We start from the raw sequence: 144,179 nt of genomic DNA, 5'->3' as shown, positions 1-144,179 counted from the left end.
TTTGAGTTAAGTTGTTGTTTCAGTTGCTAGCATAAAATCCCTTTAGCATTTCCTTCACTTTATTTATAATGACTTAAAGGAGAATTAGAGCATAGAGTTTGTAATCATCCTCTCAAGTTTACACTCCCAAGTTGACAAATTAAATGAATTTATTGTACTATTTTAAGTAAAACACATGATGTTGTCTGACCATGGAATCACTATGAAAGGATTTCCAATCCTTTGTTAATAAGCTATTAAGTTGACTGACCATTTTTTGTGCCTTTTTCGGGGAGGTGTCAATCTAATTCAACTTTGAAATCATTATGTTAGTTTAAATTCTACATTATTTTGCATGCATAGAAGAAGAGATCTCCTTGGGAGATTTCTTCCCCGTAATATTCAGGAAAACATTTTTAATCCCTAGCCTAAAGAACCTCACAATGAGAATGAAGAAGAAGAACCTTTTGAAAATCCATTTGCTACTACTCAAGAATGAAAACCCTCATCCTTTGATGAATCCTGCATTTGAATGATCTCTTTGTTGAACTTGAATACCAAGACTATTCACTTGCCCTTGTTATCTATTAGCCACCATCACCAAGTCCTCCTCCAAGAATGGCACAGCCTCAACCTACATTTCCCTTTCCTATCCCTCCTCAGAAAGGTAATCAAAACTTGAAGAACATACCTTTTTCTGCACTTCCCAAGTTCTATGGCCTAATTACTGAAGACCCTAAAACCTTCCTCTTTGAGTTTGATATCCTTTGCAAAATTTATGACTATACAATTGATTCTCGCAAGCTAAATTTGTTCCCATCCACCTTAAAGGAAGTTTCTCTGAGATGGATCATGGGGTTGGGTACCAACATCGTAGTAGATTGGCTTGCAATGAGCAACTTGTTCTCATAAAGTACAAAGAATACTGTAGGGGTTGAGATTTAAAAGGGGATGACATTTTCAAAATGCCCCAAAAGGATGATGAAACCTTGGAAGACTATGTTTCATGATTCATGTTCAACCTACAGTGTAATACACAACATCAATTGAATGAAGAATCAAAGAAACATCTTTTCCTGAGAGGTGTAAATGATGGGAGTATTGAAGCTCTAGATTTAATGCTAGGAGGAGATACCACTAGATTTTTTTAGTGTTAGTGTTCAAACACTTATATGCTTTTCTTCTAGTGGAGTATCCAAGAAATATGCCTTCATCACTCTTTGCATCAAACTTTTCATTTCTAGTATCTTTAAGAATATAGCATTTACAACCAAATACTTTGAAATGTTTTACATTAGGTGAGTGACCATACCAAAATTCAAAAGGTGTTACATTTGTACCTTTCTTGACTTGGAATCTATTTAGGGTGTAAACAATAGTACTTACAGCTTCTCTCTAGTACTTTAGAGCAACATTTTTCTCCATCATCAGGGTTCTAGCACAATCTATTACTGATATATTTCTTCTTTCAAAAATTCTATTCTATGGTGGAGTTCTTGGTGCTAATTTTTTCCTTTTGATACCTTTGTCATTGCACAATACCTCAAACTCTTTTGATGTAAACTCACCTCCTCTATCTGATCTTAGGCACTTCAGGCTCTTACCTATTTCCTTCTCAACTCTGGCCAAATACCATTTTAACATTTTAAATGCATCATATTTTTGCTTCAAAAGAATAGCAATCATCATCCTAGAATAATCATCTACAAATAGCATTATGTATCTGTCTCCTAGGTAGCTTTGCACTTCTATTGGACCACATAAGTCTATATGGACTAACTCTAGTACTTCTTTGGAAATGTAGGTTTTTCTTTTGAAACTAGATTTAGTCATCTTCCCTAATTTACATTGTTTGCACATTGTGTTTATAGGTTTCTTTAGTTTAGATAAACCTCCGACTTTCTTCTTCTTGCTGATGCTAATCAGATTGTCAAAGTTAACATGACACAATCTTTTATGCCATAACCACACATCATCAAGTCTAACAACAAAACAAGTTGCATCTTCCATATCTAGGTAGAACAAGTTACTCCTACTTTTTTCACCTTTTCCTATCAGATTTCCATCATTGTCATAGATCTTGGCAGATTTGTGTCTAAATTCTACTTTGCAACCTACATTGCCTAACTGTGATACACTCAACAAGTTGCAGTCTAATCCTTCAACATAATATGCATTATCACATGAAATTTTCTCTATAATTTTAATTAAGCCTTTTCCTTTGATTTGACATGGAGCATCATTTCCAAATCTAACACTATTTCCATCATATTGAGTAAAGGTAATAAACTTACTTTTGTCTCCTGTCATGTGATGTGAGCAACCACTTTCTATGATCCACTTATCATTCTTGTTCACATAGGTTACCAATGCTATTGCTTCATCTTCATCTGATTCATTCTTCATGGCCACATAGACTACTTCATCATCATTCTCATCAGAATCTTCTTCAAAAATGTAGCATCTCTTGCCTTTGTCCTTGTAATCTATGCTATCATCTTCTCTCTTGTTCATGTACTTGTTTCCTTCTTTGTAGTTCTTCTTTTGTGTACACCTTGCAGCAATATGACCTACTTCATTACAATTGAAACATATGATAGGGAGCTTACCTTTGAATTTACCTTTGCCTCAATGGAATCTTCTAGCCAGTAGTGCTTCCAAGTATTCCACATCTTCTTCATCTGTGCTGCTATCACTGGATGCATGTTTTCCTTTTCTTCTCTTCTTTTTTGATGTCACCTCCTCAGTGTCTTTCAATGTCATCTTGGCCTTGAAAGAAGATTCAAGGTTCTCAGGTCTGTAGTTGTCAAAATTGGATAGTTCAAATGTAGTGAGTCTTCCCACAATTCCTTCAAAGGTTAGTGTGTTTCCTTGTAGACACCTTAGCTCTTGGATGATTGAAACTCTCATAGCATAGATGGGGAGTAGGGTCATTAAGTATTTTATATTGATAGTCTCTTCTTCCAATTGACCACCTAGACTTCTTATTGCACTTACCACTTCTTTCATTCTAGCAACATATTGAGCAACATTTTCACCTTCCTCCATTTTCATGTCATCAAAATTTCCTCTAAGGCTTTCTCTCTTTGCTCTCTGAACATTCTACTCTCCTCCATAGATATCTATTAGAGCTTTCCACATTGTGTCACATCCTTTGATGTCCTCAGATTCAGCATAACTGAGTGCAGAGGTAATCTCCAACACTGCTTGATTGTGCTCCTTCCTTTTGCTCAAATCATCTACACTAAGAGGTCCAGCTTGGTCTACATGTTCTATTCCAACTGAGGTTTGTGCATAGTTACCTATTAATCCAAGGTGAAATTTCATTAGACTCTACCATGCAACAAAGTTGTCTTTGTTGAGCTTGGGAACTTCTCTCTTAGACATCTTGATCTTCCTACTTCTAGTACCTTGAAACTAAATCAGAAGATGGCTCTGATAACAATTGTTAGAAATGATTTAGAATAATTGAGAGGGGGGTGAATCAGTTATTCAAGGTCCAACATGTCCAATTCAAACTTTTCAACATGTAAATTGTGCCCATTTAACTATTTGTTCATCCAAGCTTTAACTTTCCTATTCAGCAAGTTATTGTAAATCAACATGCAAGCATAATACATAAAAAGATCAACACATAACACAGTGATTTATGTGGAAACCCAATTTGGAAAAAACCACCGGTAACATGCTACTTAATTCTCACTCTTCTGAAGTGATGCCCTGTGAAAGGCCTGCCCTGTTAAAGGATACAACACACTATTAAATGTGACCTGGTTAAAGGATTTAACCACCTTTTTAGAAGTGGGCCTAGTTAGAGGACTTAGAAAATTCAGTTGGAATGCCACCCTATTAAAGGATTTACAAATGGTTGTTAGACCAACCTAAGTCCATAGGATTTTCCTTCTACCCTAACTGATACAATTGCTAGCGAGTAACAATAAGGGGTTTAAACCTAATTACAAAATACACCTTAACTTGCAGATCTCATATCACTTCTTAGCTTATAATTTTTCTTGGCTTTCAATCTTTGCAACTCTAACTACTTGCCCTCCTTTCAAGCTTAGTCTCCTTGAGTCTCCATGCTCACTGTACCAGTGCAATCATCTCTCTTTGACCACTTGTTGAAGCAGTGTTTCTGTACTCTGTTCTTCCTTCTCCTAGATGTCTTCTCCTTGACACCCTTCTAACCACTTCACAATTTAGCACTCCAACAAGTTTATCTTCTTGGTCTATGAATCCTTAAATAGAAGTCTATAATTTATTTTCCCGCTCGATTCTTCCTTCTTTTAATTTCAATTTGTATGGATTAGGTAGGATTCATTGAATCTAACCCACATTTTGTTTCTTCTAGAAACATCATGAAGAATCTTCTTGAATTTGCTCAAAAATAGTTTACATAAAATTTTGTGCCACCAGCTCATCATCCTTATCCTCCAACTGGTTCACAAAATTTAAGGTAGCAACTTTGTTAGCTCAGATTTGGAGAATCTTTATCATTTCCAATAATGTAGTAGCCTGGCACATACTGTGTTACTCGACACCAACTACATTTTACTGATGCTCGGCACCTAAAGTTCACTTGGCACCTAGTAAGATTTTTTGATGCTCGGCACCTAATACTTTGCTCGACACTTGAACTTCACTCAGCACATGAAAATCACTCAACACACACTAGATTTTCTACTTGCTCAGCTCCAACTAAGAATTTTCTTGTCTCAAAGTAACTTGTTTGGCATCGATTGATGAACTTAGTTTAAGCTTTGTAGTCAACCTTGTTCTAACTTATACTACTAATGTTTCTAAGTGTGACCAACCTCTGTATCTTTGAATATGTTATCAATACATCATTTAACCATTGTCTTAATTGATCCTTGCACTTCATTACAATATCATAACTCAACCTTTCCCTTAGGTACTCTTGTTACATCTTGTTGATTAAATCCTCTTCATCAATCAACTAAGTGATAGAGCTTGGATCTTATAAGAAACAATGACATTCCTAAAAGTAGAAAGTTTGACATCAATGACAAAACAATGATTGAAAACATTCTTTTAACAAAAATCTCCCTCTTTGACAGTAAGCCGTCTTCATCAATGAAATAATAATTGGCAACAACAATCTCCCTCTTTGATAGTAAGCCTTCTTCATCAATGAAATAATAATTTTCAATCATGTTTCCAAAAAAATACTATTTTTAGTGGAAATAATAATTGGAAACAACCCCAGAAAGGTTGCTAGCAACCTTAGCAGGGTTGGCAGCAACCTCAGCAGGATTGGCAGCAACCTTAGTAGGGTTAGCAGAAAAACCAAAGTTGGAATATCCAACATAGTCAGCAAGCCTTAATGCCACTACCTCAGTAATATGATCTAATGTTGCCTCTTGAAACTAGTAATGCTCCTCCCAAGAAGACTCAATTACCAGTTTAGCCTAATCCTTATCCCAACAATACCAAATAGTCACACAACAACAAAGCTATGTTATTTATTCACTTAAGGTCAAGTACTACTCTTCCCTCACCCCAAAAGCCTATAATAATTGAAGTTGAGGATTCCCCAACTAAACAAGAAAATATTTTGAATTAGCAGACCTCTCCTATAGCCAAAGAATCTCAATTCCCTCATAGGTTGATGGAACAAGGCTAGCTAACATAAAATACACAGTAATTGATTTTCTCAATCAGCTCAAGAAAATAATAGTACAAATACCATTACTTGATTCTATCAAGGAAGTGTTTGCTTATACTAAAGATATCAAGGAAGCATGCATCAAACAACTAGGAAGAAAGAAGAAGGATCCAAAAAAAATCATATCTTAAGACAATTGTCTAATTTAATGTTGGAAAAATTAACTATACTTAAATATTTTGACCCTGAGAGTCCTGTGGTTATTGTCACCATTCATGAGATGTAAGTTCAAAATGCTTTAGTTAACTTAGGAACATCTATAAACATCATGAAAAAGGAGCTATTTTCTCATTTGCATATCATTGGTTGATAGTTCTATTATCAAACCAGATGGGATGATAGAAGATGTCATAGTCACCTTGAATTCTTGGGAGTATCTAGTAGACTTTTTTGTCCTTTCCCCAAAGGCTAACATGGGAAGATATTCTTTAATTTTAAGGATGACCATGGTTGGCCACTGTAGATTTCTATATATCTTTTTGGTCTAGTAAGATGATAATATCAAATGGTATCCATACTAAGAACCTGACCTTATCCTCTCCTTCTCAGTCACTATTGTTAGATGACCAAGTAATCTAGCCAAACTTGGGTGATGAAGGTTTAGAGGTAAATTTCATCCATCACCTAATGATGATAGGTCGAGAGTTATTTTTAGCCTCTCGAGAATAAGATGAGATCATTTCATCCATTATCATAAATAAATATAGAGTAGAAGTTCAAGTATGTCCTCAAGCAGAATGTGTCCTAGAAACCATATTACCACCTTTGAACACACCCTAGCATTCAAAAGCTTCCCATTTCCTTCACTCATTATTACCTCATGAGATGGATTCTTGTCCTATTGCCTAATTATTTATGATAGATAAGATTATTAAGATGAAAGTTGGTACAGAAAAATACTTGAATGTAAACAATGCCTTATCACCTTCCTATTAGAAAATTACGTTGCAGTTACTATAGGAGAATCAAAAAGAATTTTCTTGGGACTACATGGACATGAAAGGACCAGACCCTATACTTTGTAGTCACAAGATTTACATTAGTCCTAATTTTAAACTTGTCCGACAGCTTTAGAGGAGAGTTAACCCTATGTTAAAGGATATATTTAAGAATGAACTACAAAAATTATTGAGTGTTGGTTTTATCTACCCCATCTTTGATAGCCAATGGGTTTCACCCCTGGTTATTGTACCAAATAAGGGAGGAAAATGGAGAGTTTTTTTAGATTATAGGGAGCTTAATCCATCCACTAAGAAATACCACTTTCCCTTACCATTTATAGACCAAGTTCTTGACAACCTAGCTGGCAAGAAATATTTCTCTATTCTGGATGGTTTTAGTGGTTACAATTAGATACAAATAGCTCCAAAGGATAAAGAAAAAATAACTTTCACATGCCCATGGGGAACTTTTGCCTAGTTAATTCTACCATTTGGCCTATATAATGCCCCAACCACATTCCAATGAGCTGGCATAAGTATCTTTTCTCATATATCTATTGACTGTATGGAGATCTACATGGATGATTTTACTATTTATGGGATTAATTTTGAGGAGGAAAAAGTCAACTTAGAGATGCTCAAGAAATGCCAAGACTATAACCTTTCCCTGAATAGTGAAAAGTGTTTTATGATGATGGAAAGAGTATACTAGGTCATTTCATTTCATCCAAAGGTATCCAAGTAGATCGTACCAAGATTGAAGTGATTAGTACCTTTCCTATGCTAGAGAAGTAGAAGGATGTTCGAAGTTTCCTAAGACATGTTATATATTATAGAAGATTTACCAAGAATCTTAGTCAACTTGAAGCACCCCTTTATAACTTATTAAAAAAGGATTCTAAATTTTCCTAGGACTCTATGTGTGCTACATCTTACCTACATCTTAATGAAGTTCTTACCATAACATAGATTTCAAGAGGGCCAAATTGGGGTTTTCCTATCCACATCCATACAGATGCCTCAAACTATATTATAGGTATAGTGTTAGGCCAAAAGGTAGACTCAGTTGAACATGTTATTTATTTCATCAATAAAAATCTGCAAGGTGCAAAGTTTAACTACACAATTACTAAAAAAGAGTAGTTATTTATGCATTGAATAAATTTAGGCACTACATTATTGGAAATATTTGTTCATATTGATATCTTTGCTATAAAGTATTTGATGAATAAGCCTGCAATATCAGGAAGATTGGCTCATTGGTTATTACTTATGCAGGAATTTGATATCACCATAATAGATAAACCCACCAAGGCCAATGTGGTAGCTGATTTTCTCTCTCGATTGCATGTCCCTAATAATCCTACAGCCATTGACAATAGTTTTCCAAATGAACACCTTTTCCTATTTTTGGCACAAAATTCATGGTTTATAGATATTGCAAATTACCTAACCATAGGAAGGATGTCAGCTCACTTCTTTGCAATAGAAAGGAAGTTACTCTCTAAAAAGAGCTTTAACTATTCTTGGATTGTTGGATTTATGTTTTATTGGTCCTAATCGAGTAATGCATTGGTGCATAAGATAAGATGAAACATATGATATCTTTAGGGCATGCCATGATGAACCCTATGGAGGTCATTTTGTAGCCAAAACGATAGCCTTTAAAATATTGACAACTGGGTACTATTGGCCAAATTTACATAAGGATGCAGCTAGATAAACAAATGAGGGATTGACTTTGTAGGCCCTATTGAGGAATGTGATAAGTGTCAACAAATGGGAAGACCCACTAAATTAGATGAAATACCCCTATAGTCTCAAATAGTTGTTGCACCCTTTGATAAATGGGGGATTGACTTTGTAGGTCCTATTGAGCCCTCTTCACAATGTAAAGCCTATATCTTAGTTTGCACTGATTATGCAACTAAGTGGGCGGAGACCAAGCCCATGAAACACTCAAAGGATAACAATGTTACAAAGTTCTTGTATGAAACCATCTTTACACAGTTTAGAGTCCCAAGGGAGTTGAAATCTAATCAAGGTGGTTAGTTTACATCTAATCTAATAGCTTCTCTTATGGAAGAATATACTATTTGGCATGGTAAATCATCAACTTACCACCCACAAGATAATGGCCAAGTAGAATTTACCAACAAGGAGTTGGAAGCCATTCTCACTAAAATAATAGCACTTCATAGGAAGGATTGGACCACACACCTTCCTAAAGCTCTATGGGCTTATAGAATGACTTGGAAATCTACAAAAAGTTTTACTCTTTTTGAGCTTGTGTATGTTAAGTCAGCCATAATGCCTGTAGAGTTTGAATATAAAACATTGAGGACTACTTTGGAGCTCAGTATGGAACTCACTATTGCACAACAAGACTAAATCCTAAGTTTAAATGGTCTTGATGAATGGTGCAAATCTACATTGAAAAACACCAAACTCATCTAACATCAATGAAAACAATGACATGATAAGTTTATCAAAGATAAAATGTTTGTTGTAGGAGATTGGGCCCTTCTTTATGATTCCAAGTACTAACACAATCTAGGAAAGTTTCACACTCGTTGGTTAAGATCGTATGAAATTATTGTTGTATTTCCAAATGGAGCAGTCTAATTGTCTACTATTGATCATGTTCAATTCAAGTTACTTTTCAATGGTCATTGCCTCAAGCTCTAAAACAAATTAGTAAGTTGCAAGGAGTTCCTACAGTAGTTTCAGCATAGTGAAGATATACGCATTCCTGCAGTCAAGCAGTCTAGATCTTCTACCTTGACTACTGCCAAATCTTGATTCCATTCAAGATTTTCATAATAAAAACTTTATTCTTGAAATTATTTTCTCCACCTTACACTTCATCTCACCTTCTCTCTTTTCTATCCTTCTAACCCATCCCACCACTCCATCACTTCTAATGATCTTTTCTAGAACACTTTCCTACAACACCTACTAGGTATGTGCCACATACTCTTGCATATATCTTACTCACTCTTTATTAGAAATTTATGTTTTTTAATTTATTCCTCTTGTATATACTATCCTGGTGGGACCCATGGCTATACTTAGTTGTGGGGGATATTCATTTTTCAAAAAAAAATTAAATTACATGTAAAGTTTAAAATTTATTATCTTATGAGATGATTGTCATCACATATTGATGACCTATCCTTTTTTGATTGTATCATTAGGGGAGTTAAGGACATTAAAGTTGAGCTTAACTTCTAATGATAATTGGCAACATGTTTGGGTTGACAAACCTGTACATGAGTGAAAATTATGAGACTAGTTGTAAGGAAGGATATCATGAGATTGCATGCGTTAAAAATCTTTATGAAGCATGAAGTGATAGTACATCATTTTCTTAGTTTGGTACCATATTATTGCAAACTCTATTAACTCACCATTGTTTAACTCTAAAAATGCGATGATTTTGCCAAATTCTATTATGAGTAACAATAAGTCAAGGTCTCCAAAGGTATGAACCAACTGATCGTAGGGTTTCTTAAGTAACATGATGAGTTGCAAGATGTTTCAGAGAAGAGGATGGTTAGATTATTGCCTCAGTCTTAATGGATTTAATGAGGAGGTTACTCTTTAATTTATGAGCACCTTGAAGGATGGATTTGTTGTGATGTAGAACCTACTCAAACTCAGAGGTTTATTTGGCATGGTTTTCTTCACATACTATTTCTACGAGGATTTGAGGGTAGTGCACCCAAGATGGGATCAAGGGGCAGTGCCCCTGCAGGGTCCTAGGGTAGCACCCTCGGTGTGCTCCCTATCACAGTACTAGATGGGGTTGGGGGGAATGCCCCCGTGAGGGTTTTGGGGGGCAATGCCCCTGAAGCCAAGAATGCCCTTATATTGTAAAAGGTGTTAACTACTATTTTTCTATTATTCTAGCCCTAATTTTGTAAGCAACAAAAAGCTTGTATAAAAAGAGCTTAGGGTTGGGGATTTCATAATGTAATGGTGATATTATAGCTTCTTGTAGTAGTATTGAGCTATAATGGATTGCAGAATGTAATCACTAGATAATAATAATATCAAAATTGCTATTGGTAGACATAGCCCAAGGATTGGGTGAACCATGTTAAATCTTGGTGTCTTGTGTTCTCTTTTATGTGAGCTACTATTTTTTGGTATTGGTTATATTTGCATGTAACTATTATTTATGTCTAAGGTTAATCCTAACAGGGTTTGTTAGAAATAGGAATTACTGAGGGGGGGTTGAATCAGTAATCTACAAAATTTATTCACTTGTAAACGGTTAAAATTGTCCCGAAAGACTATATTAATTTATTTAATATTGCCCTTGACATTATAATTATTTATTAATTAATTAATTATATTTTTCATATTCTTCTACCTATTTAATTAAATAGGTTCATTTTCCTAAGGTATTTAAATTTAATTTAAATACCTCTAGCCTTAATGTGTTAAATTTATTTAATACATGATCTGCCATTAATTATCCTTTTAAATAGATTATATTTACTTAAATCCCTCCATCTCATTAATTCTTCTAAACCTATGATTAAATTAAATCTTAAACCTGGTCTACACCTATCACTTTCATCCTCCTAAGCCTATCCACCCTTTAATCCCACTTAATTACCTTAATCATCTTGCTAATCCCTCCTTAAGACTAGGTGTGTGCTCACGCATGTGTGAGACAACTCCCTCTTGCAAGCTTTTCCCCCCACTCCTCTCTGAATGTTGACCACTTGCATGGTTTGCTTATGTGTCTTCTTGTGGCACTATGTGGATGCCACATAGATGCCACCTCACCCAGGGTCTCTCTCAAACCTATAAATAGGGCCCTTGTCTCAAGTATTTTCATCTCTCATAATTGCATTGTTATCATGCTACTTTGAGTTTTGGGTTTTCATAGTAGAGCTTTCATAGTGATTTCTAGGTTGCATACTAACTCTTGGTAGATGGTTTTTAGATTGTATTTGCATTATTAGTCTAGTTTGCTTATCATTTGCATCTCCATTGCACTTGCATATTAGTGTAACTTGCATATTAATTAGTTTCTTTTGTTGCATTTCACATCTCCATCCTTGAATGCCTTCAAACATGGCTTCTTCCATAGCCATTGTTTGAGATGTTCTTCATTTTATATAGCATAGGTTCATGGTTTCATCACTCACATTTGCACATTCACCATTTAAGAGATTCAATCACATAGTTGTGTTTGGGAGAGCACACCAAACATACCTCCAATCTTAACACACCAACAAGGTCTCTTTTATGGGTGCCTTTGTTGAGCTGTTTGAGGTTGCTTGAGGATTTAGTTTGTTGGTTGCTATAAGTTGCAAAACTCAAACAAGCATTGGTTAGTTCTTTTATCTTGATAAGTGCTTGATGCATATGTGATTTAAACTAATGTTTGTTTGTTGATTCATACTCTCAATAGGTCACTTTCTTTAGCATATATCACCAACTAGATATTATTTATTACTTTTAACCATACATAAGAAAATAAAAAAGTAATGTTAAATAGTAACAATAACCATGTACATAGATACTCAAAATACCATATTTTGTTAACTAGGGAAACCTTGGACAAGGGAAAACCCTAGTGGGGATGATACCCACTAGATAATATATTGATATATATGTTCCTTGTTAGAGGATGGACCCTATTAGGAGTCAATGAGAAAATTCAATATAGAGAGTCCATGTTAGGAGACTTTGAATCACTGAATCATAAAATATTGGACTTCCTATTTGGTAGATGTAGCCCAGGGTTTGGGTGAACCACATTAAATCTTGGTGTCTTGTGTTCTTTTCTATGTGTTCTATTATTTTTTGATATTAGTTATATTTGCATGTAACTGTTATTTTTGTCTATGTTTTAATCCTAACAAGTTGTATCAAAGCGAGGTTTTTTTTTTTAGTTATCTTCTGTAGAAAAGTCTCACGGTTGAGTGGGAGCAATGGTAGATGAGGGTAAGCTGAGGATTGTGTAATTACTTTTAATGATAAATGTTGGAAGGTTTCAAAATTTTCCCTTGTAGTAGTAAAAGGTGTGAAAGTAGGCACCTTATATCTTTGTAGAAGTCATATTGTTCCTTTTACTTTAATTGTTTCAAATAAAAATGAATGTTCAGGAACAGTTGTTGCAGTTGAGTAGGGAGAAAAAATAGCTACTGTAAATGTTGATACAATGTTGTGGCACAATAGACTTGGGCATATGAGTGAGAAAGGTATGAAAGTACTCCATTCAAAGAATGTTTTACCAGGTCTGAAATGTGTTAATATAGATTTTTGTGAAAGTTGTGTGTATGGAAAACAAAAGAGAGTGAGTTTTGTAAAGATTGGGAAGGAAAAACAAAATGAGAAATTAGAGCTTGTGCATACCAATGTATGGGGACCAGCTTAGGCATCTTCCCTTGGAGTCTCTCATTATTATATTACATTTATTGATGATGCAACTAGAAAGGTATGGATTTATTTTCTTAGATAGAAATCTGATGTATTTCAAACTTTTAAGAAATGAAAATGCTTGGTTGAAAATGATACTAGTAAGAAATTAAAATGTCTTAGATCTGATAATGGTGGTGAGTATTGCAGTCATGAATTTGAAGATTATTGCTCCATTAATGGTATTCATAGACAAAAAACTATTCCAATGACTTCATACAAAAATGGAGTAACTGAACGCATGAACATGACTATAATGGAGAGTACAAGGAGCATGAGATTACATGTTGGGTTTCCCTTACACATGTGGGTGGAGGCTATCAATATTTTTGTATATTTGATTAATAGAGGTCCCTCTACTCCTTTGGGTTGTGGTATTCCAAAGGAAGCATCGACTAGTAAGAAGGTGAGTTAATCTTTTCTTAGAACCTTTGATTGTGAAGCATTTGCTCATATAGATTCTAACAATAGAACCAAGCTAGAAGATAAGTCAAAGAAATGTGTATTTGTTGAATATGGCATGAATGCATTTAGTTATAGGCTTTGGGATTTTGAAAATTATAAAATTGTAAGAAGCAAGGATGTCATATTCAATGAGAAAGTGTTGTACAAAGATCTGTTGTAGCAACATGAGAAGAAAGAAGATGATTATATAGTGTTGGATGATACTCCAAAAAATGATGTTCCAGTCATTCCTCATGATGTGCAACAACCACAACAACAAATACCCTAGACACCAGTGAATGTTAGATGGTCATCAAGGAAAATTAGACCTCCAGAAAGGTTTTCTCCCTCTTTGTATTCTATTGTACTAATAGATGCTGGTGAACTTGAATGATATGATGAAGCTGTGCAAGTGGATACTAAGATTCAATGGGAGTCTTCCATGAAAGATGAAATGTACTCTTTACTGAAAAAATAAGACATGGGATTTATGCAAGTTGTCTACAGGTAAAAAGGCTTTACAGAATAAGTGGGTTTATAGGTTGAAAGAAGAGGAAGGAGTTAAGAAAAGATTTAAAGCCAGGTTAGTTGTAAAAGGATTTGAATAGAAAAAGGGCATTGATTTTGATGAGATATTTTCTCCTGTTGTTAAAATGACTTCCATCTATACTATTTTAAGTATTGTGGCTACTAAAGACTTGCATTTGGAGCAACTTGATGTTAAAATAGCCTTCCTTCATGGTGATTTGGATGAAGAGATATATATGGCTTAGCCACAAGGATTTGCAGTCAAGGGTAAGGAGAACTTAGTGTGCAAATTGAAGAAAAGTTTATATGGCTTGAAGCAAGCACCTAGGCAATGGAATTTAAAATTTGACAGTTTTATGAATGAGCATGGATATAATAGGTGTCATTTAGATCATTGTGTTTATTTTAAGAGGTTGGATGATGATAGCTACATTATTTTATGTTTATACGTTGATGATATGCTTGTAGCTGGGTCTAACATGGATTAGATTAAGGGGTTAAAATGCTAATTAGCACATGCATTTGCTATGAAGGATTTGGGGGCTACAAAATAAATCCTTGGTATGAAGATTTGCAAAGATAGGAAGAACAGAAAATTGACACTATCTCAAGTTGATTATGTTGAGAAGGTGTTGCACCATTTCTGTATGGACAATACTAAAGCTATCAGCACACCTTTACCTGGTCATTTGAAGTTGACTAAGGAGATGTGTCCCAAGTGTAAGGAAAGTTGGCAACAAAGAATATAACTATTCCACATAACTCATAATAGATCTGAAATAAACACAGAATTAAAATCCACATGCAAGAGAATAGACAACATACCCATAAAATTGTGACACAAGATATACCCTAGAAAACCCTCATTAAGAAAAAAAAACCCAGCCTCCAAAAGCATCCATCACCATGTATTATTCAGAAAAAACACTATTTCAATACAACCATGGAAGCCTTCATAGCCATAGCCACAATCAAGAAAACTATATGAACAAGCATGAATCCCCACATCCCATGCCATGCTTCCAACCTTCACAAATGCTCCCTTGGCTAACTGATCAAGACTTGTCCCACTTGACTCTTGCCTTTCTCACTCTTACTCTTACTCTTACTCTACAACAACTACCCTTGTGGTTGCTTATATAGTAGCAAGTCCCACATAACCACTAAGTGGTATTATATAAACCATGTGCTACCTAACCCACTGACCCCACATCTAATATTGGGCATTTAATTCTTTTTCCTAATATTAAATAATTACATAAAATATTATCACAATGTTACAATAAAACTCATCAAAAATATTCCATGAGAATTTTTACATGTTGCACGTCCATCTAGGTGGAACATTACATGATAAAATAAAATAATAAAATATAACAATATTACGCAATGTGTGCAACACCCATTATCTCAACAATCTCCCACTTGTTGTATACATTGCATAGGGTCAATTCGTAGCCACATAAATGAACAAGAGAACAATCCCTCTCAGCACATCCACCATCATGGATCAAAATACACCAAGGGCTCCATCCTGGTACCCGCAACAAAATCAAAGTATCCAGCATCTCAAACATGAATGATCTCACCTCTTATTATGCCACTGCCACTGGACATACATAGAAGCCATCCAAAGAGAAAGCCACCCAACCTGTTGCATTAGAAGATCATAAAATCCTGTACCAACTAAAAATTCAAGCACAAAAACCTGATCCAAAGGTAATCACATGTATCCGTAGTTGTCAAAATATCCATAGCTGAAATAGCACCCACAGCAAAGTGTCAAACCCATCCAACTATACATACCTCCAAAGGTATACCAAGTAAATCTCATATCATCAACATATCCAATCTACAACCTACAATCACAAGCCTCAAGAGCAATACCTACCACATATATACCAAGAAGCTCCCACTACAAAAGATAATGTCAAATCTATAACCAATCCACTCACAACATCTCAAAGAAGTGAATCTATGTAGTATCAAGAACATCCACAAACACAAACTAATATTCTGCAAGAGCAACTCTCATAACAAGTCTCTAATAGTCTCCCAAATTCTCCACAACCAACAGAGGAAAGAGATAAAGGAATAACCATGTCATCTCTCACATGACATACATGAGCACAAACTAGTGATCACAATCTCTAACCAATCTCAAACCCAATGTAAGCAAAACTGAATATCCAAGAAGATAACTAAGATCGGAGAAACCATGCAAAACATAACCTATATCATGTCCTTCTACACACACCTCTAGATGTAAACCGTACAAGTATGATCTCCTCCATAAAACCCCAACAAGAAGCCTCAACAACACCCAAACTGTACCATATAACTAATCATGGATGTAAGCCTCTCACAAGAAGATCAAACTGATAAACCCATTCCTAACTCAAGGAATATGCCCAATATAAAACCATCTCCCAAACTCAACCAGCATAAAAACATATGCAAATGGAGATAACCAATGCTAAACCACCTCTCAAATGAACCCTCCAGAACTAACTGGTGCAGGAGCACATTAAATACAAGAACATGAGAAAGTTAAGATTCATTATTTGTGATATTAAATACATTTGAGTCATTTATATTGTATTTGGGTCAATTTGTAAAGGCTATGAAGCCATTTTTGTCAAAAATGTAAAAGTTGCGTAAAAAGTTGTAAAATGCAACATTGAGAAAGTTGCTAATAATAGAAAAATGATGTAAAAAGGTATATGGTTGGTCTTGGGGGTAGTTAGGAAGGTTTATAACTGTCAAATGGATATAAAAACTATTTTATGGTCAAACCAAATAAATTTGGAGAAGAGGAAATACTTTGATACATTTTTGGTGCATTTTATTGTTGTGGTTTTTATTAGTTTTTTTAGTTTTAGAGTAGTTTCTAGGACTTGTACGGACATATACAGACTGGAAACCATGTAATATAGTAATGGATATATATTATGATGAATCTTTCTTCTCATTCTTTTGGTTTGGTTCAATTTTACGAAGAAATGAATAAGTCATGGGTATTTTGGTGAAAGTGGATGTTTGCAGATTTGAGATTCACTGAATATAGTCATGTTGTAGCATGTGGTACAGACATATTTTGGAGACTCAGGATCTCTAATGATATTAATTGGAAAGATATGTGAACTACCTTTAATTTCCAACTGGTTTGAATCATTTTTATTTAGATTTGGGAAAGTTATGAAGATTTGAGTGAAAGCTGGTTTTTAAATTCCTTCAATGGTGTTGCAGAAAAAGATTTGATATTATACAATGATTTATGAATGAGAAAAGAAAATAATTTATATATTTGGAAACTATACTTAGAAATGGATACTAAAGAATTGGTTTGGTATTATTTAAATTTATTTTGAGAAAGTTATTTGATTCCCTAGGAAGGGTTAATGGTTTGGCTCCTGATTTATGACAGAAAATATGGGTCTTGGTTCAAAGTACATAATTTATAATCTTCTTATTGTATTTGTCTCAAATTTTGGTATGTTTTAGAATTACTAATTTTGAAAAATAACTCCAAAGGGTTTTTCAAGAAGATATTTAGAACTGAAGTTATGAACAATGCAATCAAACGTAGCAATCTGATTGTGTGAGTGAAGATGTTGTCTTTATTGGTGTATAATGTTAGGGTTCTTTGTTGTAATCTTTGAGATGTTCTTGGTTCCTTGAGGGTGTACCAGCCTATTTTGAATCCCTTGAGTTGAACTAAGATTCCTTGAAGATAAATACAAAGGGCTCTGCATCACTAACTCATGTACCATAGCTCAAGATCCATATCCATGGAAGACAAGCATAAATATAATGCACGTGAGAAAAACAATGGATTATACCTCTCAAGTAGCAAACCGCCAAGTAGACCAAGAGTGGAGAATGAGAATTCTCATCAAGATACCCAATTCTCCAACCAAGACTCATCTAAGAACAATCTCCTCTCAAGTCCATATCAAGTGACTGCCCCTCGGACTTCCTACTGAAACCATCAACCATCCCAACAAATACTTCTCTAATCCAAGAGAAATCAGCATCACCACCATCTCTAAGTATCCATGAGCACTTGTAACCAATCAATCCATTCCAACTCCAAATGCAACATAGCAATATCATGAAGTATCCAGCTTATGATAAGTGTACCCAATACCAATAAACTAAACCAAGATCAATGTCAAAGTTCCAACCATGGCCTCAAGAACATAAACATGACAACATGATCTAACCATCTCAACCAAAGAGATAACATGCTCCACATGAACATACCATAACACGTCACAAATATAAATGCATATCAAGAGTATACCATGAGATAATAATGAAACCATCCTCATACCAAGGATAACATTCCAAATAGAAGCATAAACCACACTTTTCCCAAGAACCCTGTGAGTCCTCAAGATGTAACCATCTCCACACACCATGAAGAAAATCATCTTCACATACCAAGAAGAACCATTTCCACACACCATGAAGATAACCAAGAACTCCATGAGTCCTCAAGATCCAACCATCTTCACACACCATGAAGATAACCAAGTGTACCATGCAAATGTTAAAGATGCTTCTGTAACAACAGGATCTAAGACAAACCTCCAACATCTGAAAACACTCAATAAATATATCAATGCCAAAAACTCCCACTCAATCGTGGTACCAAGTCACCTATGGTATCATAAAATCCATCTTCTACATGAAGATCCAAACCAAACTAGGAACTAATCCTACACTGTCACCCCATCACTATCACAAGCTCCCACTAAACTGTGTATCCAAGCTATCCATGATATCATGATGAAAAACCCATCCTCTAACCATGAGAATCAACCAAGGCATCAAACCATCAAATAACTCAAAGTGCACATCTTGAGCTCCTCAAAAGAAACTAAATAACCACGATCCTCAACCAAGAAGATATACCACCATAATTGAATCAAAAAATTCAAGCTAATGAACATCAAGGATGTACCTGTATAACCAATCATGTCATACCAAAATCCATGGCACCATGATCACATCCATGAACCAAGCATCTGGCTCTCAATATGTCTAACCTGTCAGCATAAAATAGTCAACCACAATCCTTCACTATGACTGTACCTAGTAACAACATCTCATCCCTTCTACATGAAGAAAAAATTAGCAAATCATGTGACTTAGGGCATAGACAACCCAAATCCAAGCCACCAATCTGAATATGCATCAATAATGAAAGATCAATGGGCAAAGACAACCCATAACCAAGCCATAAATGCAACCTGTAAGTATAGACACTGCACAACTTGTAAATCCAACAAGTCATCATACATATCCAAACCAAATACTGATAACCATATCATCATGAGACCAATCTAAAATATGAGCTGAGTATACAATGACATCAAATCTTAATTCTCTGATGCCATAAACTCATAATGTTACCCTAGTCAAAATATATCTATAAATTGTTTAGATCAATATATCACCAAATAAATTATGCTAAACTTGCACCAAATCTAAACCAATGTGTAGAGCTCTCCAAGAACTTTTCGTTGACTACTCAAAGTCCAAAATTTGACTCCGTATGCCCAAGTTATGCCCTAATCTGTGCTCAAAATAAATAACATCTGATTTTAGGGCACTTAAAACCTAACAAATATCAAAATCATAGAAGCAAACCTATACCATGTTGTAGTGCTTTGAATTAGCTTTCCAACGCCTATAAGAACTCTAAAATCTGATATTCTGAGAGAAAGTTATGGCCATTTTACTAAGATAGTCTTTTTACTAGTTTCATTGTGATTTTTCATTATTTTTTTTTAAATTCTTTGACAAAAATTCTGACGAGATTAAATTTGACGGCCATCATGGGCTAAAACCAAAAGACTCTTTCATTTCCTCTGAACATGGCCAAACTAGGGCATATTATATATCAAAATTTATGGAAATGTCGACCCGGATCCAATGGTGAGGTCTATTTTTACTTAGGAGGTCATTTCTGCAAGCTACCCCCCAAAACCCTCATTTTAAATGAAACATCCGAAAAAACTTTTTGTCCAAAAAATTTCACATGCCCAAATCTATTAACATCCCATCATAACAGCAAACTCAAAACTCTCAGATCTGCAATAAATCATTCATATATCTTGCCATTTTCTTTTAACCTCTCATGCATTCTCATGGATTCAATCTAGGGTTACAACCATAGCTCTGATACCACTTGTAAGAAAACTTTGCAACAAAGAATATAACCATTTCCACATAACCCATAATAGATCTGAAATAAACATGAAATTAAAATCCACATGCAAGAGAATAGACAACATACCCACAAAATTGTGACACAAGATATACCTTGGAAAACTCTCATTGAGGAAAAAAACACAGCCTCCAAAAGCATCCATCACCATGTATTATTCAGAAAAAACACCATTGCAATACAAACATGGAAGCCTTCATGGCCATAGCCATAATCGAGCAAACTATATGAACAAGCATGAATCCACACATCCCATGTCATGCTTCCAACCTTCACAAATGCTCCCTTGACTAACCTTTCAAGCCTTGTCCTACTCGACTCTTGCCTTTCTCACTCTTACTCTTACTCTTACTCTACAACAACTACCCTTGTGGCTACTTATATAGTAGCAAGTCCCACATAACCACTAAGTGGTATTACATAAACCATGTGCTACCTAACCCACTGACCCCACATTTAATATTGGGCATTTAATTCTTTTCCCCAATATTATATAATTACATAAAATATTATCACAATGTTACAATACAACTCATCAAGAATATTCTATGAGAATTTTTACATGTTGCACATCCATCTAGGTGGAACATTACATGATAAAATAAAATAATAAAATATAACAATATTATGCAATGTGTGCAACACCCATTATCTCAACACCAAGACACAAAAAGAGGAGGATAAGATGTCCAAGGTACCCTATACTTCAACTGTAAGAAGCTTGATGTATGCTATGGTATGTACTAGGCTAGATATTGCACATGCAGTGGGAGTCATTAGCAGGTATATGAGTCATCTAGGAATTGAGGATTGAAATGTTGTCAAATGGATTCTCAAATATTTGAGAGGAACATCCAATAAGTGTTTACACTTTGGGGGCTCTACTATTGATTTACAAGGGTATGTTGACTCAGATTTGGTAGGGGATATATATACTAGGTGAAGTACTACAGGTTATGTCTTTACTATTTGTGGGGCAGTCGTGAGCTGGGTTTCTAAGTTATAGAAGGTTAATGAATTATCCACTATAGAGGCATAGTATGTTGCTATTAGAGAGGTAGCCAAGGAGATGATATGGTTTCATTTCTTCTTGGAAGAATTGGGACATCCTCAGAAGGATAATTATTTTTTTGTAGATAGTCAAAGTGCCATTCATCTTGTGAAGAATTCAGCTCTGCATTCTAAGACCAAACACATACAATTGTGGTACCATTTCATTTGGTTAGTTTTGGAGGATGGATAGTTAAAGCTGGACAAGATACATACAGATGAAAATCTAGTGAATATGTTTACCAAGGTAGTGACAAGGGAGAAGTTGAATTCCTCTTTAGCTTCAGTTGGTCTACTAGACTAAATAGAAATCAATGAATAGCATAGTCCAGGGTGGTTTGATCTAGTGAGATCCCCATGTGGTAGCAGTATTGCTACAAGATCAGTCTCCAAATGGGAGATTGTTGATTAGTGTGGAGCTTGATTAGTCTCCAAGTGGGAGATTGTTAGATTGTGGTGACTGATCAAGAAATTATTGTACATCATAAATTCTTTGGGGCTCGTGGCATCACCCAAAAAAAAAAATTGGGCCCTATTTTATCAAAATTTTGGATCGACATGTAATTATTAATTGTAACCCTAAATCGGTTTAATACTTGTATAAAAAGGGCTTAGGGTTAGGGACTATTTCATAAGGTGATGTGAAATTGGTTCTTGTGGCAGTATTGAGTTGTAAGGGATTAAAAATTTTAATCATGTTGTAATCACTGGATTGTAAAAATATTAGACTTGCTATTTGGTGGATGTAGCCTAGGGTTTGGGTGAACCACGTTAAATCTTGGTGTCTTGTGTTCTTTTCTATGTGTTCTATTATTTTTTGGTATTGGTTATATTTGTATTTAATTGTTATTTATGTCTATGGTTTAATCCTACCACCTATTAGGATATCCCAACCCTATTAAGAGTAGTAGTATAGTAGATGCAAGAAGAGCTCACTGCCTAAACATGCACTTCCAATTACAAGAAGAGCTCACTACCCAAACAAGTAATTAGTCCTTAGGTATATAGGTGTTGTAACTTCTTTCTTGACTGATATTTGACCTCATCTTGATCTCAAATCACAAAATTAGGTTCTCAAAACTTTGCATATATCACTTCACAAGAAGTTTGCATATCATTTATCATAATACAATTGCACACTACTACACTTGTGAATTTGCAAGATGTCCTTTGCATAAATACTATGCCTTTTCAAAATTGCTGCTAGGTCAGCTAAGACCATAATATACTTTTCCAACTTAGAGCAAGCATCTAGGATATCAGCCCTATTGGTCAAGTAATTATTTTGTAGACAAAAGAATTCCTTTACCTTTAATTTTTTTGTTTTGTTTCTCTGGTAAAATGTAAATATCCCTTTATTCATATTGTCTATATTGATGTCTAAGGTTATAAACATCATCATCAACATATGTACTATGTCCATCTAAATTCTCTAATTATAATATGACATTAGAAACATTTTACATATAAAACAATACATTGTTGTAAACCAATTTCATACTTTGACAATTTTCTAGGTAACAAAAGCTAAGTATCTTTATTTTCAAAGTTTTCTACAAACATTTACATCATGTGTTGCCATAAATAACAATAATTACATATCTTCATTATCCAATTGTCAATAATCTCCCCCTTTGGCATTGATGGCAATAAAACAGAGAAAATTAGCTAAGTATCAAAAACTTGTCCAAAACATTGTAGTAACAATACATTAATCATCTTTTACAACTTATCCATCCTATACATGCTCCCCATTTTGATATGATTTCACACCTTACCTTATTTACAATTTTCTTATGCATCTTCTCCCCCTTTGACATGAATGACAAAGGTCAAAATGTCAAAAACTGTCAAAATTGTTCATCTGCTATCAAAAACTATGTATGCAATTGTTAAAACTTGCCTTGAGATTGTTCAAACCTTTTACCCATGTGTCGTTGGTTGTTTTAGAAAAAGTGAGAATGGCACATAGGGCATATGATGTAATCTCAACTGCATTGGGATTGGAGTATAAGAAATTTGAATAAGTGTCCTTGGCTTTGACACATTCCTCCAACTGTCTCTCAATAGTTGATATCTTCAGAGCAATGGACTCTAAATTTTGATAATCTCTTCAAACTTTGTTCTTTCTCAAGTTCTAGTTTCCTAATATCACTATGAACATTAGCCACTTGTCCTTCAAAGTCGTCAACTTTGTTGGAAGGTTATTGAATATGTCTTGTTAGAGCTTCTATCTCACTTAGCTTTCCTTCAATATTGCTGTAAAAATCATTGGTCAACTTATGAGATAAATTCCACTTAATGTACAATACATTTCCATCTTGTTGACATCTCTAAAGTTCCTTGATACAAGTATCAAGACTTAGCAAATCATTCTTGATATTCTAGAAAATGGTGCTAAACAGTTTAGCATCATGAGAAAGTTGGGCCTTAGACTCTGCAACATTCAACAAATTTGTAAATTCTTCATAAAAATATTTTAGCACAGCTTCTGCCCTCTATTCAAGATCTGCCTCTGTATGCTTGACTTCTATAGTACTATTGTTAAAAATAGGAATTACTATGGGGAGGTGAATTAGTAATCTACAAACTTTAGTCACCAATTGGATATTATTTATTACTTTTAACCATACATAAGAAAGTAAACAAGTAATGTTGAACAATAATAGTAACCATGCACAAAGATAACTCATAAGACCATATTTTGTTAACTAGGGAAACCATGGCCAAGGGAAAACTTTGGTAGGGATGATACCCACTAGATAATATACTTGTGTGTGTGTATGTGTGTGTGTGTGTGTTCCTTATTAGAGGATGGATCCTATTAGGAGTCAATGAAAAAACTTAGTATACAGAGTCCCTGTTAGGAGACTTTAAATCCTTATTAGGAGATTCCAACCTTGTTAAGAGTTGTAGTACAGTAGATGCAAGAAGATCTCACTACCCAAACATGCACTTCCAATTACAAGAAGAGCTCACTGCCCAAATGAGTAATTAGTCCTTAGGTATATAGGTGTTGTAACTTCTTTCTTGATTCATCTTTGACCTCAGCTCAATCTCGGATCACAAAATTAGGTTCTCAAAACTTCACATATATATCTTCACAATAAGTTTTCACATCATTTATCATAATATAATTGTACACTACTATACTTGTGAATTCGCAAGATTTCCTTTCCATAAATACCATGCATTTTCACAATTTGTTGCTAGGTCAGCTAAGACCATAATATACTTTTTCAACTTAGAGTAAACATCTAGGATGTTGGCCCTAATTGGTCAAGTATTTATTTTGTAAACAAAACAATTCCTTTACCTTTAATCCTATTGTTCTGTTTCTCTGGTAAAATGTGAATATCTCTTTTTTGTACCATCCATACTAATTTCTAAGGTTATGCACATCATCATCAGCATATATACTATCTCCATCTAACTTCGCTAACCATAATATGACATCAAAAATATTTTACATATAAAACAATACACAATTGTAAGCCAATTTCATACTTGGACAATTTTATGGGTACCAAGAGCTAAGCAACTTTATTTCTGAGGTTTTTTACAAGCATGTACATCATATGTGTTAGGATTAACCTCAAACAGAAATAATAGTTACATGTAGATATAACCAATACTAGAAAATAGTAGATCACATAAAAGAGAGCACAAGACACCAAGATTTAATGTGGTTTACCCAATTCCTAGGCTACGTCCACCAACAAGTCCAATATTATCATTATCTAGTGATTACAACTTGATTACAATCCATAATCCCTTATAGCTCAATATTGCTACAAGAAGCTACAATATCACCATTAATTAATGAAATCCCTAACCCTAAGCCTTTCTATAGAATCTTTTGTTTCTTATAAAATTAGGACTAGAATCATAGAAAAATAGTAGCCAATGCCTTTTACAATATAAGGGCATTTTTGGCTTTATGGGCACTGCCCCCATTAACCCCTACGAGGGTGTTGCCTCTTGACCCCACCCTATACTGTGACAGGGAGCACACCTAGGGCACTACCCCAAGACCCCACCGGGGCACTACCCCTTGACCCCATCTTGGGGGTACTACCCCCAAACCCCCATAGAAATAATATGGGGAAAAAAATGTGTCAAATAAACCTCCAAGTTTGATTAGGCTCCACATTACAACAATCTCCCACTTGGAGACTGATCATAGCACTGATAAACCTGTAGCTCCCACTAGAATATCAAACCACCCTAAATTGTTGTTCTTTTATTTTTTTAGTCGAGAAGACCAATCAAATTTGAAGAGGAATTCAATTTCTCCCTTGTTCCAACCTTTGTAAACATATCTACTGGATTATCATTTGTATGTATCTTCTCCAACTTTAACTGTCCATCATCCAAAACTAACCGAATAAAATGGTACCACAACTATATGTGTTTTTTTCTTCAAATGCAAAGCTTAATTCTTCGCAAGATGAATTACACGTTGGATATTTGTAAACAAAAAATTATCCTTCTAAGGGTATCCCAATTCTTCAAGAAGAATTGAAGCCATATCATCTCATTAGTTTCCTTTGTAGCAGCAACATACTCTGCCTCTATAGTGGATAAAGCATTAACCTTCTGTAACCTAGAAACCTAGCTCATGGCTGTCCCACCAAAAGTAAATACATAACCTATAGTACTCCACTTTGTATCAATATCCACTACCAAATTTGAGTCAACATAGCCCTGTAAATCAGTAGTAGAGCCCCCAAAGTGTAAACACTTATTGTATGTTCCTCTCAAGCCCTGGATGACTCATATACCTGCTAACAATTCGCACTACATGTACAATATCTAGCCTATACATACCATAGCATACATCAAGATTTTGACAGTTGAAGCATAAGGTACTTAGACATCTTGTCCTCCTCTTCTTATGTCTTGGGACACATCTCCTTAGTCAACTTCAAATGACTAGGTAAAGGTGTGTTGACAGCTTTAGCATTCTCCATAAAGAAACCTTACAACACCTTCTCAATATAATGAGCCTAAGATAATGTCAATTTCTTGTTCTTCCTATCTCTACAAATCTTTATATCAATGATTTATTTTTTTGCCCCCAAATCATTCATAGAAAGTGAATATGCTAACTATTCCTTTAACCCCTTAATGTGATCCATGTTAGACCCAGCTACAAGAATATCATCAACATATAAATACAAAATAATATAGTTGTCATCATCCAACCTCCTAAAATAAACACAATGCTCTGAATGAAACCTACTATATCCATACTCATGCATAAAACTATCAAATTTAGAATACCATTGTCGAGGTGCTTGCTTCAAGCCATATAAACTTTTATTCAATCTGTACACTAAGTTCTCCTTACCTTTGACCTCAAATCCCTATGGCTAAGCCATATATGTTTCTTCATCCAAATCACCATGAAGGAAGGTTTTTTTAACACCAAGTTGCTCCAAATACAAATCTTTAGTAGCCACAATACTTAAAATAGTGTGAATAAAAATCATTTTAACAATAGGAGAAAATATCTCATCAAAATCAATGTCCTTTTTATGTGCAAATCCTTTTACAACTAACCTAACTTTAAATATTTTCTCACCTCTATCCTCTTCTTTTAACCTATAAACCCACTTATTCTATAAAGCCTTTTTACCTACAGGAAACTTGTATAAATCCCATGTCTTATTTTTTAGCAAAGAGTCCATATCTTCTTTCATTACAAACTCCCATTGAATCTTTTTATCCACATGCATAGCTTCATCATACCATTCATGATCTGATTTAGGACTTATAAGATTATGGCTTAATCCTAACAATCAGATTTAATTTCTCTATCCAGGCAGTAATTGTGTGGTTATGTTCCTTAAATCGTTGAAATTACAGAGAAGAGGATTAAAGAACTGATACAGAGGAATTTTAACCAATTATGTGCAATTAAATAATGCTTTAACTAAAGAAAATTAATGTAATTGAAAAATGTAATAAAAGAACATCACATAACTAAAAAAAAGAGAGATGAGAAAAGAGGCACAACATGATTTGATCTCAGGTTCACCCTATCAAGACTACATCTCTGGGTCCAGCTCCAATTGGCAGATCGATCTGATTAACTCCAAATCAAGTACAAAGTGCTACAGGATCAATCCCTTGTAGAACATCAGCATAACATTGCTCCGATGTTCGGGACTTGAAAATACGTCCTTCAAATTTTCTCTTATCTCCAAGATTTATTTCACAAAAATCCTCAATTACATCAGTTGAATGCTCTCAATAAAAATTTTTCACAATTCCTCTATCGAATTTTCTATCAATTCTCTTAATTCTATGTTTTGAAAATGACCCTAGCCCCCCTTTTTATTCCCAAAAGTTGCCTAAAATAGGCCAAAACCAATTATTATAATAATAGGGCTTAAAACAAAACATCCCCTTTGAATAACCCCTTTTTCCTTTTATCATTTTGGCATCTATAACATTTTGGGTGACCTAAAATAACAAATATTTAACAAATCCCCTATTTAAAGGGTGGGCGGTCGGCTTGATAAAAGATAAATAGAAACATGCACATATGTATAATAAAGTGTGTTAGTGGTGCAATGAGATGCATACATTGTAGAAGGCATCCAGTTGGGAGTTCAACTCCTGCCGGCGGCCTTTTCCCCAGAGTAGGCAACGTTGAATGCTTAAATATGGGAAATGACATATAAGTTTTAAACATGATTGCTGGCCTAATGACCACAACCCCTTTTTGGTCCCTAGTGGTCAGGGGTTCAACCCCCACCAGGTTCAAAACCCCATGCCTTGTCAACTCAAAATTGTTTGCCACATCACTGACGTATAATGCCTACCATGTGGACATGTCCACTAGATGCCACGTCAGCTTCCGAGGTGCCACATGGGCTTCCTTGCCATACATGTGGCACCCAATTTTTTTTCCAAAGTGCCACATGTCAAATTTTGATTTGTCAGTTTTACATTATGCTGGCATCATCGTATGGACATGCTGACATCATCAACCCTTCTTGGTCAGCCAAATTTGACCTAGCATATCTTTCGTGTACAAGCTACATTTTTTACGAAAAGAACATTTTTGAAAAGCTCTCAACAAGACTTTCATTTCGATGCTGAATTTGACCAATTTTGGAGAGTTCAAAATTTCACCTTTCTGATGGCCTTTGACCAAGATTTGACCAACCTTTGACTAGCCATATCTCGAGCATACGAACTTCTTTTTTGCCCGTTTGAGTTGTGTTGGATTCAAAATTTTGAGGATTCAATCTGGTACTGATTATTGGAGTTTTGGAGATACTTCAAAATTGAGCAAAAATATCCTCCAAATCAAGCCTACCCACTAAAAAGAAGCTTTTGGACCTCTAAAAGTTTATTTTTACATAAAATGCAAATGAGGGCATGTTCACCTCACTTGTCCAGTATCATCTGTACAAACCACTAGAATTTTGAATATTTGAACCATCAAACACATTATGAAGAATGACATGACACTGTTAATACGACCAACCATACATCCACCAGTTTCTATTATTACATCCATCAGCCACATAGTACCAACTAGTAGAAATAGAAGCAACAAAACTAAAACAACTGATGAGATGGAAAAAGTATCAACATTTTAGACCTCTCATATAGAAACATTATTAGAAAATGAACCTTTCAGATCCTCTTTTACCATCACAGACTGAAGACTTGATTCTACTTGCACCTGATCCTTGTTAACTACTGTAGACATGAGAGTCAGTTTATTGCTTGCATTTACAATCATTTTCAAATATCTTGTGTTTACAATCGATCTTGCATTCTTCATGTGATGAGCTCTTATCATATATTCAATTCCATTCTTAAACAAATGATACATGTTATGTTCCCTATAAAAGATAGCTTTCCTATCACATAAATATGGGCTACCCAACACAATCCCACAGATATCAAGTGGAACCACATCAAACTCAACCTCATTTATGAACTTAGATGTTATTGAAAATCTTAACTTACATTTCTTAGTAACTCGCAATCTATTATCATTGCACACCCAGCCTAATGGATAAGGTCTCCTATGTGGCTTAGTCTCCAATCCCAATTGTTTAACAATTTCTTCTAAAATCAAATTAACTTAGGACCCACTATCTACCAATGTGTCAATTTTAGTATTCTTTGAAATCACCCTTATATGAAAAATTTCACACCTTTTACTATCTTCAAGAACAACGTGACTGTTAGAAGTAGAAGTACATGAAACATTAGTGGTAGAATCAACATAAGCTTTACCTTTCAAACCCATAGCTGCTATTGTTGCTTCATCACTAGAATCTGATCCAAGATCTTGAACAACAACTGTAGACTTTTTCTTACTCTTACGATCCTTAAACCACTTTGGTTTCAATTCTGGATGCAATTTCTAACACTTCTCTTCTGCATGTCCTTTCTTCTGACAATGCAAATAAGTAGGCTTGTCACCTTCCTCTTTCTTCATTGTGGTTGCTTTCTTGCCCTTCTTGTGTCCTTCGAGAAGAACAAATTCCTTCTTTAAACTAAAACTTGTGTTTCCTCCACCTGCTTCAATATGAGTTGCTTGAGCACACACTTCATCAAAGTTAGAAGGACTAAACATCAATATTGTATGCTTCAAATATGAACGCATTCCACCTATATACTTTAATAAAGTATGTTTTGTGTAAAGAGGAATTCCAAGAGTTAATGCCTTCTTCCTAAACACCTGTGTATACTCTTGCACAGTTTTCCCTTTACCTTGCATTAGATTCTACCAATCCATAATGGCTTGTTGCATATAACCCAATGGATAAAACTATTTCTTCAAAGCAGAAGTAAATTCATACCAAGATTAAATGATTTTACCATGTGCAGCAAGATCATCCTAGATCTTACTCTCCCACAAAACTAATGTGGTACCTCCCATTCTAAGAGTAGCTAGCTAGATTTTGGAAGAATCATCCAAAATATTTTGAACCCTATAGTACACTTCAATCTACTTAATCCAATTATCCATTTTCTCTGCATCCAATTCACCACTATATACAAGCAAATCAAACTTAACATCCAATTTTAACAAAGGCACATTAACTTGCTCAGGTTTCTTTGAAGAATAAGTAAACAAAGAAGATGAAGATGATGAAAAAGATGATGAAGACAGAGATGGAGGTTTAGGAGGGTCACTACCACCTCCTATTCATTTATCTTTCGCATCTTCTAATGAGGATTTTGCTTCCTCCTTCTTAGCTTTATTTTCTTTCCTTGACTGTCATTCATGTCTCTCTTGGAGAAGAATGTCAACCAAAACTTTTAACTCCATAAAAGATCTTTGGAATGCTTCTACATCAAACTTAGGAACATGTTGTTCAGATGCCATCTCGGATCGAGAAAAAGTTCTCCTTTTTCCAATCTGTGGATTGAACTCTTCAAGTTCACCTTCTCCTTGTTTCAACTTCAACTTGGTTAACATTCACCACCTAAAATTTCACTACAAAAATAGGCTCTGATACCAAACTTGATCTAATTTATGTCTTAAAATATTATGGCTTAATCCTAACAATAAAATTTAATTTCCTAATCCAGGTAGTAATTGTGTGGCTATGTTCCTTAAACCATTGAAATTACAGAGAAGAGGATTAAAGAACTAATACATAGGAATTTTAACCAATTATGTGCAATTAAATAATGCTTTAATTGAAGCAAATTAACATAATTGAAAAATATAATAAAATAACATCACATAACTGAAAGAAAGATAGATGAAAAAAGAGGCACAACACAATTTGATCTTAGAGCTTACATCTTCGAGTCCAGCTCCAACTAGTGAACGAATCTAATTAACTCCAAATCAAGTACAAAGTGCTACATGACCAATCCCTTGTAGAATATCAGCATAACATTGCTCTAATGTTTGGGACTTGAAAATACGTCCTTCAAATTTTCTCTCAGCTCCAGGATTTAATTGCACAAAAATCCTCAATTACATCAGCTGAATGCTCTCAATAATTTTTTTTCACAATTCCTCTATCGAATTTTCTATCAATTCTCTTAATTATATGTTTTGAAAATGACCCTAGCCCCCCTTTTTATTCCCAAAAGTTTCCTAAAATAGGCCAAAACCAATTATTATAATAATAGGGCTTAAAACAAAATATCCCCTTTGAATAACCCCTTTTGCCTTTTATCATTTTGGCATCTATAACATTTTGGGTGAGCTAAAATAACAAATATTTAACGAATCCCCTATTTAAAGGGTGGGTGATCAGTTTGATAAAGGATAAATAGAAATGTGCATATATGTATAATAAAGTGTGTCAGTGGTGCAATGGCATGCATACATTTTAGAAGGCAGCTGGTTGGGATTTCAACTCCCGTCGGTGACCTTTTCCCCAAAGTAGGCAACGTTGAATGCTTAAATATGGGAAACAACATATAAGTTTTAAACATGATTGATGGCCTAATGGCCACTGCTCCTTTTTGGTCCCCGATGGTTGGGGGTTCAACCCCCACTAGGTTCAAAACTGTGTGCCTTGTCAGCCCTAAACTATTTACCACATCACTGACATATAATGCTTGCCACGTGGACATTTCCACTACATGCCACGTCAGCTTCTGAGGTGCCACATGGGCTTCCCTGCCATACACGTGGCACCCAAATTTTTCTCCAAAGTGACACATGTCAACTTTTGATTGGCTAGTTTTACATTATGCTAACATCATTGTATGAACATGTTGACATCATCAACCCTTCTTTGTCAGCCAACTTTGACCAAGCATATCTTTCACGTACGAGCTCCATTTTTGATGAAACAAACACTTCTAGAAAGATCTCGACGAGACCTTCATTTTGATGTTGGCTTTGACCAACTTTTGAGAGTTCAAAATTTTTCCTTTCTAATGGCCTTTGACCAAGGTTCGACCAACCTTTTACTGACCATATCTTGAGCATACAGACTCCTTTTTTGCCTGTTCGAGTTGTGTTGGATTCAAAATTTTGAGGACTTCAATTTGGTACTGATTATTGGAGTTTTGGAGATACTTCAAAATTCAGTGAAAATATCGTCTGGATCAATTTAGGTTCACCAACATCATAAATAAAATAGAATACAAGGAAGGAGAAAATATTTCTAGAGGTCTACTCATTCTTGTTGACCATCTAACATTCACTGGGGTGTGTGGTATTTTTTGTTGCAATTGTTGCACATCATGAAGAATTGTTGGAACATCATCTTTTGGAGTATCATCTAGCACTACATATTCATTTTTTTCTTCTCATTTTGTTGCAATATATCTTTGTACAATACTTTCTCATTGAATATGACATCCTTGCTTCTTATAATTTTACGATTTTCAAAATCCCAAAGGCTATAACCAAATTCATTGATGCCATATCCAACAAATACACATTTCTTTGACTTAACTTCCATCTTGGTTCTATTTTTTGAATCTATATGAGCAAATGCTTCACAACCAAAGGTTTTGAGAAAAGAATAACTCACCTTCCTACCAGTCCATGCTTCCTCTTGAATACCACAACCCAAAGAATTAGAGGGACCTCTATTAATCAAATATACAATAGTATTAACAACCTTCACCCACATGTTTAAGGGTAACCTTGCATGCAACCTCATGCTTCTTGCACACTCCATTATAGTCTTGTTCATGCATTTAGCCACTCCATTTTCCTATGGAGTCCTTAGAATAGTTTTATGTCTATGAATATCACTAGTGAAGCAATAATCTTCAAATTCATGACTGTAATACTCACCACCATTATCAAATCTAAGACATTTTAATTTTGTTCCAATCTCATTTTCAACAAGCATTTCCATTTCTTAAAAGTTTGAAATACATAAAATTTCTATCTAAGGAAATAAATCCATACTTTTCTAGTTGCATCATCAATAAATGCAACATAATAATGAGAGCCATCATGGGAAGATACCTGAGCTGGTTCCCATACATCTATATGCAGAAGCTCTAATTTCTCACTTTTATTTTCCTTCCCAGTCTTCACAAAACTCACTCTTTTTTGTTTTACATACACACAACTTTCACAAAAATTCATATTAACACATTTTAGACTTGGTAAAAATTTCTTTGAATGAAGTACTTTCATACATTTCTCACTCATGTGCCCAAGTCTATTGTGCCATAGTGATGTATCAGAATCTATAGAAGTTATTTGTTCTCCCTACTCAACTATAGAAAATGTTCCTGAATATTCATTTTTCTTTTAAATAATCAAAGTAGAAGGAACAATATAACTTGTACAAATATATAAGGTGCCTACTTTCACACCTTTCGCTACTATAAGGGAACCTTTTGAAACCTTCCAATTTTTATCATTAAAAGTAACTACACAACCTTCATCACCGAGTTGCCCTATTGAAATTAAATTCCTACCTAGCCTTGGAACATGTCTTACCTCATGTAGTAGCCAATGATTCCCATTCTACAACTTAATCTTAACTTTTCGCTTTCCAACAATCTAATAGGGTTCATTATCCCCTAAATAAACAAGCCCAAAATCTCTTTGGATACAATCAATGAAATAACCTCTATGAGGTGTAGCATGAAATGAAGTACTAGAATCTAAAACCCATGAATCTTCAACACTTTCTAATGATAGAAGCAAAGCATCCTCTTCAGATTTTTTACTTACCACATTGGCCTCCTTGTTCCCTTCTAGTTTATCTCCTTCATTGTTCTTTTGAGTCCAACAATCTTTCTTCTTATGCCCTGATTTCCCATAGTACCAATAATCTCTCGGTCCTTTGGATTGAGACCTCTTCCCTTTTGACTTTCCTTTTGATTTCTCATGATTTTCAAAATTATTTCCTCTCTCAATCATTTTGCCCCTAGTTCGTGCATTCAAAGCACTTCTTGATTTAGATCAACCTGAGGTTTTCCTATGAGTTTCCTCACTCAAAATAACATCGATCACATCATCATATTTTAGGGTATTATATCTAGAAACAAAATTACTCGTAGCCATTACCAAGCCATTCTAGATTTTAGGCAAAGAACAACAAAATCAAGAGAGCCCTAATTTCTTCATCAAAATTGATACCCATAGAAGATAACTAAGTAGTAATAGTATTAAACTCATTTAAATGATCTGTAATAAATTCACCTTCTATCATTTTCATATTAAATAAATACTTCATGAAAAATACCTTGGTTGAAGCAGAGGGCCTTTCATATAGTTTCGCTAGGGTTTGCATCAACTCTTCTAATGTCTTTGCTTTTGTAATATTAAATGCCACCAATGGTGCCAGGCATAATCAAATGCTTCTAAGTGCTTTCTATCTAAAAGATCCTAGTAAAAATTTGCCATAGATCCCTAATTCTTGGTATTTCCTTCCAATGACTTCCATAAATCCTTCTGATAAAGATAGTCTTCCATTTGCATTTTCCATAACTAAAAAATTTGCCCATTTAACTTGTCAACCCTCAGCTTACCCTCATCTACCATCACTCCCACTCAACCGTGAGATTGCCAATCAATCGTGAGACCTTCCTACAGAGGATCACTAAAAAAAATGATGATGTTTTGGATATAAAAAATGACAACCACCTAGCTCTGATACCACTTGTTAAGATTAACCTCAAATAGAAATAACAGTTACATGAAAATATAACCAATACCAAAAAATAGTAGATCTCATAAAAGAGAACACAAGACACCAAGATTTAACATGGTTCACCCAATCCCTAGGCTACATCCACCAACAACAAGTCCAATATTATTATTATTCATTGATTACAACCTAATTACAATCTATAATCCCTTACAACTCAATATCACCGCAAGAAGCTACAATATCACCATTCATTAATGAAATCCCTAACCATAAACTTTTTTATACAAGTTTTTGTTGCTTACAAAATTAGGCTAGAATAATAATAAAATAGCACCTGGGGCACTACCCTAGGACCCTACAGGGGTGCTGCCCCTTAACCCAATAGAAATAATATGGGGAAACATTGCACCGAATAAACCTCAGAGTCTGATTAGGATCCACATCAGAACAATGTATTACCATAAATGACAACAATTACATATCTTCATTAGCCAATTTTCAATATGATTTGCAATCGTTAAGGGCCTCAAAATTGAATTTATAGAAGATGTGGTAGCCAAAGTCACTGGGTTATCCTAGGAAGGAGAAAATTGGGCAAAATATTTTCACCTATGTACAACTAGAGAACAGTTCAGTTTGCATCTTGACCCTCCATTGGACATTGACAAGAAGCAGGGTACTTCTAGATTATCATTTCTTTTGGATTTTTTCTAGAAATTTGCATTTATCATTCAATACTTCACTTGCGAAGGTCGTTACAAATACCTACATGCCCTACATTTCAACATTTTGGCTCATTTGTGGCATGATTATCAACAGTTAAATCATCCCAATTTCCTATTTAATATTGTTAAGAAGCAAGCTTCTTTATTACAATCAAGAAAATATCAGTCTATCTCCCATCATTACTTGATAAAATTAGTTTTGGAAAGAGAATTGAATAAACAATCAATTGGGACATCGAAAGATTTTTTTTAGTTAAATGGGTAGAGCCTAGATTGTTTGGGCCTAGAGGCCAAGGGGTTGGACAATGGGAAAGGACATCTACTAGTTTTTGTAAGGTTATTCCTAGGACTGAAAATGTTCCTGAAGCCTCTCCCTCTAGTTCTAGACCAACTAAGAAGAAAATTTATAAAGTTGATTCCTACATTTCTAGAAAAAGTAGAGAAGCTTCTTGTACCCCCAAGATCCCATCATCTATTAAGACTAGGTCTACTATTAGGGAAGGCAAAGGTAAAGCCATGTAGCCTAAAGAAGAAAAATTAGAATAATACCCTGATGATGAAAATAATGTTAATGAAACCCTACACTTGCAAGAAGAGGAAGCTCAAAAAAATCTCCTAAAGCACCTACTATAGAAATGTCTACAAGCAAGAGGAAATGAAATAATCCTCCATGCCTGTCTACACCTCCTATGAGGTGAAGTGTGAGGCTTTCTAAAGGAAATAAAATTATTGAAGCCTCTATTCCAATGGTCAACCTAGAGTCTTCTAAGGTGGACAAGGAGTCCTATTCAGAGGGGAAATTGCAACAAGATATAGCCACTAACAATGAGTGCAATAACCCAAGTCTACAATCTAAAGTTGACCTTAGTGTTAATTATGTGCTTGTTAATAGTGATAAGGAGTCTGATGAGTATGAAGCATCTGAGGAATTTGAAGAAAGCCCTATTATGAAGGATACTGGTGAGAATCTAGAAGACCTTCCTTCTAAGGACTATCCAAAATTCAAGCAAGAAATTGTTGAGGAAGTAATGGAAAATCTCAACTAGGATGGACTAGATACACTAGCCATAGTGGTAGCTAAATACAATAAGGAAGAGAATGTGGTGACAACAGTTGTCATAAGTGAAGGAGAATGGTCCACACTACAAGTGTCAACAAAATTCATCATTTGACATCTAAATGGTTAGACATTTTTAACTAGGAACCATTGCCACCACCCAATCTGTCTACACCTTTTTCTGTAGGAATCAATTTGTTTCAATAGTTGTTATGGGAAAGAGCTCAATGGAAGCTGAAAAAAGAAAAATTGAAACATGTTATTAATGAATAGAGCTATGAGTTGAAATAGAGCTCAAACCAAAATGAAGTTTTAAAAAGGAAGATTGAAAAATTTATAGGATTAATTCCTAAACTAATGGAATGCGGATCACCATCACCAATGTAAGCATTGTTCATTAAAGAGTAGCTTGTAAATTTTAAATTTACTAGAATTATGGAAGGACTTAATCCCTTTATTGCAACTTTGCAAGAGTTTTATGACAGATTCCAATCTGTTCCAATGCCTTTAAAGAATTTATTGTGTGAATTATATCTCCATAATTTGGTAGTGCCTAATGACACAAAGTGGAACTCACTCTTGTATATAGGGGATGTGCAGTTGAGAGCAATGATGTCTTGGATGCAAAATGAGATAAGTAGGGAACATCAAGTTGTTCCTTACAAGAATAATGAAATGATAGTTCCTCTGCTCATGAGACTAGAATTTTAACACTCTAGACAAAAAAATTTGGATTAGATTTCTATTCTAAGAAACCCTACTAGAGCTAGTAAGGTATGCCCAATCAGAGAACAAGCCTTTGCAGATTGGGAACAACACTCCTCTCAAGAGGTTGAGACAACTATTGTTGCTTCAAGACAAAGGTGGACATGGATGCCATGATCTAAAGATAAGATAACCCTGCTCTCCTCAAAATTTAACTCTTGCTGCCATCAAAATTCCATGGTATATTGAATTGGGGAAGAATCGGTGCAAATATTGGCTTCCACTAAAATATTAGCCTCATATTCTCCTGGAGCCACTACTAGAAATAAACAACAATGTAGAGGATCATGATATGACAATAGAAGTTAGCGATGGAGAAGACTCAAGAAAAATTATGGGTACTTTGACTACGTTAACAATGAGCCAAGGGATAGGACAACTAGTGATTGGAAAGTTTGGGCCAAAATCAGAAACTTCATGGTTGTTTGGGACCAAAAATAGCTCATTTGGGGGGGAATGATGGGCCTCTAAAAGGCCATTGTTTTAAAATCTTTTTATCTTGGTTTGAAGCAGTTATCTTACAGAAACAATCATGACTTTATGGTTTTAAGTAGATGAACTTATGTTTTTATGTATATGCTATATATATGTTAAGACATGAAGTAGAAGTATGGGTAGTTGAAATATGCTATATTTGCTTGAATCTATGGACAAAAATGGTATAATAAAGTGATGTTGCATGTTGATAGATGTTTCCTCATTCATTTTATGTCTTGGGTAGTTTTCCTCGTGTAGCCATAGGATTTGCAAGAGTGGTAATTTGAACTTTCCACCTTTTATAATATTGATGATCTAATAAATATATGTATGTGGAAGTTGTGTGCCCGTTGAATATATTTATGTAATTGCTACGAATATTCAAAGATCAAACACCTCAATGCTAAATTCAAAGCCAACTGGATTGTTAAACCGTCACAAGTGTTAGAGTAAATAATTAATAATTAATTATTTATTCTATTACTTAAGCTTACTTAGGTTAATGCATTTATTTAATGCATGTAGTGGTTAGTTGTTGACAACTCGGGAGTTTGCTCCTTTTTTAGCATATTCCACTTTTTGTGGATATGTGTTGAGTTGTCAATCTTATCTTTTACCACCTTCTAGCTTGTTCTACAAGCTTCCATGAGCTCTTTATAAGCGGGCTCTTCTCATTGTATTTTTACAAGATCATATCATAATAACATCATAACATAACATATCTCATTTGTGCATATTACATTTCTTATTGTGTTTGCACATATTGTCTCTCATGTCCATTTAGGGTTTTCCCTTGCTCCATGCTCCTCCCCTTCTATGGCTTCTCTTTGACAAGTTCGCATGCAGGTGATCTTGGGCGTCTTCAGAGTTGGCTTTCCTCAACTCCAACATGGTATCAGAGCCTTCCTGCTGCAGCTTCGTTGAAGAAATTTTAAAGCCGTGATTTGAAGTCACAAACCCTAGTTTGTTTGTGCATTTTTTCTTCAAATCGGGGGATCAGCATTTTTTTGGAGCACTTTGAGCCCAAACAAACATCACCATTGGATCCAGAACACCGTTTGTAGTCAGGATTCATATAAAACTTGTCAAATTTGGAGACAGAGCTTCGGGAGGCAAATCTTTTTTACCAGCAGACCCTTCCGTACGGTCGTACGAACGATCTCGGCAATTTTTTTTTTAAAAAAAAAATTAATTTTGCAGCACCGTCACCGCGCAGCTTGCCGGCCGCTGCCCTCGACAGAGCCGCTGTGGCCCAGCGCCACCTGTGGGCCACTTAGGCGCCGCCTGTGCCGCTCGGCTCCCCTACCCTCAGCCGGCGCTGCTTCTATTTTCGCCGCCCCTGTGGCCACCTCCGCCGGGTCCTCCGCCAGCACCGCTCCAATAGCTCCGCCTCCAGTCAGTGCCATCTCTACAGCGTTTATTGCACAGTTAGCGACACGTGGCATCTTCTACCGCATCCTGTGACTGACACGTAGCAGGTGTGCCACATGGCACATTGCCACGTGGCCCCTGCCACGTCATCTACCGTACTGCCAGGCATCCTTTTTGTGGCGACAACTGATGAGCCATCAAATTTAATGCCCTAAATTGCTGACATCACCATGAGGTCAGCGCTGCATCAGCCCTTACATGCACCTCTCCTGATTTGCTTTTAGACCTACTTGTGGTTTTTTGGCCATAACTTTTGCATATGGAGATATTTTTCTGATCCGAAAGAAGTGCCGAAAAGTTGGTTCCGAGAGGAAGATTTTGGTGTAGGTATTTTTGGGTTTTGATGCTTTTTTATTGCTCATTTTTTTAGTTGAAGTTTGAAGTCCTATTTTTGACTCCGGCATGCATATCTTTTGCATCCCATGCCTATTTTTTGAAAACTTTATATTTTTGGAAAGCTGATTTTGTGTACTTTTCAGAAATGTAGTCTTTTTTCTTCACTTTTGGCCTCTACTCTTTCTATCATAGTTTTGGTATTTTTGCTCTATAGTTGATATTTTGAGTGTTTTAGGCCCGAGGATCGTTTTCCTGGCATGGTTTGATTTGTTTTCGGCTGTACTTTCTTTTGTTGTAGCTCTTTTTCAATTTTGATCATTGTAGCTATCATTTTGAAGCACTTTTTTTTGCACTAAGATAAAGTGTCACTTTTGCATTCTGGGAGTCATGAACGTTGCTTTGAGTCAGTTGTACATGCATTATTTCATAAAGCACCATGGGGGGGATTATTTTTTTGTTGTTTTAGGCATTCTCCCTTTGTCAAGTGAGTGTCCCTTCCACGACATTAGCCCCATGCAGAGTCAGTTAGACCATGTCTTTATCGGTGTCTATACCTCTTTTCCTCTCTCCTCGTTCTTGGTTCGTCTGCAGGAGACTTTGGCCCACCTTCTCAGTTTCCTGTCATCACACCCCATTTGCATTAGGGGGGGTTATGTTGTTGTTCTAATGCATCCATGGTTCGATGGTTTGATAGTGTGAACTATGTATTCAGTGGTTGATCCTATATACAAGGCGATTGTAGTGGCTGGCTACCTATGCATTTCGGTGAGATGGATCATCTACCATATAGACATGCTCGATTCGTGCCTTCTTCTTCCATGGAGGTTCTTCAAATTAGCAGTTTGGCAGATTTTGCAGCTTCTTCATGCTTCAATGATGTTGCTTTTATATGATCACTTCTTGTTCCTATTTTAGGGGACAATTTCCCTAGTTGGAGACTTCTTTAGCTCTTCACTAGGTTCTTACCTCTTTTTGGGGGAGGTTTTTTCCCACGTGGTTTTCTCTCTTTCTCTATTTACAGAAGTTTCATCTTCTTGCATTGTACATGGGTACCTAACATGGCCTCGTTTCCAGGACCCATTATGCATTTCATCTTAGTTTTGGGAGCTTAAGGCATTCCCCTAAGTTGCACTTAAGGGGAGGTGTTAGAGTAAATAATTAATAATTAATTATTTATTCTATTACTAAAGCTTACTTAGGTTAATGCATTTATTTAATATTTAGTATTTAATGCATGTAGTGGTTAGTTGTTGACAACTCGGGAGTTTGCTCCTTTTTTAGCATATTCCACTTTTTGTGGATATGTGTTGAGTTGTCAATCTTATCTTCTACCACCTTCCAGCTTGTTCTACAAGCTTCCATGAGCTCTTTATAAGCGAGATCTTCTCATTGTATTTTTAAAAGATCATATCATAATAACATCATAACATAACATATCTCATTTGTGCATATTACATTTCTTATTGTGTTTGCACATATTGTCTCTCATGTTCGTTTAGGGTTTTCCCTTGCTCCATGCTCCTCCCCTTCTATGGCTTCTCTTTGACAGGTTCGCATGCAGGCGATCTTGGGCGTCTTCGAAGTTGGCTTTCCTCAACTCCAACAACAAGTGGATAAAATTCATTAGATGCTTTATGTTGGTACAATGCATGAATGTAGCTTCCACAATCTATTATATTCCTAGAGGATTTATTCATAGTTAATGGTGATTATGTTTCAAATTTTATGAGTCTATAATTGATCCTCATTAATGGAGTGATCGTAGAGTTAGGAAGTAGTTGTAGTTTCCTTTAAATAATGATTGTTGTAGCTTTGAGTGCAATTTTTGAAGAATAGGATAAGTTGATTTTCATAGCAGCAGAGTGTGATTTAGTTTTTAATCAAGTGTAATTCTTTCGCCATGAATAAATATAATGAGTAGTTCAAGTTTATTTCTCTTATCTTGATTGTCTTTTCTTTTCATTCATCCAAGGGGACCCACTTAGTGAGTGAACTACTCCATCAAAATAGATTTCATTTCCTTGTTTGTTTTCCTTGCAAGATAGGATTATGTTGCTCCTACAGCCATTGATAACAGAATCAATGAATTGTTCCTATAGCATAGGTGAATAGATAGGTTTACTATTGCAACATTACTTTAAAGCTTTAAGTTAAGTTGTTGTTTCAGTTGCTAGCATAGAATCACTTCAGCATTTCCTCTGCTTTAGTTGTAATGACTTGAAGGAGAATTAGAGCATAGACTTTGCAGTCATCCTCTCTAGCTTATGCTCTCAAGTTGACAAATTAAATGAAGTTAGTGTACTATTTTAAGTAAAATACATGATGTTGTCTGACCATGGAATCACTATGAAAGAATGTCCAATCCTTTGTTATTAAGGTATTAATTTGACCGACTTGTGGGTATGGTTGTGCGCTAGCTGAACTACCACTAAGATTAGGATCCATGTCTTTCTTATTCCTTTTATTATTAGCGAGATGTATGGTAGGTGGCATGAAATGATGATGTTCCTAAGGATGAAGTGCAAGATGGTAGAACAATGAATGCAATGATAGATGGCTAAATGATTTTATGAAAATGCTCTAGGGATGTAACAACTATGATGTAAGGGTTTTCTAGGATGCACAAAGATGTATGATAGGTGTGAAAGAAGGACCTTATGTCTAATGTTATGATACCTAGGAAGCTTTAAGGATGAGTGATGTGATGTCAAAGTAAGAGAGAAGATGTTTTTCCCTATGTTTATGCTCAAGATATGATGGTGATGCCAACTCTAAGGTAGACATGTGACCTTTTGGAAGACAAATAGTGATCAATTGTGGAGCCCAACCTTTTTCTCAACATGATGAGGGATACATGAGAAAAAGATAGTTTACCCTAAAAAATGCTTAGTTAAAGGGATAATTGAGATAATGTGATGGATATAGCATGTAGGGTAGACAATTCTCAACAAAGTGACATCAAATGCTTAAGTATGATGGAGATTATGTAGGATTCTGATCTATGATGTTTGATTTGGATGGATTTGGATTCCTAAAGCATGATCTAAAGATGATGGATCTGTAAAATGCCTAAGTAGGATAAAGACCTATATGGAGACCTAAATCTATGATATGGTAAGTGTGAAGTATGTGTGGAAGAAGAAGATCCTAATCAAAATGGGTATAGCTAGTATAGTTGATAAGGCTTTGATTGACTCCACATCATAGGGTTAAGTTTTGAATTTTTTTATCCCACTTAGTTTATAGAGCAACTTCAACACCTTCTTTCTCAATCTAATCTAACTTGGTGAGTCTTCAATTAGGTGTATACTTTTTGTGTTCTACTTCTATCTCTCTATAAACTATTGTTTGTGGAAGCTTGACCTTTTTGAACTTGGTTATGGTTTGGTCTGACATAAGGTTTGCTTAATAGGTTTATCACAACTGTGGGTTAAGGTAATGATAATGGTAAGTATACCTTTTACTTTAGATTGGACAACATAGATCTTTTGGATTAAAAAATAGGTCTAAGAAATGGTGTTTATCAAAGGAAAAAATGCCTTTAGTTTAAATATAAGGAAAAAAAATAGAACAAACTAGGCTTAGGATTGTTGCGAATAGACTTGCTAAGAATCTTCTTGAGATAGTGAAAGTAAATTTGGTCTGATAATGGATGATTTTGAGTATATATGTAGTGATTTTTATCAGTAGATAATGTAATGCCATTTGTTTTTTAATAGGTGAAGTAAAACCAACTAGACTAAAGTTTTTTTGAATAGACTTGCTAACAACTCTTTTTGAATTACCAAGGATAAGACTCTTTTTTATAACTGGATATGGTGTTTTGTGACCAAACAATCTTGTTGTGCTTTCACAATGCATGCCCCGTCTCACCTAGAAATGGGGACCCCCTAGTAAAATAATTTTGTCTCCTAGACCAATAGCCTAGTGCCTAGGTCATTTTAGAAATTCTTCCCAAGTCTGGACCAAGTTTGTGTCTCTAACTGAGAATCCCCGGAGTGTCAAAACTAGAAAATTTTGGGTGAATAAGTGTTTTTTTGCATAAGAGTGCACATGTGCACCTTTGAAGGTGAGCAAACCTACACACACACACATAAACCAAGCTAAATTACACCAAAAGGTGCACACATGTACACCTATCCAAGGTGTTCATGTGTGCACCTTTATTCATGGAAAAGCATAGAAACTTAAGCCTAACCTAACAAGTAAGGAAAGGTGTACATGTGCGCACCTCACCATGCTGCACACATGCACACCTTTCTTAACACTCAATTCCCAAGTTAATGGTGCACAGATGTGCACCTTTGTAAGGTGTGCATCTATGCACCATTTTTCACATTAATAATTCTAAGGAAAAATATAAGGGTGCGCACATGCACACCCCACTAAGGTGCGCATGTGCACACCCTTTGCACATTAACAAGATTACAACTTCTCCCCACCTTTTTTTTCACATGTAGGGGTCATAAAGTGCACATGACCATTTAGGGATCATAAAGTGCACCTAGCACACCATGAATGTGTGCAAGGTGCACTAATTTGCATTTCAAGGCTTAAAAGGGGGATTTTAAGTGGTTTTTTTTAAGGTTTTGATGTTCTAGGTTAGGTTTTTTTATAGTTAAGGTTTGTTTTGGGTTATATTTTTAGCCTTCTAAACTAATGTTTACTTATTTTTGTAGGTAAAAAGGCATCCTTAACTTGTCAGGGTCATAACTTTTAACCTAGAGCTTAGAATTCAAAACCATTTACACCATTGACAAGAAGAACTAAAAATCTAATTTTAGTCCCTAAAACAATGAGCCTTCGACTACCCAAGTTTAGGGACTGATGAAATTTTCAACTTAATTTTGAGTAGAGGACCTCCAAAGAAGCCAGTTAAAAAGATGTAGAAAATCTTGTTAAAAAGATATGGAAAAGTTTCAAACTTTTGATCATTCTGGATAATCTGGATCACCTGGTCTTTGACCTAGAAGGATTAGGTAGTTTGAGAGAAGAAAAGATCAAAGATACAGAGGTTAGACACATGAACTAGAACAAGTTCCTCATCTTATGCAACTATTAATGACAAGATTCAACATGAGTGCCTTGGAATTTCAGATAGAAAAAGTAGGAGTTCAATTTTATGAAAATTTTTGGATATAAAGAGGGTATAAATCATCAAAAAAGGGAAAAATAAGTACACTAGAGTGCTCCTAGACCTTATCTAAGAAAAACCCACAAACTATTTTCAAAATTGAGAACTTTGATTTTTTGGTGAACTGAGCACCTTGCACGAATTTCACTAAGGTGTGCTTCTTCAAAAGTACACAAGGTGCACTTCTCTAAATGTGTGCTTCTCCAAAGATCTTCCAAAATATTTTGAAGAAGTCAGAGGTGCACCAACAATTAACTTCCAATTCTGAATCTAGAGCTTTTCATGAGACATAAATGCATTCTAACATCAGTTCAACTCTTAGAGACACCCAAAGAAGGCCAAGCTTCCATTTTTAAAGCTTCCAGTTACGCTTAGATCCTCTTAAAAACTCCTCCTTCTTATTTACATCTTATTTCATTTTTTTTTAGTCATGTAAAGGCTCACGCACCCATTAAATAATATAAACAAGGGTGGAGTCCTACTTAGCACCAGTTAGAGAGTCAGTTTGTACATAAATAGATTTGTTCATTAGTTTAGAAGCATATATTTGCATGAAGAGATCTCTCACTCTCACCACAAATTGAGGAGAATATTTCTTATATATTGAGGAATTAAATATTTATTCCAAGCCATTATTTTGATGCAATAATATATGTTATTCATGCTCTCATTCGGAGTGTAGTTATTCTTGCCTAAGTGTGTTATATTTTGTAAATGTATGTTCGTGGAATGTAATGGAGCCAATTGTTTTATTGTGTTGATTTGATTATGCAATCAGTTAATTCTGGTGTTTGCCACATGCTTACAAATTTTGCTAACATACTTGGTTGGAGAAGAGATCACCCTATTTGTCCTACATAGCTTTTTATCTCGCATGAGCGCACTTTTCATGGCCTTGTGATCTGATGAAAAATGAAACATCTTATGGTTATTGAATTCCCATCAATTATTGCATCAGTGGAATTAAGGAAGTGTTGCTCCTATTTTCATTGGTTACCTACCTATGTTTTTGAAGGCTTAACTCACAAACGTGTTGTTTCTATGGCTTATGTCCATTAAGAGTTTATTTTTCAAGTAATTTTCTTAAACTTCTTATTACCCTATCTTCATTATTTTCTTTTGCAAACACTTGGTTAAATTAGGAATTCATATAGTTGCATTGTTAGATTATATTCATTTAAAAATGGTAAATACCAAAAAATATCTCTCTTTTGTGGTTAATTTTGAAACAACAAGTAGATTGGTCATCTTATCCAAAATTGGTTCAAACCAACAAAGGCCTCTTTGTGAACAAACACATTTATCTTCAACTAAGAAGATTCCAGTAGGTCACAAGATCTTCTGAAACCTTGGAGTTGATCCCCAATCAACTTTTCAAGAGAGGAGATTGAAAGGATTCTTGTTGTTAAGCATCGTGTAAAATGATAGCTCAACAAGAAAGGTACGCATGTGCACACCTTTTGGTGTAATTTAACTTGGTTTATGTGTGGGTGCAGGTTTGTGCACCTTCAAAGGTGCACATATGCACTCTTATGCAAAAAAACACTTATTCACCCAAAAATTTCTAGTTTTGGCACTCCGGAGCTTCTCAATTAGAGACACAAGCTTGGTCCAGACTTGGGAAGAATTTCTAAAATGACCTAGGCCCCAAACTAGGGGTCTAGAGATTTTTTAAAAATTACTAGGGGGTCCCCATTTCTAGGTGAAATGAGGTGTGCATTGTGAAACCACAACAAATCTCTCAAAGGAGAAAGCAACTTTAAGAGAGATAGACATGTGATCTCTTTAGCAAAAGGTTTTTTGATAGTAACCATAAAAATGTGTATGTTCTAAAAATAAATTCCCAGGTTTTTTACACAAATAAGATAATTCAAACACACTTTTTATCCCTAAGGTCACTTTGGTGTCAATGTATTAATCATTAGGCTTGTTAGGAGGTGCCCATCTTGATGTTTTTTAGATCTAGTATGATATTTCCCTCTAATCAAAGAGGTGAGTTGATACAAGAGCTGATCAAAAAACTTACACATCAATGATCCTTCAAGGTATGATAAATAGAAGCCACTTCTATGGGGATGATTCTTGGAGATGAAACCCAAGTAGCCTTATGCCTCTACTAGGAAAAACACATATGTCAAGTAACTTCAGAGAAGCCTTATATTCTCTTGCACCATTAGTAATACACTAAGGATAAAAGGGTAGCTACTAAATTAGTTTGTAATTAGGTCTATGGAATCAACCACTCTGTTGTTACGTATGTGATTCACTAAAGAATCTATTCTGGACATGCTAAAATTGTGGGAAAATTTTCCCACCTCAAGCTACCCCCAGAAACACACTGCCTGAGCTTACCTAAGGGAGAAAGAAGGTTAACCCTTCCTCTCATTTATATATTGGCTATATTATTTACCAATTTAAGCTTCTATCTAAAGGGGATGTGCTTCCCAGATGATGATGAACTCGCTAGAAGAACTCCTAGGTTGTTGTGAATGATCTTGTCAACAAATTTCACTACATGTGTCACATATTTAAATGATCCTAATTTGTAAAAGTAGAGAAGAAAAAGATGTGCTAAAAGGTACAATCTCAAGATACATAAGACACTTTGTTCATTCTATTTTGGAAGCTTTTAGTGTATCCATCTTATTGACTATTTGAAGACACTTGTAATTAACATAAATGGTTCATTTCCAACTTACAACAATGGTCAACATAATAAATCACATCAAAAAAAGAAATTGATTGAGTAAAACTTTGAAAGTGATGGGAATAAGGATGAATTTTCTTTTTAAGGAATTTGAGATTGTGTGAAGTTCATTTTAAGCCCCAAAATTTGAAGTATTTAGCCACAATGTTTATTAACACTTAAACTAAAAGTTCATTGCATTCATTTTTTTTTAGTACTTGGCATTCACGATTTTGTTTTTTAATTAACTAATCATTCATTCCAATGAAAAGTATGTTAAATTACTCAACCATTCATTCCATTAAAATGTGTAAATTTTGTCTTTAAGCATTCAAGATTTGATGTTTTTGCAACTAAACTAAGTAAACCTGCAAAAAGAATTAACAGTTAGAATCCTAGCAAGGTACCTACGATTTATCCCCCTATAAAAAAGGTCAAAAAACTAAACTAGTTAATAAAACCAGGGAACCTGTAGGATTCAACTTGTGATCCTGCAGTGTGGGAATGCAGTCAAACAATGCAGGATCGTAGTACTGAAACTGGTGAAAAATGTAGAAAAAGTGGGTCGTAGTAAATTTACTTATAGAGCAATCCTACAACAGAGTAATCTTGTGAGTATGAAAATGTGTTTCTAATGACATATGAAACTATGAGTTTAAAGGGGAAGCTTAAAATAGGGTTTCTAGGTTAACTATTTTTTGGTTGAGTGATCTCACAAGTTTTACTAACGAACCTGCTAACAATAACAAGTGTTCCCATGGGAAAATTTGATAGTGGGAATGATGGGGAATGTTTTCACTACCACATGGTAGATGGGAGTCATCATGAATGCAATCCTACTTTTGCAAGTTTGTAATCCTGTAGGCCTTTTTTCCACAAACTCATAGTCATTGGTTTGCAAAAATTAAATGTTTTTAAGTTAAGCTAGTGGAAAGTTGGTGATATGGTTGGGAGCACGTTTCCTAGATTAAGATTTATGCACTTGCAAAAAATGTTAAAAAACCTAACAGACACAAGAAAAAGTACAACATGTTAATTTGGCTAGTTATCAAAATAGGTGCAAATATTATCAAAAGTGACCCAAATGTGAGCTCCCACCAGGTGTGCCAAAATGTAGTGATCAAATCTAGTATGCTAAGAATATTAAGAATTAAACTAACATTCACAACTAAATAACAAGTAAAATTTTATGATAAGACGAAAGGAGACACTATAGAGAAAAATAGACCAAAAATGGTAAGCTCCTCAAGTGTAACCTATGATGACATTGATGTGTCCAACAATGATATGCTCAAGCTTCAACTGGTAGGTGATCAAGCACGGAGATGGATGTAGGATTCATCAATGGAGGTGTGGAAGGATTTTAACATGGTAAAGGTATAAATGGCTAAGTTGTATAGTGGTTAATGGAACATTATAAGTTTGCATGGAAGTTGATGATTCGTAAGAGGGGAATGGCTCAATTTATAGGCCAAGGGGTGGTGAGATGGAGGGTTAGGATGTGAGGATGGAGAAAGGGTTATGATGGGCTAGGATGCAAGGAGGGGGGAGCACATGGATTGTGCTTCTTCAAAGCTCTAGCCTTGTGACAAGTGTCACAAGGGGATTGGGTGGTCAAAATGGAGGGATAAAGAGAATTATGAGGGAGGAGGAGTGTGGAAGAAGGATGTAAGAGGCATTTAAGGGTGTTAATGGCATGTAAGAGCCATTAATACTCTTGGATAGGAATGTAAGAGGATAAGGGAGACTTTTGACTTTGGCTTGGGTTAGAAAGTCTTAACTCTTTCTTAAAATTGTGCACATGTTTAGGTGGGGGATTAGGCTTAGCTTGGGAGGAGGGTTAGGAGGTAAGTGGCTTAGCTTTGATGGGATGGGTTAGTTAGTTGGCCAAGTGAGGCTAGTATGGGTGAATGAGTTGCCTTAGGGTAATAATAAGGTTTTAGGATTGGTTTAGGGTTTTGGAATTGATTTATTAAATATTTTATTTAATAAATGGGGAAGTGGATTTAATTTAAATAGATTTTTGTCTTTATTTAATTTAATAGAGGAATGGGGATTTCATTGATAAATTAATTTTGGGTTATCATTTGATTTTATCAATTGGACTATAGTTAATTAAATGAATTAATTTACTAAGGGATGATGATTAATTAATTAAATATAAAATATTTAATCACTAATGTCCTAGAAGATGACTAAATTAGAGTACCTAATGATATAATTAGATTTAGGTGTCTATAGTATGTATTTAATTTCTGTTGTGAGTTGACTTGTGGCTTAAATATGTATTTAATGTAAGGGTTAATTTAATTTCTAACATACTAGGTTGACCTATGGCTAATTTCTAACATACTAGGTTGACCTATGGCTTAGTTAGGTGTAAGTAGGGGGTCTTGTGGAGTATTGATTCCTTATTTAGTGTGGGATCCAGCACGGAGAAGATGGGGTAGTTGAGTGAGCAAAGTTTTCCAAAGTGTGTGGACAAAGCATCAAATGTGAGGCAGTTTACACTTGGATCTTGGGTAAAATTTGGGAAGGGCTAGTAGTTGAGGCTTGGGAAACAAGGAGATTGCTTGGTGGGCTTGTGACCACAAGTTTAGATCTTCCTTGGAGGTTTCTACTAGAGTGTAAATCTAGACTAGATAGGGTTTGGGGTTGGATCTTGAGGGATCTTGCAGAACTATTATTGTAATTGCTACTGTACTTGGCCATAACCCAAAAGGCATTACAGTCAAGCACATTGCATGTAAATGGTTATTTTATGAATCAAATGTTGTGAACTATTATCATATCTTACATTTTTTGTATTGTTTATGTTGTGTGGTTATTTTATGGGGTCTAGGACATCTCCATTGGGGATCTCCTAGTTTGTACTACATCAGATGGTAGCAGAGCATAGTTGTTCCTAAGCATGTAGACAGATCGCCAAAGTTGAGGCAGTTTGCACTAGGACCTTGGGTTGGAGAAGTTGATCTAAGAAGTTCTTCATCTAGTTAATATTGTGGTGGATTGTTCTTTCTGGAGTCCTATATATATATATATATATATATATATATAGAACTTATAGATGGATTGATGGATGCAAAGATGTAATGTTGGTCTTGTTGGAGCATGATCACAGAGGGTTTATGATGTGTATTGCAAATGCATGTTCCTAGACTTGTGATTTGTTCTTGGTTATTCGTGCAAGGTGGCAGGTTGTGATCTAACTTGCAAACAATTTGGGTTGTCGCAAGGTGTGTGGGAAAGATTTTTTGTAGAGGATTTGTGAAGATCTTGGAAGATGTCTCTAAGAAGATTGGACACTTGGATGATTTCATATCTTTGTGACATAGTAGAGTAGAAGATTTTAGAGATGTTTGTTTGGTTAGAAGCTAGTTTGTCTGATCAAGTTAAGGAAGGGATGGTTGAGTTCTGTGATATTTATAGAGCTAGAGTATATTGATCTGAAAGAGAGTTGTCTAGATGGTTAAAAGACTTGTCCAAGAGAGAAGATGGCATAGCAAGGTTGAGGTGGAAGAGGTTGGTTTTGTTGATTAGTTTGGGGAATCTGATGTAGAACTTGTAGAGTAACTTGAGGTTGTTGTTGGGGATATTCCTAACCTTGTTGATGTTGGGATGCATATTGGTTTTCATGATCAGCTTGTTGAGTCTGACATGGAAATTGTAGAGTGCTTGGTCGTGGATGATCTAATTGTTGTGGGTGATCTTATTATGAGAAATGAGATTGTTGGTATTGAGAGTTTGGCATATGTTACTAAGGAGTTACATATTGTTATTGATGTGGATTTGGTCTTGGATCTACATGTTATCATTATGGATGTGGAGTTGGATGTAGTTGTTGTTGATATGGATGAATGTGATAAGCTGCATGTTGATTGGTTAGTGGTGATTAAAATGTTTATGATGTTTGAATGGATGAAGCAGATCTGGATGATCTACAGATTGGTTTTTTTGTCCTTGTTGGAGTGGAAGTGTTTGATGAAGATGAAGATGGTTGCAAAACTTTCATTGGGCATCAAAGTGTGGGACACACTTTTCTATTTACCTAGGGAGTCCGATGTAGGAGCATCATGGGTTTTTTGATGACCACTTTGGAGTTCTTAGAGGAATGCTTAGTAGTTTCTTTGGAGAGTACTTAGAGTCTCACTCAATCAAAGAAGAGGTGATCGATGATCCTAGAGGTGCTCATTCATTGAAGGCACTCAACATGCACTAGGAGCTCGATGATGCTTGGTTGCAGTGTTGACTAAGTAGCTTGGTCATTGAAGGGACTCGGTCACCAAAAAAATGGAACTCAACAAACACTAGGGAGCTAAACTTGTACTGCATGGTTTGGTTGTTGTGTTGACCAAGTAGCTCAGTCAATGAAGGGGCTTAGTTATGCTTGGTGGAGTTGCTAATACTCTAAAGTGGTTTTTTTATACTTGATCATGTCTTGGTTATGGCTTTGTCTGAGTTATATGTGTTTGGCTTATAGTGTGAGCCGACCTTGGCATTTAATTTGGTTGTATGCATTTAATTTTTGTTGTAAGTCAACTTGTGGTTTAAGTGTGTATTTAATGTAAGGGTTTATTTAATTTGTAACATATTATGCCGACCTATGGCTTAGTTGGGTATAAGTAGGGGGTCTTTTGGAGTATTGAATCATTATTCAGTGTGGGATCTAGCATAGAGAAGATGGAGTAGCTGAGTGAGCAAAGTTTTTCAAAGTGTGTGGATAGAGTGTCGAATGTGAGGCAATTTACACTTGGATCTTGGGTAAATTTTTAGAAGGGATAGTAGCTAAGGCTTGGGAAACAAGGAGATTGCTTGGTGGGATTGTAAGCCCAAGTTTAGATCTTCCTTGGAGGTTTCTACTAGAGTGTGGATTTGGACTAGCTAGGGTTTGGGGTTAAATCTTGAGGTATCTTGAAAAACTATTATTGTAATTGCTATTGTATTTGGTCGTAACCCGAAAGTACTTATAGCTAGGCACATTGCATGTAAACAATTATTTTATGAATCGAGTGTTGTGAATTGGTATCAAATCTTGCATGTGTGGTATTATTTGTATTGTGTGGTTATTTGTTCAGTTCTAGGACATCTCCACTTGGGATTTGCCTACCTTGTACTGTCTCAAATCAACATGAACACCAATACTCATTACCTTTTACACTAATACACACTCACTAAACATGGGTAGTTATTGGTACAAACATGTTTTAAATTGGCACATCATTGCAAAAAAAGGTATCATTTGCATTAATAAAAAACATATTATTGCACATAAATGCATATTTACATGATTGGTTTCAAATATAAAGTGATTGTATTTATGTTCACTTTGGATTACATTCAGTTGCATACATGCATGGTTATAGGTGCATTACAAAGTATTTTACATACAAAAATGCACAACTATTGGTGCATAACCAATTCTTTTACATTCCCTTCTGCACATGGACTGGAAACAATTGTGGCAGCTTATTGCATTTAACCCAACTTCAATTGGTACCCATATGCATAACTAATGGTGTAAGGCCCACTAATTAAATTAAATTAAACAGATGCAAGCACAACAAAATTAATTAAATAAATATAATGATGGAGAAAAGAGAAGGCACAAATAATATAAATTTGAATCCAAGAAGCTATTGCATGAAGCAAACATTAAAATGCAATTCATTGTATGAAATGACTAATCACTTACCACCACAATTCAAAATTAAAATCGACAAACCATTCATTCCATGACAAAATTCCTATAAGAATGGTACAATGCCATTTTAATATGTTTGAAAATTCCTTGCTTGAATGCTCCCAGTTTATTCTTTGCAATCGGAAAATTCTCTAAGCTTGTTTAGGTTGGTAATATATTGTTCATTTTATGTTTATTTCCATTTTTAGTGGTTCAAATGCACTCTAATCACCAGTTGAAATTTCTTATTTAAGTATTTTGAATGCATGTGGTTTACCTAGTTTCATTTCCTATTATAGTGGTTTGAATGCATGTTCTTTTATAGGTCTTAGTGCTTTATAAAGTCACTTTTTCCCCCCAATTTAGTGGTTTTTATGCACATTTTTTTCCAGATGTGTTTTCTATTTTACTAGTTCAATTGCACATTTTTTCTTCCTATTTTATTCGTTCAAATACACATTAGATTCCTCATTTTAGTGGTTGTTATGCCCAGTTTTAATCAAATTAGGTTGCTTCTAAATCATGTTTTATATCTACATTCTATGGTTTGCCTCTAAGTGTAAATAAAATATTCTATATAGTTTTATGGCTCTTACTTCTTGTAAACAATGAATTTTCCCTTATTTTATTACCTTGACTACTTTTTAAAAACATATTTGACTATATTTATCATTGTTTTGTCATCTTGATTCCCTATAAGTGTATGCAAATTGGAAGTTTGTAATTAAGTATTTGTTGATATTGATGTCATCATACTCCTAAATTTGTGCAAGTTTTTCACTTTTGTTTTCAATGCATTTTGTTCATGTTTCACTATCCCTATTAACACCTTTCTTTTGGTTACTAATGCATGATTAACTACATTGGAAAACTATTGTTCTCAATGACTACTTAGGCTTTACTAAATTTCTAAGTTTATAATCTTAACTATTAGTGTTTTGTTAGGGTTTACTACTAGTTCTCTTTCCTTTGTCTCATGTTCTCAATGAATACCTAGCAATTCTCTCTTCATTTGTATGATGTTGTCAATAGATACATTACACGTCTATCATACTATTTTCCTCATTGTATTTTTGTTGTCATGTTCTCAGTGAATACCCAAAAATCCCCTATACATTTGTATAATGTTGTCAATAAATACATTATATGTCTATCATACCAATTTCCTCAACTGAATTTGTAATGGTCTACACATATACATTACCAAAGCAATTCAACTAACTACTATCATAAGTATCCAATGTATTCATCAAACATAATGTTGGATAAAGAAATAGAATATATCCAATTAGCAATTGCTTTTGTGTCAATGAATATTCACTTTATAATGTAAACCCGCCCACTAGGTAGAAAAGATGGAGATGGGGTCATTTTAATTAAAACACATTGTCCCTAGCAGAAATCAAAACCTGATGTTATTACACCCCACCATGACCCTAACTTAACCACGACCAACCTATTTACCTTTCATAGTGACATGCACTACCATTCACCAAATGCCACATTATGACCAGCAGTTAACCCATTTACTAAGGTAATTTAACCCTAAACTAGTTCATAACATTTCACTTGAGTAAAACATCATTCAGGAAATACTAGACTCTTTTAGGTAACACTAAAATTTCGCTTGCTTAGCCAACTGCTCGGTGAACACTATACTCACTTGGTGAATATTGTCTTCCTTCTTTAACCTTGTTACTTAGTTTATCATGTATAATATATTACATTACAATAGTACATGATTGTAAAATAATCAAACCAACATTACATTATCATTTTCCAACTCATTGATGAGGGCACAATCCAAGACAAAAATGAACATAAGTAAGGGGAAAATTTATTATTAGAAAAGATATGCTATTGCATTCAGTACAACAAAAATAGACTTCCACAACGTTCCCTATGGGCTTACAATGTTATCAAATTCTGGAGAAAACCCTTCTCACAATACCTTATCCCAAACTCCACCAAAAAATTGCCTTTATAGTGCTAGAAATGTCCTTAAGTAAACCAAATTAGGTTTAGGGTTAGGAATACATTTTAGAATATGCCATTTGGAATCCACCACCAAAATAGAAGGTTCTAGAAAACACGTCAAAAGTCAGTATAAAATTAGAAGAATCCAAAAATGGTAGTTTAACTTTTTGGAGGCATAACTTTTGATCTAGGACTCTAATTGACAAATAGTTTACATTTCTAGAAATCTCTCCAAGCGCTCTATAGCCTCATGGACATCTTTGCTTGTTCAAAATTTTTTGAGTCCATTCAAGGCCATTTAGTGCCTTAAATCTGACTTTGAAGCGCTCTTAAGAGGTCTCTAGGAAACTTAAAATTGTAATAACTTTCAAACCGTAAAGCATTTTGACCTAATTCTTTCTTTGGAGTGCCTTAAATTAAAAGTATAATCATCCCTCCAACTAAAACCCTCTGACTCATCATAATTATGACTCAATTACAAAATACCCTTTTTTTACATTGGCACATATCCCAAGGTGTTCAAAAACTCTAACCCAGAAAAACAATAATGGATCTATGAGAGTTGGAATCTCTATTTGACCCAAATGGGTATCCATAAATGAACACACTTTAAACAAAAAACTAAAACTAAGCATATTTTTGGGTGATATAGGATTTCCCTTACACCACTGGATGCTCCTGCATCAAACACCTAGGGTAGATTGAAAAGTGACCCTGTCACTTTATAGCTAGTAGAGGAAAACCCAAATGGGAAACCTCCATATCCAAGTTGAGTCTGCTATTGGTTGTCCTTTCCACTTTACCAAGTATTCTTCATACTACCTATTTCTGGTACTTCGACCCACACGACTATCCAGAACTTCTTCAATCTCTTCCTTCATAGACATGGCTCCAGCATCAACTCCTCATCTACACCATCATCATGATATTCTATTAAGTCAGCAATATTATAAATAGAATAAATGTGAATCCCATCTGGTAACTCCACCTCATATGCATTTCTTGAATCATGTTTCTTCAAAACTTTGCAGGGGCCAAATTTATTCATCTTTAGCTTGTTGTAGGTACCCACTAGAAATTGTTCCTTCCTCAAGTATACCATAACTAGATTCCTTCCTGAAGTATACCATAACTAGATCCCCAACCTCGAACTCCTTACATATCCTCTTTTGATCTACTCTAGCCTTATACTATAGGTTCATCTTGGTAATATGTGGTCACACCTCCTCATGTAGGTTCTTGACATGTTTAGCAAAGCCTTCTACCTTAGCACTTGTCCTCTCTCCTTGCTCCATTTTCCTCAGCTCTAGTGTAGTCCTTGGACTACTCCCATATACAATTTGGAATGGTGATCTACCAGTACTCTTGTTTGTAGAATTATTGTAAGCAAATTCTGCTTGTGGTAGAATCAAATCCCATCCCTTGGGCCTATCTCCTACTAAACACCTCAACAAATTGCCTAGAATCCTATTCACTACCTCTATTTGTCCATTTTGTCTTTAATTTTGTCTTCAACTTCTTCCACAAAGTCCTCCAAAAATACCCAACAAATTTAGTATCTCTGTCAAAAATAATACTTTTCGGGAGACCATGTAGCCTCACCACCTCTATGAAAAACAAATCTATGATATGCACTACACCATGAGTCTTGTGACATGGAATGAAATGTGCCATCTTGAAGAACCTATCAACCACCACAAATACTTAGTCATTACCCCTTTGTGTCCTTGGCAATCCAAGACCAAAATCCATACTTATGTCCTCCCAAGGCTTCGATGGAATAGGCAATGGTTGATAGAGTCCAATATTTTGACTAAATCCTTTGGTTGTTTGACATACTTGACAACTTTGTACAAACTTCTTTATATCCTGTGACAATTGAGGCTAAAAATAATGTTCTCTAATAATGGCAATGGTCTTATCTCGACCAAAGTATCTTGCCATCCCTCCACTGTGCTTCTCCTTGATCAAGTTCTCCCTCATAGAACTCCTTGGAATACACAATTGACTTCCCTTAAACAACATACCATCTTGAATCATGTAAACTAGCCACCTATTACTATCTAGAGTAACAAGTTCTTTACAAGCCTTCCAAGCCTCTACAAAGTTAGGATCCTCAGGGTATAGATTCTTGAGTTCATCAAACCCAACCGCTTCAACATGCATTACTGTCAGCAAAAACTATCTCCTACTTAATGCATTTACAACCTTATTAGACCTTCCACTTCTATGTTTCAATACAAATGCATAGCTTTGCAAGAACTCTACCTATTTCAAATGTCTCTGATTCAATTTACCTTGGCTATTCAGGTACTGCAATGCCTGGTGATCAGTATACAAAAAAAATTCTTTTGGCAAAAAATAATGCCTCCATTTCTTTATGGCCTAAACTATTTCATAGAACTCCTGATCATAAACAAAATACTTCTTCTTTGCATCATTCAATTTTTCACTAAAATAAGCAATAGGCTTACCTTCTTGGCTCAACATAGCCCTGATAGCACTGCCATTAGCATCACAATCCACCTAGAACACTTTGTTGAAATCAGAAAGTGCCAATGCAAGTTGCTCTGTCACCTTCTTCTTCACCAATTCAAAACTCCTTGCAACTCCTATAGTCCACTTGAACTCTTTTCTATCCCCCCTCATTGTTTTAGTTAGGGGTGCACATATACTACTAAAATTCTTAATAAACTTCTTGTAAAAACTAGCTAGACCATGGAATGACCTCACCTCAATGGTAGACCTTCGAGTTCCAAGATGACCTTCACCTTCTCTAGGTCCATTTTGAGACCATCAACTGATACAACAAACCCCAAATAGACTAACTCCTATTTGACAAAACTACACTTCTTCAAATTAATCAACAATTTTGCCTCCCTCAACCTTTCAATGACACTACAAATGTGCAATAAATGTTCATCCAAATACTTACTAAAAATAAAAATATCATCTAGATAGACAATAACAAATTTTCCCAAAATTTCCTTTAGTACCTCATTTATAAGTCGCATGAAGGTGCTTGGCGCATTGGTCAGTCCAAAGGGCATGACTAACCACTCATATAGACCTTCCTTGGTCTTGAATGTAGTCTTCCACTGATCTCCCTCTCATATTTGTATCTAGTGATAACCACTCTTGCGATCTATCTTTGTGAAGTATTGAGCTCCACTCGAACAGTCCATAAGATCATCCATTCTTAGCAAAGGAAACTAATGCTTAATGGTTATTCTATTTATGTTTCAAGAGTCTATACACATTCTCCACTCTCCATCCTTCTTTGGTGCCAGCACTGCAGGTACTGCACATGGACTTAGGCTCTCTCGAATCAAACCTTTCCTTAACAGCTCCTAAAGTTTTTTGTTTAGCTCCTTAGTCTCATTAGGGGTCATCCTAATTTCAGCCTTGTTAGGAAAACTAGCTCTAGGGACTAAATCTATTTGATGATTGATTTGCCTTACTAGCAACAACCCTTCTAGAACATTATCAGAGATGACATCTCCATACTTACTTAATAGACCTAAAACTTCAAGTGGAACTTCACTACTACCTTCCTTATCTTTTTTAGGAATTAAAGCATAACACATATAATGATGTTTCATGCCATCCAAAAAATTTCTTCCATCAACAAGACATACCCTGGCACTACTGCATAACTTTTCACCCTCCTTTATCAAGGGCTTCAATTTGTGGTGAACTCCATCCTTTGTCAAAAAGTATGTATTTGCATGACCATCATGTATAGCATGCCTATCAAACTACCATAACCTTCCCAACAATAAATGGCAGACATCCATTGGAATGATGTCACAAAAAGCCTCGTCATGGTAACTCCCAATCTTGAACTTTACCAAACATTGCTCACTAACTAGGACCTTATGATCATCCTACACCCAAGAAATCCGATAGGGTTGGGGGTGTTTCTTCCTCTTTAGCTTTAGCTCTGAGACCATTTCCTTAGACACCAATTTTTCATTGCTTCCACTATTAATAATCAAATCACAACATTTACCTTTGTACTTGCACCTGGTATGAAACAAACTCCTCCTTTATCCAAGTTTAGTCTCACCGATCAATAAGACCCTTTCATTAACTAGAACCTTACCTCTTTTTGCATCATTTGAATGTGATGACTATGCATCATCATCTACATGAGCAACCCTTGCTTGACCATCAGCTCTCCTATCTATCCTTCCTTGGCATTGAGGGAATTTAAAGGCATGATGACCTTCTTCATTACAATGAAAACAAGTATCACAAAAGCCTCCTCTTCCTAAACCTTGTCCTCATCCTCTACCTCTTCCTCTCTGATCTCCAAATTTTTTATCACAGGAGTGGTTGAAACCCTCTTTCCTTTGATTTTGGTTAGTACCCACATCTTCATTTTTCTTCTGGTTCTCATTTTGGCTTCCAAATGACCTACCACCACTCCTTCCTCTTTGATTGTGACCTCTTTTCCTTCCATCAAACTTTTTCTTTAACTTCTCCTCAACTCGTAGGGAAAATTGGTATGCCTCTTCAATGCTAGTCATTATAATCAGACTTAACTCATTTTCAATGCTAGGTCTTAACCCACTAAGGTAATGGGCAACCTTCTCCTTGTTTTCTTTTGCATGCCCCTCCCTAATAAGGACTTGGTAAAATTCCTCACTGTATTCTTGGAAAAATTTTCCCACTTTCTTTAACCTTTGCATCTTTTTGAATAAATCAAGCTCGTAATCAACAAGAATGAACTACTTCTTTAGTTTGTCCACCATGCGATCCCATCTTGTGATTTTCTCCTTTCTTCTTCTACTTCTTTCCAACTAAATCTCTTGCCACTAGATTTTGGCATGGCCTTTCATTTTGGCCTTTATGAACTTAACCATATCAAGGTCCTCGATATCCTCATACTCAAAATATTCCTCCAACTTATTTATCCAGTTGATCAACTGATTTGGGTTTAGATTTCCTAAAAACATGCTGATGTCAATTTTAGGTCTTTTTCCAAGCTTGGAAATGGCTCTAAAAAGCCTCTCCTCTACCTAGTTTAGGACTTCTCTATTTCCTTGCCCTTCCTGCCCAATATTTCCTTCTTCTTCATTTTCTTCCTCACTTTCATCACCTACGACAACATTCATCCCTCGATGGATCTCCTCCTGCAATGCCTGGACTTGTCTTTGGAGGGCTCTAACCTTAGGAGTAACAACTCTAGCCGTTCCACCATGATCCCTTCATGGAGGCATCTTCTTGTATAAAAAACCCACAACCACACAAACCTAGTGCAAACTACCTCACAGTCAGCACTCTCTCTACACACTTAGGAAAACCTTCTCTGATACCACTTAATGAGGGCACAATCCAAGAAAAAAATGAACTCAATAGTAAAGGGGAAATATTATTATTATAAATTATATGATATTGCATTTAATACAACAAAAATAGACTTCCACAGCATTCCCTATGGGTTTACAATGTTATCAGATTCTAAAGAAAACCCTTCTCGCAGGACCTTCTTCCAAACTTGTAATGAACCCATTTTGGGGGTAATTGTTTATTTTCAAATTTTCCCTTTTGTATATTTTTTTTTGCCACATTTTGTATGATGATGGATCTTCAGGTTTATTCTTCCATCTATGCAACCTATTTGATGCCAAAGGAAAATGTTGATTGAGCAGATCAAATATGGATACTGACAATATATTACCATCGGACATGAGGGTTGACCCTCCTTAAATATATTTGAATAGTTGCATCCATTAATTACCAAATAGTCATAGACTTCCTTGATCGTATCTTGGTTATTGTTTAATTGCACCCTTCTAATCACACCTTTATATAATTGCTTGTAATCAGACTTTCTTGCTTAATACAATCATTATGTGTATAACTAACTAATGGAATGGTTAGTTCCCTTAATTGATATTTGTTTAGTCAAAGTCCCTCTGGTGTATATTATTCTTGGCATTGATAATGGATATTGATATTCATTCTGAAGAATAGATATTAGATATGATTATCCTTCTTAATCTCCAGATATAGTTAGAATATATATAGGTGTTGAGGGAAAGGTCATGACCTTGCTCTGAGTCACTTGGTATTGATTATAATAAATGCTAATATGTTTTTCTTTGAAATAATATTTAGCATTAGTATTTTAATATTTTATTATATATAATAGGTCATTACTATCAATATTATATTTCAAAATTCTCATTTTTCATTTGATATATATTGCATTGTAAATTTCAAACAAAGTTATTATTTTAATATATCAGTGATATTCGATATATGATTAGTTAATAAATTCATTATCTTTAGTTATCAATAGTATTTATATTCAAATGTGATAATAGTTAGATATATTACCATCTTATTGATTTATAATTTAATTATAACATATTATATATTATATTAATAATAATATTAGTAGTATCATTATTCTTAATACTATTACATAGTATATTTTCTTTATATATTATTTATAATAATATTTAATTCTCAATTATATTATAATATTATCCTTGAATATGTCCATTTCATAATCTAATATCATTAATTGTTTATTTATATATTTTTATACTATCATAATAATAATTATATATGAATATTATATAATAATGCTTGATGCACTACTATTAATATTTATTTAATAATGATTTGACCCTTAATATTACCTTATTACCTTAGTAATATATTATTATTTATTCTTTAATAATATATTATACCATTAATAATATATCAATATTTCTTTTAACATTAAGAAATAATATATTTACTTATTCATAATAATTTACTTATACTACCCTAATTAGGGGACATGACAAAACTCTACCAAAAACTCTACCTTTACAGTGCTAGAAATGTCCTTTAAGTAAACCAAATTAGGTTTAGGGTTAAGAATGCATTTTAGAAACCGCCAAAACAGAAGGTTCTAGAAAACACATCAAAAGTCGGTGTAAAATTAGAAGAATCCAGAAATGGTAGTCCAACTTCTGAGCGGCATAACTTTTGATCCGAGACTCTGATTGATGAACCGTTTATATTTTTGGAAAGCTCTCCAAGCACTCTATAGCCTCATGGAAAAAATTTCTTGTCCCTCTTCTTTTGGGCCAGTACAAGGCCATTTAGTGCCTCAAATCTGACTTTGAAGTGCTCTTAGGAGGTCTCCAAGAAACTTAAAACTACAATAACTTTCAAATTGTAAAGCCTTTTGACCTGATTCTTTTTCTGGAGTGCTTTAAATTACAAGTATAATAATCTCTCCAACTAGAACCATATAAATCATCATAATTATGGCTCAATTACAAAATAACCTATTTTCTACATTGGCATATATCCCAAGGTGCTCAAAAACTCTAACCCAAAAAACTAATAGTGGAACTATGAGAGTTGGAATCTCTATTTGAACCAAATGGGTATCTAGAAATGAATACGCTTTAAACAAAAACTAACACTAAGCATATTTTTGGGTGATACAAGATTGCCCTTACACCATTGATGCTCCTGCATCACTCATTCAAGTGCCCATTGAATACCATACTTATCAACTATGTCTTCAACATACTTTCTTCAAATCCTCTTCATCAATCAACTTGATATAGCACCCTATCATGTTAGCGTAATGCCTAATTAACTAAGACTTGACATTGATAACAACATAACAATTGATATGATTACATACATTCATAGCATTCTTACTTGCATCATCAATTGGGGCTAATATTTATCGCACCCTATGTAACCTTAAAGATACTTTACCTATAAAAAGGGCATTCAAACAATTCATTTTTACCTTGCACTCATGAGCATTTCAGAGTGATATTGAGTGAATCTAAGTGATCAATGTAAGAATTTGAATTTTGAGCTATAGTTAGCAAATTTATTGGAGACTTGAGCTATTAAAGTGATTTGGTGGAAGATTTGTGTATACTCAAGTATGTTCACCATTGTTTGTTGAAACCCTAGTTTTTTAAATTGCCTCTGTACTAGTGAAGACATCAAAGGTTGGGAAAGTGATGTTGATAAGGAATGAGCAATGTAATGAGCTAAACTATATGTTATACCCATAGATTGTGATAAAGAATGATGAAACTGAAGCATTATCGTCCATGCCTCAGAGGGTTTTACTCGTTCATGGTATTTGAGTATTTATTTATTGCAAAATTGGTGAAGTTGGTCATTACGAGTTGGAACAAGCTTATGGAGATTTGTGTGTGAATGAGAAACTAAAGGATGATCATAAACACCTAGAAACTAAATCTTTAACTCATGTCCCATACTTTCCAAAGGTTTTCAAGACTAAGTGGATCCTCATTGTCCTTAGCCAAGTGCACGAACAATTTATGTGGTTAGAAGGACCAATAAAGATCACCAAGGATATAATGCACATGCTTACTGGGTATCCCATCACTGAGAAGCAAAAAACCATGTGAGTTGCACCAAGAGATGAGATAGAGAAGAACACTGATGTAACTTGGGATGATAGAGGTCTTTGAGTATCCATGATAAGTGACCTCAAGACAAATTTAACCACCTTTGTAATTTCCTACAAGATATTTTAGTTGAGTAGACCAAATGATGTGTTGTGTGAAGCAATAGACTTGGCATACAATATTTTAAAGAAAGGCATCAAGATAGACTTAACCAAGCTCCTACTGAAGAAATTTGAAGATAATATAAGGACCATCCAAGTTTCCAAGACAAATACATTAAAATATGGTTTGTTGTTGGTATGTATCATTTTCTACTTGTAAAATTATTTCCCTACTATTGGAGATGTGTGTGTGCTAAAATATTAACACACTTCTATGAATCATTATATGCAAGATTTCTCAAGAATGGGGTCCCAAATTGCAACTCATATCTCTCTATTTGTGGAGTGCAAGGGTTTATAATGGAGGCCCTTAGTTTAGACCTAATTTGTGCCCATGCAAGTACACCATAAAACAAGAGATTCAAAGAGGAAAAGCAAGAGTGCTAATCTCCATGATCATCAAATATGCATGCAAATGAAAATGGAAGCTATTATATATCATAACAATGCATGAAAGCAAACTAATCTATAAAAGGAAATGAAAATGCAACATTATTCTATGAAAAGCAATATAAATATAATCTAACATGCAAGTGCAAGAGTAATATAAATGGATTGCCATGGATGCATGAGAGAAGAAGAAAAGAAAAAAGAATTTGTAATGTCCAAGCTCAAGTGCTCAAGCTCTCCTCCAAAATTACTCTCCAAACCTGCACCACAACAATAAAATCTTGATCTATGAAAATAACAAGGAGAGGGCTCCTTATAAAGGAAAGTGTGGACAGGAATGCATCATCAAGAGCAATGTGGGATAAATCCCTAAAAAGGCAAGTGAGAGGAAAAAGCCCCCCACTTAGAAATATGTGCAAAAAAGGAATCTTTATTTATTTTTATTTATTTAATTTTATTTATTTCCTTTTTTCATCAACAAGAGAACTTTAAGTGGGGATTTATTTATTTAATTAAAAGAAAGACTATTTAATTAAAAGAGATATTTTAATTAAATAAGATAAAATTAATTAATTAAAAGAGAGATTTTTTTTAATTAAATAAGATTATTTTATTTATTTAAAAGGGATGTTTTCTTTTAATTAAATAGTATTATTGATGAAATGATCAAACCTTAGGAAATGTTGAAATAATTGAATTAATTATGATTTGATCATGAAAATTGATTTGAATTGAAAATATTGTAAGGCATTGATTCAGGAAATTGATAAATTGATTCCATCATTTGATAAATTGAAGAATGGGGGACCATAGTCTAGGTGACCATTTTAGGGTGTATGCATTTGCCCCTCTTTGACTAATGTATGATCTTTATGGGAACACATGTAGTCAAAGAATGTAGTTGAAGTGTGAGATCAATTTGGGATCACAAAACAACCTAGACATGTGATCAATGAACGAGAATACATCAGGAAAAAGATAAGATGATTAAAAAAGACAAAGTCAACATCCATATAAATAGGTAATTGACATGTCCAAGATAAGAATCTGAAGCAAGGTTGCCTGAAGTGGAGCAATTGATAGGATTGATAAATTTTGAATCAAGGATTGAATTTTGATAGGTTTTGGCCCCTTGTGAAAGAAATCGACATAAGATATAGGAGAAATAGAAAATTGATAAATTTTATCAAATCAAACTAAAGATAAGGTTCTTTATGTAAGATCAAAGATATAAGGATCACGAAACCAAGGTAGATCATCAAGCATGAAAGATTATGGCCCAAGGTTGAATTAGAAGAAAAGAAGTGGGGTGAAAGCGAATAGAAGATAGAAGTTTGGAAGAGGTGGAAAGAAATGGAGAGAAGAAAGAGAATTTTCCTTAAGAAAGAGAATGCCTAAAAATTGATCAACTGTTTAAGATAGAAAATCACAATTGACATCATGAAAGAAGATAAGGAAATGAAGATCAAAACATGACCATAGTTGATTAAAAGTCTAGAAGAAAGATGAAGGGAAAAAACCTTCTCAAACTCATAATGGAACCTAAAAATGCAAATTAACATGAAGCCTAACAATGCAAGCTACATGAAAATGCAAAGGTGTACTTGCAATAGAAAAACTTTAACATAGGATTTTGTGTTCATCATTCATTAGAGAACTCTAAGGAATTTATTTTTATCATTGGGCCATTATTAATAAACATCAAAAAATCACACATTTCTCACTAGTCACAAGTGCAGCTATGAAGATATGAATGTGATTTATATTGGATTGGAATGCAGAAAGATTCTAACATAAGCATCAAAGACATAAAGGTCAAGATGACTTTGATGTTAGTGTACCCAATTTAATGTAACAAAACTATGCTTGCATCAAGGCACGTATGTTGGGATGACCATAAGAATAGTTGTGCAAAAAAAGTCAAGGATGATGCCTCAAATCTCCTAAGTGTTTCAAAGGGACAACAAGAGACACCCTAGACTTTCAAGACCACACCCACAAGAAGAAAGAAAATAAAAAACATGCCCAATGTCCCAAGACCTCTAGCTATGCATACCAAAAAGAATTATTAGACAAGGACACTCAACAAAAATCAATAACAATCAACACACAAAGAAAAGACCATGACATAGCTCAAGCATTAAGTGTTGTGTTTAAAATTTTAATTGTGTTAATTGATACTGAGTTTTGAGGATAAGGATCTAATACTTGTAAGTAGGTAAGATTGCATGACAAAAGTAGGTAAGACCAAACTGATAAGTGTTGAAAAACATTCAATGTTAGGGGTTGTATTGAAAAATATAGTTAAGGTGGTATTAAAAAAACACCATTTATGAGGTGTCCTAAAGACTAACGCATCCAACAAGACAAAGCTAATAGAGTTATACCCCTTAGACAAAGACAAAGACCAATTCTACACCAAGGCAACAAGGACAAGGAATGATGGAGAAAGGCTAAGTGTCGAGGACACGTGCAAGAAATAAGGGTGCAAAGGCCTCAAGTAGCACCTGTTTCTAGGTTTTCACCACTTGGATTTTATTGCAATTTTTATTTTATTTTTTGCAATATATAATTATTTTGGAGATACATCAAAGCGCCTATTACTCTGTTTTCACTAACATGATCATTTTTTCAAGACATTTTCTTATTTTTAGAATTTTTGACAATATATCATTTTTTGAATTTTTTCAGTATCAATAATTATGTACAAAGGATGCCCCTACATAGAATGAGCATCATGGATAGAACTTCTTCAGGTGCAAGATATTGATAGGATCAAAAAGCTTCTCTTTCACTATTGTAGACAATAAATAAGCATTTGACCCAAAAGTTGTTGTAATGATGTAAGGTCCAAGCCAATTAGGTTCAAATTTGTCTTTTTGATCTCTATGATGTTGATTCTTAGAATTTTCACGTAGGACAAGATCTCCCACTTGGAATTCTCTAGGGTGAACCCTTGCATTGAAGGTTTTGGATATGCACTTTTGATAAACCCTTATATTGTCAAATGATGCTTGACATTTCTCATCTAGAAGTTCTAAGTCTAGAAGTCTCATGGCATGGTAGTCTTCATCTGTAACTAGATCTTTGAGGAAAACTCTAAGTGAAGGAATCTCAACCTCTAAAGGTAACATTTCTTTAGTGCCATATGTAAGGGAAAAATGAGTAGCCCCAATAGGAGTAAAAATACTCATTCTATAGGCCCACAAAGCCAGATTTATCTGTAAGTGCCAATCTCTACCACTCTTACAAATTGTTCTATGTAGGATTTTAAGAATGGTTTTGTTTGATGCCTCTTCTTGACTATTTCCTTGTGGGAAGTAAATGGAGGACAAATGCTGTTTAATCTTAAATTTCTTGCAGAGTTATTTAAGGTCTTTATTTTTGGAACTGGCCTCTATTGTCAGTGATAATATCAAAAGGCACTCCATATTGACAGATGATATGGTTCAGAATGAATAAAGAGACTGTCTTTCCCAAGGAAATAGAAAGTGGGACAAATTCAACCCATTTAGTGAAGTAATCAAAAGAAGTGATAATAAACTTGTGTCCACATGATGAGTTGGGATGAATCTGCCCAACTAGATCAAAGGCTCAATGCTAAAATAGCCAATGAGATATAGAAGGAATGAGCTCCCTTCCTGGAGCATGTATCAGGTTACTATATTTTTGACACTATTCACATGACTTTGCAAAAGCTATTGCATCAATTTGCATTGTAGGCCAATAATACCTCGCCCTAAGCAACCTTTGAGCTATGACAAGACCATTGGAATGTCCCCCACAGATGCCCTCATGGATTTAAACTAATGCTTGGTCAAATTCTTCCTTTTCTAAGCATCTAAGAAGTGTTCCATCTAGACCCCTCCTATGAAAATCACCAGAGATAAAGGAATGGCGAGAGGCATTTCAGGTAAGGTTTCTGTGTTTAGATCAGTTAAAGGTTTCAAGTATAATGCCATCATGAACGTATGAGTAAATGGTACCATAATGGGATGACTCGTGGCCAAGAAGGGTACAAATGACATGACTTTCTTGGGATTCATACATAGGGTGATATAGCTCTTCCACCAAGAATTCAAATCTAGATTCATGTTTCTCTAACTAAAGGAATGTAGCCATAGAATCAACTAATTTATTTTCTACTCTAGGGATTGGTTGAAACATGACAAATGTGAAGTATCATTTCAAGGAATCAACCATTTTCTTGTAAGGTACCATTTTCTCATTTTTTGTTTTATATTCATCATAGACTTGGTTGATTATCAGCTATGAATCCCCATAGATGTATAACTCTGTGATTCTCCATTATATGGTCATCTTAAGTCCATTTTTTAAAGCTTCATACTCAACAATCTTGTTTATACATGGGAATAATAACTTGTAAGACATAGAAATTGTGTACCCATGAGAAGAAACAAACAACACACTAGCTCCTGAACCATTTTGCATAAAGGATCCATCAAAGAACATCTTCCATGTTCTTTCAGTCATATACATGAGGTTTTCATCTAGGAAGTCAACTTGAATAAGTGCACTATCTTGTATTGGGAAATCAGCCAATTGATCTACTATGATGTGTCCTTTGATTACTTTACACTCAATGTACTCTATGTAAAACTCTGAAAGGGTTGTCATCTATTTAGCAAGTCTACCAGTGTGGGAAACCTTGCCTACTAAATACTTGAGTGGATTTAATTTTTCTATAAGGTGTATAGTGTGTGCAAGCATGTAATGTCACAACTTTTGGGAAGAAAACACAATTATAAGGCAAGATTTCTCAATGATGGTGTAGTTAACCTCATATTAAACAAGAGTGTGGATAATGTAGTATATTGCTCTTTCTTTCCCATGTTCATCAAGTTGAGTTAATAATGCCCCCAAGGAATATTTTGTCACTAAAATGTATAGAATAAGTGGTTTCCCTAGGATATGGAGCATTAAAATAGGAGGATTTTCCAAGTATTTCTTGATTTGATCTATGCTCTTTTGACAATCCTCTTTCCAAACACATTTGACTCCTTTGTGTAAGTTCTTGTTGAAAGGTTGAGCTCTATATGCCAACTGTGAAATGAATCTCCTTATGGATTGAAGATGTCCTTGAAGACTCCTCATTTGACTAATGTTTCTAGGAGGTGGCATGTCTATGATTTCTTGGACTTTTTTAGGGTCTACCTCTATTCCTCTTGTTGAAATGATGAATCCCAATAGTTTTCCAGAGGTGACTCCAAATGCACACTTTTTAGGACTTAACCTTAATTGAAATTGTTCCATGCAATCTAGAATGACTTCTAAATCATTGAACTTTGTATCTCTTTTCTTAGACTTGGCCAAGGTGTCATCTACAGAATCTTCCATTTTTTTATGCATCATGTCATGAAAAATGGTTGTCATAGCTCATTGATAGGTGGCTCCTACATTTTTTAATCCAAAAGGCATAACGTTCCAATAATAGGTACCACATGCACAATTGAATGTAGTCTTTTCTTGATCTTCAGGATCTATCTTAATCTAATAGTATCTGGAAAAACCATCCATCAAGGAATAAATCTCATAACATGCAATCATATCAACTATCTTGTCTATGTTTGGAAGTGGAAACTCATCTTTTGGTAAATCCTTGTCAAGATCTCAAAAATCTATGCATACATGAAAGGATTTGTCATTTTTAGATATAGGTACTATGTTTGAGATCCATTCTGCATAAGCTATAGCTCATATAAATCCAGCACTCAATAGTTTTTCTAATTCTACTTTGACTAGGAGAGTTATGTGAGGATGCATCTTTCTCAATTTTTGTCTAACTGGTTTGACACCTGGAGCTATGGACAAGTAATGCATGATAAGATTAGTGTCCAACATTGGCATATCTAAATAACTCCATGCAAAGTTGAACCTTTTTTTCTATAAGAACTTAGTGTAAGCTTATTTTCCTTGTGGTGACAAGGACTAAGCCAAGTGTACAATCTATGGAGCCTCATATATACCCAAATTGACTGCTTGTGTTGGTTCAATAAGCACTAAAGATCTATCTTTAAAGTAGCTAGGGAGATGATCAAGTACCTCATCCTTAGGCAACTCAGAGAGGTTTTCACCCCTAGATATGTCATTTCTTTTACTTTTTTTGGTTCTGACACTGCCACATAGTGGTTTCCGCCATCAAAACTCATATTCTTTTGATTTTCTTTTCTTTTTATTTTGTGACTAAGGTACTTGATGTCTGGCTCTATCATGTTGGTAGTTGTTCCACTGGTGGAAGAGACTATAGGTTCAATGGCATTCAAGTAACAAGATATATCATAATCATTTTAAAATGTTAAGAGCTCGAGTTCTTGATAGCGTTGGGACCAATCAATGAGGTTAGGATAAAAAAGAGGTAAGTCAATGAATGGTTCAAGGTTATAAATGTGAATGATATCATCTCTAGTGACTGAAGAGTCAGATTCCATCAAGTATCCCTTTAAGTTACCCAAATCAGGATTTATCCTAACAAGTGAAGAATTGTCCACTAAGGCAACATGTGGGTTCAAATCTTCTAATCCTACATGTGACTTGTTGGCTACCTCAACTTGAGAACTATAAGTGTTTATGACATCAGCATCCATGTCAACTATGGAAGGCTCTAAGAAGGAGTCCTGCTCATACTCATATGAACTTATTTCTAAACTTTGACTAGGATGTTTACACCATGAAGGTTTGGGACATCTTGATGTGGAAGTTCTAATGTCATCAAATCTAACATCTTCTCTTTCCATCAAATGAACAAGATTCTTTCATTAACATTCTTTGATAGGATCTTCTACATCTGATTCATCTTGTTCTAAGGTTGTAACTATCTCATGAGTGACTAGCCTATCTGAATCTCCCCAAAGGAGATTAGTGGAAGGAAAAAAATATTCTTACATATCTTTTTAATTTTTCAAATTAGATATGTATTCTAGTTCATCTTGACTATCTAGCTCATCAATAATAGGAGTAGTGTTCTTGTTGTGATTCTCAAATCCTAGGCCAACCGTCTCCATAGACTTGCATCCAAAAAGAGCATGATCAAGGGGTTTGACTCTAGCATCCAATCTATGACTAAGAGACCATGTCTAGGATAGCCCATCTATTTGAAAAAAGTATACCCTCTTCCATAAGCCTTAGGAGATGGAGAAATTTTCTCATTGTGCATGTATTTCTCTTCTTTACAAATCCAGTGTCTAATAGTTGTCTCTTCTTTCTCATATTGAATAGGAACTAAAGACTCTAAAAACATGCCAAATAAAGTCATAGCTCAAGAGGAAGGTATCATTTCTTGTGAAGGTCTTCCATAAGACCTAGGTGAAATTGGTAGTGTTGTAAGGGAGTTGATTTGATACCCCCCATCCCAAGGTCTACTAACTTAAACTTGTATTTACATTTAGCTAAGGTTGCATCAAAGTCTTATGCTGCTCTATTTAGGGGAACATGAGCACTTGTTGAAATTTAGTTAACAGATAAAGTGTTATCCCCAGGTCTTGCATAATCCACAGTCTATGGAGTAAGATATTGTACAAAAAGGGACCAGCGTCAACCACATGGAATAAAATATTTTTTTCAATAGGGCCAATCCTAACTGGAAGGATGACCAACCCTTTAGAACTTCTTTTTGCCTCATCATAGTCTTTGATAGTAATCTTTTTCTGGTATCTATGACTTTTTCATAATAAACCAACTCCTTAAAAAGACTCAAGGAACAAATATTAAGCCCATCACCCCCATCTATCAACACATGCCTAATATGGGTTTTGTGGATCATGACCTCAATATGAAGAGCAAGATTGTGTGGGTGGCTCAAAGCTTTATCATTATCCTTTGAAAAGGTAAGGCAATAAGGCTAGCAATATGGTTAACCATGTTTTGGAATTGATTGACATCTAAGTTGTTGGGGACATTCATTATGTGCAAAGCATCCTCCAGGACTTGCTTGTGTCTCGGGGACAACTTGAAGAGCTCAAAGATTGAAATCTGAGTTGGGGTTATTTGCAACTGATCAACAAGATTATAGCTCAACTTAGGATTGATTGTTGGCTTTGAGTTTACATTCCTGGATGCCACTTGCTTTGGTTTACTTTTTTTACTTAAACTGGGTCCTCTAACGATAATGGTATCTTGACTTCGTGTGATAGCATTGAGAGTTTGAGATGACGTTCTAGAGTTAGGACCCCTTAGCACCACAACGGGTTCTTCATCAAAGATAGGAGAAGAGTCTATTTCTAAATCATAACCATAGGGATCTGTACCCCTCATCATGTTGATGTTTTCTTCTATGACTTCAAGCATGTTGATAGTAGTCTTTACATATATGTAGCTGTAATTGACCTCAGCCTTGCCATTCTTAGGTTTAGAGGTTCCCCCCTTCTCTTTCTCATACTTGGGAAAAGGTTCTTTGAATTCCTTATGATCGGCATTGGTGTTCAATCCATATACCTTAAGTTTTCCATTCTCAATGAGATCTTGGATTATATGCTTCAGTTTCCAATAGTTTTCAATATCATGTCCAATGCCATTCTGAAACTTACAAAAGGCTTTCTCATCCCACCAATGTGGCTTAACATCAGGTATAAAATCCTTTGCAAGATCTTGAGGATGCACAAGGTTGTTAGTAATGAGTGTTTTTGAGACATCTTCATATGAATCACCAAGTTTTGAAAATTGACATCTCTCTTTCTTAGGCCTATCTTGGTATCTTGCCATGTTCTCTTATTGATTAGATGCATTAAATTTCATGGCTTGAATAGCACTAGACAAGTGGAGAACAAATTGATTGTTGGGTTTGGAGGAGTCCACAACTCCACCATTGACCACTTGTTTGTTCCTATTCCAATGTGAGTTCTTTCCTTTATCCTTGTTAGGGTTGTTGTTATTTTGACCACTGTTATCATTGTTGTTTCCATGTTTGGTCAAAATTCCTTGTTCTTTCAAAACATCCTCAATCCTACATGCAGTTTAAATCATAGTTTTAAAGGAATCAAAAACTACCTTCCTAACTTCATACCACATTTTTGGATCCAAGTTGCTAACAAGGATTTCAATCTTCTCATTTTTAGGGATGGTCCTAGAGTAGTGAGAGCATTGTCGTCTCCACCTTTGCAAGAAAGTGACAAAAGAATCCCCTTTGATTTTTCCTTAAGTTGCATAACTCCAACATGGTGATAGATCTTGAAAGGTTGTATGCAAAGCATTGGACAAATCTATGGATGATCTCTTTGAAAGTCTTAATGGGGGGAGTTATGTTGGTGAACCATTCCATTGCTTGACCTTTAAAACTCCTTGGGAACAATCTCATGAGGTCTTTCATGTTATTAATTTTGTCAAAGGGATTAGGATAAATTGAATCAAGTGAGAATGAACTCTTGGGTGCCAACATCTTTCCCATCATACTCTTAATTTGTTTGATCTCTTCTTCTTGAGATGGACCTTTCTTCTTAATCTTCCTGTCCACATCAAAGTTGTAGGGGACTCTAGTGCCCTTATTGATTAAACTCTCTAGAGATATGTCTTTATTTTTCTCTAAGTGTCTCTCCACATACTACTAGAAGAGTGGTTCTTGTTGTATCTTCATGAATTCTTGGGAGTTGAGATCAAACTCAAGCTACTACCCCCATATTGTGAATCATGATGAGCATGTTGTGAAGGTTGTCTTGAATTCCTAAGAGGTGTCTATCTCCTATAATGGTCATGGCTTGAATCCCTTCTTCCTCTAGGGCTAGTAGATTGTGAAGGTGTTCTTGAACATCTTCCATTTCGTAGAGTCTTAGGAGGGGTGGATAGAGGAGAGTTGTTTCCACCACCAATATGCATGTTGTTAAATTGGTCATTAAGTTGTTGAACCAAGAGTCTATCTTTCTCCTCTTGGTAGGCTTTCCTTTCTATCTCCAACAAGGTTTTTCTCTCCAACTCTAGGAGTCTAAATTACTCTTCCTTTTTATCTTTCTCATCTAGGAAGGCTTTCTTTTCATGCTCAGTTTTCTTAAGCCTTTCACTCGTATATCTTGAAGTTATTTTGAGTAGTGAACTTGGTCTTGAATGTCTAAAAAAGTAATTGGTGTATGTTGCATTCACATGAGTTCCATAAGGATCATCATCTTTGTCTTCACATTGTGATTATTCTTCTTGATAGGTTTGTCTCTTATCTCTTTCCACCCTTTGGTGTGCATCCAAATATCTAGTTGAGATAAGGTGTGAGACTGATCAATTTTCACAGGAGGGGCTGCCAAATGAAATAGTATCTCTATGTTTTTCAAATATGTCATCAAGGTGTTTACCTATTTCTTTCCTCTCTTGTTGAGTTATTGTGTAACTCATATCCATATCCAAGCAACAAGATGCTAAGGGTATACTCAACTCACTAAGGTTACTCTTGGGATCAAACCAAACTTTTGAGTTGTTCCTAGGCGATTGATCAAATATGGGTTATTTTCCTTTATGCTTTTGGTGAGTTCAAACTAAGGGTAATTGGTTAAAGACTAATTGAGGTCACTTTTCTTGATCTAGCTGATATCTTGTTATAACCAGCATGAAAGAAAAGGTACTAGGTGATAGGATGACTCTAAGAAACTTTGGTACCAAACCAGGATAGTAAAAGCACTCACTTGTCCAAAAGAGACGTGATAAGATAGAATTTAGCAAGAGGTGTAAACCAACTTTTCCATAGAGGTGCCCACTCAATGGGTGAATACCCTAACAAATATGGATCGGGAGGATGATTTATTCAAGTTATATTGATTGAATTTGAATTTTTATGGAAGTGAATGGACAAGAGATTACTAAGACTCTCCAAGTGTGTTATGAAAAAATCCAAAGGTTTATCTTCTCAATAAGGATGGTTTCTAGCTCACCAACTCCAAGAAAGATCACTCATGAAATTACCTATTACTAGTTTAAGAGGTTAAAATTCTAGAATCCAAAGTGCAAATATGCTTCTAATAATAGGGTAAGTGACCTGATCTAACCCAGATCGATTGAAAGACCAAAACTGACAGGATAGAAAATCAAGCAAGTTAAAAAGTTGGTTTTCGACTTGGGAACTCAATTTTTTCTTGTCTCAACTAACCAAGTAGATGCATTAATATATTTTTACCATTAGTTAGGCATGCAAGATAAAAATCAAGGAGTTCAAGCAAACAATTGTCTTCAAACAATGAACAAGGGACAAAACAACCTTGCACATGAACAAGAATAATGACACAGTATTCTACTCTCTAAGGACTTTACTTGTGTATGTTCTCAAAATATTTTTTATTCATGTACATAGACCTAGAAAAGAAAAGTTGGTTACACTATGGTTGTAGTAACAGTCAACTCTGCAACTCTTTCAATTTCAAGTGGGTAAAATTGAATCTCAATGCACCGAGGTTTTGATACAGTCTAAGAATTTAATCAATCTAGATTTGCTGAGGAGATCTAACAACCCAACAAGAGACCACACCTTTAGAAATTTCTTTCATAAGTACATTTATATAGTAGTAGTTGCTCCACGGTAGGAATGGCTAATACTGCTTGAGGTTCCATCCATGTGGTTTACCTAATAAAGGGAGTGTCCACTATGGTTAACCCTCTCTAACAAGGAAGACTCACGACATGGACCACATAGGGACTTGGTTTAGATTCAAGGGTTCCAAGATTATGATGCTCCTAAAGGGAACAAAGCATAATCCTCTAGCCTCTTAACCTTACCAAAACACAACAAACAAATTAATTGACCTACTAAATTTTTGATACCAACTCAATAAAGTTTGTCTACTGACAACAATTTTTTTCTCTCAAGAGAGAACATACTGTTAGTTGTCAAAGACTCGACAATGTTTGAACCTAGAGTTAATCAGCACCTTCCCTACCTACAAGTGGTTCCATCATCAAGAAGAGCTTGAAGCCCACTCTCTCAAGATCCACAAATAGTGTTTATAGGGCCTACTAACTATTTGTAACATATATGCAAGAAAATAAATCTATATTCATTCTTTTAGAGCAGAAATTGAAATGTGACCCATGAAGACAAGAAATCACTCAAGTAAGACACATGAGAGGTTCATTTTAATGAAAGGAAACCAAATGTTATAGAGATTTAAACATAATACCTAGTAATCCATGCAACGTGCTTAGTAAATTTTACCTCATTTTTATTTTTGTTGAGCTTTTCTATGCAAGCAAGCCACGAACTCTCCAATAGGCAAGACAAACAAACAAGCAAACAAGATATGCAATGTATACTCAACTTATGCAAGCCTTAAGGTTAGATCAAAACATCAATTGTTAGGAGCAATAATAACCAGCAAATAATCCAAATGACAACTCATATCATGCATTAAACCATGTGAAAAATAAGTGCAAGCTAATTATTAAATACCTTTTTTTAATTTGGATTTTTGACCTAGTCAATAAGATTGGACCTATATGATATGAGCTATAATATTGTATCCAATTTTAAAACACAAAGAATGGACCCCCTATAGAATTTAAAGACCTTTCCAACAATGTAAAAAAAAAAAATTTAAAAATGTTGATTTGCACTGAAAATTATTTTTTATGAAAAATTATTTTAAAAAATTTACAATACCTTGGAAAATTCTGAATGTTTTACTAAAACTTCTCTAATATGTTGCCAACTTGTAAAAAAAATTCACACCGAACCTCCAAGCCATTTTGTAGATATGATCAAATCTTTGAAAATATAGGATTTTCATCTCCAAATAAATTTGTACAAGGGGATTAGCTCCAAAAAAAACCAAAACTAGCATGTGAAGGTGTGTTGCCCCATGGTGGGTGCCAAAAATGTGGGCTAAAATATTGACACACTTCTATGAATCATTATATCCAAGATTGCTCAAGAATGAGCTCTCAAATGGTGACTCATAGCTCTCTATTCATGGAGTGCAAGGGTTTATAATGGAGGCCCTCGATTTAGACCTAATTTGTGCCCATGCAAGTACACCATAAAATGAGAGATTCAAAGAGGAAAAGCAAGAGTTCTAGTCTCCATGATCATCAAATATACATGCAAATGAAAATGGAATTTATTCTACATGATAATAATGCATGAAAGAAAACTAATCTATGAAAGGAAATGCAAATGCAAGATTATTCTATGAAAGACAATATAAGTTTAATCTAACATGCAAGTGCAAGAGTAATCTAAATGGATTTCCATGGATGCATGAGATAAAAAGACAAGAAAAGAGAAGTTGCAATGTCCAAGCTCAAGTGCTCAAGCTCTCCTCTAAAATCACTCTCCAAACTTGCAATATAACAATAAAATCTTGAACTATGAAAATGACAAGGAGAGGGCTCCTTATAACGGAAAGTGTGGAGAGGAATGCATCCTCAAGAGCAATGTGGGATAAATCCCTAAAAAGTCAAGTGAGAGGGAAAAACCCACAACTTTGAAATATGTGCAATAAAAGAATTTATTTCTATTTTTATTTGATTTATTTCATTTTTTCATCAAAAAGAGAGCTTTAAGTGGGGATTTATTTATTTAATTAAAAGAGAGATTTTCTATTAATTAAATAAGATAAGATTATTTAATTAAAAGAGAGATTTTAATTAAATAAGATCAAATTATTTAATTAAAAGAGAGATTTTCTTTTAATTAAATAAGATTATTTTATTTATTTAAAAGGGATTTTTTCTTTTAATTAAATAAGATTATTAATAAAATGATTAAACCCTAGGAAATATTGAAATAATTGAATTAATTACAATTTGATCAAGAAAATTATTTTGAATTGAAAATATTGTAAGGCATTGATTCAAGAAATTGATAAATTGATTCCTGTTGATAATTAGCTAATGGAGATATGTAATTGTTGGCATTTATGGAAACACATGGTGTACATGCTTATAGGAGACCTCAGAAATAAAGATACTTAGCTTTTGGTACTCAGAAACTTGTCTAAGTATGAATTTGATATACAACAGTATATTGTTTTGATTATAACTTCTTGTTGATGTCATATTATGACTAGTGAAGTTAGATGGAGATAGTATACATGTTGATGATGATGTATATAACCTTAGAAGTCAGTACAGACTATACGAAAAAGAGATATTCATGTTTTAATGAAACAAGATGGCAAAATTAAAGGAAAGGAATTATTTTGTTTAGAAAATAATTGCTTGTCCAATTAGGGCTAACATCCTAGATGTTTATTCTAAGTTGGAAAAGTGCATTGTGGTCTTAGCTGACCTAACAATAATTTTTGTAAAGGCATGGTATGTATGCAAAGTAAATCTTGTGAATTCAAATGTTGTGAAGTGTTATCTTGGAGAAATTGTGTTGAGCAATTGTATGCGAACTTTTGTGAAGCAATATATGTGAAGTTTGTGAAGCCATTTTTTGATTCGAGATAAAACTAAGAAAGAACCTATAATCTAGAAGTTTTATTACTCATTTGGGTAGTAAGCTCTTCTTGTAATTGGAAGTGCATGGTTGGGCAGTGGAATCATCTTGCATCTATTGTACGAAAACTCCTAACAGGGTTGGCACAACTCCTAAAAGGGTTGAAATCTCCTCATAGGGATTCAAAGTCTCCTAACAAGGACTCTCTATATTAAATTTTCTCATTGACTCCTAAAGGGTCCTTCCTCTAACAAGGGACTTATATATTAGTATATTATCTAGTGGGTATCATCCCCACCAAGGTTTTCACTTGGCCAGGGTTTCTCTAGTTAACAAAATATGGTGTTATGAGTTATCTTTGTGCATGGTTACTGTTACTATTTAGCATTACTTTATTACTTTGTTATGTATGGTTTGAAGTAAGAAATAATATCCAGTTGGTGACTAAAGTTTGTAGGTTACTAATTCACACCCCTCCCCCTCTCAGTAATCCCTATTTCTAACAATTGGTATCAAAGCACAATTACTCTAAAGAGGCTTAACAGCTTGAGTAAGATCCCTATGGATATGGAACAATTGATGAAGAACCTTGAAGAAGCACTTGAACAAATTGATCTTCTTACTGAAGAAAGAGATAAGTTGAAGGACAGATATGAAGACTCCAAAGTATACATTGGACAATTGAAGGACAAGATTGAACATCTCAAATCCAAGCCTAAATCTATTGAATTTGAAACTAGTGATGATGATAATTCTAAATTGAAGATAGAGTACAAGATCTTGAAGCATGAATTGAAGATTATGAATTTGAAGTTAACTTTGAGAAATGATCCTAGCAAAGTTGAAACTAATTTGAAAACTGAGAATGCAGATCTTTGAGCAAGTCTAGCAAAGAAGACATCTGAATTTGAAACATTGAAAGAAGATCATGAAGAACTTCATAAATAAAATACTATTGTGAAAGATGAATTAACTTAGTGCAAGAAACAACTTGAGAAGCTTTATTATAGCAAGAAAAGCTTGATGATTCAATGTCAATACAGAGACCTACTTATGATAAGACTGGTGTTGGTTATATATTTAACATGTCTACAAAGAAACCTGAGATTAGATCAGATCTAAAAGAAAAAGATAAATCTGATGATAAGATTGAATCCAGTTAATCTTTTGTTAAACCTAAACAAGACAAGAAAGTTGAAATTTTGGATGAACCAAAGCAAGTAGAATCTCCTAAGGAAACCAAATATGAATTTAGAGGTAGGTGTTTTTCATGTAATAAGATAGGTCATATGAAAAGAGATTGTACAAATAAGTCATTTAATCATGTTAAAAACTTTTATTATCATAATTGACATGGTATGGGTCATAAAGTAATTGCTATAGGAAACCTAAATATGATTATGATAGAAGAAATAGTAGAATGTCTAGAAATACTAACCCTACAAATAGAAGAAGATCTAATGAAAGAACAACGAGAGAAGGAAGACCTTATGAAGATAGAAGACATATCATGTGTTATAAGTGTAACAACTTTGCACACATAGCTCAGCATTGTCATGCACCTAATTATCAATAGAATCCTAGAAGTAGAACACCAATATGCTAGTTATGCAACAACTTCAAACATAGAGCAAAGTATTGCAGAATGGATAGAAACTTTGGAGATAGAAGGAACAATGGAAGAAACTTCAAAAATAGAAGAAATGACGGAAGAAACATCAAAAATGATAGAAGGAACCATGAGAGGAACTCTGGAACTAACAAAGACAATGAGGAACAAAGACATGTAGTTAGTAAACTTCAAGAAGAACTCAATGAGGCATTTGTAAAAGGATTAGACATCTCAAAAGAAAAGCTAGAAGATGATGAGACAGGAAGATTGAAGTCAATTATCGAGTTTGATTCAAATAAGTTGAATTAAGCTTGTTCACAGCACCAAAATTTGAAAACTTCATTTAAAGATTGAATTAGAGGTAGCAAAGTTGGGAAATGGTGTATCGAGATAAGTCAAGATGACACCTAAGGTCGCTTGTAATTTGGAGTTTATCTAAACAAGTTATGAAGAAATTAAGAGTTACTGGTACTACAGAAAAATTTAATTATGTAGCAGAAGATGAAAACTATGTTTTTTGCAGAGAATTTAATGAAGCAAAGTCTTGAGGAGCATTGTCATAATGGGAGGAAGCCATAGTAAACCTTGGGTAGCATCTAAAGATCAAATAGATGATCTTGAGCAGTTATTTAATTTCAAAACGTGATTGACATCTTTTTTGTGTTTGCAAAGTATGCAATTAATGCAAGTTCAAGTTGATGGAATAAATGGAATAGAGACTTGATTACTACTTCATTGCAATTACATATGAAGCAAAGAGCACTTAGAAGTGACTTGTCAATGTGATTTCAAAGCAAACCTTATTTCCCAAAAGAGGTATTTTGGTCATTTTTTCATAGTATTTATTTTGATAAAAGGTCCATATTTGTTAGAAGCATGGATATGTCAGTTGTACAAATTGTTGAGAATGAGGAGAGATTAAAATCAAAGATTATTTTGTGAAACCTATAGAAGGAAACCCTAACTGAGCATTATCCATTAATCTGAACAATGTAGTATATTTGGAAGATATAGGAAGTTATCTTACTAGTAAGTTTGAATCTATTGGGAGTAAATATATGAACAAGGATATAGAATTAGTTTTCAATCACGATATGACTGTGAAACCAAAATTTGAACACTTGAAGGAATTAGACCTATTCAAATATCATTTCTACCATGAATTGGACATAGATCATATTAAGCAAAATACATGATGGGAAACTATGGATGCAAGATAGTGTAGTTAATATTTTAGTCAACCTTATTCATGAGGTAAATGGTCTTAGTAAACAAGGTAGTGCATCTATAGGTGAGAAAATGGTTAAGAAGAAAGTTGAGAGCCTCACCAAAGTAGTGTATAATGGAAAGGCCATGGTGATCAGCACCATTAAGCAAGATGATGTAATATTCTTGAGTAGAATCATTACCTACTCTATATGTGCAAGTTCAAATATTGATGAATTATCAGCCTGATTCATCTATGTAGCCTACAAGATATGTGTAGAGAAGGAACAAGTTAACCTCAGTGAAATTTTGGGAATGCAACTACTTGAGAACCTAGAAAAGATCAAAAGGACTAAGAATGGTGTGTTTAGATTTCAGTCACTAATTAATCACATATTCTTCCATGTGCTTAAAATTTCCATATTTGTCAATCAGAGAGATAATGAATAGTGATAGATGTACAATGGAGAAGATCATAGAAGTATGTAGAAGACATCCAATAGATAAGATATTGGATAATGGAAATTTGATAATGAAGACATTTCTGAATGAAATGAGATAGAGATTCAGAATTGCACCTGTAATTGTAGATAGATTTAAAGATGATATTTGTGTTATGGTTGATACAAGTTTTACTTATATACAAGTTGTAGAGCCTCAAGAAACATTTCTTAATCCCTTAGGTTATGAATTGGGTGATGATACAGTAGTTGGATATATTGATTTACTGTTGAAATCAATGAAGGGAAAAGTTGAATATAGATTTGGAACCTATGATGAGATTACCCAGTCAGCTCATCAAGCATCCTTGGAGAAGGCTTCTCACAAGAATATTGAAACAATCATGAAGAAAGCTTTATCGAAGGCTAGTATGACGGAGAGTGAGTCATAGGTAGTTAGGTAAACCATGAAGCAAGGTATACTAAATGTGTAACCTTTGTTAGTGTCTATTGCAGAAACATCTTTGGAACAAAGCATTCCCTATGTAGTAGTATCAAATGTGCAACCAAGTGAGCCAAAGAGAAAATCTAAGAGATCAGTGGAAGCTATGACCACAGAGACATTTTTTGGGCAACTGCATGGTGGATGACAGTTTCCTGAGGGGGAGGTGGCACATAGTGCTGCATGTGCTATGAGGTTTTCTATTGATATGGGATTTGAGGTTGGGATTGAGGAACATAAGCTGGCTATGGGATAAATGAATTTCTTTGTGGAGGTAAGCTATAAGATGGTTGTGAAGCTTGGGGAAAGGATCGAGGGGCTTGTGGGGTTTGACCAAGGTATGTGGGTTACGCCCCCATTTGGGATGGTACCTGCAAATAATTGGTGGTTGGCTGGATTGGTAGGTTACATCCTAGAAGTGGCATTGAAAAGTAGTTGGTAATAGGAGGTAATGGATTATTTGGTGGTGGAGGTGGTGGGAATTGAAAGCTAAGAAATGGAATTGATGGGGTTTGATAGCTTGGTGGCTAGATTTGGAAGCTTGGTAGAGTGGTGGCGGGAGCTTGGGTCACTTGAGAGCTGGGCAAAACATTGGTAGTAGCTTGTGGGGTTTGATAGCTTTGTGGAGTGAGGGTAGTAGCTTGTGGATTTGTGGCTGATGGCACTGAGATCCCAAGACCTAATAGAAATGATGGGATTGTGCTTTGGGCTATGGTGAACAAGTTGGGGATGATGAAAGGTTGATTACTTGGCCCCATGGGTGGCATCCCTGTTGTATATTGTTGAGGTTGGCCAAAGATGCTAGCACTAATTTGGGAGATGGGTGGATTTGAAGGCTGGGTTGGGGAGCAGCAGCAGCAATAGTGAAGGGCATGAATGGTGAGGTGTTTTGGTAAAGGGGGTTTGGAGTAGAGAGGTATGAACCAAGGATGGAGTGGTGGTGGTTGGGTTGGCTTGCGGCATGGAGATTTCAACTTGGGTGGATGATGGTATGTTTGGGTCTGTTGGATCATATGGATTGGTTGGAGGCTCTTCTTTTAGCATATACTGAGGATAATTTGGATCATAAGAGCCTATGGGTGGTGGTAGCTGCCCAAACAATGGGTGAGATGGATCTGATAATGGAGGGGGTTTTCCAAAGTCAAAGGTTCCTACATTGTCCCTTCGAAAATTAGCCATGATTGTCTCTTTGTTCTTTTCTATAATGGCGTTTACAATACTGCATTTCCTGGTTGGTTCATGAAAGCTTCAATGTCAATAGATGATGGCATAGCTTTCTTTGGGCTGAAGGATGGCTGAGTGCTCAAGGGGGGTGAGGTTGTTCGATCCAAATGATAGGGCTCCATTTTTTCTTTCTTCTTGGCTAAGTGAGTGACGGGTGGCATGAAAAATGCTCCTAGGGATGAGATGCAACAAATTTTGGTGGATGCAAAAGGGAGGAAGGCTTTTCTATGCAAATTATTTCCTAGGTTGAGGCAAATCTATATGAAAAAACCTAAGGAGGATTGGGTTGGGGATTCTAACTTCAAAGATATGTTGCCAAAGCACAAAAGGTCTGCTTTCCTATGTGCAAGCTTGGTGGTAATTGTGTCAACTTAAGGATAGACTGATGATCCTTTAGGAAGAACACGAGATTGACCACTTGTGGATCCCAACCTTTAGCTCAAGGTGATGAGGGATAATAAGTGGCAAAGCTAGATTACCCTAGACAAAGCTTTTTCAAAGGGATAACCTTGGTGAGATTGGTGGTTTTGAAAGATTTTAGGAATGGAAAACTTTTAGCAAGGTTACAACAATTTTTGAAGGCTTGGATGTGAAGATTTTGGATTGTTGGCTAGATGGTTTGGTCCTAAATGAGATGGATGAGCTAATAATGCTTAAGGGGATAACCTAAGATGGCTGACTTTTCTACAAAGATGACTCTAAGGTGAAGCTTATCCAAGAAGGTGTGGAGAAACAAGGGTGTCTAATCATAGAAATCATGCCTAGTTGGTAAGGCATAAGCAGGATTAACTCCTAGATGTTGGCTAAATTTGATGGTGTGCTATAACCTGTTGGGTGATGTGACGTGCTCCCCTGCCCATAGGTGGTTAATTATGTGGTGTTTCATGTTCACTAACAGTCATGGCTTTTGGTGCAATGGAAAATGAGCCCTACAATTGGTATCAGAGCTTGGTTTTGGCCTGGTCATGGGTTCAAATCTCCCCGGTGCCTTCCCGACCCGTGTAAGCACCTGGTATGAGCGTCAAGGGGCAGATTTTTGGGTGATGCGACGCACTCCCCTACCCATAGGTGGTTAATTATGTGGTGTTCCATGTTCACTAACAGTCATGGCTTTTGGTGCAACGGAAAATGGGCCCTACATAACCAGGTTTCTTGAAGTGCTTCGTCGGCAGCTTTATCCTCTGCTTTGTGGAGTTTGGCAATTCGAGGACTTGGTGTTAGTTCCTTTCTCTTGGATAAAAGTTTTTTTATGCCTGAGATGGTTTGAGTTTAACTTTGTGGAACTTCTGTTTGGGTTTGGGTTGCTCTGACATCAATTCTTGAATCTGCTTGGCTTTGAGAGACCTCGGTTATTTTGCTTCAACTTGTTCAACTTTTGGAATAGGCAGTGACTACGCTAAGTGTACCCTAAGCTAGGATTGACCAAGTTTGACAAACATTCATTCAACAAATAAAAAAGCAAGCAATAGATAAGAACAACCAGATAGAAGTTTTTGATTCTCAGAATGTGATACTTGCGCTGAGGAGTGTGTATGTTTTACAAATGTTTTGATCAGTCACTTCAAACACATTAACACTCTAGATGGTTGTCTACAAGGCTGACAGTTGGTTTAGCTAGGGAGTCTTCGATATACCCAAAGGTACGTGAGGCCCAAATCTGTAGATGAAACCAAAAAGATGTCACACAGCCGAGAAGAGTGGTAACCCACTTCTCCTCTTTCACTTCTCAAGGGTATAAAGTTCCTTGAGGCTTAGCCCAAGTGACAAAAATCTTGATTCCAAGAGAGGTGTCTTTCGATTCACCTCCCGATTCTTATACTCTGCCAGAACACTGGAGTTGAGGTCGTCCAAAGGGTGATGAAATCCCCAAGCAGGCCTCCTAAAAAGAAACAAGATTTTGGATCCTAATCTTATGCACCCAAGATGGCCTCGAAAGATGACAAGGGGAGAGAAGACTTGGATGACCTTGGGCTAAAAAAAAACACGCTTGTTCTTTTACCAACTGACTCTTATGTGTGCTAATCTAGACTTTGCAAGCACTCATGTTTAAGAGACAATGTTCAATTCCAGCTTGAAGCACCAACAAAAGTAAATTGATCAAAGAATGCAAACAAGAAGAAGAGTTAGGGTCAACAAAAGCAAACTCGCGCGCCCGGAGGCCCTCCACATCAAGTATCGATTAATTTTTTTTAAAGCATTCAAGAGTTGGTGTGATTTTGTTTTAAGCCCAAAGCAAAGATGTGTGAGACTCAATTTGTCAAGCGCATGCCCGGAGGCCCTCCACGTCAATAGTTGTTCAATTTTAGTGCCCAAACTTGAAGTGTGATCGATTTAATCTAGAGTTTTGGTCATTTAAAAATTTTGATAAAGTTAAAGCAAACGTTCAAAGACCAAGTGAGTGAGTTAGATTGTGAAACATTTAACACCTTTTTCAAGTAGACCCATCCCCATAAATGGCATTGAGATTGCAACCAATGGTTGAATTGACAGGTGATTAGAAAAGAGGTGAGTCCAAGGAACTACTCAAATTGATTTTTCCAAATTTGTATTTAACTTAACAAAGTTTCTTAAATGTCCAAAAATAAAACTTTACCTAAATTGCATGTGGAAAAGAGATTTTCTTTGTTCAATTTTAGAAGCTCCAAATGAAGTGTTTGATATTGCAATGGTTAATTGATCCTTGGCACTCAAGATTGGATTTGTTGTTTTAATCATGTATTCAAGGAAAATTTGATTTTAATCCATGGCATTCAAGAGTGTGTTTAGCAACATGCATTCAAAGACAAGTGATTAAACATTCAATGTTTTTTCCTTTGAGCATTCAAGATTGAGATTTTGTGTGTTGTTTTAAGAAATTTGAAGTGATTTGTTTTAACCTTAGATCATTCAAGATTGTTTTGGACTCAAAAGTGAAAATGACTCTTTGGACTTTGGTTTTCATTCAAGATTTTGTGTTCTAGTTTGCATATTTTAAGCCCAAAAATGATATTTCTAGATTGTTTTGATGCATGAAAAACCTAAGAAACATTCAAGATTTTGCAACAAGACATTTGTTTGGAACAAATAACAAAGCTTTTAAGTCAATTTTTGGCAACCATTTAGGACTCTTAGTTTTCATGAGATTTTTAAAAGAACTTTAAAATATTTGCAAATGAGGTTCATTTTATCCTTGATTGATGCTTTGAGTTTGATTTAGATTTTAGTGTGCACTTAGTGTTGATTTTGAACCTTTTGAAATGGAAATTTGAAGTTCTTTTTAAATTTCCAAAAATGAAGTGTTCCTAACTTTGCATGAATGCATCTAAAACCTTGATGTTGCAAGGATGCAAATGATTGAATTGGTTTAGTTTCACTTGTTAAAAGGCTTTTTTTTTTTTTTTTTTTTTTGCAAATTTTTAGTTTTTAATGGATTTAAGTATGATTTAGGGGTTCATTTTAAGCACTAAAAAGAAGTGTGTATGATTTTGCTTCCTTAAAAAAAAAATGGCCCAGATCTCCCACAAGAACAAGAACAAGAAGTAGATGGAATAAGAAGAATATAGACAAGAAGAGGAAGAAGAATTCCAAGTGCTTTGTCCACCTATAAGCTCGAAAAATTTGCAAATACTATGAGATAGACTATGGGTTCCTTTGTCTTCTTCATGCTTATGTGGACCTACAAAACAAATTTATACAATCCTACCAATCACAAAAAAAAGCAAAATTAGCCAAAATTAGCAAATGACATACAAAACTTGACTAAAAAAGCTAATGAAGATGACCCATGTGGGGTCCCACCGGGCGTGCCAAAATGTATATGAGCAATGTTAGTATGCTAATAGAAACCAAATTTAAATAAAGCTTCTACAAACTAAACAAAATTCATAAACTTCAAGATAGACTAAGATGAACTCTCAATTGAGAATATGAACCATTAATGGGCTCTCTCAATGAAAAGCTCTCTTGTTGAGTAGCTTTTTCTAAATAGATAGGATGTATGCTCAAGCTTATGCTTCAAAAAGGGCTTTAAATGGAGTTGGAATTTGGGTGTGAGTGTATGGTTTTGATGTAAAATGGCTTCTTAAAATGGCATTATGACTTTACTTCATGGATTGTGTTATTTTGCAAAGGGGAAGGATCCAATTTATAGGCAAGATTTTTGAGGGATTGAGGGCTAAGATGCAAGGATGGGAAAAAGCTCATGGAGGGCTCAGATTGCATGAGAAGAGAGCACATGGATTGTGCTTCCTTACAGCCAATCAAGGAGTGACACATGTCACAAGGTGAGAGGATGGAGGAAAGGGGAAGGATGAGTCAACAAAGGAGGCTCAAGGGATAAAATCTTCATAAAGACCCTCATAATGGCTTGTAAGAGCAATAAAAGGGCTTGGAAGAGTCATTTATGGCCTAGTGGGCTTCATAAAGTTTTATGGTTGAGATATTTTGAGGGAGATGAGAGCAATTTCGACTTGGGCTTGATTAGGAGAGTTTTAAGCTTGCTTAGGATTATGAAAATGATTAGAGGATGGATTAGGATGGTTTAGGATTAGCTTAGGGATAGGCAAGTGGATGGCATTTAATGAGGGTGGGTGAAGGAGGAGATATTTGTTAACTTTGGCTTGGGTTAGTAAGTCTTAACCCATGTTTAGGGAATGTGACAAGGTTAGGAAGGGATTAGGATTAGGTTTAAAGACATCTTCTAGAAGAGTCTAGACTTTGGATGAGGATAAAGACTTTCTAGAATAGTCTAGAATTTCCTAGGATGAGGATGAAGACTTTCTAGAAGAGTCTAGAACTTCTTAGGATGAGGATAAATTAGATTTTTAGGAAATAAATAAAGTTTTATTTATTTCAAGGGTTTGGGTTGAGGAGATATTTTTAAAACTTTTTTAATAAACATGAGGATTAATATTTAATCTTAATTAAATATTTTGAGTTGGGATTAGGGGTAGGAAATGATGGGATTAGTCTTTAATCAAAATTAAAGAAGGATTAGAAGATTTTGGAAGAGGTTAGTGGTCTTAAGAAAATTGGCCAAGTTTTGGGCAAAAAATAAATTTTTTATTTATTTTGGGTTTTTTGGTCAATTTATTAGTTAAATAATTAATAAATAAGGAAATAATGTTTTAATAAGATTTAAACATTTTTGGGAGGGATTCCTTAATTAAATATTTTTAATTAAGATAAAGGGATTTAATGGCATAAAAATTAATTAATTAATTAATTAATTAATGATGATGTCATCAGGAATTTTTCAAAAAATAAAAATACTTTATTTTCTAAAGGTTTTTAGGTGTCTACAGCTATTACTAATGAGGGAAAGTTTGTGCAGATGAACAAATTCTATAATTTGTATAATAACTTTGAAAAAGATCAGATTGATATCTCTACTGTGAGATACATTATAACCAACAATCAGAAACTTAAGGATATTGAAGGCATGGTGAACCAAAAGGTCTATGACAGACTCATAGAGAAGAAGGCCCCAGCTAGAGAAGAAGATTTAGAACTTTGGAAGTCTATACTAACAACTATATGCAAGACTGATGAGAAAAAAGAAATCAAGAAATTGTTGAAAAGTCTAGCACCTTACTTGAGAAATAAGGTAAGACCATTTTTGTTTATGGTGGGTGAGAAAGACAAGTTAAGAAGTGAGACTACAGCAGTAATAAGTCAGATGTTAACAAAATCTAAGGTAGCATCTTCACCTGTACCCTGAACCTCAAAAGTGTTAGTGATCGGTGACACAATGCAAATAGATCAGACCAATGTTACCATTAACATTGATGATAGAAATCCATTTGAAGGTTTCAAACAAAATGAACCTCATACTGAGGATATTGAAGATAAATTGAGACAAATTGAAGAGGAGAAGAGGTTGCTAGAAGAAGAGAAGAGGAAAGTAGAAGAGGCCAAGCAGAAATTTCTTGAGGATGAGACGAAAAGAAAAGAAGAGGAAGAAAAGAAAAGAGTAGCCAAAGAAAAAATAAGAAGTAAAATAGAGGAAGACAAGAAGAAAAGAGTGGAAGAGGAGGAAAAGAGAGAAAATGAAAGGAAGGAAAAAGTAAAGAAAGAGGAAGAAGAGAGAAGAGTCACAGAGGTAGCCAAGAAGCAAAGGGAGGATACTAAACCTTCTAGTTCATCTACTCTACTTTCACTTACCAACCTAAAAACTAATGATGATGATCAAACTGACCTAATCTCATATTTATCAAAGCTTGTTTAGAAGAATAGAATAGTGAAGAGCCTGAAGAAAACCTTGATGGAGGTTACTAATAGATTACATAGTACTCTAGCAGTACAACACACAGAGGTAGATATAGAATAGAGGGCACATGTAGTGCTAAATTCATTTGATGAGGAATTCACAAATTTGTTAAATGTTGCAAAATCTAAGGCACAAATCTCACATTATGCTGACTTGCTTAGCATCATTTGTCAAAATATTAAGAATGGAATGTGAAATGAGCTCTACTAGGATTTATACGGTTTGCATCTGAGCCCTTTCTACCTTATTGTTTGTCATTCCACATTTAGTGTGAGAATTTACTTTAGGATATAATAGCCTTAGGCCTCTTTGGCTCAGTAGTTGTTGCTAGTGTTGGAGTTGTTACTACATGTAAAAATGGCCCCACTAAGGAAACACCCACACCAATTTGTGCCCAAGGTATTTCATGAGTTAATTTCTCTCCCAAACTAGTTTTGAATATTTGTGCTTTTGAATTTGCTTGTCAATGGCTAGAAACCCAAACCCTTATTGGGTATTTTGTGGGTCACACTCCATTTGAAAGCACGTTGCATGAATGGGTATCCAAGGCTTGGTCCCCCTAGGGGATTTTCCCTAAAGGGATTCAAAACCTCACTAAGGTCTTTTTTTGTTTCATTTTGGTAACCCCTCCTAGGTTGAGAGCATTTTCAGCCATGGGTCATGGATAGTTCACTCGTCTTTGCTTATTTTTCAGAGATGGTCTGAGACTTTTGCATCTCGAATGACCACAAACTTAGGGTTCTAGTTTGAGTAGAATTCCCTGGGTTGTCCATCCCTTGCTGTTATTTTCTCCCAAAATTTTCCCAAACTATGGGCAAAGTGATTTACATGGAATTATTGTATGCCCTCAATAGAGGGTTTGTGTTGAGGTTGACTCTCTAGGGACCTTAAAGAATCTATGGAAATTCATGTTGGTGCTGCCACCTTTACCCAAAATGTGCTTTACCTAAATCTCTCGAATACTTTCTTTCATTGTCAATTTGCTAGCCATAAGATAAAGGATTGTCCTCTTCTTGAGCCCAATCACTCTTCAGTGTAGGAACCCAAGCCAACTCTGACCATTAAAAAAGATGAGTGGACAATGGTTGTCAAGAAAGGCAAGGGTGCTACTAAACCAAACCTTGTTTCTCAAGAACCCAGTTGTCCTAGCTCCAGTATGGCTCCTCTTGTTCCCACGGCACCAGAGGTTCCCATGGTTGTACCACCACCTATTTCAAACCCTGCATCATAGGGGATAGGATAGCTAGAGGTCCAAGCTACTTGGGTTTGTGCACCTCAAGCAGCTTCTATGATTTCCTCTCTGTCTCTCTATCACTCTTGCAGCCCTGAAGGTCAGAATGTAGTTTCTATCACTAGGGATAAATGAAGAGCCATCACTTTGGGTGACCCCTCATTTGAATCCTCTGCATTCTTACATAACAAATTTTCCTTGCTTGAGGATGAGGAGAATATGCAAGCTAGTTTATAATGAATTTTCTCTCCTAGAATGTGTGGGGGCTAATAGACCTCCCTAGAAAATATTATGTTCATGATACCAAGCATAGGTTTGGTAATATTGATGTTTTGTGCTTGCAAGAAGTCAAAGTCTTTGGGTTTTTTCTCAACTCAGCTTGCCGTGTGATTTTGCCAGATGGTGTTAGCTTTGATTCTCAACATGAAGCTAGTTGAGGTGGTCTAATCACTCTCCTCTCCCCTTGACTTTTCCCTTTTGTTATTTCCCATGGCTCTGACCCCATGTAGAGAATTGTTTGGATTTTGTTGTCTTTTCAAAATAATTCTTTTGGCATTGTCAATATCTATGCCCCTAATGATGCAGTTGAGCACTCACACTTGTGGAGATGGCTAGCTAATTCTTTGCTACCTACCATGTAGATATTTTGTGGAGATTTTAATATGGTTGAGCTGGCTATTGATAAAGTGGGCCTTCTACCTTTTTGATGGTCAGGTGGAGAGTGAGAGGCTTGGTTTTACATGTGGAACAACTTGGGTCTTTTTTATCCCAATGTTCATCACCACCAGACTAATGGTGTCTAGTATACATGGTCTAACTTTCAATAGGGAGCTAATAGGGTCGTTACAATGTTGGATCGTGCTATGATTTTTGCTCAATCCTTTTTCTCTTTTTCTCACACAAGTTTGCTACCTATCACTCCACTCCTTGACGTGACTCTTTCAGACCATTTTCCCATCCACTTCTCCATTACCTGGCATTTTGTCCCTCCTCATAATTGTAAAACTCAATTTTACCTTAATACTTCAGTGTTGTCCCATCTGCCCACCACTGCTCATATTTTACAAACTTGGAACCTTGAACCTAGGCCTCACTCTTCCTCTACATGGATTCAGTGATGGAATGACACCATCACCTGTACTGCAAGGTTTCTTCACATTTATGGGAGGCAACTAGCCACTTACTACAAGAGATCCTATGAGGCCACTACCAAAGATCTTTGTATGACCACTGAAGGTCCTGCCATGAATTTGTTTGATATGGATCTCTCAGTTTGGCTTGCCAACCTTTGCCACCAGAAGTAGGTTGCAAATAATTATATTTCTCGAGGATCTCAACTCAAAGCCTGCCTTCACTGGCTGGAGGTTGGTGATTAAGCTTCCAAGAAATTTTTCAATGCATTGAGGGCTTGCCATTCTGCGGTAGGGATCAAACACATTTGGGAGGGTTAACACACCTTCTGTGAGCTTCCTAACATTCTCCAAGCTTTCATTCACCACTATGAAAAAGTTTTCATAGTGCAGGGTCCCTCGGTAGCCCAAAACCAAGCCTTGCAGGCTTGTTTGGCTATCACTCCTAAAAGACTCACTCTAGAACAATATATGTTTTATGAGAAGAAGCTCACTTTAGTGGACCTCAAGGAAGCTATATTCTCCATGGTAGATGATAAGGCCCCTGGTTGTGATGGTTTCCCTTGTGAATTTTACAAAACATTTTGGGATGAGATTAGACCAGACCTGCATAAGGTTTACATTGAGGCCTACAATTCTCATTCTTTAGGCAATATTATTAACAAGGGGAATATCAAATTCATACCTAAGGTGGGTGACCCTGAAGATGTATGCAATTGGAGGCCTATTACTTTATTGAATGTCTCCTACAAGATCTTTGCCAAGGCTATCTCTCTCTCTTAAAATCTATCATCTTCTTCCTCAGATCATTCACCTTGAACAAACAAATTTTATCAAATTTTGTTATATCTTGAACAATATAATTGTTGTGTGGGAAGGGATGAAATGGGCTTGATATTCCAAGCAATATACCATCTTTCTCAAAATTGATTTTTCCAAAGCTCATGACTAGATTGAGTGGTCTTTCATCCTTGCAATGCTTCAAGCTCTTGGGTTTGGCCCTACTTTTTTGTAGTTAATCTAGATGCTTTTTGGGGATGCCTCTACTTGCATCTCCATTAATGTTCATTAGTCTCAATCTTTTAGGCTTTATTGTTCAATTCAACAAGGATGCCTACTAGCACCCTCTTTATATGTGTTGGTAGCATAAGTTTTTGGATATTTTCTCACAAATGTCATCTCACAATGGAGGGTCTAGGGTATTTCCCTCCCCAATTCCCTTGATTAGCTTGTGAATGGTCATTTTGTAGATGACTCCTTCCTCACTCTCATAGAGGATGAAGAGAATGTTGCCTCCACTTTGCAATGTCTTGACACATTTTGTCTTGCTTCAAGATCTGCTATTCAGTGGCACAAAACCATTTGCTACAAGTAGTCTTCCCTTCCCCATCCTGCTTGGCTTGAGCAATATCAATGGAAATGGGTTTAGCATGGGGAAGTTTTTCATTTCATGGGCATCCCTTTTTCTTTCCAAGCCTCAGTTGTCGAGCTTTGGAATGTGGTTCTTGCTAGAATAAAGAAGAAGTTCGAGTATTGGATCACCAAACTTCTCTCCCTTACGGACAAATTCTAGATTTTCTCCAAAGTGTTGGCCACCATCCATGTTTACTATTCTTCCTGTTGGGCTCCTTCAAAGGCCTCTAACCTCAAACTCGAGTGCCTATTATGTGACTTCCTCTAGGCATCAAACGCTTCTCACCAGGGCTTGCATAGAGTTACCTAGGATTTTCGTTGTCTTCCCAAAAAGCCTAGTGGCCTAGGCTTGTTGTTGGCCAAAATCAAGGTACTTCTTTATGTGCCAAATGGGTGATTCAAGCTCTTTTTAGTAATGAAGCTTGGAAGATTTTGTTAAGACATTGCATTTCTTCAGGGTTTTCGGTTCACTGGCCAGCCTGGAAGGGGATTGGGTTTTAGACCCTTCTTATCACTATTGAACCTATCCAGATTTAGGGTACTTTTTTTGCCAAGAGTATTTGGAAAGTATGGGAAGCAGTTAAGTCCTGGCTTTCTTGGGTTGGCAATGGGTTTAGAGATGGTCTCTCCATGAACTAGCACAACCTCTAGTGGTCACCATTATTTTCTATCCAAGGTGTTTCCCTGGCTAAGGTGCATGGGGCTAGTGCTTTGCATTTTTTTTAATGTGGTATAAGGACCCCTAAAGATCTTTTCGCCAGAGTTACTATGAGCTTACAATTGTGGGAGGACATGAAAGTGTAATTTCAGCTCACTCGTCCAGATTGGCATACTTTTGATCTTCTAGTTAATGTGGTGCCTCCATATTTGTTACATAAAGTGGGAATTCAGTCCTCTTGCCCTTGGTGGAAATATTGGAAGTGGTATCCAAACACCTCGATAACTAGCTATAAGCCTAGGCTAGGCTACTAATGGCTGGTTCCTCACCTACCCATGGTTGATGTTCTCAACCAATGATGGCATTTGCACTCTTCTCACCGTACTTGGAGTCATAGATTCTCCATTGTGTGGCACACCATTACTGAACCCAAAATTATGCATTTTTCCTGGTGTATTCTTTTCTAGGGCTTGCCTTTGGGCCCCTAGCTATGACACATGGGAGTTCCTAACCCCTGTTGCCCGTTTTGTGGTCAACCAGAGAATTTTTTGCACATTTTTTGGTTCTGTAGATTGGCTCAATGTTACTAGCAATGGATCCATGATCTTTTTTGCCCCTTCCACCCAGAACCTTTTTCTTGGCATATGGTTGTTCTGGGTGATAATACTCAAATATCCTTCAAGTACACCTAGATATGGCATGCTTTCAAATTGGATATCTTATTTACCATTTGAAAAGATTGTAATGTAGTTATTTATGCTAACAACACACTTGACATTAATATGGCTATGTACGCTAAAGCATGTATTTATAAAAATGTCATATTGCAGAATCAAGTACAAATAGATAAAGTGGCTTTGGAGGTGGCTCACTTATAGGAGCTTTTGGCTCATTGGGGAAATTCCCCCTATATGGTAGCTCATTTTCTGCCATATTTGGCCTTTGACAACCGAACTCCTCCTTGTGGTTGTTGTCAAGGATGTAGCAATTCTACTCGCTACTCGCACACACCTCACTCTTAGCCGCACCACTCTCCCAGTGGTGGTGCTTTTGGTTAGCACCACTCTTCTAGAGGATCTGGTGTTTGGCACTACTCTGCCTCACCTCCTTGGAGGTCTGTTTCAGGGTGGTCCCCAATGGCTCCTCCTACTGCTCCTGCTACTAGTTGGCCCTCTATGCACTCAAATCCCAAGTGGGTGTTTCCTTGACTAGACTTAGCCATTTCTCCTCCCAGGCCTGAGGGAGAGAAAGATGAAGATAATGTTGTTTTTGCTGATGATGGATGGGTTCCCCCTGAGCCATCTACTCACCCCACCCTCGGGTGGGGCTCTGATGATAAGGATCCTCCTCCCTTAGCTAGCATTGCACTAGCAGCATGAGGATTTCTATGTTTTCTAATATTTTCTATAAAAAAAATTTAATGAATAGTTGATTTCTAGCCTGTGGCCATATGAACTCGTGGGGTGATCCTGTTTCCCCCAGCCCCTTTTTTTGTGAATATGTAACTTTATTGTATTTTTCTTAATATAAGGAAGGGACTATTCATCATATATATATATATATAAAGAGTGATTTGATAAGTCTTGATACTTGTATCAAGGAACTTTGAAAGTCTCAACAAGATGGTAAGATATTGTACATTAAGTGTACTCTATCTCATAAATTGACTAAGGATATCAACAGTCAGATTGGAAGAAAAATGAGTGAGCTAGAAGCTCTATCTAGCTAGATACAACATTCAGCTAGTAAAGTTGATGGTTTTGAAGGACGAGTGGCCAGTATTCACAATGATATCAAGAAACTATAACTTCAAAAGGAACAAACTTTGAAGAGAGTATCAGATTTCAAAGAGTTTATTTCTCTAAAAAATTCTTTTGTTGAGAAATATTTGGAGGAATGTGTCAAGGCCAAGGACACTTATTTTAACTTTCTGTACTTTGACCTTAATGAAGTTGAGATTGCATCATATGTCCTATGTGAAATTCACACCTCTACTAAATCTACCAAGGAAACATGGACTAAAGGTATGGATAGTCTGAAAGAAAATTTTGATGATTACATGAAGATACTATTAGTCTAAGGCAGATGTTTACAAAAATTCTAACAACAGATGAACAATTATTGACAATTTTTTTGACATCTTAACCTTTGTCATTGATGTCAAAGGGGGAGATATACATTAGAAAATTGTAAATCAAGTAAAGAGGAGAAAATAATATTGTAAAGTATATTGTAAGGGGGAGCATATGTAAGATGGACAAATTGTAATAGGTGTTTAATGTGAATGTGTTATTTATGTTAAGTTTTTGATACTACGCCAATTTTCCCTATTTTGTTGCCATCAATGCCAAAGGGGGAGATTGTTGACAATTAGCTAGTGGAGATACGTAATTTTTGTCATTTATGGCAACACATGATGTACACACTTACGGGAAACCTCAGAAATAAAGATACTTAGCTTTTGCTACTCAGAAAATTGTCTAAGTATGAATTTGGTATATAGCAGTGTATTGTTTTGATTATAACTTGTTGATGTCATATTATGACTAAAAAAGTTAGATGGAGATAGTATACATGTTGACGATGATTGTATAACCTTAGAAGTTAGTACAGACTATACGAAAAAGGGATATTCATGTTTTAATGAAACAAGACAATGAAATTAAAGGAAAGGAATTATTTTTTTTACAAAATAATTACATGTCCAATTAGGTCCGACATCCTAGATGTTTACTCTAAGTTGGAAAAATGTATTGTAGTCTTAGCCAACCTAGCAGAAATTTGTGTAAAGGCATGGTATTTATGAAAAGGACATCTTGCAAATTCAAATGTTGTGAAGTGTTATCTTGGAGAAATTATGTTGAGCAATTGTATGCAAACTTTTGTGAAAGCGATATATGCAAAGTTTGTGAAGCTATGTTGTGATTCAAGATTGAAATGAGAAAGAACTTATATTCCAAAAGTTTGATTACTTGTTTGGGTAGTGAGCTCTTCTTGTAATTGGAAGTGTATCTTTGGGCAGTGGGCTCATCTTGCATCTACTGTACCACAACTCCTAACAGAGTTGGCACAACTCCTAATAGGGTTGGAATCTCCTAACAGGGATTCAAAGTCTCCTAATAGGGACTCTCTATATTGAATTTTCTCATTGACTCCTAATAAGGTCCATCCTCTAACAAGGAACTTCTATATCAATATATTATCTAGCGGGTATCATCTCCACTAGGGTTTTCCCTTGGCTAGGGTTTCCCTGGTTAACAAAATATGGTGTTATGAGTTATCTTTGTGCATGGTTATTATTACTATTTAGCATTACTTTATTACTTTGTTATGTATGGGTTAAAGTAAGAAATAATATCCAGTTGGAAACTAAAGTTTGTAGATTACTGATTCACCCCCACTAGTAATCCCCATTTCTAACAATTCCATCATTTGATAAATTGAAGAATGGGGGCCCATAGTCTAGTGACCATTTTAGGTTGCATACAATGTGAGTTGGGACACAAATAGGACTGCAATTTACCAAATTAGTGAGTACATTGTAAGTTTGGGTGAGAATTTGGAGAAGTTTATGAATGAACATTTTAAGCAATTCAAGAACAAAATGCATCAAAGCTTTAGGATTCCACCTCAACTAGTAGAAGGTTACAAACATACAATTTTTTTTCTAGTTGATACAGACACATGTATGATTAAGGCAATTAAATCGAGAGCTACATAGGTGGAACTGATGGACCATGAGATTAGTATTGACCAAGCCACCTAGGCTATTGAAGAATTATTAAATGAACCTATAGATAGAAAGACCAAGCCATTTGACACATAAAAAAGCCAATAAACAAATCAAGATGGAAATACTAGTTCCTAGGATAGAGAAGAAGTGAAGGAAAATGATTACATTAGAAAGTTAATTTGGTGAAGGGGAAGAGAGAGATGTGTCGGTTGAGGAGACAACCAAGAGCCATGAGGAAGAAGTTAAGGAGGAGGAAGTTGAGGTAGAGGAACCCAAAGCTAAGAATGGTAAAAGGACACATATTGCTAAACCCCAAATTCCTAAGGCTACCTGATCTAGGACTAGATTTGTTATTGCATCAACACCCCCAACTAAGAGAGGAAAGGCAAATGAGAGTCAAACTGAGCAAAAGAAGACTGAAACATACTGAAAGAGAAAGAATGTGTAGTTCATGACTAAGCCATCAAAGAAGAAAAAGCCTACCAAAGGAGACTATAGTGAAAGGACTGAGTTTGTGATGCAGGAGCATCCAGTGGTGTAAGGGCAATCATGTATCACCCAAAAATATGCTTAGAGATAGTTTCTGTTTAATGCATTTTTATTTTTGGATACCCATTTGGGTCAAAAAAAAGGTACCAACTCTCATAGTTCCACTATTAGTTTTTTGGGTTAGCATTTTTAAGCACCTTGGGATATGTGTAAATGTAGAAAAAGGGTTATTTTGTAAATAAGCCAAAATTATGATGAGTTAGAGAGTTTAAGTTAGAGAGATGATTATATTTGTAATTTAAAGTGCTCTAGAAAAAGAATCAGGTCAAAAGGCTTTATGGTTAGAAATTTATTGCAATTTTAATTTTTCTAGAGACCTCCTAAGAGCGCTTCAAAGTCAGATTTGGGGCACTAAAAGGCCTCGTACAGGGACAAAAAATGGGAGAAAAGAAAAGATGGTCCACAATGTTGTAGAGCGCTTCAAGAGCTTCCCATAAATGTAAACGATTCATCAATTGGAGTCCTAATTCAAAAGTTATGCCTCCCGGAAGTTGGACTACCGTTTTTGGATTCTTCTAATTTTACACCAACTTCTAACGTGACTTCTGGAATCTTCTATTTTGGAAATGGATGCCAACTTGAATATTCTAGAATTTATTCCTAACCCTAAACCATTTGGGGCTTGTTTAAGAACACTTATGGCATTGTAAAGGCAGTTCTTAGTGGAGTTTGAGAGAAGGCAGTGTGAGGAAAATTTCTCTCCAGATTTAGTCTATTGTAAGCCCATAGGGCATGTCTTTGGGTCTATTTTCCTTGTACTAAATGTAGTAGCAAATTTTCACTAATAATAATATTTTCCTTTTCATGTTGTGTTCATTCTGGTCTTGGTTTGTGTCTCCATCAAGTGGTATCAGAGCAAGTTTTTCCGAGTGTATAGATAGAGCACCGACTATGAGGCAATTTGCACCAGGATTGTGTGGTTGTGGGTTTGAGACAAGAAGATTTCTCCATGAAGGGAACATGGTGGAAGGGTTAGAGTTGTTCTTCTAAGGGTTAGAACCCTCCAGAGACAAGTTCAAGCATTGCAAGAGGAGATCCATAGAGGAATGAATGTTGCCACAAGTGAAAAAAGTGAGGAAAAAAATGAAAAAGAGGAAAATATTGGACAGGAAGGGGAAGATGACAGAGAAGTCCTAAATCAAGTAGAGGAGAGGCTTTTTAGGGCCATTTCTAAGCTTGGAAAAAGACATAAAATTGATGTGGATATGTTTTTAGGAAATCTAAACCCGGATGAGTTGATCGACTAGATCAATGAACTAGAGGAGTATTTTGAGTATGAGGATAATAGGGACCTAGATAGGGTTAAGTTTGTGAAGGCTAAAATGAAAGGCCATGCCAAAATTTTGTGGTAAGAGATTTAGCTGGAAAGAAATAGAAGAGGAAAGGAGAAAATCACAAGATGGGATCGCATGGTGGACAAACTAAAGAAGTAGTTCATTCCTATTGATTATGAGCTTGATTTGTTCAAGAAAATGCAAGGATTAAAGCAAGTGAGAAAATCTATCCAAGAATATATGGAGGAATTTTATCGACTTCTTATTAGGGCAGGGCATGCAGAAGCAAATAAGGAGAAGGTTGCCCGTTAACTCAGTGGGTTATGACCTAGCATTTAGGAGGAGTTAACTCCGGTTAGAATGACTAGCATTGAAGAGGCATACCAATTTGCCCTACAAGTTGAAGAGAAGCTAAATAAAAGGTTTGAAGGAAGTCAAAGAGGGAATGGTCAAGGAGGAAGGGGTGGCAGTAGGTCATTTGGAGGTTGAAATGTGACCCAAAAGAAAAATGAAGATGTGGGTACTAGCAGAAACTAGAGAAACGAGGGTTTCAACTGCTCCCATGATCAAAATTTTAGAGATTAGAGAGGAAGAGGTAGAGGACATGGACAAGGTTCACGAAGAGGAGGCTTCTTTAGTACCTATTTTCATTGCAATGAAGAAGGTCATCATGCATTTGAATGCCCTCAATGACAAGGAAGGACTAATAGAAGAGTTGATGGTCAAGCAAGGGTTGCTCATGTGGATGAGGTTGCACAGTCATTGCATTAAAAGGATGTGGAAAGAGGAGAGGTTCTAGTAAATGAAAGGGTCTTATTAAATAGTGAGACTAACCTAGACAAAGGAGGAGTTTTTTTTGTACCAGGTGCAAGTGCGAGGATAAGTGTTGTGATGTGATTGTTGATGGTTGAAGTACTGACAACTTGGTGTCTGAGGAGATGGTCTCTAAGCTAAAGCTCAAGAGGGAGAAACACCCCCAACCCTATTGGATTGCTTAGGTGAAGGATGATCATAAGGTCCTAGTCAATGAACAATGTTGGGTGAAGTTCAAGATTGGGAGTTACCATGATGAAGTTCTTTGTGACATTATTCCAATGGATGTTTGCCATTTATTGCTGGGAAGATAGTGGCAATTTGATAGGCATGTTGCACATGATCTTCATGAAAATACATACTCTTTGACAAAGGATGGGATTTTCCACAAATTGAAGCCCTTGATAAATGAAGGTGAAAAGGTATGCAGTAGTGCTAGGATATGTCTTGTTGATGGAAGAAAATTTTTGGATGGTATGAAACATCAACATATGTGTTATGCTTTGATTCCTAGAAAAGATAAGGAAGGTAGTAGTGAAATTCACCTGAAATTTTAGGCCTATTAAGTGAGTATGGAGATGTTATCTCTGATAATGTTCCAGAAGGGTTGCCACCAGTAAGGCAAATTAGTCATCAGATAGATTTAATCCTTGGAGCTATTTTACCTAACAAGGTTGCTCATAGGATGACTCCTACTGAAACTAAGGAGCTAAACAGACAAGTTCATGAGCTATTAAGGAAGGGTTTGATTCGAGAGAGCCTAAGTCCATGTGTAGTACCTGCAGTATTGGCACCAAAGAAGGATGGAGAGTGAAGAATGTGCATAGACTCTTGAGCTATAAATAGAATAACCATCAAGTATTGGTTTCCTTTGCCAAGAATGGATGATCTTATGGATTGCTTGATGGAGTTCAGTACTTCACAAAGATAGAACTCAAGAGTGGCTATCACCAGATATGGATACGAGAGGGAGATGAGTGGAAGACTACATTCAAGACCAAGGACGGTCTATATAAGTGGTTAGTCATGCCCTTTGGACTAACCAATGTGCCAAGCACCTTCATGCGACTTACGAATGAGGTACTAAAAAAATTCTTGGGAAAATTTGTTATTGTCTATTTGGATGATATTTTAATTTTCAACAAGTCTTTGGATGAACATTTATTGCACATTCATAGTGTCCTTGAAAGGTTGAGGGAAGAGAAAATGTTGATTAATTTGAAGAAATGTAGCTTTGTAAAAAAAGAGTTAGTCTACTTGGGGTTTGTTGTATCATCTGAAGGTCTCAAAATGGATCTAGAGAAGGTAAAGGCCATCTTGGAATGGCCTACTCCAAGGTTTGCTACTAAGGTGAGATCATTTCATGGTCTAGTTAGTTTTTATAGGAAGTACATTAAGAATTTCAGTGGCATATGTGCACCCCAGACTTAAACAATAAGGGGGATAGGAAAGAGTTCAAGTGGACTACAGTAGCTACAAGGAGTTTTGAACTGTTGAAGAAGAAAGGTGATAGAACAACCTGTGTTGGCACTTCCTAATTTCATTAAAGTGTTCCAGGTAGATTATGATGCTAGTGGTAGTGCTATTGGGGTTGTATTGAGCCAAGAAGGTAAGCATATTGCATACTTTAGCAAAAAATTGAATCATTCAAAGAAGAAGTATTATGTTTATGATTAAGAGTTCTATGCAATCGTTCAGGCCTTAAAGAAATGGAGGCATTATTTATTGCCAAAATAATTTGTCTTGTATACTGATCACTAGGCATTGTAGTACCTAAATAGCCAAGGTGAATTAAACCAAAGCTATTTGAAGTGGGCAGAGTTCATGCACAGTTATACATTTGTGTTGAACCATAGAAGTGGAAGGTCTAATAGGGTTGCAAATGCATTGAGTAGGAGACAATTGTTGCTAGCAATAATATAGGTTGAAGTGGTTGGGTTTGATGAACTCAAGAATTTGTATCCTAAGGATCTTGATTTTGTTGAAGTGTGGAAGGCTTGTAAAGAACCTGTTACTGTAGACAGAACCAAGTGGCTAGATTATTTCATTCAGGATGGCATGTTGTTCAAGGGCAATTAATTGTGCATTCCAAGGAGTTCCATGAGGGAAAATTTGATCAAGGAGAAACATAGTGGGGGGATGGCAGGACACTTTGGTCAAGATAAGACCATTTCCATTCTTAGAGAACATTATTTTTGGCCTCGAATGTCACAGGATGTGAAGAAATTTGTGTAGATTTGTCAAGTATGTCAAGCAGCCAAAGGATTTAGTCACAATACTAGACTTTATCAGCCATTGCTTGTTCCATCAAAACCTTGGGAGGACATAAGTACGGATTTTGTTCTTCGATTGCTGAGGACACAAAGGGGTAATGACTCGGTATTTGTGGTGGTTGATAGGTTCTCCAAAATAGCACATTTCATCCCTTGCCACAAGACTCATGATGTTGTACATATTGCAGATTTGTTTTTTAGAGAGGTGGTCAGACTACATGGCTTCCCAAAGAGTATTGTTTCCGATAGAGATTCTAAATTTGTGGGGTGTTTCTAGACAACTTTATGGAAGAAGTTGAGGATAGAATTGAAGTTTAGTTCTACACATCATCTACAGACTGACGGATAGACCGAAGTGGTAAATAGAAGTTTGGGCAATTTACTAAGGTGTTTAGTGGGAGATAAGCCCAAGTGATGGGATTTGATTCTACCACAAGTAGAATTTGCTTACAATAATTCTATAAACATGAGTACTGGTAGATCACCATTCCAAATTATGTATGGAAGTAGCCCAAGGACTGCACCAGAATTAAGGAAGATGGAGCAAGGGGAGAGGACAAGTGCTGAGGTAGAAGAATTTGCTAAACATATCAAGAGCCTACATGAGGAGGTCCATGCACACATCACCAAGATGAATCAATAGTGTAAAGCTAGGGCAGATAAAAGAATGAGACATAAGGAGTTCCAAGTAGGGGATCTAGTTATGGTACATTTATGAAAGGAACGATTTCCAATGGGTACTTACAACAAGCTGAAGATGAAGAAATTTGGCCCCTAGAAAATTGTGAAGAAATATGACTTGGGAGATGCATATGAGGTGGAGTTTCCAAATGGGATTCACATTCCTCCTATCTTCAACATTGCAAACTTAACAAAATATCATGATGATGGTGCAGATGAGGGGTTGATGCCGGAACCATGTCCAATTCCTACTTCTAAGAAGGAGGAGATAGAAGAGATTTTGGATAGTCGTGTGGGTAGGAGTACCAAAAATAGGCAGTATAAAGAGTACCTGGTGAAGTGGAAAGGACGACCAATAAAGGACTCAACTTGGATATCAGTAGCGGAGGTGGCCCATTTGGTTTTTCCTCGAGCATAAAGTGATAGGGTCACTTTTCAATCTACCCTAGGTGTCTGATGCAGGAGCATCCAGTGGTGTAAGGGCAATACTATATCACCCAAAAATATGCTTAGAGATAGTTTTTGTTTAATGTGTTTTTATTTTTTGATACCCATTTGGGTCAAATAAAGGTTCCAACTCTCACAATTCCACTATTAGTTTTCTAGATTAGAGTTTTTAAGCACCTTGGGATATGTGTAAATGTAGAAAAAGGATTTTTTCCAATTAAGCCAAAATTATGACAAATTAGAGGGTGTAAGTCATAGGGATGATTATACTTGTAATTTAAAGCGTTCCAGAAAAAGAATTAGGTCAAAAGGCTTTACGGTTAGAAAGTTATTATAGTTTTAATTTTCCTAGAGACCTCCTAAGAGTGCTTCAAAGTCAAATTTGGGGCCAAAAAATGGGGGACAAGAAAAGATGGTCCATAGGGCTGTAGAGCACTTCAAGAGCTTTTTGGAAATGTAAACGATTCATCAATCGGAGTCCCGATTCAAAAGTTATGCCTCCCAGAAGTTGGACTACCGTTTTTGGATTCTTCTAATTTTACATCGAGTTCTAATGTGACTTCTGGAACCTTCTATTTTGGCGGTGGATGCCAACTGGCATATTCTAGAATCTATTCCTAACCCTAAACCATTTGGGGCTTATTTAAGAAAACTTTTGGCATTGTAAAGGCAGTTCTTAGTGGAGTTTGAGAGAAGGCATGGTCAGGAGAATTTCTCTCTGGATTTAGTCTATTCTAAGCCCATAGGGCATGTCTTTGGGTCTATTTTCCTTGTACTGAATGTAGTAGCAGATTTTCACTGATAATAATATTTTCCTTTTCCTGTTGTGTTCATTCTAGTCTTGGTTTGTGTCTCCATTAGTTTGATGAAGATCAATTATGAGTTGTGAAGAATTTTGTACCAAATACTATTGATAATCTCTCACACACACACACATTACTCTTATTTTTCTTTTTGTGGTGGTCTTTTGATTTATTTGGTCCCTCATTCTTCTTTCAATACATGCACATCCTCACACACTTATATAGGCACGTAATCACATCGAGGTGTGTATGTTCAACAGAGTATTTGTATGGGTGAGTGGTATGCATGCACGCACGCGCGCGCGCACACACACACACACACACACACACATATATACACATATATATACATGTACATGTATATCTATACATATACATGTACATGTATATGTATACATATATATACATCTATATGTATACATATATATACATCTATATGTATACATATACATGTACATGTATATATATGTATATATATATATAGGTATACATATACATGTACATGTATATGTATACATATACATGTATATATATGTATATATATACATATATATATATATATATATACATAAATATATATAGATATATATAGGCACACACACATATACATCTCATATGTATTTACATACATGTATATGTACATGTATGTACACTATTATACACATATGTGCATATATACATGCTAATATTCACATATATGTAAGAATATATAGACAAACACATATGCACATAAATATATACATATGTATGGACATATATATATATATATATATATATATACATCTGTGTGTGTGTGTGTATGTATATTCATACATATATATATATATATATATGTATATACATACATACATATATATGTATGTATGTATGAACGTATGTATGTGTATATATAGAGATATATATAGATATAGATATACACATACACATACATACATATATGTGTGTGTGTGCATATATACATACACATATATATACACATACATACATGTATGTATGCAAGTGTATGTATATACACATACACACATACATATATCTGTATGTATGTTTATGTATGTGTATATATATATGTATATACATGTATATGTATATATATGTGTATATATACATATGTACATGTATATATATATACATGTACATATGTATATATACACATATATATACATATACATGTATATACATATATATATATGTATATATGTACATGTATATGTATATGTATATGTATATACATATATGTAATATGTACATGTATATATGTATATATACTATAGGAATATGCATGTATATATACATGTACATATGTATATGTATATATGTATATACATGTACATGTACATAGGTATTTGGTTACTGATAGGTTTGTGCAATATAAGACATTTTTGACATGCACGTACTTTATGGTTACATTGCTTTGAGGTGCGTGCAATCCCTCTTTTCTTGGTCTCTTTATCTTGTGATCATATGTTAAATCTGGAACTTACATTGTTTTACATCTCTTGCTCTCTCATCCCGATGATGGATCACGTAGTGTGATTCGAAAAGTTGATGGTAAAAATCTCAACACAATCTAATCCAAAAGCTAAGCACCATAACTATCGATAAACATGTCCAGACTATAAGGAAGTATTATGGGTTTGGGTCTATGCATTTGATCAAATATCATAAGCTAGATGAAGAAGATAAAATAAAAATTGAGGAAGCTATTGTTGATCAAATATATATCCATAGGTATGCTCCTATTGATATAGTTGATTAAATTCAAGAGGAACTATATAATAATCTAATTGGAAAATGAAAATATTCTCTCGACATCGAGAGACAACTAAGGGAAAGGTCTCTAGTTTTAACTATATCAAACTTGATAGTACCTAAAATTTTAGAAGCATTGAAAAATCATAAGAAAAGATTTATGAAAAAGATAGGGTCATTGAGGATGATGAAAGGAAGAACTCAAGAAGTAGAAGGTGAAAGTGAAAATCTATAGAAAAAGGTTTATCATTTGAATAAGGAACTAGAAAAAGAAAACACCAAGTAACAACAAGAATATGTGCAATTGGATAACAAAGACATTGTTGATATGATTAATGAATGATGCAGTGAGAATATGAGGGTACCCCTATTGGAGGTAAAATGGATCCTTGCGAATAACCACACATCGAAAACACAACAAAAAAGAAACAACAATGCAAGATTTGATACCAAACCACAACTCTTTATTCATAGATAATAGATTACATGCAATATGCTTGACTATAAGGCCTTCTAGGTTAGGGCCATAGACAACATCTACTACAATAATAGTTATGCAAGATCCAATAAGATCAAACTTACAAATGTTAATCCCAACTAGTCTGGAACCACACTCTGGTAGAAACCTCCAAGGAATACTTGTGCTTGCAAGCCCACCAAGAAATCTCCTAGTTTTCAAGCTACAACTACTAGCCCTTTAAATTTTACATCCTCTTCTCCAAGACAAATCATAATAATGCCTAAAGACTCCACAAAATCCCTTACTTATAACCAACTAAGCCACAAGTTGGCATAGTTCATTACAAATTAAATCAAAACCCATACATTAAATATATGTTGAGCCACAAGTCAGCTACAACACAAATTAAATACCCAAATTTAGCTACAACAAGAAATAAATACCAAAAGTTAGCTCATAGACAACTTGGCACCTATAGGAACCAAGACTAGAATGAGCATCAGGAAGACCAAGCTGAGCATCAACCAAGACACCAACATTGTCGAGATCCTAGTACATTATGAGCAACCAACATATATTGAGCCCTATATTGAATGCCAAGAAACCCAATACAAGTCGAGAAACCAACACCTATTGAGCATAACAGGTGTTGAGAAACAAACAATGATCAAGCTCCTCGGCCACAACTAGACCCTTCAGCGACCAAACACGACTGTTTGGTGATCAAGTCCACAACTAATACAACGGTGGCTGCAAATTTACTGCCCCCAACTTTGGACATAGATGAATTGATGGTCGTATTCAGTGGGAAGGGATTAAATATGATAGATTTGGTGGCTCTATCTAGTGGCCACACAATCGGCCTAGCCCACTACCCTGTCTTTCAGGACAGACTGTATAACACAACTACAAGGATTCAAATAATTGACTCCACTCTTAACCTAACTTTTGCAAGTAGTCTTTATTCAATCTGCCCTACCCTCAATATCGACAATACCACCATACCTCCAATCATGCAGGATTTCAAGCAAGCTTAGGATGCTCCTGCATCAAACACCCCAGGTTCAAAAAAGATGTGAACATCTTCTAGGATTCAACACATAAATCCCAAACTAGTTCTTCACATACATATCCTCCAAGTCCTCAACTTGTACACTCTTTCCCTTGTTCTTCTTCTACTTCTTCACATCCATCCTAGGTGTCCTACAGGTCTTCTTTCCATGTTGATCTCTAACCTTCTCAAAATCTACCAACTCAACTCAACTACCAATATTTAGGTTCCTCCTATCGAGCTCATCATTCTGCAAAGAAATCAAGAAATGCTTCTTGCCACCTTTCACAATAGTAAACACATTTTTGACACAGTCATGCACAAACTTGCAATCATACTGCCAAGGTCTACCAAGCAACACATGACAACTGTTCATGTCCACAATATAACACAACACTTGATCCTTATGCTAACCAATCTAGAAATCAACAAAGCACTACTCCCTCACCTCCAAAGCATTCTCACCTTGCAACTATCCATTCCTATAAGGATAAGGATGTCTCACTCTCTTCAAACCAAGTTTCTAAATGATCTCCTCAGCAACAAGGTTATTATTACTACCATCGCCCACAATCACCTTGCAGACTTTACCACCAAACTTACAACAAGTCCTAAACAAACTAGTCCTCTGACAAGATTCCAGTGTCCTCTCACCAATTAGTACTTGAAGAGGTAGTAAACTCTTTCCTTGCTCAGGTTGACTATCTTGGACTACAACCTCATTCACAACAATAACTTTCCTACCATGACGGCATTCAAAAGGTCTATGCTCTTCTTCATCGCATCTAAAATAATTACCTCTAAACTCACCTCCACCTATCCTCCTTTTATGATCAACAAGTTTTGGTTTACCTTCTACACTTAGTTTAGCCTTTTATGAGCTATCCTGCTTCTCTTTCCCTCTAGTATGACCTTGACTTTTCCTCTTGAACTTATCTTCTACCTTCAAGGCATACTGATAAACATCCTCAACTAAATAAATATTCAGCATACCAACCTCATCGTAAATATTGAATCTCAAATCATTAATGTATCGAGCTACCTTTTCCTTTGACAATTCTCTATGCCTAGACTAGATAGTCAACTTGTAGAACTCCTTGGTATAATCTTTCATAGACATATCCTTTTATTTCAAATTTTGCAACCTCTTAAACAACTCAAGTTCATAATTAGTAGGAATGAAATTATCCTTCAACTTAGTCACCATCAACCTCCATCTAGTGATCTTCATTTCACATTCCTCCTCTCTGTCTCTTTGCAATTCTTTCCACCAAAGAGAAGCATGTCCTTTCAGCTTAGTTTGTGACAACCTTACTCTGAGTGGATCCTCAATATCCTCAAGCTCAAATTAGTCTTCCAATTCATCAATCTAATCAGTCAAGTCTTCAGGAGTCAAAGTACCTAAGAAATTAGAAACCTCCATCTTATTCTTCATCCTCAATTGAGATATGGGTCTAGAAAACTAACCAACCCTAGTTCTAATAGGTATCTCCATATGATTAGTTCTGTCCTCACGACTAGATCCAACAATTTCAAAGTCTTCAATTATAACTTCCTCATAACCATCTTTAGTACCCACATGCCTAGGTACACTAGCTAAAGCACTCATAATTGTAGCAATCATGTCACTCTTCATCAATGCAATCTCAGATCTAATCTCTGCTCTAATCTTCTCTGAGATCATATCCTCCACAACATCACTAAGATCATCAATTTCCCTAGGGTCCAATATTCTTGGAGGCATCTTCCAAGATTTTTGTAAATCCAAAGTAATAGATCTACCAATCTAGAAGATCAATTAGCCCCACTAGATCAACCTTCTCTTCTAGCCTTCACCCAAGTCCTGGTGCAAACAACCTCAATTTTGACGATCTCTCTACACACTTAGGAACACCTTCACTTTGATAACACCTAATGTAGTGAGAATCTGAGGGTACCCCTATTGGAGGCAATCTAGATCCCTACAAATAACCACACATCAAAAAAACAAAAATAAAGCAACAATAATGCATGATTTGATACCAAACCACAATTCTTTATCCATAGATAATTGATTACATGTAATATGCCTAACTGTTAGGGCTTTCAAGTTAGGGCCAAAGACAACAACAACTACAATATCAGTTTTGTAAGATCCAATAAGACCCAACTTACAAACACTAATCCCAACTAGTCTAGAACCACACTATGGTAGAAACCTCCAAGGAAATCTTACTTGTGCTCACAAGCCCACCAAGCAATCTCCTAGTTTTCAAGCCACAACTACTAGCCCTTCAAAGTTCACATCCTCTTCTCCAAGGCAGATCATAATAATGTGTAGAGACTCCATAAAATCCCCTACTTATACCCAACTAAATCACAAGTTGGACCAATTCATTACAAATTAAATTAAAACCCATACATTAAATATATGTTGAGCCACAAGTCAGCTACAACACAAATTAAATACCAAAAGTTGGCTACAACACAAAATAAATACAAAAATTTAGCTCATAGACAACTCGACGCCTATAGGATTCAAGACCAAACTGAGCATCAAGAAGACCAAGCTGAGCATCAACCAAAACATCGGCATTTCCAAGCTCCCAATGTATATTGAGCAACCAACATATGCCAAGCACTACAATGAATTTCGAGTAATCCAATACAAGTCAATAAACCAACACCTATCAAGCATAATACGTGTCAAGCAACCAATAATGACCAAGCTCCATAGCCACAACTAGACCCTTCCATGAGCAAGCACCACTGTTTGATGATCGAGTCTACAACACTTAGCCAAAATACCTCCAAAGTACTTCATAAAATTCCACAAATGGTTATAGGAATAGGTGAAGAAGAAAGGATGGAAATTGTTGGCATTATAAAGGATGATCCAGACGAAAGTGTTAATAAGGATCAAGATGTCATGGATAGTGTCAAGCAATAACCTAAAGAGGCTGAAGTTACCGAGTCAACCATAACACAAGTGTCAAATGAAGTTCCTTTTGTACAACAAGTTCATGATTATTCAGCTCTTGATTCAATAAATGATGATGTAAATGCAGATAATTTTTTTTTTCTTTGGATACTAATATTCCTATTGATACATATGATACAAATAAGTCCATTGAGCAATCTGGTGATACAAATAAGGGTGAAGCACCCAAGGCAACCAGAAAAAGGAAGATGAAGGTGATGTTACTACCAGACCAAATAAATATGATATTGTTGCAGGTCATCTACTAAGGGTACAAGATCAGCCACACCAAACACTAGACAAGATATTGGAAAGGGAAAAGAGGGTGGAAAAGAGAAAAAGAAATAAAAAGATAAATATAATATTGAATTACCCAGAGGGGAACAACCCACAAAGAAGGCAACTACTATCAAGCAAGTTACTAGCACTGACGTACATGCATAATAGGAATATAAGAGGAAGGAAGGTACACCTCAAAAGAAGAATAAGGATAAACAAGCTCCACTACAACCAATGACATCACCAACTATAAGCTTGATTACTTCCCAAGACAAGAAGATCATGTCACCTTAGATGAAGTCATTGAGATACCTCAATGTGACCCAACCAAGGAAAGATACACATGAAAAGTTGAAATAAGAAGTAAAGAATAAACAAGTGTTGTCTAATGTTGAGAACATCCTACTTCATATTATTCTAGATACACCTATGGATGGGAAGGAACAAATCATTGATCAACTTCCATCATTTGTTGAGCAAGTAAATGTACCTAATGTAGATGCTCAAGAGAGACTAATGGAAAGAGCAAAGAACAAGATGGAGCACAAAATCATGGAGAAGGTGAATGGTTTTATTGAATTTTAATAAGTTGAACTTGATACTTTGGCCACTGAGTTGGAATAAATTGAAAGAACTTATCCAACTATTCTAGAAGTTGTGTGATGTACCTCACTTCACTCAAGAAATTATAGAGAAGTTGAAGAAACTTGATGAGGATTTGAAGGATAACACTGATAAATTAATCGAGGAACCTTGTTCATTCTAAGTTCACTATCAAAAGGTCAAGCACTTCACGAGCTTACAATTAGAGCTAAGGAGATAGGAGAAAAAATTGAGAGTGAAAATTCTTGAACTATAGGCACTCCTCATACCATTGCTAGAAGTAATGCAGAATAACATTAAGAAGGCCAGAGAGCTAATTACAATGTAGGAAATATCTATGATAGATCATATGCTAGAACTATTATCATAGCTACATGCACATCAAGTGGAACTGGAAGCTCTAAAGGAAGCATGGAACTCCACCATGGAGAGTGCGAAAAATGCACATAAAGTTTTTCCTAATTAAATGTAAGTATATCTTGTATAATCATTTCATTTTTGGATGACCTTTTAGCATTGTTGTTAAAAAGAGGGATAATATGTGATATGGTGAATAAAAGGGGGGTATTAATGTATGAATTAAGGTGATAGTATGTGAAATGTTTTGATATGGTGACATAAGGAAAAGGAGATATAATATAAGGAAAAGGAGATATAAGGGTGATATAAAATTTGAAAAACTCAAGCAAACTAAAGAGTACAAGTTTAGGAGGGGCATTCCAAATTTCACTAAGTTTGGTTTTGAGCACATTCAAAAGTTTTTGTCACTAATGCCAAAGGGGAAGAATGTTACTCCTAAATGCATTAAAGTGTTGTCATTAGTGTAAAACCATGATGAAGAGGAAGGTTAATTAATATAAGGCAGAGATGTTAGTGGACCTTGACATTGAATAGTTATGATGTTATAAAATATGCATTCAGACACTGAATGGATATGGTTACTGAGTGAAGTATAAGTCACCAAGTAGAATGATAATTGAGAAGTATATAGAGACTAAGCATAGAGATTACCAAGCCTGGATATTATAAGGGACAACATATTTACTAAGCAATTCAGATGGTCTTTATCGAGCAACATAGGATGATCATGAAAGTTGGTAAAGCACAAAATTCCATGGAGTTAAATCCTACTAATATAGGAAATAGTTTATGAAGATCAAGGAGATGTTTCGATAAGATGTATTAGGATTGATATGTGACTTTATGGTTCCCAAGGCACAAGGGTAAACCAATGAAAATAAATCAAGGAATATTGGTAAGGGAGAATGAATGAGGATCATTGATTCATTTGATTGAGAATTCTAGAATATTTTAAACTCTAATTAGGTCACATATGATGGAATCCACAAGAATTATTTATAAGGATGGATCAAGATTAGATTTGAAGTTATTGAAGAGTTGTTGGAGGAATGATAGTTTGCAGATGTAACTAAGTAAAAAGTGAATAGAGCTACCGAGTAGAGAACAAGGACATATTGGTAGGAATCCATCACATGAAGGTGATATATTAGTACATAGAAGATTGGTTCTAAATAGACAAAGTAAGTTGCATCATATCACTTTATTGTTACTTTCTTACCATTGCAATAGAAAATCTCCTAACAAAGTGGACCTAACAATCTTATTGTAAAATCTCCTAAACAAGTATACACTTGAAGAGTGTTGTGAAATCCTTTAACAAGGTGAAATTTAGCATGTCATGATGTATTACTCCTAACAGGGAAAGTCACTAGAAGTGACATCATTGTATGCCCTAATATGCAACCTTCTTACTACAATAGTGAAGGATTCGTGGGTGTCATCCCCACTATAGTTTTCCCTCTAACCATGGGTTTGCGCATGACCAAATCTCTATGTTATGTGTATTCATTGATTATGTGACATGATCTTATCATAGGTATTAGATTTGCTTACAGTTATTCAGTATTCAGTTATTATGAATATGCATGCAAAGCAAATGATAATATTAAAAGGTTAAAAAAAATTTAAAGGTTAAAAGTTTTAAGAGATATTGATTCACCTCCCTCTTGGCATCTCACCTTTCTTAAACCTTCCAACAACATAACTAACCAAGAATGGAGCCCCTTGAATAATTAGATATCTACTAAAAGCCCCAACTAATTATCAAATGTGGAAGCATGGATAGTTCACATTCATTATTTTGCATGCCTCACTAAATTCATCAATCAACGTGTCAACTTAATAACAATCACTAGTTACCCTCTGTACTTTGGTTAATGTTATAATTTATTTTGTTCTAATTAGAATTTTTAAAGTAATAAATTATAGTTTCAAGGGAATCAAGTGTCATTTGGCGAGTCAAAAGATAATCTCAATGCCTTTTTTAAATTATCTGTAAATGTAATAGAATAATTTAATAAGCTAACAATTAAATTATAGGTTTTGTGAAAACTTTGACTGGGAGAGTAAAACTATTAACATAATGCTATTTTTAATTTATATATATATTTATTTATTTATTTATTTTTGGTTGGTAATATCACTTTTGATTGGAGCTTTAAACCAATAGGGTCACATCTAAAGGACCCCATCCCCTTGGTTATTCATTAAAATCCTTTTTATAGCTAGCCCTAGATATGTGCCACTGGAGATCTCACTTCATTCTACTTATCTCTCCACCTCCATCTCACTCAATTCTCCTTATCTCTTTGTATCTCCTTATCACTCTATTTTCCCTTATCTCTCTGGTTGTCCTTATCACTTTGTTTTTCCTTATCTCTTTTTTCATCACTCCACACTTTATCTTCTCACCAAACCCATATCACTTTACACCTTATCTCTCTAAAACATGAGTTGGATTGTTGGGCAGGAACAATGACTACTGGATCAACTGGGAGCATGATGGAAGTAGGGTAGGAGCAAGTAATAGAAGATAACGACCCCCTTGAAATATGAAGCACAAGAGCTGATGACATGAAGAAATAGATGTCTTTTTTACCCTTTTTATGAACATTTATTTATAACATGTTGAACTTTGTCATCCTTTAAGTATAGTATTTTATACTTTTTGATGTATAAGATATGAACATATGGCATAGAAATGATAATCAAAATTATATCTAAAAAGGGTTCATTTTGTTGATAAAAATCTTTCTTCATGAATGTTTGGCACAGGCAAATCTTCCTATAGCCGAAGAGATTGCAAAGACTGTTAATTGAATATTAATATTTTTTTCTTTATAAATCAATAAATATAAATAAATGCTTGTAGGAGGTTTTGTGTGTATTGAATGATGACCACAAGTATCCAAGCCAAGTTGAAATCAGTCAAAATAGCTCAAGCGAAGGACTAGTGTTGTGGAATCGCAAGTATTAAAGGAGGTGTGTCATGGCACCGTTGCAGCCGGAAACTTAGCAACAAAACTAGAAAGAGACCCGTTCCAATAGAATAAGAGGGACCTGATGAAGCAGCTAACTGGGAAAGCAAGCATCTAGGTGATCAGTTAAACATGCAAGGAATTATTACACAGTACCTAGAATCATGGAAGCTATTAAAGTCAGATAGCAGAGTAGATCTAGCATCCGCCATGCTCTATATTTATGGGAATTAAGAAGATAACTGATGTTTTTATGTTGCATGCATGCTTGCATGAATCTTGAGCTATAATGAACTATCCTTCATGAGGAATTTGTGATTGTAGGAATCTATTATTCCCTTCCTTTTAAATAAGACCTTGTCTGTATCTAAAAGGTCAAGTAGTAAGTATATTGATAGAGTTATCAGACTTTCTATTTTTCAAACAAGTGTAACACTACCTATTTGAATGAATACATGAGTTTACTGAGTTTCTACACTTCTATTTGAGTTAATATTTTCTTCATTCTTCCGTGCGGGCCCACATAGAAGGTGGAGTTTACTTTAGCAATTAGGAGTTATATTTAGTTTCCTAAGTTAAGTTTTCTATGTTTAGAATTGTTGTTCCTGCAGCCACTGGAAATAGAACCAGTTATTGTTCCTGCAGCAGTAGGTGCATAGATGTATGGTTAAGTAATTAGAGTTTCCTTCTAAGCATTCGATTTGTCTTTCCTTTTGATAAAATAGATTTCCTTAATGGTTATTTTATTCAAGGTAGTTGTGACTTTTAGTAGAGGCTAGAGCATAACTTTGCAGACATCATCTCAAGTTCACACTCCTGGATTGATATTTAATGAAGATCAGCATAGTACTTTGGTAGTAAAGGATGTCCAATCCTTCAACTAAAAAGGTGTTATATTGGCTCGACTTTTTTGGCGTCATTGTCGAGGATGGTGTCAGTCTAGTGTTCACTATAAAGTCACTTAGTTTCATTCTTTAGTATTTTGCATGCATAGGAGAAGAGACCACCTTGGAAGATTTCTTCCCAACTTCAATTAGGAAGATCCCTTTCATCCTGATCCTAAGGTAGAAGAAAGAGAAGAAGAAGAAGAACTATTTGAGAATGTGCTTGCGGAAGCACCTGATCAAGTACAATCACCAACCACGTCTGATGAATCCTTTCATTTAAATGATCTTTTTGCTGAGCCAGAATATCAAGATAATCCATTAGCTCTAGTCATTTACTAACCACCACTAGGAAATCCACAAATGGTAGCTGCTCAGTTTACATTTCCCTTTCCAATTCCCACTCAGCAGGCTAATCAAAATCTGAAAAATATACCTTCAGCTGCCCTTCCAAAGTTCTATGGCCTCATTACTAAAGATCCAGAAACCTTTCTCTTTGAGTTTGAGATTCTTTTCCGAAGTTATGATTACACCACAAATGCTCATAAACTAAAATTGTTTCTATCAACTCCAAAAGAAGCTGCCTTGAGATGGTTTATGAGTCTAGGTGCCAATGATGTGGTGGATTGGCCAACTATGAGTAACTTATTCCTTAGTAAATATAAGGAATATTGCAGGGGCCATGACTTAAAAGGAGATGACATTTCCAAAATGTCGTAGAAGGAGGATGAAACTTTGGAGGACTATGTTGCATGCTTCATGTTCAACTTGCAATGCAATACACAGCATCAGCTGAATGAGGAGTCCCAAAAGCATCTCTTTTTAAAAGGAGTGCATGAAAAGAGTATGGAAGCCTTAAACTTAATGGTTGGAGGTGACATTACACAGAAGATGTGGGCTGAAATCTGGAACATTAGCTTGAACTAGTCTAGAGCAACAATAAAAAAAAGGACAAGGCTTGAGGCACTTGCTCCAAAAATCTCCTAGTGTCAGAGTATTCAAGACAGAGCTGTCAAACCTCTTATCAGATTTCAAGAAAGACATCATTAATGATGTTGCTACATAACTAGACACCATGCAAGCATGAAGAAAGAAGGAGGATGTTGACATTATGTTAGCAGAATATTGCCCTCACAGTAGAGAAAACAAATGTAACTATCGGTGCAAGAATATTGCTAGTTTGGAGTCACAACATGTGCCTACTAAATTCAAGGCAATTGATGAAGATGGAGAAGTCCTCTATGTTGCTCAATGAAGGCCTTGCGCTCCAAGATCAAGTATTCCTCAAGACCCACTTCATAATTATGGTGGTAATAATCAATGGCAATAGTAGCAACATGGTAGTTATAATAATTGGCAACAACCTAACCAAGGTTGGCAACAGCATAACTAGGGTTGGCAACCACCTCAGTGTTGAGATAATGGGTGTTGCACACATTGCATAATATTGTTATTTTATTATTTTATTTTATTATGTAATGTTGTACCTAGATGGACGTGCAACATGTAAAGATTCCCATGGAATATTCTTGATGAGTTGTATTGTAACATTGTGATAATATTTCATGTAATTATTTAATATTGGGGAAAAGAATTAAATGCCCAATATTAAATGTGGGGTCAGTGGGTTAAGTAGCACATGGTTTATGTAATACCACTTAGTGGTTTTGTGGGACTTGCTACTATATAAGCAGCCACAAGGGTAGTTGTTGGTGAGATAGAGAGAGAGAGTGTGACAAGGAGAAGACAAAAGGCAAGAGTCAAGCGGGACAAGGCTTGATAGGTTAGCCAAGGGAGCATTTGTGAAGGTTGAAAGAATGGCTTGTTCACATATTTTGCTCGGTTGTGGCTATGGCCATGAAGGCTTCCATGGTTGTATGGCAATGGTATTTTTTCTGAATAATACATAGTGATGGATGCTTTTGGAGGCTGGGTTTTTCCCTCAATGAGGGTTTCCCAGGGTATATCTTGTGTCACATTTTGTGGGTATGTTGTCTATTCTCTTGCATGTGGATTTTAATTTCATATTTATTTTAGATCTATTATGGGTTATGTGGAAACAGTTATATTCTTTGTTGCCAAATTTCCTTACAAGTGGTATCAGAGCTATGGTTTTATTATTGTAACCCTAGATTGAGTCCATGGGAATGCATGAGAGGGCAAGATAAATGAGTCATTTATTGCAGATCTAAGGGTTTTGGATTTGCTGTTATAATGGGATGTTAAAATATTTGGGCATGTGAAATTGTTGGACAAAAGAGTTTTTCGGATGTTTCATTTAAATGAGGGTTTTGGGGGGTAGCATGCAGAAATGACCTCCTGGGTAAAAACAGACCTCACCATTGGATCCGGGTAAACATTTTCATAAATTTTGATATATAATATGCCCTAGTTTGGCCATGTTCAGAGGAAATGAAAGATTTTTTTAGTTTTAGCCCATGATGGCCGTCAAATTTAATCCCGTTAGAATTTTCTTCACTGAAAAAATAAAAAATGAAAAATCGTACTGAAAATGGTAAAAAGACTGTCTTAGTAAAACGGTCATAAAGCTAATTCAGAGCACTACAAGATGTTATAGGTTTGGTTTTGTGATTTTGAAATCTTGTCAGGTTTTAAGAGCCCTAAAGTCAGTTGTTATTTATTTTGAGCACAGATTAGGGCATAACTTGGGCATACGGAGTCGAATTTTGGACTTCGAGTAGTCAACGGAAAGCTCTTGGAGAGCTCTACATATTGGTTTAGATTTGGTGCAGGTTTGGCATGATTTATTTGTTGATATATTGATCTGAATAGTTTATGGTATATATTTTGACTATGGTAACATTGTGAGTTTATGGCATTGGAGATTTAAGATTTGATGTCATTGTATACTCAGTTCATATTTTAGATTGGTCTCATGATGATATGGTTATCAGTGTTTGGTTTGGATATGTATGATGACTTGTTGGATCTACAAGTTGTGCAGTGTTGTAAGCGGTCTATACTTACAGGTTGCATTTATAGCTTGGTTATGGGTTGTCTTTGCCCATTGATCTTTCATTATTGATGCATATTTAGATTGGTGACTTGGATTTGGGTTGTCTATGCCCTAAGTCACATGATTTTATCTTCATGTAGAAGGGATGAGATGTTGTTACCAGGTACAGTCATGGCAGAGGATTATGGTTGACTATGCTGACAGATTGGACATATTGAGAGCCAGATGCTCGGTTCATGGATGTGATCATGGTGTCATGAATTTTGGCATGACATGATTGGATATACAGGTACATCCTTGATGTTAATTAGCTTAGATTTCTGATTCAGTTATGGTGGTATATCTTCTTGGTTGAGGATCATGGTTATTTGATTTCTTTTGAGGAGCTCATGATGTGCACTTTTGAGTTCTTTTATGGTTTAATGCCTTGGTTGATTATCATGGTTAGAAGATGGTTTTTCATCATTATGTCATGGATAGCTTGGATACATGGTTTAGTGGGAGCTTGTGATAGTGATGGGGTGACAGTGCAAGATTAGTTCCTGGTTTGGTTTGGATCTTCAAGTAGGAGATGGATTTTATGATGCCATAGGTGACTTGGTACCACAGTTGAGTGGGAGTTGTTGGCATTGATATATTTATTGAGTGTTTGCAGATGTTGGAGGTTTGTCTTAGATCCTGTTGCTGCAGAAGCGTCTTTGACATTTGCATGGTGCACTTGTTATCTTCATGATGTTTGAAGATGGTTAGATCTTGAGGACTCATGGAGTTCTTGGTTATCTTCATGGTATGTGGAGATGGTTCTTCCTGGTATGTGGAGATGGTTTTTTCTTCATGGTGTGTGGAGATGGTTGCATCTTGAGGACTCACAGGGTTCTTGGCAAAGGTGTGGTTTATGCTTTTATTTGGCATGTTATCCTTGGTATGAGGATGGTTTCATTATTATGTCATGGTATACTCTTGATACGCGTTTAGAGTTGTGACATGTTATAGTATGTTCATGTGGAGCATGTTATCTCTTTGGTTGAGATGGTTAGATCATGTTGTCATGTTTATGTTCCTGAGGCCATGGTTGGAACTTTGGCATTGATCTTGGTTTAGTTTCTTGGTATTGAGTACACTAATCATAAGCTGGATACTTCATGATATTGCTATGTTGCATTTGGAGTTGGCATGGATTGATTGGTTACAGGTGCTCATGGATACTTGGAGATGGTGGTGATGCTGATTTCTCTTAGATTAGAGAAGTATTTGTTGGGACGGTTGATGGTTTCAACAGGAAGTCTGAGGGGCAGTCACCTGATATGGACTTGAGAGGAGATTGTTCTTAGATGAGTCTTGGTTGGAGACTTGGGTATCTTGATGAGCATTCTCATTCCCCACTCTTGGTCTACTCGGCGGTTTGCTACTTGAGAGGTATAGCCCATTATTTTCTCTCAGTTGCATTATATTTATGCTTGTCTTTCATGGATATGGATCTTGAGCTATGGTACATGAGTTAGTTCTGGAGGGTTCATTTGAGAGATGGTTTAGCATTGGTTATCTCCATGTGCATGTGTTGTTATGCTAGTTGATTTTGGGAGATGGTTTTATATTTGGGCATATTCTTTGGATTAGGAATGGTTATTCCTTGGTTTAGGAATGGTTTATTGAGTTTGATCTTCTTGCGAGAGGCTTACGTCCATGATGAGTTATATGGTATGGTTTGGGTGTTGTTGAGGCTTCTTGTTGGGGTTTTATGGAGGAGATCATACTTGCACAGTTTACATCTAGAGGTGTGTGTAGAAGGACATGATACAGGTTATGATTTGCATGGTTTCTCTGGTCTTGGTTATCTGCTTAGATGTTCAGTTTTGCCTACATTGGATTTGAGATTGGTTAGATTGTGATCACTAGTTTGTGCTCATGGATGTCATGTGAGAGATGACATGGTTATTACTTTATCTCTTTCCTCTGTTGGTTGTGGAGAATTTGGGAGACTATTGGAGACTTGTTATGAGAGTTATTCTTGCAGGATATTGGATTATGTATTGTGGATATCCTTGATACTACATGGATTCACTTCTTTGAGATGTGTTGAGTGGATTGGTTATAGATTTGACATTATCTTTTGCAGTGGGAGCTTCTTGGTATATATGTGGCAGATATTGCTCTTGAGGCTTGTGATTGCAGGTTGCAGATTGGATATGTCGGTGATATGAAATTCACTTGTTATACCTTTGAGGTATGGATAGTTGGATGGGTTTGACACTTTGTTGTGGGTGCTATTTCAGCTATGGATATTTTGACAACTACGGATACATGTGATTACCTTTGGATCGGGTTTTTTTGTGCTTGGAATTTCAGTTGGTACAGGATTTTATGATTTTCTAATGCGACAGGTTGGGTGGTTTTCTCTTTGGATGGCTTCTATGTATGTCCAGTGGGAGTGGCATAATAGGAGGTGAGATCATTCATGTTTGAGATGCTGGATACTTTGATTTTGTCGTGGGTACCAGGATGGAGCACTTGGTGTATTTTGATCCATGATGGTGGATGTGCTGGGAGGGATTGTTCCCTTGTTCATTTATGTGGCTACAGATTGACCCTATGCAATGTATACAAAAAGTGGGAGATTGTTGAGATAATGGGTGTTGCACACATTGTATAATATTGTTATTTTATTATTTTATTTTATTATGTAATGTTGTACCTAGATGGACGTGCAACATGTAAAGATTCCTATGGAATATTCTTGATGAGTTGTATTGTAACATTGTGATAATATTTCATGTAATTATTTAATATTGGGGAAAAGAATTAAATGCCCAATATTAAATGTGGGGTCAGTGGGTTAGGTAACACATGGTTTTAGCACATGGTTTATGTAATACCACTTAGTGGTTTTGTGGGACTTGCTACTATATAAGCAGCCACAAGGGTAGTTGTTAGTGAGAGAGAGAGAGAGAGAGAGTGACAAGGAGAAGACAAAAGGCAAGAGTCGAGCGGGACAAGGCTTGACAGGTTAGCCAAGGGAGCATTTGTGAAGGTTGAAAGAATGGAATGGGATGTGTGGATTCATGCTTGTTCACATATTTTACTCGGTTGTGGCTATGGCCATGAAGGCTTCCATGGTTGTATGGCAATGGTATTTTTGTTGAATAATACATAGTGATGGATGCTTTTGGAGGCTGGGTTTTTCCCTCAATGAGGGTTTCCCAGGGTATATCTTGTGTCACATTTTGTGGGTATGTTGTCTATTCTCTTGCATGTGGATTTTAATTCTGTATTTATTTTAGATCTATTATGGGTTATGTGGAAACAGTTATATTCTTTGTTGCCAAGTTTCCTTACACTCAGCAAGGTTGGCAATAGCCTAACCAGGGTTAGCAACAACCTTAGCAAGGTTGGAAAAATCCTAGTTAGGGTTTGTAGCAGCCTAACCAAGGATGGCAACAACCCCAGCCAGGTTGGAAACAACCTCAAAACTGGCGGCAATAGTAGCATCAACAAGCCTTGATGCAACCTCCTCAACAGCAAGCCTTAATGCCTCCTGTAGCCAATACAACCCCTCCAAAATAGCCACAATTGCTTGCACAGCCTACGCCTAATCCCAATAATGCAAAGCCTTCAACCCAGTAGCAAAGCTATTCCATCACCTTAAATGACATTCATTTACGGTCTGGGACAACACTCGCATCACCTCAGCAGCCCATTATAACAAAAGTTCGTGATACCTCTGTTGAGTTAGTTCAAGAATCTACAACCATTATCTCTCCTGCAGCAAAGAAACTACCATTTCTTGGTAGGTTAACAAAGCAAGCTTTGCCAATTGAAAATCAAGCTACACTAGATTTTCTTGAACAGCTCAAACAAATGACAATAAAAATTCTATTGCTAGATGCAATAAAGGAAGTACCCGTATATACAAAAGCTATCAAAGAAGCCTGTAATAAAAATCTAGGTAGGAAAAAGAAGGACCCAAAGATTATCCATGTTCTTGGTTATCTTTTTGATCTTATGCTTGATAACCTTAAGATAGTCAAGTATGTAGACCTTGGGAGTCTGGTAGTAACACTTGTCATTCAAGGAATACAAGTGCAGAATGTCCTAATAGACTTAGGAGCATCCATTAATGTAATGACCAAGGAAGTCATGTCCAAATTAAATATCATTGGTCTCAGACAAACACCAACAATCTTGCAATTAGCAGATAGTTTGACCATCATTCCTGATGGTATGTTAGAAGATGTCACTATTACACTATATTCATGGGATTACCTAGTTGACTTTATGGTACTCTCTCCAAAAACATGTACTAGAGGATATCCTATCATTCTAGGGCAACCATGGTTAGCCACAACAAATGCTTATATTGCATGTCAATTAGGGAAAATGACCATTTTAGATGGTATGAACACTAAAAACTTAACCTTGTATTCTCCTACTCAACCTTTGTTGTAGGATGATCAAGTTGTCTAGCCAAATTTAGGGATTCTAATATGGACATAAATTCTATTAAACAATTGATTATCATCTCAAGGGACTCATTTGTAAGCATTAAAGAGGAGGATGATGCCATTTCTTCTATCATATTGAATGAGTATGGAATGCAACCTGAGATATCTTCCAAAGAGGATTGTGTTTTAGGAAATATAATGCCATTACCATATAAACTTCACTATTCTGAGTTTGCACAGATTCTACACTCACTCCTACCACATGAAATAGACTCACCACCAATTGCTCAAATTTCAATGGTTGAAAAAGTAGTCAAAATAGAAAATGCCCCAGGGAGAGAACTAAACTTAAGCAAATCCTTATCTTTGGCACAACATCACGATATCCTACAGCTATTACAAAAATACCAAGATGCTTTTACTTGGGATTATACAGATATGAAAGGTTTGGACCTAGCACTCTGTACTCATAGGATCTATATAAGTCCTGATTGTAAACCTGTAAGACAACCTCAGCATAGGATAAACCCAGCATTATGAGATATTGTCAAAAATGAACTCCAAAAGTTGCTCATACTGGCTTTATCTATCCTATTTCGAATAGTCAATGGGTTTCACCATTGGTTATCATTCCAAAAAAGGGGGGAAATGGTGAGTCTGCATAGATTATAAAGAACTCAATTCAGCTACCAAGAAGGACTATTTCTCGCTGCCATTTGTAGATCAAGTTCTTGATAATCTTGCTGGAAAGAAGTAATTTTCCTTCTTGGATGGGTTCAATGGCTATAATCAAATACAAATAGCACTAGAGGATCAAGAAAAGACCACATTCACATGTCCATGAGGAATATTTGCCTACTCAATCCTACCATTTTGTCTGTGCAATGCACCTGCAACTTTCCAAAGAGCTATTATTAGTATTTTTTCTGATATATTTGCAGAGCTCTTGGAGGTGTATACGGATGACTTCACCACATATGGGCAGACCTTTGAATAGGCCAAAGAAAACTTGGAAAAGGTTTTACAAAGATGTAAATACTACAACCTATCCTTAAATAGTGAAAAGTGTTTCATGATGATGGAGGAAGGTACGGTGTTGGGACACTTTATTTCCCCCAAAGGAATTGAAGTGGATCCAACAAAGATAGAGGTTATACACACATTATCTGTACCATCTAAATTGAAAGATGTCAGGAGTTTTCTAGGACATGAAAGGTACTATTGGCGCTTTAGCAAAGATTTTAATCAAATTGCAGCTCCTCTGTATAATTTGCTTCGAGAAGATGCAAAGTTTGTATGGAATTCTGATTATACAAAGGCCTTCCTGCAACTTAAGGAAGTCCTCTCAACAACACTAGTTCTCCAAGGATGAAACTAGGAGCTACCTTTTCACATACATACCAATGCCTCAGACCATGCCATTGGAGTAGTGCTTGGCCAAAAAAAGGATTCAGTGGAACATGCAATTTACTATATTAGTAAAAATCTTCAAGGAGTCGAGTATAATTACACTATAACTGATAAAGAATTTTTCATTGTAATTTATGCTCTAAATAAATTTAGACATTATGTTACAAGCTACCATATATTTGTACATACTGATCAGTCTGCCATCAAATATCTAATGAATAAACCATCAATCTTTGGGTGTTTGGCTCGGTGGTTACTACTAATGCAAGAATTTGACATTACCATTGTCAAAAAACCAGGTAAGGCAAATGTTATAGCTAATTTCTTGTCTCATCTTCAAACACTTGATGATCTTGTAGCCATAGAAGATAGCTTTCCCAATGAGCATCTCTTTCTTTTGTTAGCACAAAACCCTTGGTATGTTGACATTGCCAACTACCTAACAACTGGTAAAACACCTCCACATTTCTCTACAAAGGAAAAATGGTTGTTGGCAAAGAAGAGTTTCAACTTTTCATGGATCTATAGGTTCATGTTTTATACTGGACCAGATCAAGTGACATGAAGATGTCTTAGAGAAGATGAGACTTATGATGTTCTTCATGCTTGTCATGATGAGCCCTGTGGTGGCCACTTTTATTCCAAGAGGACCGGATTGAAGATTTTAAATACAAGCTACTACTGGCCCACACTTCACAAGGATGCAACTCAATATATCGAAAGATGTGACAATGCTAGAGAATGGGTCGACAAACAAAAATAGATGAAATGTCCCTGCAGCCACAGATAGTGGTAGCACCATTTGATAAATGGGAGATCAATTTTGTTGGCCCTATTGATCCACCTTCAGAAGGGAAGAGTTACATTTTGGTATGCACTGATTATATCACCAAATAGGCAGAAGCCAAACTAATGAAGCATCCTTGTGATAATAATGTTGCAAAGTTCTTGTATGAATGTATCTTTACAAGGTTTGGTGTTCCAAGAGAATTACAATTAGATCAAGGCCTTCAGTTTATATCTAATTTGATAGCTACTCTCATGGAGGAATACAAACTTAGGCATGGCAAATATTCTTTATATCATCCACAGGCCAATGACCAAGTTGAAGTGACCAATAGAGAACTAGAAAACATACTCACTAAAATAGTGTCCTTGCATAGGAAATATTGGGCGGCTCAACTTCCTAAAGCCTTATGGGCATATAGAATAGCATGGAAATCTACTACTGGGTTTATGCCCTTTGAACTCGTATATGGGAAGATAACTGTCATGCCCATTGAACTTGAGCATGAGACTCTATGGAAAGCTTTGGAAAATGGTATTACTCTTCCTGCAGAACAGCAAGATATAATTTTACATCTCAATGGGTTCGACAAATGGTGAAAGTCAGCCCTTCACAACACAAAGCTGATTTAGAGTTAGTGGAAGTAGTGGCATGACAAATTTATCAAAGATAGGGAGTTCTTTGTTGGTGATTGGATGCTCCTATATGACTCCAGATATCAGTACCATCAAGGGAAATTTTAGACCATATAGTTTGGTCCATATGAAATTGTAGCAATTTTTAACAATGGAGTAGTTCAACTGTGCACAATTGACCCAGTCAAATTCAAACTCCTAGTTAATGGACATTGCTTGAAGATATATCACAAACCAAAAACCCAGGAGGAATTTCTCCAATAGTTTAGCATAACAAAAATATCACTTCCTACAGCCACTCTATCTAAGTCTTCCACTCAGACATCTGTAGCCCCTTGAATTTATTTCAAGGCCTTCATAGTAAATTTTTTGCATTTTATGTGAAATCCATTTCTTTTTCCACCTCACTCCATCTCATCTTCTTGTCTTTTCATTATCACTCCACTTCATTAATTTCTATACTATGGTACTACTTGGAGCACCCTTCCTATCACATATCAGGTTGGTTACACTTGACCCCTCTGCATTTATTTAATTTATTATTTGTTTAGAAAAGTGTGTTATTTCAATTTTCAGAATTTGCAATCTCTAAGGTCTGGTGGGACCCAGTCTTTGATAAGTTGGGGGAGGGAAAATCAAAATCATAAATCAAAATCATAAGTTGATCGTAATTTCACATGTATGATGTACAGGGGAAAGGTCACCTTAGTGATGAGCTAGTGGCCCTTTGTACTTTCGTGGTGCGCAAAAATAATTAAAAAACAAACCGGCCATTAAATTATGATCTCACAAAGTACATAACCCCTCATTAATATGACGTATGTTTTGAGCATGATCTCTATCCTCATTATGTTTTGGTGATTAAAATATCATCATGAAGTACTGAAGAATATGATGTTTAGAAGTGCTCATAAGTGCTTTAAAATTGTTTTTTCCCATACGCCATTGTTACACTGAAAACCCCTGTAGCTATTTCTGCTCAAATTTTCAATCACCCATTGTGAACTCATCAGCTATAGCATTCTTCAAAGGATAATGTGGGTGGAGAACCTCAGCAGCATGAACCAACGGATCACAAAGTCCTCTTGGCAAACCCAACAACATGCAGTTTGTTTCAACAGCGGGGTTGGTTAGCTTACTACCTTAGCCCTAACCAATTTGATCAAGAAATTGTGTTGCAATTTCATAATATGCTACGGTATGGATATGCAATCATCAAGGGTATCTAGATATAATTTAAAAAGAAGGGTTGGTGGCAGAGGTTACTGGTCTACCTATAGATGGGGAATGATGGACAGAAGATATAGATGCATGAGCTATAAAGGCACAATTCACAGTGCATGGAGACCCTTGGCTAGAGGAAAACAAGAAGCAAGTTACATTACAGTTATCTCTTCCCCTTTAATTTATTCAACCTGCTGAGTTTATCATAAGGTATTTTACCTGTGAAGGGCGATATACCTATTTACATGTTGTTCATTCAAGATTTTGAGTGGTTTGCAGCATGGTGACTATCTTGTAAATCTCCCTAGTTTCCTTTACAATATTGTCAAAAGGTAAGCTGCCTATGTGCAACAAGGTAAAACCCAGTTGGTGTCCCACCATTACTTAATAAGAGTCATAATTGAAAGGGAATTGACTAGGCAGCATCTAGGGACATGGGATGATTTTGTAAAACTCAAAACAATGGGACCCCAAAGGGGTGAACCTAAAGGGAAAGGAATGAGGACAAGAGAGAAAATTGTCGTAGGAATCAGAAAGATAGTATATAAAATAGTTCAAGAAGCTTCAGCTTCTGTGTCCACACCCAAGACTATGAAAAAGTGAACTCCACCTTTAGAGGCTTCAACCTCTAAAAGGAGAAAATCACACACAAATACCGCAGGGAAAGGTTCAGAGGAAGCACCTCCAGTGCCACAAGAAATCGTACCTGACATTAATAAAGGAAAATTTGTTGATAATAAGGGTAAAAAACAATCTCTACCCCATGACGAGTTACCAAACTGTTCGGAATAAGCCTGAATACTGAATCTTCCATTCCACCTATTGATTTAGAATCTCCAATGCATATGCTTGCACAATCTCCAAAGCATGAAATTCATACCCCTGAACATGGAAATGTTCCTAAGAAAGCTTCTCCAAAGCCAAATAGCCCTAATATTAGCTTTGTTAATATTGATAATGACACTGACTATTCAGAGAAAATGATGTTTGGTTTTGAACAGTAGACACAAGAAAGCAAAAATTTGCCACCAAAAGAATACCCATCACTTGCACAAGAAATAGTTCAAGAAATTATTGAGATATTTCAAATCAATACGACTGTGGTGCCCTATCCTATAGTCACTGTGCCTTTAGAAAAAGTTGACAGTCCTGTTGTTCATCACCCCTTTGAAGATGACAACCTTGTTCCTTTTCAAAATGATAGCCCTATTGTTCATCACCATTCTAAAGACAACAACCCTATTGTTCATCGCCACACACCACCAAAAATTTCTACTCCAATAGTTTCAATGGGAAAGGTCAAACTAGAACCTAGAGGGGAAACCATTTCTCAGAACTATAAAGGAACAGGCATAGAAAATTGAAGAAAAAGATAGTGAAATCATGGTCTTGTAGCAACGTGTCACAAAGGTGACAGAGCTCATTCCAGAGCTTATGAACTACAGGTCACCATCCCCATTTTATACACTATTCTTAAAGGAACAAATTATTAATTTTTAATTGTCTCAAATTACCCAGGGGTTAAATCCTTCTTTGCACACTCCCCATGATTTTTATACAGCATTCAAATCAATCCCAATGGCTCTACAAAATCTCCTCTATGAGTTATATGTCCATAACCTTGCTATTCCAGATGATAGGGATTGGAATTCGTTGTTATATGTGGGGGATGTATAGTTCAGAGTGATCATGTCATGGATGCAAAATGAGATCAGTCGAGAGAATTAGGTCACCCCTTATAGGGAAAAAGAAATGTTGGAACCACTATATGTTCGGCCTAAGGTACAAAATACTCATAGGGTGTTCTTTGATTGGCTCTCTTGTACTAATAATAAAAGTGGTGGTGTTAAAATTTACCCTATCCGAGAATAAGCATTTCTAGGTTGGGAATAGTATTGTTCCAAAATTGCTCCTGATGCCATAAGGCGTTCTACTCAAAGATGGGTCTGATTGTCAGAGGATCTAAAAACAAGGGAATTACACTCTCTACAAAATTTGGAGATGGCTATTAACAAGATGCCCAAGTATATGATGCTAGGTAGAAGTCAAAAGAATTATTGGGTTCCTCTTCGTTTCCAACCACCAATACTCCTGCATCTTATGCTTAGAAAGCATGATTCTTTTACTAATTATAATATGGCCATTGAAGATTAGAAATGGGAAAGATTAAAATAGAATCATGGATACTTTAACTATAGAGCTAATGAATCAAGTGAAAAGATCACCAATGATCTTAGGCTATGGATGAGGACTAGAAATTTATAAACGCTGAAGGGACCAGCGTTAGGTTGGTTGGGGGGGAAAATGATGACATGAAGAAATAGATGTCTTTTTGACCCTTTCTGTGAACATTTGTTTATAACATGTTGAACTTTGTCATCCTTTAAGTATAGTATTTTGTACTTTTTGATGTATAAGATATGAACATATGGCATAGAAATGATAATCGGAATTATGTCTAAAAAGGGTTCATTTTGTTGATAAAAATCTTTCTTAATGAATGTTTGGCATGGGTAGATCTTCCTACAGCCGAAGAGATTGCAAAGACTATTAATTAAATATGAATGCTTTTTCTTTATAAATCAATAAATATAAATAAAATTTTGTAAGAAGTTTTGTGTGCATTGAATGATGACCGCAAGTATCCAAGCCAAGTCAGAATCGGTCAAAATAGCTCAAGCAAAGGACTAACACTGTGGAATCACAAGTATTAAAGGAGGTGTGTCATGGCACCTTTCCAGCTGGAAACTTAGCAGTGAAACTAGAAGGGGACCTGTTCCAATAGAATAAGTGGGACCTGATGAAGCAACTAAGTGGGAAAGCAAGCATCTAGGCGATCAGTTAAACATTCAAGGAATTGTTACACGATACCTAGAATCTTGGAAGCTATTAAAGTCAGATAGTAGAGCAGATTGAGCATCCACCATGCTCTATATTTACGAGAATTTAAGAAGATAATTGATATTTTTATGTTGCATGCTTGCATGAATCTTGAGCTATAACGAACTATCCTTCATGAGGAAGTCATGATTGCAGGAATCTGTTATTCCCTTCCTTTTAAATAAGACCTTGTATGTATCTAAAAGGTCAAGTAGTAAGTAGATTGATAGAGTTATCAAACATTCTATTTTTCAAGTAAGTGTAACACTGCCTATTTGAATGGATACATGAGTTTACTAAGTTTCTACACTTTCATTTGAGTTAATCTTTTCTTCAGTCTTTCATGGGGGCCCACACAAAAGGTGGAGTTTACTTGAGCAATTAGGAGTTAGATTTAGTTTTCTAAGTTAAGTTTTCTAGGTTAAGTTTAGAACTGTTGTTCCTGCAGCCACTGGAAGTAGAACCAGTTACTGTTCCTGTAGCAGTAGGTGCATAATTGTATGGTTAAGTAATTAGAGTTTCCTATCAAGAATTTGATAGTTGTCTTTCCTTTTGATAAAATAGATTTCCTTAATGGTTATTTTATTCGAGGTAGTAGTGACTTTTAGTAGAGGCTAGAGCATATACTTTGCAGACATCATCTCAAGTTCACGCTCCCAAATTGATATTTAATGAAGATTAGCATAGTACTTTGGTAGTAAAGAATGTCTAATCCTTCAACTAAAAAGGTGTTATATTGGCTCAATATGAGCAAGTAAGACAAGTAATGATGGTATTTGTGTTTAAATTACCTTTCATTTCATGTCTTATGTCATTTTAGATATGTGTACTCTTGGGTTGTTTTGGACATTTCGTCCATTGCTTGTCTTGGTAATTGAGATAGTTTGAGTTTTCCTATGATTTTTTTACCTTGAGTGGTGATTCAAACTCTTTTTTCTTAGGACTCTCTAAGCTACATCATGTTATAGGCCTCGTCGATATCTTTTCAATGCTTTTTGAATGAAGTCAATCAAAATCTAAACATGAAAGTTATGTCCTCTAGAATGAAGGCAATTTTTGTATTGTTTTGAAATTTCACACGAGAAACAAGTGGTCATGTGTTTTCTTTCCTAGTTCATTGCATTATCTCACTTCCTTTGGTGAGAAACTTCATGCGATATTGTGCTAATACAAAAAAATTTCTAGGGAGCAACAAGCAACTCTTTCACAATTCTGAAGGTGCAAATCGATGTTCTGAGTACCCTTTATCAAGTAGAGGCCAATTCAATCATGACATCACATTTATGATCATTGGGGAATTTTAACCCTTTATGTTATTCTTAAGGGAGGAGTTAACAAGCCTTCATAATCTACTAGGTACTTATTTGGGATTCATTCTTGGGTTTGTGTGTTCCCTATAACATTATCCCACCTTTGTGAGAAGAAGTGTGGACTATCAACGTTCCTTGCTTGAGGTGGATGTTGCCTTGTCATTTGAGAGTGACTCAGTCTTTTGATGATTCTAGATCTGCCTCTTGGACTTTGACTTTTGTGCATCTATGTATCCTTTTCTTTCTTGAGAAAGTAGGCTAGCATGGTTATGCCACTAGCTCAGTTAGTGTTAGATGATTATTTTGATGGTCAGTGAAATGGTTAGTTTCCCTAATGCATCTTGGGTTGATTTAGTGTAGAGGTTGAGAGAGGCTCCCTCTCAATCCTAATACTCTATAGTTTCTTCTATTGATATATGATTGAAAAGATCATTTGAGTTAGAACATTGTTGTAAGAAGTGTTTTCAATCATTGTTTTGTCACTGATGTCAAACCTATTATATGTTGGTAAGATAATTGCTTATATGTTTCAAGCACTATCACTTAGTTGATTGATGAAGAGGATTTGATCAACAAGATGTAACAAAAGTACCTAGAGGAAAGGTTGAGTTATGATTATGTATTGAACTACAAGAATCAGTTAAGACAGTGATAACATAATGTATTAATGATCTACTTGGAGTTACAAAATGTTTGGCTACACTTAGAAAGTTCAAATGAAAAAGGTTGAACAAAGTTTTTTTGCTAAGCTTGACCAAGTTGATAGAAGGTGGCAAGTAAAGTTAGTGCAAGCTGACCAAAAAGTCAGTTGGAGCCGAGTGAAAGCATTTTCTAGTGGATGTCGAGCAAACTAACAAGTGTCGAGTAAGTTAGTAAATGCTGAGTGATTTTCAGTATGTGTCAAGCACCAGTAAAATCCAATTGATGCCCAGTGATTTTATAATAGATGTCAAGTAATACAGTATGTGCCAAGCATTAGTAAATTGATAATGCCGAGTTGTTGCATTATGAAAAAGATCAAAGATTCGCCAAATAAAAGCTAACAAGTTTATTTTCTTAGAACTTGTAAATCAGGAGGAAGATAAGATTGATGAGTTGGAGGCACAGAATCTTATGTAAACCATTTTGGATGCAAATTCAAATGGATTCTAGGAGAAGTTTCTAGAGAAGACAAGATATGGGGTAGATACATTGTATCCTACCTTATCCATCGAAAATCCTAATTTTTAAGATGGATAATGAGCGAGAAAAAGAGTTCTAATTATTTATGTCTAGGGATACCTGGTCATGAAGCAAAGGTTGAGAGGTCAAAATATTTTGGATGCAAAAATCTGACAAGTCGAAGGAAGAAGGGTTTGCTTCATCAAGTGACCCAAGAAGAAAAGTTTGTAATGGAAAACTAAGCAAGAAGGCTTAATGAGGATGAATGCTTGAAGGGTGAACAAGCTATCAGAACCGCAAAGATAGGAAGCCAGGTAGAGATAAGGATTGAATAGTGATCTATAATCTGCAAGCAAGGTTGTAAGTTGTATCAGATCAAAGCTCTACTGTTACTCTCTAACAATTGTATCAGATTAGGGTAAATCCTTTGGAGAAAGGTTGACTTAATAGTAATTGGAAAATCCTTTAACAAGGTGGCATTCCAAGTGAATGGCTTAAAGTCCTTTGAAAAGGCTCACTTTTAATAGGGTGATTGAAATCCCTTAACCAGGTCACATTTAACAGTGTGTTTTGTAACCTTTAAAAGGGCATCACTTTAGAAGAGTGAGAAAGGAGTATCATGTTACTGGTGGTTTTTCCCAAATTGGGTTTCCACGTTAAATCATTGTGTCATGTGTACTGATGGATGTGTTGTGTTTTATACTTTACATTTTTGCATGTTGGTTTAATAGTAACATATCAGTTTTGGTTTACACATAATGAATGCATGCATGGTTAGGAAAGTTTTATGGGTTCACTAAATTGTAAAAGTTTTATTTGAACATCTGGACCTTGAATAACTGATTCACCCCCCCCCCCCCCCCCCCTCCTCAGTTATTCTAAAAGAATTTCAACAATTGGTATCAGAGCATAGTTTCTTAAGAGGATTAGTTTCAAGGTACTAAAAGCATAAAGATCAAGATGTCAAAGAGAGAGGTCCGCAAGCTGAACAGAGATAACTTTTCTACATGGAAAAGTTTGATGAAGCTAAACCTTAGAGGACTTGGAGACTATGCACAAACTTACATTACAAAAGAACATGTTGATCCAACAGGAGCCCTAACTGCTGAAGATTTGAAAAGAAAGAAAGAGCACAATCAGGCGATGTTGAAGATTGCCTCTGCCCTAAGCTATGTTGAGTTTGATGATATGAAAGACCTTAAAAGTGTGAAACAGATCTGGGACTCCCTGAACACCATCTATGGAGGAGACAAAAATGTTCAAAGAGCTAAGTCAGAGAGCCTCAGAGGTAAGTTTGATGACATGAGAATGGAAGAAGGTGAAAACATTGTTCAATATGTTGCTAGAATAAAAGAGGTTGTTAGTGTTATAAAAAGTGTAACTCATAAAAAAGATGATGAAACTATGATAAGTAAAGTCTTGAGAATATTATTGTCTGTATATGCCATTAGAGTATCTACAATTCAAGAGTTAAGATGTATTTCAAGAAATGATATAACCCTTGAAGGTATAGTGGGTAGACTCACTGCATTTGAGCTATCTAATTTTGACAACTACAGACTAGAGAGTATTGAATCAGCTTTCAAAGCCAAATTGTTACTGAAGGATTTTGAGGAGGTAAAGCCAAAGAAGAAGAAAAGAAAGATAAATTATGCATCCAGTGACAACAGTACAGATAAGGAAGACATTGAACAATTGGAAACATTGTTGGCTAGAAGATTTCACAAAGGAAAAGGTAAATTCAAAGGTAAGTTGCCTATCATTTGTTTTAATTCTAATGAAGTTGGCCATATTGTAACAAGATGTATACAGAAGAAGAACTCCAGAGAAGGCAACAAGTACAAAAACAGAAGAGAAGATGATGGAAGAGACTATAGAGATAAAGGCAAGAAGTCATGCTATATTGCTGATGAAAACAAATCTGATGAGAATGATGATGAACTGGTATATGTTGCAATGAAGGATGAATCAGATGAGGATAAGGCTACTACACTTATGACTTGTTTGAACAAGAATGACAAATGGATCATTGATAGTGGATGTTTACATCACATGACTGGAGACAAAAGTAATTTCATTACCTTAACTTGTTATGATGGAAATATTGTAAGATTTGGTAATGATGCACCATGTTCAATAAAAGGCAAAGGGTCTATTAAGCTTACAAACAAGATCTCGTGTGACAATGCTTATTATGTTGAAGGACTGAATTATAATTTGTTAAGTGTGTCACAATTGAACAATTTGGGGTGAGTTTGAAAACAAATCAACCAAGATATATGATACAAATGGAAATCTGATTGGAAAAGGTGATCAAACTAGGAGTAATATATTCTATTTGGATATAGAAGATGCTACTTGTCTTATTGCAAAATTTGATGATGTATCACTTTGGAACAAGAGATTATGTCATGTTAACTTTGATAATCTGATTAGTATAAGTAACATAAAAAGAGTTAGAGGTTTGCCTAAGTTGAACAAACTAGAAAATATAATGTGCAAACAATGTCATCTAGGCAAAATGACAAATTCAAGCTTTAAAATTAAAGCTTATACCTCTAAGGCAATACTTGAAATTTTTCATACTGACTTGTGTGGACCTATTGAATTACAAAGCTACAAAGGAGATAGGTATATAATGTTTCTTTTTGATGATTACTCTAGAATGATGACTGTCATGTTTTTAAAACAGAAATTAGATGCTTTTCAAATGTCTAAATGGTACTTGGCAAGAGTTGAGAAAGAAAAAAGTAAGAGCTTGAAATGTTTGAGATCAGATGGAGGAGGTGAATTCACTTCACATGAATTTGAAGTGTTCTACAATGATAGAGGAATTAAAAGATAGATATCAACACCAAGGACTCCACCACAAAATGGAATTGTTGAAAGAAGAAATAGATTTGTAATGGATTGTGCCAGAACACTAATGATGGAGAATAATGTTGCCCTGAAATAGTGGAGAGAAGTTGTAAGTACTGCAATATACACTCTAAACCATGTGCAAGTAAAGAAAGGTACTCACTCAACACCTTTTGAACTATGGTATGATCATCCTCCTAATGTGAAATATTTTAAGATATTTGGAAGCAAATGCTATATTCTCAAAGATGTTAGAAGTGGAAATTTTGATGCAAAGAGCGAAGAAGGTATGGTCCTTGGTTACTCCACAAGAAGTAAAGCTTACAAGTGTTTAATTACTAACACTAACAAAATTGTAGAAAGTGCAAATGTGAATTTTGATGAGTTTGCAAAAGCACATGAAGTTGAACCTACAAAAGAACAAGAAGATTACAAGACATTTGCAGACTACTATGAAGGAATGCCTACTGAAGAAGATGTGACAAATCATGTAGCAAATCAATAAGAAGTCTCAACAACTGTCGAGTCACACCCTATGAATGTCGAGTTGCATTCAGATGTCGAGTTGCAGAATGAGGAGAATGCACAATCTGACTTTGAGATTAGCACACATGAAAGAGATGTTGAAACACCTGACAAAGATGCACATAGTGATACTGAAGCTGAGAGACAGAATGCAGCCACAAGAACTGAGCCTAGATTGTCCAAATATGTTAAAAGACACCATCCCATAGATCAAATCATTGGAGACAAAGATGCAAGGCCAATGACAAGAAATAGATTGAGAGGTGAATCATGTTTGCCAAGCATGAAGGAACCTAAGACAATAAAAGATGCATTGGAAGATGATGATTGGTACAAGGCTATGGAAGAAGAAATTCAATAGATAGAAAAGAACAAGACATGGAGCCTAGTTCCTAGACCAAAGGACAAGAATGTGATTGGCACAAAATGAGTATTCAGGAACAAGCTAGATGAGAATGGTGAAGTAACAAGAAATAAAGAAAGACTAGTTTGTAAAGGGTATGCACAAGAATAAGGAATTGACTATGGTGAAACATTTTCCCTTGTTGCAAGAATGGAAGGAGTAAGAATTTTGCTTGCTTATGTTACTTACAAAGGTTTCAAAGTTTACCAGATGGATGTCAAGTCTGCATTTCTAAATGGAATATTAGAAGAAGAGGTCTACATAGAACAACCAGAAGGATTTGTGGACAAAAATAATAAAAACATGGTGTGCAAACTGCACAAAGCCTTATATGGATTGAAACAAGCACCAAGAGCATGGTATGAGAGACTTCATACTTATCTTGTTAAGATCAGATTTGAAAGGACAGATGATAACATCAATTTGTACATGAAGACAGATGAAGAAAAAGGTGTACTGTTATTTGAAATTTTTGTTGATGACATTATATTTGGAGGACAAGATGCTTTTTGTAAAGATTTTGCAAATCAAATGAAGCAAGAGTTTGAGATGTTAGTGTTTGGTGAGATCAAATTCTTTGTAGGACTACGAGTATATCAAATGAAGTACAGTGTATATATTACTCAGTCAAAATATGTCAAGAAGATTTTGAAGACATTTGGACTTGAGGACTCAAAACCAATAAGTACACATATGGTAACAACACTCAAGCTATCAAAGAATGATGAATCAGCTGAGGTCAATCAAACATTGTACAGATTCATGATTGGAAAATTGAAATATGTAGTACATAGTAGACCTAATATTGCATTAGCTATGGGAATAGTTGCTAGATTCTCTATTAATCCAAGAGAAAATCATTTGATGACAGTGAAAAGGATAACGAGATACCTGAAGGGAATAGAAGAGTATGGTTTATATTATAAGAAGAATGAAAATTGTGAGCTAAAAGCCTACACTAATGTTGGTTGGGCTAGAAATATTGATGACAAAAAAATCACCAGTGGAGGAGCATTTTTCTTATGCAGAAGACTTGTTAAATGGACAAGCAAGAAGTAGAGTTGTACTTCACAATCTATTGCTGAAGCAAAGTACGTTGCTGTTTCTATCAATTGCATAAACATTGTATGGATCAAGCAGCTACTAAAAAGAATAAAGGAAGAAATCACTGAACTAGTGACACTTTATTGTGATAATACAAGTGCTATAAATATATAAAAGAATCATGTTATGCATACAAAGACAAAGCACATTGCAATAAAGTATCATTATGTAAGGGAGTTGGTTCAAGACAAAGAGGTGAAGATGGAATATATCAACACAAAAGAGCAAATTGTTGATATCTTCACCAAAGCATTACCTAAGGATGCTTATGAGTATCTGAGAGGTAAATTAGGGGTGATACCCCTATCAAAAACTATGTAAAAGATAGAGGGAGTACCCTACATCAAACAACCTAACATTCATTTCATACAAATTGATGTAGTGGATTTTACTTTAGGAAATTGCTTAAAAGTAATCACACAACTAAAACTTCAAATTAGTCACAAGAAAGGTGATAGAGGGAGAAAATTGAAGAGCTTGCAAAATTTTATAGCTACATATACCAAAGATGCCAAGTGTTGAGTATATGTCTTTGGCATTATTGTCAAAGAGGGAGAAAGTACAAGAAACTGATCAAATGCATAATGATCAAGAGGAAGATGGTCAAAGTAGAAAAATTCATAGGGAGAAATTACATTGAGAGAAAGCACAGTGAACTTATCAATGCACAAGAGGAACAATGAAGTAAAGATACATCAATTAGAAGATTAGAAGATTGAAAGAAAAAAAGAGGGAGAAAGTATAAATTAGATAAGAAGGATATTTTGTAAACTAAGAAGGAGTTGCTAATAGAGGGAGAAGTGTTATCCACAAGATTTCATTTTGGTATTGCCTTATTGTTTAACCTAGTTAGTTTGATAGAACAAGATGTTCATTATTTATTTGATTGGTTGATTAGTTTGGTTTATCATCAATGCCAAAGAGGGATATTGTTGATATATGATTGAAAAGATCATTTGAGTTAGAACATTGTTGTAAGAAGTGTTTTCAATCATTGTTTTGTTACTGATGTCAAACCTACTATATGTCGGTAAGACAATTACTTATATGTTTCAAGCACTATCACTTAGTTGATTGGGATTTGATCAACAAGATGTAACAAAAGTACCTAGAGGAAAGGTTGAGTGATGATTATGTATTGAAGTGCAACAATCAATTAAGACAATGATAACATAATGTATTGATGATCTACTTGGGGTTGCAAAATGTTTAGCTACACTTAGAAAGTTCAAATGAAAAAGGTTAAACAAAGTTCATTTGCTAAGCTTAACAAAGTTGATAGAAGGTGTCGAGTAAAGTTAGTGCAAGCCGAGCAAAAAGTCAGTTGGGGCTGAGTGAAAGCATTTTCTAGTGGATGCCAAGCAAATTAACAAGTGTTGAGCAAGTTAGTAGATGACGAGTGATTTTCAGTATGTGCCAAGCACTAGTAAAATCCAGCTAATGCCGAGTGATTTTATAATAGATGTTGAGTAACACAGTATGTGCTGAGCATCAGTAAATTGATAATGTCAAGCTACTGCATTATGAAAAAGATCAAAGATTTTCCAAATAAAAGCTGACAAGTTTATTTTCTTAGAACTTGTGAATTGGGAGGAAGATAAGATTGATGAGCTAGAGGCACAGAATCTTATGTAAACTATTTTGGAGGTGAATTCAAATGGATCCTAGGAGAAGTTTATAAAGAAGACAAGATATGGGGTAGATACATTGTATCCTACCTTATCCTTCAAAAACCCTAATTTTTAAGATGGATAATGAGCAACAAAAAGAGTTCTAATTCCTTATATCTAGGGATGTCTGGTCATGAAGCAAAGGTTGAGAGATTAGAAGATTTTGGATGCAAAAATCTGACAAGGTGAAGGAAGAAGGGTTTGCTTCATCAAGTGACCCAAGAAGAGAAGTTTGTAATGGAAAACTAAGTAAGAAGGCTTAATAAGGATGAATGCTTGAAGGGTGAACAAGCTATCAGAACTACAAAGATAGGAAGCCAAGCAAAGATAAGGACTGAATAGTGATCTATAATTTACGAGCAAGGTTGTAAGTTGTATCAAATCAAAGCTCTACTATTACTCTCTAACAATTGTATCAGATTAGGGTAAATCCTTTGGAGAAAGGTTGACTTAATAGTCGTTGGAAAATCCTTTAATAGGGTGGCATTCCAAGTGAATGGCCCAAAGTCCTCTAACAAGGCTCACTTTTAACAGGGTGATTGAAATCCCTTAATCGAGTCACATTTAATAGTGTGTGTTGTAACCTTTAACAAGGTTGGCCTTTAACAGGGCATCACTTCAGAAGAGTGAGAAAGGAGTATCATGTTATTAGTGGTTTTTCCCAAATTGGGTTTCCACATTAAATCATTGTGTCATGTGTATTGATGGATGTGTTGTGTTTTATACTTTACATTTCTTCATTTTAGTTTTATAGTAACATATCAGTTTTGGTTTACACACAATGAATGCATGCATGGTTAAGAAAGCTTTATGGGTTCACTGAATTGTAAAGGTTTTATTTGAACATCTGGACCTTGAATAACTGATTCATCCCCCCTCTCAGATATTCTAAAAGAATTCCAACATCTTCCTTCCTTTTCCTTATATCTTCAAGAGGATTGTCTCAGTCAAGTTTCTCATTGATTGTTGACTTGAGACTGGAGATTGAGTTTAGTAGTAGGTTAGGTGTAGTATTCCCAGCATGGTATCATTGGACACATATTACCATCTTATGGGTTGGTATGAAGATAATACATGATTTTGGTCCACTGATGAATTATTTGCAAACTTGTGGAAAGGTGATATCTTGTATGGTTGGGTTAAGTAACCCTAGTCCCCAATGATAGTTGAGCTTTTGTATCATAGAGACTATGTGCTCCTATGCTTGGTAGTTAGTTGAGGAACATATCCTTTGAAGTGTGCGCTTGTGTTGTAAACCATCATCCTCTTTGTTTAAAAGGTGAGTTTACATGGATTCAAGGATACTCATGTGTGGCATGATCGTATTCTTGGGAATTTTGGGATGGTTATTCCCCATGAATTCCAACTCTTGTTGGAAGTGCGTAGTGTTTTGACCTGGTTTTGCAGTTGCGTGATTGGTGCATTTTTTTTTTGGGCACTTGTTGATGAGGTAGAGTGGCTTTTTTCATTACCTTATATTGTTGACTTTATGGCTAGATGGGTTTTCCTAGCGCATAGGAAGATCCTTGTTCAAGGACCTTGAGTCAATGTGACTCCTATTCTCTTGTGGTTAACCTATTTTGGGGTTGATGGGATGGTTTGAGAATGTTGGAGTGATTTGGTTGGACTTGTGAAGAATCCAACGAGTCATTCCTATTGTTAGATTTTGATTTTGTACTTGGTGTGTTTTGGTTTCTATTCTTGGATTGCAGGCTTCTAGGAGTAAGCCTAGTCTTTAGGGGGGATGATGTAGTACCTCTCCCATTTGATTTTTGTAATTCATCCTGATGGATGCAACCTTGTTGATCTTTCATTGTGAAGAGATCATGATTGAAACCATGAGTGGTCTACACCCTTATGGTGATTGGATTTATGTTACTGTATTAGTTGCTTGGATTATGCTTATGGTTGATTTACTATATTATGATGTGTTAGATGTTCACTGAGGTTTGTGCTAATGGTTACCAGTATTGATGTGGTATCATGATGTTTTTCCATTATTATCTAAAGATGTGTGCAAAGATTACACTGTGTACTATTATCTTGCTACATTGGACTAAGTACCTGTAGCAGTGGCTAGTCATGTGTTTGACCATTTTCATTTATGTGCTTTAAGTGCCTTTTTAATATTGTTTAAACAACCATTATTAAAATGATTAAATAATTAGAAATAGATTGTCCATGTTGGATTCATTGGTTATGTTGTTGTGAATATTTACCTTGCTATATTTTGATCTGAGAGATACTTGTTACTCATGTTATGTTTTACATTTGAGATAACCTGAGGGTTAGATGTTATACTTTTATTTTAGTATCATAGATGTTAGACAACTATGTTGTTTAGTTGATCATATTTGCATGATGATGCCATTTTGAGATTACTATGTTTTATGATGATATTTGGTTATCTGGTATTTGGACATATCTCTTATTATGTTATGTGATGGATTTAATGTTATGATTATCTACTCCTTTCTTGCTTCATTATGCTATATGCGAACATGAGTGATGTAAATAGATTATTTCAATATAATTGAATAAATGGTTAAAATATGTGATTTAATTCATTTATTGCTTTGGTTAAGTTATTATATGTAATTACACTTGATTGTGTGTTTTAGTGTGCAGGATTTATATCCCTAGCAGTGGCACATAGAGTTAGTGATTCAGCTATTCATATTTACCAATGTTGTCCCTCTATGGTCAACATATCTTATTTAAATATTTAAATTAAACCCTTTAATGATTCGATTATATCTGAACTCATTTGCATTATGTGATTAGACCTATGAACGTGTCTGTGCATTTAGAGGTTTGCATTGTCGCAAAAGTTGTTAAGGAAAATTCTATGATTTTGGGGGTTTTTGGGATTTATTTTAGTTGTTTTTAATTTCTTATAGCTTTGCCATAGATGAACTCCAATTACTTGGAATAGCCTATTTTCATTTGGGTTGATTCGATATTTAACTAGTTCTCCTGGTTTTGTCCTATTCCATTATTCACTCATAAAGTGAATAAGTATCCAGAAAGGAATTTAATTCCTCACTTCTCACTTTTGAATTAGAAAATTGAGAGTAAAATCCCAAAATCATCTTCATGAGGAATTACTATTTTGTTCATTATGGGAGCTACAAGCATTGGATCGTTACGAGATCGTTCTTGTTGGATCCAGCTTAGGGAGACTTTGGATTGCGGCAATTTTTGGCTACTTCTGTGGGATTTTTATTTTGTGGTTCAAATTCCTATTTTTCCCTTTTGGCTGCAAGGTAGGGCTCTCTCATTTTATTGTTTCAGCTCCATTTCTACTTTTTTTTTGGTAGTTGTTTGTTAGGAGGCTGAGAACTAGTGTTCCCCTATGTTTCTATATGTTATCTCTACCCGGTTGGGAAGGTATGAGCATTTCCCTATTTTTTAGGATGAGGGTTTGGGGTTTTGCACCATTATGCTAGCCATTTTTTCATATGGACTCCAAACCCAGATTTTATTGGATTTTTGTGACTTTTGTGCCCTAAGACCAAATTGGTTTTAATTTTGAAGTTTTTGGGTTTTTGGGTTTTTACCTCGATTTTTATGCTACATAGTTTTCTTAGGTTTTCTTCCCATGATATTGGTTGAGGAATTGGATTATCTGTAGGATGTCAGTCAGATCATTGTTGCACTTTTATGTTTCATTGGGATGCATGTTGCATCCGTACTCCCAACTTTGTGTTTGGTTGAGTGATTTTATACCTAATGTTATTGTTTCTTTTGGACCCTTGTTATTATTTCTTGGACACTAGGATTCGCGTAGAATCCATACTCCTAGATTGAGGCTGGTTGAGTGAGTCCATGATGTTTGTTCTTGTTGTATCATTGGGATTCATGTAGAACCTATCCTCTCAAATTAAGTTTGGTTGAGTGAGTTCATGATTTTTTCTTGGGATTTGTGTAGAATATGTCCTTCCGAGTTTCTTTTTGATTGATTGATATTTTGCTTGTGTCTCATATAGTCCTTGTGATATGATTTTTGTGATGGTGGTGCACCACACACGAGCACATGCATGTGCATTTATCGAGTGACTTGTGAGGCTCGATCTTCTATGGTTTTCCATAAGTATGATCATTTGGGGTTAGGTTGGGAATATGCATGCCTACGGCACTCATCGTTGGATGAGCATGGGTAGGGTAGGCTAGCATACAGAGGGGGCTTCTATTTCTATAGCTTGGTGACTATTTCCTGAGGGTTGGCATGCAGAAGTTTTAACTAAGTGATAATTAAATAAAATGTGTGAGTGGTAACAAAACTTAAGATAATAAAAAGGATTTGGGATGTGATCCTTCTATTGGGAAGTGGAGAGCTACCAATACCAGCTTGGGCTTTTCAATGCCAAGTGACTCTCCCAGATGTTAGCCCCTACATAGTAACCCATTGAGTGTTTGGCTAGGACCTATAATTCTTGTATTGTCTCATGCTCTTGTACTATCTAGTGTAAGTGATAGCCATGGATGTTTGCTTGTGTGTGAGTGTGGTTGGATCATTATCTCCATTAGCACAGTAGGAGTGGACCTATGGGTTCCACATGGTTGGGAGGCGTAGCTACCTTCACCACTATTGGGGACCGATGTACAGAGATAGCCTATTATCCTAGTGCTACTGTTGCTAGATACTTTCACATGGTACTTCAAGTTCTAGAGTACGATTTCTTGTGATTTATGCTTTCATTGGAATACTTGGATATCATGTTTAGATGATGTTAGTTTATTTGACATATTCCCTT

This window comes from Cupressus sempervirens, chromosome 9 (assembly GCF_028749045.1).
Source record: "Cupressus sempervirens isolate cs-2001-9-10 chromosome 9, ASM2874904v1, whole genome shotgun sequence".
Lineage (NCBI taxonomy): Eukaryota > Viridiplantae > Streptophyta > Pinopsida > Cupressales > Cupressaceae > Cupressus > Cupressus sempervirens.
The sequence above is the reverse complement of the archived record's forward strand: the minus strand, read 5'-3'. Positions refer to the sequence as shown.